A 144,179-nucleotide genomic window follows, 5' to 3' on the forward strand; every position below is an offset into this window, starting at 1 on the left:
GGCAGAGAAGACCAGGTGTTTGTGTAGTTTCTGTTAGTGTCGGTCTTGAGCCCTCCATCAGTGATCAATAACTCTTTGCATATGCATTTATAGGTGTCTCATCAGTGTCAGTTTTGCATCCCGCTAGGCATGCCATAACACTGAATGGAGGAGCTGGTCTTTGTTCCCTTCTTGGCTTTGTTGGATCAGGTCATACAACAATGTAATTGAGTCATGCTTGTTTTTATTCTTGTTTTGAAGTCCCATGGTCTTAGGTCTAGGGTTATGAGTCAAAATCATTTCAAGGTCATGAGTCATGGTCAGTAAGTGCCTAGCAAGCCAGAAGGAGTTTTGTACATATGTTTCATTGTCATCTTCTTCAGCTACAGCTCATTTTATGCCTTGGATTTAAAAACACTGTTTTTAATTCCAAGGTCATGTGGAATTTGAAAAAACAAAGAAATTTTCAAAAATTTGTAAAAATGCCGGCAACAACCCTGGTTCCTTCGCTACAGTCCATCAGGCGGTCAACCTGCAAAAAGAACGAAGTCGAACGCATCCAAGGAGCTTATTTCAGGACAAAAAGACTCTAAAATAGTGTTAAAGAGAATGTAAAGGTTTAAACATTATAAAGTGGGTTTTTAAAGTCAAATTTTTTTAAATATGAGCCTATAAAAGCAAATTCCCTCTTGCAAGGTCTTCATTGTGCATTTGGAGCAAGAAATTACAAGCAAAAGGCGATTAGAGGGCGAAATTGGGCAAATTGCAGAAGTTTCAGTCTTTTGGAGGAGCGCGACCAAACGGAGGAGCGCGACCAAAAAAAGGCCAACGCGCTGTGTTAAATTACACAGGCGCGACCAAACGGAGGGGTGAGACCAAACTGGGAGCTTGCGCAACCAAAAAATCAGTTTGCTGTAAAATTTATTCAAACGCCAAATTCACCCTCGAATTTTCTCCAACTGTTCAGGTATGCCTCATTCACATGTTTGATGATGGGTTGGGGTTGCAAAAGAAGATTATGGTCATGATTTTATGCAAGGAAATCCATAGAAAATAGGTTAAAATGACTTGATGTTTTGCATGCATATGTATGACAGTTTGTTTGTTTTTCAAGGCAATTTTTTTTCCTTATATCCCTCCATTCATTTTCCCAAAATTAAATTACATATGTTAACATGTTATATTTGTTAATCTCATTTGCAAATTAGTCATACCAAACCTGCCCCTCAAACCCTATAAACCCTACCTTTTCCCATGTGTCATGTTCAAACCCTACACTAGTATATACAGCAAATTTACATATGTAAATACACAGCAGAATAAAAAAAAAAAACATATAAAAACAAAAAGAAAAAATGATAGCAAGGCATGCTTATGAATATCACACAAAAAACAGTGAAAAATGTAACTTGCATAGCCTTATAAAAACAAAAGAAAAATGACCTCTTGCTGTGTAAATGTCAAAGATTAGTAGCTGTATGGTGCTCATGACAAAAATTCATTAAATATACAGCTGCATAGTTATCAAAAGAGCAGTTTTGTTGTGCTAGGGTTTGCAAAGTGACATGGTATTTATCTCCCTATCCTTAAACTCTGTTTTCCCTTACCTTTCCCCTCACAAAAACCTTGATTCAATTGCTCATTAAATCCCCTAAAATCCCTATGCAATTGATACCCTTCCCTTTTGACAAAGTATGTAATTGAAAACCCTAATTCACTCATGGCAAAAGCATGTTGAAGCTGCCTCTGTTTTAAATGAACTGCTGTCATGAAAATTAGTTGGCAGACTTTGTTGAGGGGTTTCATTGTTCCCCTAAACCCTAATTCCCTTTCACCCTCATCTTCCTAAATACCATTGACACATCATATCCCATTTTTCTTGCAAATTTATTACAGTAACCCTTCCCTCCCTTGGTGATCAAGCATACAAAGTCCCTGTTCCCCAAAAGCATCAATGACCATTTTAAAAGTTATAAAAAATAGAGTATGCTCTTAATAGACATTCAAAGACAAAATGAAATGAGCAGCCGGTTAAATGTTGATAGTTGATGCTGCCTTATCCCCCTATGCCCATGACATCCTTCCTTCCATCATGATGAAAATTCTATATTGTCCTTTCCCTTGGTGATTAAAAATCACAGTTTCCCTAAATAAAGTATTGATTTGCAAATGATGAAAGATGAGATGGCATGTTTAACATTATGTGATGTTTTCCTTCAGAATTCCCTGCTTATATATATATTTTTTCCCTTTCCTATATGTAAATTCCCTCCCCTAACATATCCCTCATGATGTTTCCCCTTGAAAACAGCATACTTCACAGCATTTTGCAGGCAGGGCAGCGGTCATTTTGACTTATTTATTCCACCTTGCTCAATAACACCATGTCAACCACTGAGACTAATGAGCAAGGTGATGACCGATCATCATCTACTGAGATTGAGATACAGCAGAGGCCTCGTAGGGGAGGCAAGGGTGGTCACCACAAGAGGGAAGAGCCTACATCACTGACAGAGTTGCAGGCTTGCCCATTTGCAGTATCTTGCTTTCAGCATATGGCTTGTTTTCAGTTTTGTGAGAGGCTGTCACACATCCAGCATCACAGAGACTTGGCCCGGTTGTTTGTCCTCCATCTCCATGACAGGCAGGTCACCCTTGCAGGGGTGAATTTTGTGTTTTCTCCAGAGGCTATCACAGATGCTACCGGGATACCCAATGTGGGTGAGGTATGGCCAAAGCGCAAGTGGGTGGACCTGGTATACTATGAGCCATATGTTAGGCCTGCCTATGTGCATCACTTGACAAGGAACTTTCCTATCAAGTTCCTCCGAGCAGAGTATATAGACACCATGAGACTCATTATGCACTACTTCACATGCGAGGGGAGATTCTCACGAGTATTTTCTTGTCATATCCGCATGATGATGCACTTCACCAGAGTGAGGATGATGAACATCTCGGCATACTTATTTCACGACATTCAGAGGATAGCCACTACCTTTCGGAGACAGACTCCAGTACAGCAGCTCCGGAGCCTATGCCATCATGGTCTTATTCAGCTAGTAGTTTCCCATCAGCTGAGCCAGCAGGGCATCCCTTGGGCGGATTTCATCTCCCGAGATGTTTTCACACAGCCACATTCAGGGCCTGAGGCAGTTCATGAGGAGGGAGGGCCATCACATCAGCCCGAGACCAGCATCCCGAGACACATGGCTTCTTCTCCTCGGGTCACATATCAGAGAGGTCACAGGACCTTATTTGCAGCAGCCCGACGAGTACTTTCTCTACAGCCAGTGGAAGGGGTCTCGTCTTCATCATCAGAGCAGCGAGTGTTATCTCCACACCAGGTGGAAGGGGCCTCGCTTTCTTCATCGGCACAGGCAGTACGAGAGGGCAAGCAGCCCATGGTTGAGGATGAGGCAGTTGGCGAGGCACATGATGATTTCACTGGTCATGATGCTCATTCTCCTTCCTCTTCAGATTTCTATGAGCTCAAGGAAGAGAACCTTGTGTTGCAGCGGAAGCTTGAGATGGCTCAGTGGACTATCACTTATTTAGAGCAGCGGACCAAACAGCTGGAGACCGAGAAGGAGTTGGATGAGTTATGGAGGATTCGATTCGACCGAGTCATCAACCGCAGGAGGCCTGGGGACCCACTGCCCAAGGATAGAGAGTTATTGCTCATCCGAGAAAATTGGCGCTTGGAGGGACTATTAGACAAGGCAAACCGTGACAAAGAGCTGCTCCGGAACATGAAGACACACTACTGGGCAAGATTACATGTTTGCAAGGCGAGAATGAAAATTCTCCAAAGAGAGCTGTCAGAGGCCCGGAAGAAGAAGAAAAGGACAAATCCACTCCGCATCTTGGCTGAGGCATCCCTCACTCATCATGGTACTGATCAGCCTTGATCTAGCATCAAAATCTGAAAATTTTGAGAATTTTGGAGCATTTTGCAAATTTTTGGTAAAATTACAGGTTTTGCCCACGGTTTGGTCTCACCCCGGGTGAGACCATTTTGAAGGGCTGCTCGGAATTTTGCAAACTTGGCATTTTTGGAAAGGGCATGCAAAAAGAAAAATTACCAGTACTTGGGGGCAGCCTAATTTTGAGTTTTGAGCCTCCAAAAGCTCAAAATACACCTAAAAAATGACTTTCTGCCCACTTTTTGAGTTGCAGAAAGTGACCTTGGGAGAAATGGTTTTTGAGGGGTCAAATCAACACCAAATTCAGAAATTCCACTTGGGATGGAAAGTAGACAGACCAAGCTTTCCAATGAGCCATCTTGCACCTGATTTGGATCAGTGGAACCCACTCAAAAGTAGCTGCAAAGGGGCGCGACCAGAACTTCCAGGGGCGCGACCAAAACTTCCAGAATTGCCAGAATTTGCCATTTTCGGTCAAAAAACATTGTTTTCACTTTGGTTGACTATTTGGGCATGTAAATGATGGATTATTGTGTAAATTTCATGGCATTAGATACTTTTACTCTTCTTTACCACTTCTAGAAGCTTCTTTGATGTAAATAGTGAATATTTAATGCATAGATAAGCTTCCTAAGTTTTAGAGGTAAGTTGTTGAGCTGGCCTATTATCTAGTGACTGATTTAGAATTAGTTGCAACAGCTCCTAGGAAGCTGAGCTCGACCCCTAGAGGTGGGGAAAGAGGTTTGACCTTCTATATTATGCCTTCTCTTTCTCATTTTGATGGTTGGACTCTAGAGGGAGAAGTGCTATTGTATTATTGACTTGTATTCTCTGCAATTTGAGGAAAAGGAAGGCCAGGATTTTGCAGACTTCATTGTGGATTCTTGTGGATTATTATGTTGATGGTGTGTCTCCTACTGTTATTGTAAGTGTGTTTATGTGTTCCATTTCTTAATCTCTTGCTGCTATTTAAACAAAAGAAGTGATAAAGTTTGAATTCATGCATGCCATGCTCAGCTTTCAATTTTGTTTAAAATTTATGTTTTCCACTGTCTAGAGAGGATTCGAATTCATTGTTTGCCCGCTTTAGCCTCTCTTCTTTCTTCCCTGATCATCTCTTTCAGTTAAAGGCATCAGCATAGACTCCTACCTTGCCCCAAAGACCCACCTGCAAAAACTGAGCTCAATCCCCGCACCCTAAATTGCACTCCCTCCAATTGCCACCAAAAAACCCAAAAAATCTTTAAATCAACCCCCCTTATCAATTTACTAGCCTAATATCTTTGATCCTAATTGGTCAACTAATTATATTATAAGATCTATCAAATCTGACCCGAGAGAGCCTTCTCATACCTCGTAGGGCTAGCTACGAGGTGAAATGGTTTGATGTAGCCTTGAGAGTTTGTCTATCTCAGCTTAGGTGAATTCCAAGCGCTAACATATTGGCGACCATACTGGGGAAGAACATCTAAATCTTTGCTCATTGAGTGTGTTGTTTCATAAGTCTTAGACGGAGCCTGAAGTTACGCCAGAAGCCTTCGAAAACGCTCTTGTTTTACATCAGCGTTAGTAGATAAACGCTGCTTCAGTCTATCTCCGTGGGATTTGTGAACATAGCACTTCAGTGACATCTTTATCCCAGTATCATTATGGACTCTAAGCTTCAGATGATAAGCTAAGAGTTTCCATTTGGCTGAGTGGTTTTTCCTTTCCTCGTTTATTTGTAATTTACAAGCTGGCTTCTGATTCAAAATTGATTGTTAGATCTAATTCATCGCCTGCTGTAATTAAATATTTTGAAGATCTTGATTTCGACGAGGATTTTGAATTGTCATTGTTTAAATCTAAATCTGAAAGTGCACTCGATACTTTGGTTCTTGATCCTGACTTTGCAGCTGTGATTGACCTCGAAAGGCATAACAAAGTGGTTGAATCTTATATTTTGCGGCATCTTCAAAGTAGTATACATGCTTCAACTCTTGTTGATTTTATTGAAAACATATCTGATCATATTGGGTCTACTATTGATCAAGCTGAAAATCTTCAAACTTCCCTCACGGCTCATCGAGTTTCTTTACCTCCTTTCATCTCTATTTCACCTATTTAACCTATAGTTACACTTCCCGATACCCCTGTTGGTTCACCTCCATCTACACCTCAAACTCCATCATCACCTTTATCTCCGCCAACATCCCTTCCCCTTATCACAACCCCTGTTATTATACTTCCACCTCCTCCTCCTCATACTCCTTCTACTCCTCCACCTCCCCCGCCTAGAGTCATGGCTGCCCGATTTGCTCCCCTTGTTCTCCCTGCAAACCTTCATGACATGCCAGCTGACTACCAGAGCAAGATACCAATGTTTGATGGCACTCCACAGAGTGTCCCAGCTCAGCAGCATGTTGACCGGATGACTACCTTTTTTGATCTGTATGAATTGGATGAGGAAGATGTTACCATGAGGTTGTTCGTTCAGACTTTTGGAGGAGAGGTCCGGAAATGGTTCAGAGGGTTGAGAGCAAATAGTATTGTTTCTTTGGAAGCACTTCAAACACAATTCTTGGACAGATGGGAAATCAGAAAGGATCCGCTGCAAATCAATGCCGAATATAACAACCTTAAGAGAAATCCGGGTGAGTCCGTTCAAGACTACATCATAAGATTTAATGCAGTGTATAATGCTATACCAGATGATCTTAAGCCTTCTCGAAAATCTGCCTTGCTGAAGTTCCCGGATGGTTTTGATCCGGAGATGGCCTACTCACTGCGGGACCGAGATCCTCCTACTTTGGAGGAAATGCAGAAAATTGCAGTCAGTGTGGAGGCTAATTTGAATGACAAAAGGGCAAGAATGAAAGCGGAAAAGAAGGTCACAATCAAAGAGGAGGTAGCATCCACTTCTCAAGTTATTCGGAAAATGGAAGAGATGTCAAAGGCACTCCAAAATCTCAGTCTTGGCAAACCGGAACCACAAGTTCGAAACCCGAATTTCAGAGGTCAACAACAGCAGCCCCAATATAGGATAAAACAGCGGGAACCACGAGGACAAGAGGCGGCAGTACAGCAACCGATCCAACCCCCATTTCAGCAAAACTATGTCACTCAAGAATCTGAAGATGAGGGTGAAGGTCCCGGTGAAGAAAATCATTTTTTCACTCCCGATGACATGCCCACTTACATCACGGAAGAAGACGAGCTGGTAAGCAATGCTTATGCACCTCAAGATGAGCATTACATTCTATCTAATGATGTGGCACTTCAAGATGAGTCTGAGGAATATCAAAGAGGTTATCTACATGCCTTATCAGCTCAACAAGGCAAAGAGAGACAGCTGAGAAACCGAACAGTACCTATACATCCACTTCAAAAGAAGGCAGAAAATGTGGCAAAGAATGGTGCTGCTGTTCCGCAAAGAAAAGGTAAAGAAATCATGGATTCTTCATCAGCCCCAACAGCTCCAGCAAACAAGATGGATCAGCCATCAAATGTACCTAAAGATAGAGCAGAAAAAAGAGATAATCCGGCCAAAGAAAGTGAAAGAAGTCAAGCGTTCAGCATTGAGAATGAAGTCTCAAAATTGAAATTGTCCATTCCACTTACTGAAGTCATGAAGAACACTACTTACAGAGCACAAATTTCTAAGATGTTCAATACTGATCCAATGTTAGATGCGGTTAATGTGGAGGATGATCAGCCGGAATTGATCTTTGGGCCAGCTCTCAATGGTGAGTCACCGGAAAGCGATGTCCCGCCATTCTATATCAGCTTGAGAATTCATGATTATGTGCTTCATAACGCTATGTTCGATTCGGGAGCATCACACAATTTAATGCCCAAGGCAATAATGGAGAAGTTGGGACTTGATATAACTCGTAACTACCATGATCTATACTCATTTGATTCCAGCCGAGTTAGATGCATCGGTCTGATTAAAGATTTAGTTGTTAGCTTGGATCAACTTCCCGCAAAGAATCTCTTGATGGATGTGGTAGTAGCGGACATTCCTCCAAGGTTTGGCATGCTTCTTTCAAGGTCATGGGGATCAAAACTCAAAGGCACTTTACAGCTGGACTTTTCATATGCCACTATTCCGGTGTTTGGACAAATGAGGAAAGTCTATCGAGAGCAAAAGATGAAGTATATGATTACAAGCAAGGAAAAACCGATAAATCATCCTGTAAACTATGTACAGACAGATCTAGAGTCCTATGTTTTATTTGCTGATAGTTTTAATGAAGTAAATAGTCAATTAGTTCAGATAGAAGATATCCCAGGCATTGCTGAAGATGTTAGAGAAGTATTGAGAACGGAAAGCAAAGAAAAGGCTGCTGTCATAAAGTCAATTGCTGAGATAAATGAACAGCAAGTCATGACTGAAACAACATCGCAAGTACAGCCCTTGGATGATGATGAAGATGGTCTTTGGACCATGGATTTCGACGGGGCAGTGGGCAGCGATGGAGCAGGCATTGGCGTATGGATCCGCAGCCCATTTTCAGTCTCTAAACAAGTTCCAATTAAGGTACAAGTTTGCTCTTATAAATTGGCTTTTGATTGTTCAAATAATGAAGCTGAATATGAGGCCCTTATAGCTGGTTTGAAAATCCTCCGGAAATTAAAAGCAAAGAAGATAGCAATTTATGGCGACTCCGAGTTAGTGATCAAACAAGTAAAGGGGGAATTTCAAGCTAAACATCCTCGTATGCGGGCTTATCGCAATGCTGTTCTAGACATTTTGAAGCGGTTTTCAGAGCATACTTTAACATGCATACCCCGGATACAAAATGGAGTTGCCGATGCTTTGGCTAAGGCAGCAAGCAATTTAAAGATACCAATGAATTCGAGTAACAAGTTTGAAATCTATGTAAAACACCGCCCCACAATCCCGGACAACCAAAGGAATTGGCAAGTCTTTCAGGATGATGAGGAAATCAAAGACTTCTTGCATGGAGAAGGTAAGTTTGAAGAAATCTCAATTGACATGGAGCCTGAAGGAATAAATCAAATGGATGTTTTGCAGCTGAAAGACAATCATATTCCAAAGGGGCTGATTCCTTTAGAAGAGCTTTTTGATCAAGACGATGTGGCTCGCAAGCCAACTTTGATGCCAACCGAAGAAGGTGTGGAAGATGTCAACCTTGGGATAGTGGAACATCCAAAGATGGTGAAATTATCGAAGGCCCTGCCACCCAAGGTAAAGAATCAATACATTAGATTGCTATCATCATTTACTAATGTATTCGCTTGGGATTATTCAGATCTAAAGACTTATGATACAAGCATAATCCAACACACTATTCCAATCAAACAAAATCAGAAACCTTTTCGGCAGAAGTTGCGGAGGATCAATCCCAAGTTGCTGCCCTTGATTGAAAAAGAGGTAAATAGACTTTATCAATCCGGAATTATAGTTCCCGTTCGCTTTTCAGATTGGATTTCTAATCTAGTGCCAGTAAGGAAGAAAACCAGTGAGATTCGGTTATGCATAGATTTTAGAAATTTGAACAAAGTATCTCTCAAAGATAACTATCCGCTGCCAAAGATGGATCACATATTGCAGCGAGTAGTAGGTGCCTCCAAGATGTCATTGTTGGATGGATACTCCGGCTACAATCAGATCCTGGTCCATGAGGATGACCGTGATAAGACAGCCTTCACTACACCTTGGGGAACATTTCATTATGCTAAAATGCCTTTTGGTTTAAAGAATGCAGGTGCAACATTTCAGCGAGCTATGGACATGGCTTTTGCCAATGAAAAGGACATATTTTTAGTTGTTTATCTTGATGACTTAACGGTATTTTCTAAATCCGATGAGGAGCATCTTTTTCATTTGACGAAAGTTTTTCAAAAATGCAGAAAATATGGCATCTCTTTAAATCCAAAAAAGAGTCTCTTCGCCATGAGTGAAGGTAAATTGTTGGGACATATCATTTCCAAAGATGGTATACGTATTGATCCCGCAAGAGTGGAGGCAATTCAGCAGCTAGAACAGCCCCGAAACAAGAAGGAGATACAATCTTTTAATGGTAAATTGAATTTTCTGCGTCGCTTCATTCCTAATCTTGCAGAGCACTTAAGAGAAATGACCAACATGCTTCGGAAGGACAACGAGATCAAATGGACTGAGGAGGCAGTCAAATCCTTCAACTTAATCAAGGTAATCTTGTCTTCAGCCCCGACCTTAATCAGCCCTGATTATACTCAGGATTTCATATTGTTTTCTTTCACTTCCGAGCATACACTAGCAGCAGTTTTGATGCAAAAAAGAGACGGTGTTGAAAGGCCAATTGCATTTTTCAGCCGGATCATTAGAGATGGGGCATTAAACTATAACATCATTGAGAAACAAGCGCTGGCCCTGATTAAGGCATTGAAAGATTTCCGGGTTTATATTCTTCATTCTCATGTCTTAGCTTATGTTCCTAGTGCAGCGGTAAAGGATGTCTTGGTACAAACAGAGCCGGAAGGTAGGAGAGGCAAGTGGATTGCTGCTCTCTTGGAGTATGATGTTGAAATCAAGCCAACCAAGCTGGTTAAAGGACAAGGACTTGCTAAACTAATGGCTGAAACAAACCTACATGCGCTTGACATCAACTTGATTGCAGCCTTGTCCGATGGTGAAGGAGAAAATTCAGCGGTTCAGGTATCAGACATTTTCATTAATTCTCCTTGGTATACTGATATAGTGTATGTACTTCAGAATGTGTCCGCGCCTCCTGGAATGTCAAAGAACAAAGCAAGGACTTTGAAATTGAAGGCCGCTAAGTTTTGCATCATGAAATCAGCATTGTATTGGAAAGATCCCGGAGGGCCATCACATCAGCCCGAGACCAGCATCCCGAGACACATGGCTTCTTCTCCTCGGGTCACATATCAGAGAGGTCACAGGACCTCGACGAGTACTTTCTCTACAGCCAGTGGAAGGGGTCTCGTCTTCATCATCAGAGCAGCGAGTGTTATCTCCACACCAGGTGGAAGGGGCCTCGCTTTCTTCATCGGCACAGGCAGTACGAGAGGGCAAGCAGCCCATGGTTGAGGATGAGGCAGTTAGCGAGGCACATGATGATTTCACTGGTCATGATGCTCATTCTCCTTCCTCTTCAGATTTCTATGAGCTCAAGGAAGAGAACCTTGTGTTGCAGCGGAAGCTTGAGATGGCTTAGTGGACTATCACTTATTTAGAGCAGCGGACCAAACAGCTGGAGACCGAGAAGGAGTTGGATGAGTTATGGAGGATTCGATTCGACCGAGTCATCAACCGCAGGAGGCCTGGGGACCCACTGCCCAAGGATAGAGAGTTATTGCTCATCCGAGCAAATTGGCGCTTGGAGGGACTATTAGACAAGGCAAACCGTGACAAAGAGCTGCTCCGGAACATGAAGACACACTACTGGGCAAGATTACATGTTTGCAAGGCGAGAATGAAAATTCTCCAAAGAGAGCTGTCAGAGGCCCGGAAGAAGAAGAAAAGGACAAATCCACTCCGCATCTTGGCTGAGGCATCCCTCACTCATCATGGTACTGATCAGCCTTGATCTAGCATCAAAATCTGAAAATTTTGAGAATTTTGGAGCATTTTGCAAATTTTTGGTAAAATTACAGGTTTTGCCCACGGTTTGGTCTCACCCCGGGTGAGACCATTTTGAAGGGCTGCTCGGAATTTTGCAAACTTGGCATTTTTGGAAAGGGCATGCAAAAAGAAAAATTACCAGTACTTGGGGGCAGCCTAATTTTGAGTTTTGAGCCTCCAAAAGCTCAAAATACACCTAAAAAATGACTTTCTGCCCACTTTTTGAGTTGCAGAAAGTGACCTTGGGAGAAATGGTTTTTGAGGGGTCAAATCAACACCAAATTCAGAAATTCCACTTGGGATGGAAAGTAGACAGACCAAGCTTTCTAATGAGCCATCTTGCACCTGATTTGGATCAGTGGAACCCACTCAAAAGTAGCTGCAAAGGGGCGCGACCAGAACTTCCAGGGGCGCGACCAAAACTTCCAGAATTGCCAGAATTTGCCATTTTCGGTCAAAAAACACTGTTTTCACTTTGGTTGACTATTTGGGCATGTAAATGATGGATTATTGTGTAAATTTCATGGCATTAGATACTTTTACTCTTCTTTACCACTTCTAGAAGCTTCTTTGATGTAAATAGTGAATATTTAATGCATAGATAAGCTTCCTAAGTTTTAGAGGTAAGTTGTTGTGCTGGCCTATTATCTAGTGACTGATTTAGAATTAGTTGCAACAGCTCCTAGGAAGCTGAGCTCGACCCCTAGAGGTGGGGAAAGAGGTTTGACCTTCTATATTATGCCTTCTCTTTCTCATTTTGATGGTTGGACTCTAGAGGGAGAAGTGCTATTGTATTATTGACTTGTATTCTCTGCAATTTGAGGAAAAGGAAGGCCAGGATTTTGCAGACTTCATTGTGGATTCTTGTGGATTATTATGTTGATGGTGTGTCTCCTACTGTTATTGTAAGTGTGTTTATGTGTTCCATTTCTTAATCTCTTGCTGCTATTTAAACAAAAGAAGTGATAAAGTTTGAATTCATGCATGCCATGCTCAGCTTTCAATTTTGTTTAAAATTTATGTTTTCCACTGTCTAGAGAGGATTCGAATTCATTGTTTGCCCTCTTTAGCCTCTCTTCTTTCTTCCCTGATCATCTCTTTCAGTTAAAGGCATCAGCATAGACTCCTACCTTGCCCCAAAGACCCACCTGCAAAAACTGAGCTCAATCCCCGCACCCTAAATTGCACTCCCTCCAATTGCCACCAAAAAACCCAAAAAATCTTTAAATCAACCCCCCTTATCAATTTACTAGCCTAATATCTTTGATCCTAATTGGTCAGCTAATTATATTATAAGATCTATCAAATCTGACCCGAGAGAGCCTTCTCATACCTCGTAGGGCTAGCTACGAGGTGAAATGGTTTGATGTAGCCTTGAGAGTTTGTCTATCTCAGCCTAGGTGAATTCCAAGCGCTAACAGTTTCCATTGCCCCACTTGGAAGGACATGGAAACATGCTCGTTCTAGTTGTTAATTTTTCCTTGTGCGATCATTTGCTTCACCTCGAGGGAGCAAAAGATGGGACACCGCTTTGATTTGGGTGGACAACATGAAAATTTCATGCTTGTTATTTAGATGGTGTTTATTTATTTCAGATTTGAAGGGGAGGGTGCTAGGGCAATCCTTTAGGCAAGTTAGAGTAGGAATATTGCAGAATGTTGTATCCAGGATATCAGTTTCATAATCCTCATAGTCACCAAATTTGGGGGATAACAAAGATGGTTTTCATATCTATCTAGACATACGGTTTGGTTTATTTCCCACTTTCATAAACTGTTAATTTTTTCTTCTTTTGGGTCCTCAGTTTCAACTGTTGTAATGTTGTTTCCTTTTTTGTTCTTCCACTGCTAATGTGTTTTCCCTTGGCTAGCTTCCTAGGAGGTTTCTCTAGTGGTAGGATAGTTTGGTGTTTTTTTTATGGTGGGGGGTCATCTCCAATATTTTTATTATTGCATGCTCGACAGAGGTCTCATGCTAAGTATTGGGTGCCTCAATTATGCACTGAAATTTGGTGGCTAATATGGGTCGATGCTAATTTATATATGTTTCTTTGGCTATTTCATGGAATTAAATACTAATTTTTACCCCATATCCACGTCTTTTCTCTTTGCATTTCTCCCCTGGATAAAATTTATATTGAATTTTTTCATGTAGTGCTTCCCCTGGCATCAACATGACCTCTAGAGGTAAAATATTCCACCCTCTTGTTCAATTTAATACCTTGGATTTTAGTTTGGTTGATTGACTTCAAGATGGGAATTTAAAACCCTAGTTGGTGTGAATAAAAAAGGAGGGGCTTGTTAATGATGCTGGAAATCTGTCAACCAAGGGGGTCTCCTTGATGTGAAGTCCCAATTAGACCTCACACTATTTGGAATAGGAGCCCCATCTAGGGTATCGGCCTGACTATAATATATCCTTACAGATTTCCCTTGGCTCTAATTGCCAGCATGAGAGAGGAGTGCAAATGTGCCCTCGAAAAGTAAGGCGGTGTCCCTCGTGAGTTTTCTCTTGTATGCGTGTCAAAGCCCTTTTACTGCGGAAGGGGTAGAGAAGTGAGCCTCTACGAGAGAAGTAGTAGTACCACCCTAGTAGAGACACACATAAACAAGAGGAATTCATTCAACATCCAATGAAATAGTCCACAAAGATGTGACAGTCATTGCGACCAATACAATAAGAAAGATATGTCTAATAACCAACGAAATTGTCCACGAGGATGTGACAATGATGATAACCATTACAGAACATTCTCAATATGACAAGTACCGAAATAACTGAAATAGTTTAACTACTTTAGCAAAAATGAAAGCAAACATGAATTACAAACATCCATAGACTCGTCTTACAAATATTCATAATCCATGCATGAGGAACGTTTTGGCCATAAGGCTTATGTTATTAAGTAAAAGTTCCATGACACATATTTACAATGAACAACACTAGCTCCAATAGTGTTGGAGCCACTCCTTGCTCGCCAACAGAACTAGCTTGTCTCTCTAATGCCTTGCAGGAGGAGCCAAGGTGAAAAGTACTTTTCTCATACAATGAGGGTATATATATAACCAATGAGGTGATGCTTCACCTTTCTTGTGACCCTTTAACTACCCTCATGATTGTTTGACTTCCTATGACTTTTCAACTTTTGCATGACTCTTCATATCCTGAATGTGTCCTTTGGACTTCCACTTTACAATATATTTTCCAATATAGAATTACATAATCCACAAATGATGTGGCACATGATGACTCGTGACAAGACATTAAATGACACTAATGATATGGACTTCATGATGACGTGGTAGTGCCAAGCTGTACTTCTTACTGCTTCTTTCTTTTTGTCCTCAATAAGAGATGTGTCCAATGCTTCATCTTCATGAGAGATATAAGAGATGTTACCAATGTTTCATCATCATATTTACCCCCCAAAATTTTGTGAATTAGATGGAGTCTTCACGCGGTCGTGATCTTTGGTCCCCTGTTGTAACCCAGTGCTCCTTCATCTTCTTGTCTGATGATCATCTTATCTTCTCAGTTCCTTAGGTGTCTTCTAGCATATCCTCTTTCTCCATTTCCTTCTTCATCATCTTGCCATAGCATGATAGAGTTCTTTCATATGCAATCCACTCATGGTAATAGGACATCAATATCATAAACCCCTACTCTAAGATGTTGCATGATGATCCACTAACTGAGCTAGAACAGGGTGGTAGGACGAGGGAGAGGCTCAGTGATTTTGCAGTTGCACAACTCAGGCAGTCCAAGGTATCGCTTGAGCCTTGAGACTTCACAATGCGTAGTTCAAGCTTGAACTGAACAAAAAGATTGCAGAGTTGGGGAGCTCAGGGAGCTAGGCCGAGGGCTTGAACACTGATTTTTCACATTGCGTGGTTCTGGAAGACATAGGAGCCCAGATGATTGTGAAAGCACATAGTTCAAGAGGTCAGGGCTGAGGCTTGAGCCTTGAGATTGTGCAATGCGCATTTCATGCTGAACTGTTCAGGCAGATTGCGTAGTTTTGAGGCTCAATTTGTTAGGCTGCAGGGTTTTGCACTATTTCTGTCAACTATGCAGTTTTGGGAGGCAGAGAAGACCAGGTGTTTGTGCAATTTCTTAGTTCAAGAGCTTGAGGTTTGAGCTTGAGCTCAGAGACTGCACAATGCGCAGTTGGGGTGAGGTTGGAGGGTTAGATTGCACAATTTTGGGCGCCAAGGTATGGGCTTGAACACTGGAACTGTGCAATGCACAGTCCTAGGAGGAAGGAACTGCACATTGTGCAGTGTCAAGGGATAGGGTTGCATCTTGGGGGTTGGAACTGTGCAATGCGCAATTGAAGAGGGCCAGATGAGGCTAGGTTGTAGGGAAGTTTCAAAAAAATGGCTAAGTGTGGGATCAATGAGACTGATGTCAATAGCAATATAACTTGAATGTGATCACATAATTAGAAAACTCGATGACTTAAAAACATAGATCATCCATAACATGTTAAAAACATATTCCCACAATGTGACAACTTTGCGATGACTTTACGACAAGTGCAACACTAAAGATACACTTTGTGACAACACTTGTGCGACATTGCTTAAAACATTGGGAATGAGTGCGACAAGTGTTTACATGGTAAGATCAACTCATTTTCATGAATATAACCCTTGAAACAACCAAAATGATCTTATACATATTGAGCGACAACTAACATGTGTAAAGACAACATTTATTATATGAAGATAAAAGGAAGAGTGACACTTGTGATATGCGAATGATAGTGAAAGTGACACATGCCATAGCGAAGATAACATGAAAACGACAGTAATTAAAGTGAAATCAAGCAAGAGAGACAATCTAAAGCATGAAAATGACACTCGCAAAAACGAAAGTGCACAAAAAATATAGTTTTAAAAACTCACCAAAATAGAAGTACAAACACAACCAAAAGTGAGGGTCTATCAATGACAGTGCGCACAGACTTTCAACATGGATTAAACATTGCACATAAAATACCTTGATGGTCTTTGCTTATGCTTGTTCAAGCATGCATAGAAGCATGTATTCATGAACTCATTGCAAACTGAGCATGTGTGAGCAAGTGACTTCGATCGATCAAGAAGTGACTTCCGAACGACCGATTGAAAGATCCACAGTAGGATCCAAAATTCAAGTATAAGTAAAATTTTGGAGGGTGTTTGTCGCAATGAAAACACTTGGCAACACACTGGTAGAAATCCAGCTTCTCTGGCTTGGTCAATTCTTTCGTGCAGAATCTAGTTCTTCAAGGAGTATTGATTCATCGTTCAGATTACCATGGCTTCCCTACTTACCCCTTGCATAAACATAGTCCCCTTCATTCCTTTACTCGATTAAACACAGACATAAGATCAGTGATCACACAATATTTCAAATTAGGATAGGGTAATGAAGCTCGTGAGCTTTATATTTTCAAAGTATATTTTTTATTCTCTGGTGTTGCTCCGTTGCCAGTAGGCTTGGACAATACCCCGACGGAGTCAGTTAAGGGACACAAACATTGCTCTGCTATCAATAGGCCTGGACAGTACGTCGACAAAGTTGCTTGCTTCACCTCTTTGCGCATGAATCCTTTCTCTTCTTTCGCCTTTATTTATTTATTTTGTATAGGATTGTGCGTCAACACTTATCCATTTCATGGGCGGAATAGGGATCCTAACTTATTGAGAGAAGGAGAGGTTGTCCCTTTAGAGAAGCATATATAAGACCTATGATATTTTAACACCCTCCTCCCACATCTACCCAAGCAACTGGCCATCCAAAGTAAACATGCGACGAGAGGCCACTATGACATGATTCGACCTCCTAAGTCATGTTAAGGAAGTGGAACTGACAGAAACACACCATACAAACATTCAACATCAGCATTAGCACCCTCAGGAACCAATCCAACCTTTCTACCAACTAGCTCTTGGGTCCCACTAAGCTTTTGGACCACTTAACCTTTAGACGCTCTCATGCTATGAGCATGCCAACGTCCAAGGACATCTATACGCTTTCATAGGCCTGCAAGCCTGTGTCCAGGAACTCTTTTTGTTAGTGTTGTGCCAGTGTCCCCGAGATTTGAGCCACTTTTCCAGGCCCAGAGCCCAAGTCACTGGCCAAAATAGAATGACATCTTCAGAACAATAAGATAACAGGGAAATGACAATGCAAAAGCAACTACTTAAATAAGTTTGTGACTGGACCCCCACTAGCCATGACAGGCATTTCGTCAAACATATCACGAATATGTAATCTACATGTGTAAATAACGTATCTGAGCATAGGTGTCTCATACTTAGCTAAGAATCACTAAGCGACATTGATGCCTCAACATATTTACTGTCATTTCATCCATTAGGTCATAGATACATTGATATTTCATTTACAAGCAAAAACACGATGAGAACCATACATAGCTACTGTCATGAAACACATATATAACTAGTTAATAGCAACATAAATACCAATGAAATCACATCCATATAAACCACATATAATTTAGTATAATACTCATAAGAATATAAGGATAAATAACCTCATATTGATGATGCAAGATCCAAACCCAGGATGGGACTTCCATGTTCCACTTGACCATAGAATGACTAAGCTAAATCTCTCTTTTGCCATTCATGCCCCATGACATATTCCAAGCATAAATGTGGGATCTCATAGAATACATCAATCCAAAACCATCTAGGGATTCCAAAGGCCATCCACCTCATCCCATCAAACAATGACTCCACCTCATGGTCAGACATCACAAAACCATCATCACATTGGTCTATATCCAAGCCTTCCAGGGCTTCTAGAGTGTTTATTCCAGCCAAGGCTTCGAGGACTAGTAACTCAACCCACAGCTGTCCCCGGGCTTCCAAATCATTTTTCCAACCAAGGCTTCCAGGACTAGTAACTCAACCCACCAAGGGCTTCCAGAGTGTTTGTCCAACCAAGGCTTCTAAGACTAGTAACTCAACACAAGATGTTACAAGGCTTCCAGAGCATATGTCCAACCAGGGCTTCCAAGAACTAATAACTCAACCCAAAAGTGCTCTAAGAAAACTCTAAGTATCCAAGAGTATGAGAGAGAGAGACTAATGAGAGAGCTCCAAAAACTAAACTGATAATAGGTTACCTACTGATCCTCAAAAGCATTTTTATGAATGAGGCCTCAATTTTCTTTATTTTCCTCCTCACATGCAACCATTGACCTTTCACCTCCCTTTTCTCCTAATTTCCATTATTTTCATAAATAAATGTGCCCAAAATGCCATTTTGCCTTTCCAAACATTGCCTTTGCCAATTTCCTTAGCCATTAATCAATCATAAGTGATCCCCATCACTAGGATTTTTCCCAACATTCAACTTGTAATAAGTGTCCCATCAACCGCGGTTATTATTTTGCCTTTATTAACTTTTATTACATGGAATTTTCACCAGGTCTGTTACAGATATTGGTTTGCTCATTTATATTTTCCTCTTATCCTTCTCTACTTGATTAGATAAGCCTGAAAACACTGAAACATAAAACTTGAGCGTAGGCATTAGGTTTCCATATTAAACATGGAGATCATGGTTTGGCACAAGGCTTTCTTAACGCAAGGATCATATTTTCGTTGGAACATCATCGACTAGAAGATGTAACCAAGACAGGGAAGAAGGATAGGGAGTTAGCCAAATGTTGCAGTGTCACAAAGTCCTTTTCTATTTTCCCACATTCCCTTGTGAGCCAACAAAGCATGTTCATGCAAGGTCTGACAAAACGAAAGGAAAGACAACACACAACAAGGAAAAAAAACCAAAATATAAGACATAAAGTGGCTAAATGAAAACATGATGCGAAATCAAAACCAAAAAACACAAGACTGGCTACAGGAAACAAATGCAGGATGAATGTGCAAGTAAACTAATATGCAACTAGACCTACTCCTAACCTAATCATCTAAAAGGTCGGGGTCACGTATAATGAATTTTCCAATGAAGCCACCGTAACCGCTTCTGACTTTCATTCACAAATATATAGGCAATCAAAACTGATATAAAACAATGTGCAACATAATAGATAAGGACTTGAATAACTTGCACAAAAAATTGAAGGTCTTGCCTTTCAACAGAAAGATAGGCCATAGCCACTACTTCTAACCAGTATACATTCTTACCCTTTGTTTTTTTTTTTTTAAACCATCATTCAACAAACCTCAGAAGCTTCTTGTGAATGTGTCTTCAACTACACCAAAATCGTTAGCAAGCAAGCAGAAAGATTAAAATGTTATTTGCAACGGAGCTTGCCAAGTAAGATTGCTCCAACCATTCAATGATTGAATTGTAAAATTTGTGACAATCCTCTAGAAAACCCTGAAATCTTTGAAAAGATGAAATTTCAATTAGAGGCACAATATTACGATGAGAATCTTGCAAATGAAAATATATTTGATCATATTTAGCATACATGTCAAGATAGTGAAGATTTGACATAACCATCAACGAGTGCAGAAGTGTCTCAACTGCTTGACAGGTACCTAGGTAGTGAGATGTTAAACCATAAAGATCAAAGGGTGTAAAATAAATGTCACTGGAAGTGTCGATGGGAAAATAGTAAGTCGAACGACAATCATCAGAGACAAAATCATGATCAAATGGGATGATTAAAGCATGATATTCCCAGTTTGTAATTACCAAATATAAATCAACTTGAACAATTTTTCAAATGATCAACATAATAGAATCATATTCCTCATATGATGAGTGTAACAAACCATTTTCTTGCAACTAGTTACACACTACACTAGCATTGTAATCGTCAAAAGAAGTAAAAAGTAGTGCTAGTATAGTAAACACATGAAACCAATCAGGGTCAAACGAGTGAAGAAGAATTTGATTGGTCAAATAATCCATGCATTCAGTGACACTTAAGAGGATGTTAGGTGTGATGAAGAAAAATACCGAAAGAAGAGTTTTGCAAATAAAACAAGACCTGACTTAGTTCAGGGGTCTTACCAGAGTTGTGAGATCCTGACATAACCATCAATGGAAGTTGAAGTTCCTTGACTCTCTGGCAAGTGCCAAAACTTTCAATGATTGTAAAATCACATTCCGAAGATTGAACCAGATCATGCATGGTGTGAGGATAACTGCTTTCATCGATTTCAATGAGATCACTATTAACCAAATGACAACCATCTTTATCACTGATTTGATCATTTTTTACAACTTCGACAACCAGGTTACTCAAGATGAAAGATTCTTCTGATCACAAATCTTGAGATGGAGAATTTTCATGAGCAAGCTGATTGGAAGAGTTGTCTTCATGCAAAACAAGAGATGATACAGGATGGAAATGATACTCAATGATATAATTATTTTCTCTTTCATCATGGACAAGCTTACTACCTTGTGTCAATTGAGAAGTTAGCTCATGCAATGAAATTGAAGAGCATGGAGTATCTTCATCACATGTAGATGCATCACAAACAGTAGAGCACAAGGGATAGTGGGACAAAGAGGAAGTTTCAATAAGAGCATTTTCTTCGACCGAAATAGATTCCAGATCTAAATCTTTCAAATTAAAATTTTCATGAGAAACCAAAAGGTCAACTAGTGCACTTGGGCATTCATCATCGCATATATCAACATGCATCAGAATGATTGTTACCCAATACTATGGATATAAATAAACTGATTTCATTTGATTCATTACCGATATTAACAAATTCAATATCACTCAAGAATGAGGAGACACCATATTCACATGGAGGATTTTGAAAAAGAGAAGAAAGATTGAAATATTCTTCACCTTCTTGCTCCTCTACCTTGTGTAATGTGACTATCTTGAACCTCGATCGCAATTTGGACCAACAACTTGAAAATTAGGAGATTGTGAAAAACTAGTTGATGGAGTAGATTGATCAAGTGGATCACAATACATAGAGTCACGACATGTAGATGATAGAGGATGACATAAATCTGAATAAGATTCAAGGCTATAGTTATTAGTGTTATTATCATCTTGGGGAATAGAAAAATGGTTTTCAACGTAGGCTTCATTAGCCATTATGGGATTTCCTCTATGGATTTGAATCATGAAAAGAGGAAGGAGGATGAGAAGATGGATTAGGAATTTGATGTGCATATTTCCCAACTTTACGATCATCACAAGGAGGCACCTGCATCATAACTAAAAAGGGAGGAGGACAAGGAACAAAAGGAATAACAAGTTCTTCCTCTAAAATTAGGGGTGTCTCCTGGTTTACAAGAGTTGGGGACAAAGAAACATCAGGTGGTATGGATCCACCATGCAAAGAGATATGAGAAATATGCTCAAACTTTTGTTTCAAGAAATCCTGATCCATATATTCTTCAGTAAATTCATAACAAAGGTGAAGGAATCGATTAGAGAAATCCTCAACTGATTCATCAGGCTCCATTCTAAGTTGATCGATTCTTTTATAAACATCTCGGTAATCATACCTATCAAATGCTAAATGAGGTTTCTCAACGAGATGGTTAAGAGAATGAATGGAAGAAGGTGGTAGAGTGTGACAACAACAACTAACTTGGCATAAAAGGGTGAGGTAAAAAATAATACAAGCCACATCTTCACAATCAATTTCATAATATTCACAAAACTTAAGGAAAACAGATACATGCTTGACAAAGGACGTATCACCCTCACCATCAAAATTGAGTTGAGAAAAGTTATGGAGAGACTCATCGGGGATTGAAATTTAACTAGGGGACAGGTTAGAAAAACACCCCAGGAGAATGATTTTAGGACGAGCCATTATGATAAAGATTCAAAACAAACTCAAAGGGGTCATATTGTCATCTGACCCTCCTTCTAGTGCCATTTTTTTATGGTGCTAGAAATTTGTCAACTAAGGGGGTCTCCCTGATGTGAAGTTCCAATTAGACCTCACATTGTTTATAATAACAGCCCCATTCGGGGTATCGACCCGACTTCCATATATTCTTACAGATTTGCCTCGTCTCTAGCTATCAAACAAGAGAGAGGAGTGAAAATGTGCCTTCGAAGGCACATTTTCACTCCTCTCTCTTACTAAAAGGGAGAGTGACACTTGTGATATGCGAATGATAGTGAAAGTGACACATGCCATAGTGAAGATAACATGAAAATGACAGTAATTAAAGTGAAATCAAGCAAGAGCGACAATCTAAAGCATGAAAATGACACTCGCGAAAATGAAAGTGCACAAAAATATAGTTTGAAAAACTCACCAAAATAGAAGTACAAACACAAACAAAAGTGAGGGTCTATCAATGACAATGCGCACTGACTTTCGACATGGATTAAACATTGCACATAAAATATCTTGATGGACTGTGCTTATGCTTGTTCAAGCATGCGTAGAAGCATGTATTCGTGAACTCATTGCAAACTGAGCATGTGTGAGCAAGTGACTTCGATCGATCAAGAGGTGACTACGGAATGACCGATTGAAAGATCCATAGTAGGATCCAAAATTCAAGTATAAGTAAAATTTTGGAGGGTGTTTGTCACAGTGACAACACTTGGTGACACACTGGTAGAAATCCAACTTCTCTGGCTTGGTCAATTCTTTCGTGCAAAATCTAGTTCTTCAGGGAGCATTGATTCATTGTTCAGATTACCATGGCTTCCCCACTTACCCCTTACATAAACATGGTCCCCTTCATTCCTTTACTCGATTAAACACAAACATAAGATCATTGATCACACAATATTTCAAATAAAGATAGGGTAATGAAGCTCGTGAGCTTTATATTTTCAAAGTATATTTTTTATTCTCTGGTGTTGCTCTGTTTCCAATAGGCTTGGATAATACCCCGACGGAGTCACTTCAGGGACACAAACATTGCTTTGTTATCAGCAGGCCTGGACAGTACGCCAACAAAGTTGCTTGCTTCACCTCTTTGCGCATGAATCCTTTCTCTTCTTTCGCCTTTATTTATTTATTTTGTATAGGACTGTGCATAAACACTTATTCATTTCATGGGCGGAATAGGGATCCTGACTTATTGAGAGTAGGAGAGGTTGTCCCTTCAGAGAAGCATATACAAGACCTATGATATTTTAACACCCTCCTCCCACATCTACCCAAGCAACTGGCCATCCAGGGTAAACATGCAACGAGAGGCCACTATGATATGATTCAACCTCCTAAGTCATGTTAAGGAAGTGGAACTGACAAAAACACACCATACAAACATTCAACATCAGCATTAGGACCCTTAGGAACCAATCCAACCTTTCTGCCAACTAGCTCTTGGGTCCCACTAAGCTTTTGGACCACTTAACCTTTGGATGCTCTCATGTTATAAGCATGCCAACGTCCAAGGACATCTATACGCTTTCATAGGCCTGCAAGCCTGTGTCCAGGAACTCTTTTTGTTAGTGTTGTGCCAGCGCCCCCGAGATTTGAGCCACTTTTTCAGGCCTAGAGCTCAGGTCACTGGCCAAAATATAATGACATCTTTAGAACAATAAGATAACAGGGAAATGACAATGCAAAAGCAACTACTTAAATAAGTCTGTGACTGGACCCCCACTAGCCATGACAGGCATTTCGTCAAACATATCACGAATAGGTAATCTACATGTGTAAATAACATATCTGAGCATAGGGGTCTCATACTTAACTAAGAATCACTAAGCGACATTGATGCCTCAACATATTAACTGCCATTTCATCCATTAGGTCATAGATACATTGATATTTCATTTACAAATAAAAACATGATGAGAACCATATATAGCTATTGTCATGAAACACATATATAACTAGCTAATAGCAACATAAATACCAATGAAATAACAGCCATATAAACCACATATATTTTAGTATAATACTCATATGGATATAAGGAGAAATAACCTCATATTGATAATGCTAGATCCAAACCCAGGATGGGACTTCCACGTTCCACCCGACCATAGAATGACTAAGCTAAATCTCTCTTTTGTCATTCACCCCCCGTGCCATAGTCCAAGCATGAATGTGGGATCTCATAGAATACATCAATCCAAAACCATCCAGGGATTCTAGAGGCCATCCACCTCAACCCATCAAACAATGACTCCACCTGACAGCCAGACATCACAAAACCATCATCACATTGGTCTATATCCAAGCCTTCTAAGGCTTCCAGAGTGTTTGTTCCAACCAAGGCTTCCAGGACTAGTAACTCAACCCACATCTGTCCCCGGGCTTTCAGAGCGTTTTTCTAACCAAGGCTTCCAGGACTAGTAACTCAACCCACCAAGGGCTTCCAGAGCGTTTGTCCAACCAAGGCTTCTAGGACTAGTAACTCAACACAAGATGTTACAGGGCTTCCAAAGTGTATGTCCAACTAGGGCTTCCAAGAACTAATAACTCAACCCAAATTAAGGAAACATGAGAGCCAACCAAAATAAAACAGGGTAATAAACCCATAATCTCCATGGCTATCCAGGAATTGGCAAGGCTAGGCAATCCACTGTCAATCTAGGAAATCCTCCATGTTAGTGATAGATCATGACCAATAAACCAAATGCATATGCCATGCATGCTAAAACTAGTGAGGAAAACATAAATGCAACTCGTTGCCTATAAGAAAATCCCATTGTAGTTGTTGATCCTGATGTCCTCTTGCACTTTCCTGCTCTTCCTTTGCCTTCTTGCTCCAAGAATCCAAGTATGCCACACCCTCCAAGAGTGCTCCAAGAAAACTCTAAGTATCCAAGAGTTTGAGAGAGAGAGACTAATGAGAGAGCTCCAAAAACTAAACTGATAATAGGTTACCAACTGATCCTCAAAAGAATTTTTATGAATGAGGCCTCAATTTTCTTCATTTTCCTCCTCACATGCAACCATGGACCTTTCACCTCCCTTTTTTCCTAATTCCATTATTTTCATAAATAAATGTGCCCAAAATGCCATTTTGCCTTTCCAAAGCCTTAGCCATTTCCTTTGCCAATTTCCTTAGCCATTAATCAATCGAGTGATCCCCATCACTAGGATTTTTCCCAACATTCAACTTGTAATAAGTGTCCCCATCAACCGTGGTTATTATTTTGCCTTTATTAACTTTTATTACATGGAATTTTCACCAGGTCTGTTACAAATATTGGTTTGCTCATTTATATTTTCCTCTTGTCCTTCTCTACTTGATTAGATCAGCCTGAAAAGACTGAAACATAAAAACTTGAGCGTAGGCATGAGGTTTCCATAATAGACATGGAGATCATGGTTTAACACAAGGCTTTCTTAACGCAAGGATCGTATTTTTCGTCGGAACATCATCAACTAGAAGATGTAACCAAGACAGGGAAGAAGGATAGGGAGTTAGCCAAATGTTGCAGTGTCACAAAGTCCTTTTCTATTTTCCCACATTCCCTTATGAGCCAACAAAGCATGTTCATGCAAGGTCTAACAAAACGAAAGGAAAGACAACACACAACAAGGAAAAAAAACCAAAAGATAAGACATAAAGTGGTTAAATGAAAACATGATGCGAAATCAAAACCAAAAAACACAAGATTGGCTACAGGAAACAAATGCAGGATGAATGTGCAGGTAAAATAATATGCAACTAGACCTACTCCTAACCTAATCATCTAAAAGGTTGGGGTCACGTATAATGAATTTTCCAATGAAGTCACCGTAACCACTTTTGACTTTCATTCACAAATACATAGGCAATTAAAACTAATATAAAGCAATGTGCAACATAATAGATAAGAACTTGAATAACTTGCACAAAAAATTGAAGGTCTTGCCTTTCAACAGAAAGATAAGCCATAGCCACTACTTCTAACCAATTTACATTCTTACCCTTTGTTTTTTTTTTTTTTGAAAACCATCATTCAACAAACCTCAGAAGCTTCTTGTGAATGTGTCTGCAACTACACCAAAATCGTTAGCAAGCAGGCAGAAAGATTAAAATGTTATTTGCAACGGAGCCTACCAAGTAAGATTGCTCCAACCATTCAATGATTGTATGTAAAATTCGTGACAATCCTCTAGAAAACCCTGAAATCTTTGAAAAGATGAAACTCCAATTAGAGGCACAATATTACGATGAGAATCTTGCAAATGAAAATATATTTGATCATATTTAGCATACATGTCAAGACAGTGAGGATTTGACATAACCATCAGCGAGTGCAGAAGTGTCTCAACTGCTTGACAGGTACTTAGATAGTGGGATGTTAAACCATAAAGATCAAAGGGTGTAAAATAAATGTCATTGGATGTGCTGATGGGAAAATAGTAAGTCGAACGACAGTCATCAGAGACAAAAAAATGATCAGATGGGATGATTAAAGCATGATATTCCTAGTTTGTAATTACCAAAGATAAATAAACTTGAACAATTTTTCAAATGATCAACATAATAGAATCATATTCCTCATATGATGAGTGTAACAAACCATTTTCTTGTAACTGGTTACACACTACACTAGCATTGTAATCGTCAAAAGAAGTAAAAAGGAGTGCTAGTATAGTAAACACATGAAACCAATCAGGGTCAAACGAGTGAAGAAGAATTTTATTGGTCAAATAATTCATGCATTCAGTGACTCTTAAGAGGATGTTAGGTGTGATGAAGAAAAATAATAGCATCAAAATATTCACAAGAAGGAACAAAAGTTGATTGTTTTCAAAAGAGTGTGACATGTATGCCTCCTTTGGCCAAATATAATCTTTAAAATAATCAACTTCGCAGTTCCATGATTCTATGAGAGATACACATTCCAAACCCGAGTTTGATACAAGATATTTGCATGAAGATGAATCATCTTGAATCCGATAAAAAAATGAATCTTTAAAGTTGGAAAGATCATACCCACAATTCCAAATATATTTCAAGAAAGAATTTACATCGAGTGAAACCATGCCGAAAGAAGAGTTTTGCGAATAAAACCAGACCTAACTTAGTTTGGGGGTCTTACCAGAGTTGTGAGATCCTGACATAACCATCAATGGAAGTTGAAGTTCCTCGACTCTCTGGCAAGTCCCAAAAATTTCAAGGATTGTAAAATCACATTTCGAAGATTGAACCAGATCATGCATGGTGTGAGGATAACTGCTTTCATCGATTTCAATGAGATCACTATTAACCAAATGACAACCATCTTTGTCACTGATTTGATCAATTTTTACAATTTCGACAACCAAGTTACTCAAGCTGAAAGATTCTTCTGATCACAAATCTTGAGATGGAGAATTTTCATGAGCAAGTTGATTGGAAGAGTTGTTTTCATGCAAAACAAGAGATGATACAGGATGGAAATGATACTCAATGATCTGATTATTTTCTCTTTCATCATGGACAACCTCACTACCTTGTGTCAATTAAGAAGTTAGCTCATGCAATGAAATTGAATAGCATGGAGTATCTTCATCGCATGTAGATGCATCGCAAACAGTAGAGCACAAGGGATAGTGGGACAAAGAGGAAGTTTCAATAAGAGCATTTTCTTCGAACAAAACAGATTTCGGATCTAAATGTTTCAAGTTAAAATTTTCATGAGAAACCAAAAGGTCAACTAGTGCACTTGGGCATTCACCATCACATATATCAACATACATCAGAATGATTGTTACCCAATACTATGGATATAGGTAAACTGATTTCATTTGATTCATTATCGATATTAACAAATTCAATATCACTCAAGAATGAGGAGACACCATCTTCACATGGAGGATTTTGAAAAAAAGAAGAAATATTGAAATATTCTTCACCTTCTTGCTCCTCTACCTTGTGTAATGTGACTATCTTGAACCCCAATTGCAATTTGGACCAACAACTTGAAAATTAGGAGATTGTGAAAAACTAGTTGATGGAGCAGATTGATCAAGCAGATCACGATACATAGAGTCACGAAATGTAGATGATAGAGGATGACATAAATCCGAATCTGATTCAAGGCTATAATTATTAGTGTTAATATCATCTTGGGGAATAGAAAAAATGGTTTTCAACGTAGGCTTCATTAGCCTGGTGAGTGTTCGCTCATGTGTGTGTCAAAGTCCTTTTACTGCGGAGGGCGGATATAAGTGAGCCTCTAAGAGAGAGGTAATAATACCACCCCAGTAGAGACACACATAAACAAGAAGAATCCATTCAACATCCAATGGAATAGTACACAAAGATGTGACGGTCTCCTCAGCTCCTTAACTGTCTTTTAGCATGTCCTCCTTCTCCATCATCTTGCCACAGCATGATAGAGTTCTTGCAACTCGAATCAACTCATGAAAAGACGACATCAGTCCGATAAACCCCTAATCTAAGATGCTACATGATGATCCACTAACTAAGGCGGAACTCGGAGGTGGGTCGAGGGAGAGGCTCAATGACTACACAGTTGCATAGTTTAGGTAGTCAAGAGATAGAATTGAGCCTTGAGACTGCGCAATGCAGAGTTAAAGCTTGGAATGAGTAAAAATATTGCACAGTTGGGGAGCTCAAGGAGCCAGGCTGAGGGCTTGGACACTTATTTTTCCCATTGTGCAATTTTGGAAGACAGAGGAGCCCAGGAGATTGCACAATTATGGAAGACAAAGGAGCCCAGGAGATAGGGCAATTTCACAGTTCAAGAGCTCAGGGTTGAGAGTTGAACCTTGAGACTGCGTAATGCATAGTTCAAGCTGGACTGTGCAGGAAAATTGTGCAGTTTTGAGGCTCAGTGAGTCAGGCTAGACAATTTTGAACTATTTCTATCAACTGCATAATTCTGGGAGGCAGAGAAAACCAGGTGTTTGCGCAGTTCAATAACTTAGGGTTTGAGCTTGAGCTTAGAGACTACACAATGCGTAGTTGGGGCCAGGGTGGAAGGTTGAATTGCGCAATTTTGGGGGCTAAGGTTTGGGCTTGAGCACTGGAACTTTGCAGTGCAAAGCCCTGAGAGGTAGGAACTTCACATTTGGCAATGTCAAGGTACATGGTTGCAGCTTGAGGGTTGGAACTGTGCAATGCACAATTGAGGAGGGGCCGGATGAGGTTAGGTTGCAGGGAAGTTTCTGAAAAATGGCCAAGTGTGGGATCAATGAGACTGATGTGAACAACAATATGACTTAACTGTGACCATGTACTTAGAACACTTGAATACATAACAACATAGATAATCGAGAACACATTAACTACATATTTCCCTCAATGCGACAACTTTGCGATGACTTTATGACGAGTGTGACACTAAAGATACACTTTGTGATGACCATGACGACTCTTGTGTGACATTGCTTAAAACTTCGGGAATGAGTGCAACAATATTTACATGGTAAGATAAACTCATATTCACAAAGATAAACCATTGAAACCACCAAAATGAGCTTATACATATTGAGTGAAATTTAAAATGCATAAATATGATATTTACTATATGAAGAGAAAAGGGAGGGTGTCACATGCGATATGCGAATGATAGTGAAATCGACACATGCCATAATGAAGATAACATGAAACCGACACTAATTAAAGTGAAAGCAAGAAAGAGTGATAATTGAAAGCATGAAAACAACATTTGCGGAAATGAAGGTGCGCGAAAGCAATAGTTTGAAAAACTCACCAAAATAGAAGTACAAATGTAACCAAAAGTGAGGGGCTATCAATGACAGTGCACATTGGCTGTCGACATGGGGTTGAAAATTGCACAAACATTATCTTGACGGATTGTTCTTATGATTGTTCAAGCTTGCGTAGAAGCATGCGTTCATGAACTTGTTGCAAATTGAGCATGTGTGAGCCATTGACTTCGATCAATCAAGAAATGACCACAGAAAGATCGATCACAAGATCCACAGTAGGCTTCAAAATTCAAGTATAGGAAAAGTTTTGGAGGGTGTTTGTTGTAGCGAAAACAAGTCTACAGGTATGGAACCGGTCTAGGCCTTTCCTAGAAGTTTTGGGTGGTGAAACTCTTTCTTTTGTTCCCCTTCCATCGTGGTATTACCTCCTCTTGTGGCAGAGGAAAATATTAAATTATTGGATGGACATGCAACCTCATGCATTCAGGTAGCAAACTCAGCATCTTTAGTCATTGAGAAATTGCATCATCACATTACTTTCTTTGACAACCGACTTTAGTAGTTCCTACAGGCTTTATATCAGTGGACTTTGGTTTTGGTTTTTATCACCTTGTTCTATCTCTCTAAGGACATCAAACATATTTCCCACCACTAGTCAACACAGGTAAAGTAAAACATCTTCCCCATGCTGCGGCAACGAGGCAAAGTTGGACAAGGGGCTACCTCATACTAGGAGTGAGTTTATCGAGGTAAAACTTGCATGCACTATAGAATTCAAGCATTCTCTTCTCGCTTTAGAGAACTTACACCTCCAAATGTTAGAGATGAACTCACCAACATGGAGGACGAAGCCTCCTCTCACATGTCCTCTCTTTTTGGCACGAAATTCCTTATCAAATGGGTTTATTGGGTTCTAGATACTAGCAACATGTTGCGAAGATATAACCAATATATGCAGACTATCGATCTATATTGGAAAATTAAATTCATCATGGGTAGGGCCATCCTCGATTGACTTGAATTGCGTTTGGATATCCTACACTCCCTTGAGAATATAAATAATCATCTATGCAAGCTGGACAAAAGCATGGAGCAACATGAGTGACACCTTGGCCTTCCCCTTGCAGCCAAGCATGACTCAATTGTCCCTACAACCCCAATCTTGGTACCATGATCAAATTTAGAACCCACAACATGATGGTTAATGTTTTTTTATGTGTAACTGTATAGTTATTGTCTTCCTTGTATTTCTCTAGCCTGACCCACATTATAGAAGTAGTAGTTTTAGTTTTGTTGTTGTCAAGTTTCAACTGGATCTATCCTCCTTATGAAGAGTCCATTTTTGGCTTTGGCACGGTCTCGTAACGAGTGACAGGCTTGAACTTTGTAATCTAATACATAACCCTCAATTTTACTCCACAAAAATATCTTATATATTAATTTTATAAATATTTTAAAATAATATTTTATTTTTACCAATTTAATTAACATTTTATAACTTTTTTTTAAAATACTACTATATATTGTGCTTGAATTGTATGTATTATTTTAGAATAGTATATACATTGTTCATTAGGGATAGTTCCAAGGGTTGGGACTCATGATATTAATGGGATAAACAAAATCCATGAGATATAGACCATTTGATTTGCATGGTGTTTAGTCCCAACTAGGTCACAAGTTCAAACCTTGTGGGGAGGGGTTGAGGATAGAAGGCACTTTTGGGGAATTAAACTTCCCAAGGGGCATCCAAGCTTGATTGAGCCCATCCTGGTGATAAGCATCCCATTGTGGGTGGATCAATATTTTTCCATCGATTGAAAGGGCTAGCCCTGGCCTAGGCTCATCCTAGCCACAAAGAAAAAAGGTTGGACAAACAATATGCACCCCACAACAAAGCAATAAATGTTATATAGGTCCGTATATATACATTTGGATCTAAATATTGTATATTCTAGTGTATCCAATGTTGTATATCCCAACTCACACAATATTTAATTCACTAAGTACATATTATTTATTATATTAATGTTACTCACATAAATTATATCAAATTTGCTTAATTATCCTCAAATCCGTGTTTGAAAGTTGTGTGGTTAATTTAACAAAAAAAATAAAATCACCTTTTTTTACCGTTATTATATGTGTAATGGGTTAACCATTTTTATAAAACCCATGAGGTGTTGCCAAGTTGGTTTGAGTGGGCTTTAGTCCCCACCAGGTCAAGTTCAAACATCATGGGGAGCGGTTGAGGATGGAAGCCACTTTTGGAGAATTAAACTATCCCAAATATCTCACCTTTTAAATAATATATACATCTTGTTATTAAGATTTTTTTTATTTTTTTTTTTAGTTTTATCTTCTTATTTATTATTATTATTTTTTTTAAATCCGATTAACCTCATATATAAAATAAACAAAATACAAACATCTATCATATAGGTGTGTGTGTGTGTGTTATTTTAAAATATTATATACATATTTTTATTAAGATATATTAAAAAATATAACATATGTGGCGCAATAAAGACTTAGACAAACAAAAGAAACTAAGATATTCTAAAAAGGTCATCTAACCCCCCAAAAAAGAAGATGAGCATTGCGAAAAGGATTAAAGATGAAAAACACATTTGCTTAATTTTTCTTAGATTCTTTAATTTATAGAATTCAATATGAAAAACACATTTTCTTATATTCTAGAGCTTATACTCACATTAAGTTAAATTTCAAAATTTTTGTGACGCTATCAATTTTCTTAGAACTGCTTGTAATTTAGCAAAATTATGATGTTCTTGGAACACTTCTCTTAATGTTTTTTTAGCACAAAAATAGAATGTTAAAGTAATCTCTTACCTTTATAAAGGTTTAATAAACCATTTCGATGTCAAATGGACACAATGATTGTGTTTGTTCTTATAAAAATATAAATGTATTTTTGTTTTAAATGCTATATTTGATAACCCAAACTTAAAATCAAACCTCTCTATGTGTACATGTATTAATTTATAATCAAAATTTCAAAAATATGGAGTAAAATTGTATTTTTTTTTGTAAGCTTAGCAGTACCTTTCATTCATTCATCTATAAACATGCATGTTACAAATATATCGGTCGTTTGGTGACCACAACCTGCCCGGCGGGAAACCAGGTCTGTTCGCCACCGAATCACATTATAAGCCATCCAAAAAAAAATAGTTTGAGTCTTTTTAGCCAATCCTTATAAGGGTGATAGTCTGGAAACCAACTAATAAACATCAGACTGAAAACATAAATGCTACTCGACATAAGCAACAAAAAATAAGCCAAAAGTCATAACTTTTACCCATTAATCATTCGACGATTCCACCGTAGCAGGATCTTTAGCACTTGATCCTGGTAATTCAGATTGCGACACACATGGGATATGCCACTTGATGCAGCCCAGACAGGCGTTCTGATCCTATAACTGACGTTGGATAAGTGGGAGCTCATTTTGAATGTCCTGTAGACTCGACTCAACCTCACTGTGCATCGCTCTATTGGTGGTCACAACCATTTCTTTGGCCACTATGCACTTCATTAACCAGTAAAGATGAATGGACTGTCTGAACAGGGTGAGACGATCACACGTGTACCTAGGGTCTGTGATTAGTTCCCCCTAGTCTGCGATTGATGGTTCAAGCTCAGCTTGTGAATTCAAATCTTCCTCCCAGTTCACAATCAATTGTTTCACCTGCGTCGAGGTCCCTTCGCAGTAAGCCTTGACCGTGGCCTGAAGATTCTCAGAATTCATTTTTCGACCCATCTACCAGCATAGTCCCCCTCTGCGTCATCCCCTGTTGCGTAGTCCCCTGTAGCACAGTCACCTATAACGAAATATCCCGTCGCTTAGTCCTTTGTCGCGTAGTCCTCTGCCGCTTAATCTGACCGGAAGATGGATCTACAACTTTTCCTTTATCTTCCTGGTGTCTTCTGACTCTTCCACCTCGACACAAGGCTCCACCCCGAGGATAAGACTTTACCATATTTGCCAAGGTTGGGCCCCCTTTCTTCACCCCTCTCCCACTTTCCCATGCTCGTGACCCAACCCACTGTACAGAGGCCAAAAGCAAACACAACATAGGCAGACCTGGAATATAATTTGTACAGAGAACCACCTGAAAAAACAAGCATTAACTTAATGAATAACTGGAAAAACAAATGCAACACCGGACAACACTGTGTTCCTTCATAATTGCACCACTCGAGCCAAGCATATATAATTAATAACCCTCCGGAGGTGGGAGGTATCACCAGAAGAAAAACAATGTCCCCCATACCCCCCTAAGCCCTGAGTCCGTAGACTTGGCCCTGATCCTTTTCCAAAACGCTTGCTCTCCACAGGGCTTGCCCCAACAATTCAAGTTTAAATCCGGAAACCCAATTATCAACATGCAGAGAAAACATCATGATAAAAATTCGGAAACTAGTAAATGAGTAAAATTGGTTTTTTATTTATATTTCATAATAATCAATTATTTAGTTAACCCACTAAGTTAAACAAAATCCCTTCTTACAATGGTGTATATATTTTAATTTTGACACATATTAGCTTAGATTCATCTTAATTTTGGATTTGTTAAGAGACTAGAGAGATCAAATCTTTAGAGATGAAAATCTTTTTTTAAATTTTCCACTTTAAAAGAGGCTTACACTTTAAATGATTTGATTTTTCTCAGCACTTGATACATCTAGGCTTCAGATGGATATAAGTAGGTTATGTATAAATCTAGTATCTTTTTAAGTTTTTAATGTAAGTAGTTTTATTATTTTTTTTTAATATAACATTATGGACAATTTGCCCTCTTTCCTCTCAATGTAATAAACTAGATCATCTTTTTTTTTTTAATCGGAAAGATTATTTGTATTATATAATTCTGCTCCTAGTTCGCATCTTTTTTTTTAATCGGAAAGATTATTTGTACTATATAATTCTGCTCCTAGTTCACAACAAATACATCAAGCATTAAAGAGCTAATTCATTAAAATTTTCCAATTACTTTCTCCTTTTCAATAGGAATACATGATTTTCCTAGGGAGAATATACACGAGTAACAAAAAGAAGGGTTTTGTAGGTGAATACCTTACAAAACTGCCCCAACAAAACCCAAAATTTACAACACATAATGCTAATATGATTTTTTTTAATAGAATTCATCGCTATTAGAGAATTATAGAATGCCTAATTTGGCCATTAATCTTTAATTTACCTATATTCAATTTACACCCCTCATTAGCATACTTGTTTGCTTCTTTGTTGAAGTCTCTTAGGACATGGAAATATGCTTTGGATGAGATATCTTCCACAATTTTCTTGATTCCTTTTTGATGTTTTCCATAGATTTCTCTTTTGGGAGGGAGCCTTTGACCAAATGATGCAAGATTAAGAGAGAATCTCCCATAATCGTAAGTGTGTCCACCTGATGTTCTTTGGCTAAAAAAAGTCCCTAGTAGAGACCATACACCTCTTCTTGATTATTTTTAATATGACTAAGACCCCACGAGTGCCTAAGCACTTTTTCCTCCTCGTTGTGATAGAGTACCCCTCCCTCTCCCGCCACACTCAGATTTTGTTTGGATGCCCAATTAAAATAGAGAATCCAACCTTATTGCAAGTTCTTCTATGCTCTTAATTCTATCCATGTCATTCATAGCTTCCAAATTTCATATATTTCAGGCTTGTTCCATTATGTGTTTTGGGAAAAGTTGTCCAAAACTATTAACTTTCAGAGCCAATCTCGTTCCATTTGGTCTAAGGTTTGTTGAGAATAGTTCTGGTGTATTGTTTGAGCTCCAAACTCAACACATAATGAGATTACTTTCATCATTGTGCTGTGTGGAGGAGTAGTCATGCTATTAAAGATTGCATTATTCCTTACTAACCATACTTTCCAACATATAAATTTTGGGAGAGATTCCCAATAGTTTTTGAATAGAGGTTTCCTCAAAAAGATTCTAGCATAATTTTTTGTCCAGGAAGAGAAGGATTCTTGAAAATCAAAGGGCCATTGAACTCTACTGGAGAGTGGGGCAATTGCTTCCATCCAATCCGCTTTGTTATTATCACATTCCAGAAATATATAAGAGATGTCTTTCACTTGATGCAAGCAAAAAGGACACTGAGAGGGACCATGAATGCTCCTCTTTCTAAATTCTCAGCTATCAGAATTGTTTGATGACCAAGAAGCCAATAAAAGGGGTTTTCATTTGGATTGACATTGGCTTTACATTATTTTTTCCGAGTGTTGAGATTTCGGGGAAGTTGAGACTCGAAGAGTAGAGCAATGTACCCCTCCGCCATTGAATAAACTAAGGCATTCCATCCTACTTGATACACTTCCTTTTATCACCATGGTGCGCATCCACCAATTGATCACTGAGCTTAAAGGGCAAGTGCTAAAGATTATGTGGAATATTTCTAAGCTTCCATCTAGTCCAATTAACTTCCTTGTGCCAACTGGAAATATCGACCAAGGTGAATTTCTTTGAGCACATAAGAATTCTCCTAGAGAAAGAAACTATTCAAAACGTTCTAGTGGATGTTAATCCATTATTTTATTAGTCCACAAGTTTATATTTTCCCCATTTTTGGCTTCCAATACAAACCTAAAAGAATGAGAGGGGTCATTGATACAAATAATTTCTAGATCGGGGAGCATCCTCTTGAGGGTTGAATTGAATCCAAACTTTTTATTCTTTCTCCTTGAAGGTATTTTGCCTTGAGAATTGCCTTCCACCAATCTTCTTCTTGGGTGATGAATCTGCAAACCAATTTTGCGCTTATTACTTTATTTATTAGCATAGGGTCTCTAATGCCAAATCCTCCATGATTTTTAGGGTGCTTCACAATAGCCCATTATTAGAGGGAATTTCTTAGTACTTGTTTTGCCTCCTTCCTATACAAACTTGCAAATTTATTTTGCCAAAACAATGAGAAGGCTTGGTGGAGAAAGAACCGTTGAGAATTGATTAAAGTGGTAAAGTAGAGAGGATTGCTTTGATCATAACAACACCCCATGCAAGATTGAGCCATCTACCCCCCAGACAATGAATTTTCCTTTGAATTTTGAAATAACACCTTCCCAAGCTTGGGATGAGTGTTATTTTAGGCAAAAATGATTGCTTAAATACTTAAATTCTTTCCATGTTTCCATTGATTGACATCCAATTATTCTTCCAATTTTCTTTGCTTTCTAAATGAAATATTTTCATGTATAAATATGAGATTTCCTAGAATTTGTCTGACCTCCTGAAGATTCAAAAAAATTATCCAAAACCCTTTGAATCTTCTTGCTTTATTGAGGAAGCTCCACCCATCATATTTTCAACAAATTGAGAATGATTGATGCTCTTGATACCTCTGACAAACCTGATTCTTGGGAGGTGCTCACATCTTCTTTCAAATTCCGATCTACGACTAAGGGAATCCACCATAGTGATATACAAGAAGGGAGATAAGGGGTAGCTTTGGGGAAGACCTTGCGAGACACTGAAAAACCCAACTGCTCTTCTATTAACTAGGGGGGCAATCTAATGCGATTTTATGCAAAGAGAAACCCAATGAATGAAATTAGCATCCAAGCCAAATTTTGCCACCACCTTAAATAAAACTTAATGGCTCATTATGTCAAAGGCATTTTTCATGTCAAGTTTTACAATCACGCCTTTGTCTCCCCGAGTTTGACTGGAATTGATAGCTTCTCGAGCAAGAATGATGTTATCAAATATTTGCATATGATGCACAAAACCCTAGTTCCATTTTAATCTTGAATTTATATTTTTATTTTATAGTACATAATATAACTCTTCTAAGTTTTAGCTGTTTTGCCCGAATTTAATGATAATTTTTTGGTGAAAATGTAGTTTTTTGTTACTTAACAATGATTTTTGAATGCATAAATGGATTCAACAACCTAAAAACCTTTGGAACACTCCAAGTACGTAGATTTCACATTTCAAACTTGTACATCCACCACATCCTTACCAAATTTTAGATAAAATTGACCAAAAAACATCAACATAGAAAATTCAAACAACATTATTTATTTAATTTTATTGCGTCAAGAGGCGCTCTTGAGCCCAATAAGGAAGAAATGTTGTAATGTCTTGTCTTGTCCCGTTATGTAAACAAAAATAATAAAAATAAAAATAACTATACGTTAAAATAAAAATAACGTATTGACCCATGACATTCATGTGGAATATAGTATATTTAAAGGGGGAGATACCAGTCTAGATCCATCTTAAGTCTGGATCTACCTAGTTCCGAGAGGGATCAAATCTCTTTTCACTTTAAAATAGGTTTGCACCTCAAGAAATTTGATCCCTCTCGACACTTGGTAGATCCAGAGTTAAGAAGGATCTAGGTTGGTTTATATGAATAATTGTTGCGCCGAGGGGCGCTCTCCAACCCAGTATGGAAGAGATGCTATAATATTCTGTCTTGTTATATAAACATTTTGACTAAGTCAAATTATGAAAAGTTTTTCGGCGTAAATCACATGATAATGCATTTGTTGGAAGGCCTGCTCTCCCTATTTAATATGCAGCCATGATTAGATTCTTCAATTTGTCTTAACGATGAACCACACTCATTGGTTCGAAACGCGTCGACAAATGTATTATCATGTGATTTACGCCGAAAAACTTTTCATAAACTTGATATGGACCACAGAAGCCTCAATTCAACCATTAAATCAAATTACATAAAAATAAAATAAAAATAACGCAATAAAATAAAAAAATAAAAACATAGTTTTATAAATAATATTCTTATATATAAAAACACACATATATTTTCTAATAACTTAAATCCAATCTATTTAATATATACAAACAAAAAAATAAAAAATAAAAAATAAAATAAATCTATACCAAACTTTTGATCCTTATAAAAGTTTGGTTGATCACTTTTGATCCTAGAGAAACTTGGTTGATCAAAGTTATAATATTACAATATATTTAAATTTTACTTCACATGTATTTTTAGACGAACTAAAAACATTGAGCACGAAAGCCCATAGGGTATATATTATTGTAACTCACAAACAAGCTCCATTCACAAACTGTCAAACCAAGGCAGCACCCATATAAGGTGTCGAATCAAGGGAGAACCATCACATTTCATACCATCAAAATAGATTATTTTTATCTTTCCACATGCTGTAAACATGATAAAGCAGACACACCTTCCTAATTAGAAATTGAAGTTCTGCCAAACAAATCTCAAGTTCGTTTTAGCGGCTCTAAATATATCATTGGATGCTCCATGGTGATTAATGTGTCCCTTAAAACGATGAGAATGTCGGATTGAAGAAAGAGGGGCAGCGAAGTTGAAGCAAAAACAGGTAGCTACGTATATATTTGTGACCGATAATCCATCCTGCTTCTTTCAGGTAAAACCCACCTTACTGACTCCAGGAATAGTATGGTTTACAATATTTACTGGTTTTGATTTTTCCAATTTTCTTATCTTTACATGGTGCCTTTTGTGAATCATACATGCTATTTGGCATTTTCTGATTTGGGTGGTAGATTGTTGATGGTTTTATAGCAATTTTTCTGGCATTTTCTGATTTGGGTGGTAGATTGTTGATGGTTTTATAGCAAATTTTCTGGCATTTTCTGATTTGGGTGGCGTGTTTTTTATTTAAGCCCCATGACAGAGATTTGTTACTGTTTTAAATCAAAATATAGCCTATAATAGCTGCTTATATCATCTTGTTTTCCGGTCAAGTGATGTCTTGAAACCTTATGGGAGTATCCTTAATGGGTTGTAATGGGAGGATGACAGACATAAATTCTCATTGTCCTTTAGTATTTAAATTTGTATGGCATTAATTCAGACCATGAAACTGGAAGCATTTAGAGTGGTAGCACAGGAAAAAACAAATTTAACAGCCATTTTAGATTCGTATTTTGTAAAGAACTAAATAATGGGTTCAATATATGAGTTGTTAATATGCTAAAATGACAATGAGGGTCGCTAGGTTTTTTTTGCTTGCGACAAGATGATTCTTATGGTCACTATTATGCAGCAAGCAATGGGCGGTGTAGTTGGCTTACAACGTTCTAGGAAGATCCTTTTCGGAGTTTTTAATATGCTAAAATGACAGTGAGGGCTGCTAGGTTCTTTTGGTTGGGACAAGATGCTTCTTATGGGCACTATTATGCAGCAAACAATGGGCGGTGTAGCTGGCTTACAACGATCGAGGAAGATCCTTTGGGCTAAAAATATATGGGTGGAGTATTTATTTCAAGAAAATTATCTAAAAGTTTAACTTGGCTATCTATTTTTGTTTGTGACAAATTGTTTCTATTATCATTATACAAAGTGTGTAGTGAACTTACAGGAAGATTCCTTTGGCTGAAAAGCCGTAGGTTAAGGGTATCTATTACTTTGCATACAGTGTAGCCAACTTACATATTTGAGGAAGATCTCTTTGGCTAAGAAGCCGTAGGTTAAGGGTATCTATTACTAGCACTTGGTCCCAACTGTTTAAAATATCTGAATGAGACTGCCCACAAGGAACACAGCATATCTTTGGGAATTTGAACTTTTCAGGATGGTATGAAACACCACTGCTTTACCATCTAAACAAGCCCCTTTTGAAATAAAGAAATAGTTTTCACTGCATATTGGTGAGAAAAAGGAAAAAAGGAACTAATTGGTCCGCTGCTTATATTGAAAATATTTAGAGCATCCAAGTGCTATATTAGGCATCTTAAACTCTATACAAGGAAGTGACTTTAGGCAGCTTATTTCGGTAATTGTGTCTAACCAGGTCACAGTGGTTTTGCACTAGCATAATGATCAAAGTTGACAAAATCAAAATCACAGATGACCTGATTTCATGGAGCAGATCAGTGATCAACCTCAAGCACAACGCCTACAGATGATCATCATGGTATACCTTGAACAACACACTTAAGGGCATTGTTCATTAGACCCCACACTTGCATAAGTGTGTACACTCAGTTCACTGTAAATCATCAGTCGAGCACTTGGCCATATTGCAACTTGCCTCACAATCTTCCTCAGGCTTATGTCATACAGCAATTCACTTCCTAACAGTTGCTTTCCAATTTTGCACCTCTATAATATAAGATAAGATAATTTAATTTTTTAAATGTCCGACAAATGACTATAAAAGTAGGTCAATGGAACTGAACTTTGGAAGAAACCCAATGTGCACGGAGAGGCTCAGTCATGAATTGACTCAACTTGTTCACTGAATAGCATATGTTTGGATGAGTGTTCACTAAGAACATCAGAGCCCCAATCAACTATCTATATTCAGATGGATTTGCCAAATTGGGTCATGCAGCCTCTCCACATAGCTTCTTGAAATTCATTTCCATTGGTGTGGCTAAGGACTTGCATTTTGTCATTCTAAATCTTTCCAATAGCTTCACAACATATTTTCCTTGAGAAAGAAAAATCTCACCGGGCCTTTGCCACACCTCAAGGCCTAGGAAGTAGTGCATGAGTCCAAGGTTCTTCATTTCGAATTCAGAGGCTAGTTGCCTCTTACACTCAATCATCAAGGGCTCACTACCTGTCATAAATAGATCGTCAGCATAAAATTCAAAATCAATGGCATACCTTGGACCACTTTGAAGTAGAGGTTGGATCGGCATTGCTTCTTGTGAAGCCAAGCTTCATCAAGTAACTATCTATGCAAGTGTACCATGCTCTAGGGGCTTTCTTCAAACCATACAATTCTTTCTTCAACCTGCAAACATGTGTCTTTCGATCCTTTACTTCAAATCCCTATGGCTACTCAACATATACTTCTTCTTGTAACATGCCATGAAGGAATGTTGTCTTCACATCCATCTAATGAAGGGTCCATCCTTGATTTGCAGCAAGGGCAACTATTGAACGAATGGTGGTGTCGAGCCATAGGAGCAAATATATCATCGTAATCTCTCCCTCTTTCTAGGAGAATCCTCGGGCCATGAACCTTCCCTTGTATTTCTCAATGCTTCCATTGACTCCATGCTTGATCTTGAATAGCCATTTTGAAGCCACGACAGATTCCCCTTTGGTCTTGGCACAAGATCCCATACGTCATTCTTCATAATTAATCTGTATTCTTCGGCCATAGCATCCTTCCAAACTTGTTCGTTCACGATATCTTCAAAGATGTGAGGCTCAGTTTGAATCATATTGCTCATAGCTACAACATATCCCTGGTACTTGCATGGCTTCTTGCTTTCTCTAAATGATCTTGTAGTGGGAATGTGTCCCTCAGCATCCTGAAATGTATCACGAAGCCAAAGTGGCCTCTTCCGGGCAGGGTGATCACATGGAGGAGGATCCAAGGGGTCCATGGGATCCATGGGATTATCAACAATGTCTCTCTCGGATTCAGGTATGGAAGGACGATCTAAAATATCCATAACACCATTCTTCTTCTCAAGCGAAGGAAGCAGAGGAAGGTCCCTTGCTTTCCCAAGGGCAACATCTTCATTGAACGTTACATCCATGCTAATTTCAACCTTCCTTTGTCCAGGAATATATATTCTAAATGCTTTAGCATCTTCAGAATATCCAACAAACGTACCTTTTCTTTTTTGAGACAAGTTTTTGGCGATAATCACATCAAAATTCATTTGTAGACGCATTTCGAACCATCCAATGTGATTCATCTCGTGGCTTCCAACTTGATCCTTTTGTCCTTCGACACATGAAAATATACGGGGCAGCCAAATATACGGAGGTGACTAACATCAGGCTTAACACCTGTGAATACTTCTTCGGGAGTTTTGTTGTCCAATGCTTGATGAGGCACCCTGTTTTGAACATATACAGTTGCATTAGTAGCTTCTCCCCAAAGAAACTTTGGCAGCTTTTGATCATGGAGCATGGCGTACGCAGCTTCTACAATAGACCTATTCTTTCTTTCAGCCACTCCATTTTGTTCGGGATTATAGGGTACAATCATCTCTTTCTTGATGTCTTCCTTCTTGCAAAAATCTATGAATTCATTGGAAATGTACTCTCCACCATTGTCAGACTTGAAGATCTTAATTTTCTTCCCTGTTTGATTTTCGACCAAAGCCTTGAAATTCTTGAACAAATCGAAGGCCTCATCCTTATGCTTCAAGTAATATATCCATGTTTTCCTTGAGAAATCATCAATGAAGGTAATATAGTAGAGATGGCCACCAAGAGAGTGTACAAGCATCAGACCACATATGTCAGAATGAATGAGTTGGAGGATGTCATTTGTCTTGTTCTTGCTAGAGGGAAATGGTCCCCTTGTCTTCTTTCCACTAGCACATCCAAGACATACTCCATCATGTTGGGCTTGAACATCAGGAATTCTAGAGACCAATTTCTTCAATTTCGGAAGGGCATCATAATGTAGATGGGCCAATCTTTGGTGCCATAGCTTGCTTTGATGATTAGTATCATGGACCAATGTTAGAAGAGGTCTTCCAGTGACTCTATAGAGTCCTTCAAATCTAGATCCCAATGTGAATGCATCTCTCATAGGGGTTCCCATCGGCCAAGTAAGTACTTTTCCCTTGATGAAGGCAACCCTCATCCCTTTGTCTTCCAAAGCAGATATAGATACCAAATTCTTCTTCAATCCCGACACATACATCACATCATGAAGTAAAACAGATTCCCCAGAGTCCAAATGAAATTTAACAGACCCAAAACCTTTCACGGGATGAGTGGAGTTGTCTCCAAGAATAATTTTCAAACTTGACTCCCTCTCCACCAAATTAGAGAGAACTTCCTTATACCCAGAGAAATGATGAGAGGCCCCACTATCAACCAACCAACTATCCCAAGTATCTGGAGGAGAGGAACTAGAAAGTGCAGAAATAAGAATATATTCAGATTGATTTGCAACATTACTTTCATACCTGGTGTTTCTTGACTTCTTTTGAGGATGGTGGTCTTCTTCATGATCACTCAGAGCATCTCTTCTTCTTCTTTCATCTCTTCCATTACGATCATTTCTTTGATCATCTCTTCTTCTTTTATTATTAAACCTGCTATTGTTGCTTCTAGTGTTGTAGCGTGGACCATTGTTCTTCTCAGGGCAATCTCAAGCATAGTGACCTTTCTTGTGACAATTGTAACATTCAATGTGCGATGCTTCTCTTTCATTCCTTCTCTTCGAATTTCGAGGAGGAGGCTTCCTTGAATTTGATGGACCTCCTTTTCCCTTCTTTTTCTTGTTATGAGTGATGAATGTAGCGGGTTCTCCTTCTTCATGCTTTTGTATCCTGCCTCTAGAAACCATCCTTGATTCTTCTTGAGTGAGTTTTCCAACGAGCTCATCAAATGATGGGACCACATTGTTATTGCTTATAGTGGTAATGAAGGTTTCCCAAATAGGAGGGAGACCTCTAAGGGTCACAATCACCAATTCCCTGTCATGCACAATTTCCCCAACTCTCTGTAATTGATCTCTAAGATGAGATATCCTCATAATGTAGGATTGCACAGACTCTCCTTTATTCATCTTCATATCTTTGAGTTGATCTTTCAAGGAGATGATTTCATTCAAATTGTTGACTTCATACATGCCAGCTAGCTTATCATACATATCCTTAGACTTCTTCAAATTCCCAACATAAGCAAGTAAATGATCTTGTAAACCATCAGCTATAATTTTCTTTGCTTTTAACTCACCTTTCTTGTACTTGTTCTTAGCAGCAATGAAAGCATTCTCCAGAGGCTCAGGTACTTTTCCTTGTATGTATTCCCAAGCATCATTGTCTTCAACTATGATTTCCAACTTGATCTTCCAAGCAACAAAGTTAGATGAGTCACCCAGCTTCTCATTATCCTTGAAGAAAGAGGAAGACATCTTGACTTGATTAGATAGGCTCCTTCAAATTTTCAAAGATGATTGCTTCAACTCTTGTCTCCTTTGGGCTTGTCCTTCACCTTAGCTCTGATACCATGTTAATTTTTACACTGCTCTATGTTGTTTCAATTACTTTAGCCCAATTCAATTGTTCAATTAGCAATCTTTCAATAACAATTAATACTTTTCATCAATCAATAATAATTGAAGATAGAACAGTAATGCAATGACAATAGGAGACAATCAACACATCAACAAGAGACACCAGATTTGGTCAAAGACCAGGGAAAAACCCCATAAGGGGGAAAACCCTTTGTAATTCTTCTTCTATTAGATTGTCATAAAATGTTTAACAGAGAGTACAATGAGCCCATACAAAAATATCCAACAATATCAACCAAACAATATCAGAAATATGATCCCAACAACAATATTAATCAAATTTAGCTTTCCCAATCTACGGTCAATTGTCAAACTGAAACCCTAGATCCCAACCGCATGGAGGAAGAGTTATGTGTGCGGTTGAGATGCTCCAACCGCATGCATGAGCCTGTGCGCCTACAGTTATAGCTGAAAATTTCCTAAGTCAACCTTGTTGCTGGAAACCAAAAACTCTAATCACACATGTGAGCTTTGAACCCTGCAATTTCGAACCTGTACGAACCAATCCAATGAAGAGAGAGAAGAAGAAGATGCTTGATGATGGGGTCCAAATGAGGGTCACTTGACTTGAATTTATAAGCTTCCATTGGTAACCAATTTGCTTTATGGCTGACCTAATCAAATGTGACATTGTGGGCTTCAATTCAAAAATACACTTTCCCTTGTCCAAATTGAGTGCTTTAAAAGTCAAAATTGGTCCTCTCGAAAAGAGGAATCTAGTCCCATGATTGGAATTTGTCACTGAGCTGCCAAATTAACAGTGTCTTGCATTAGTTATTGGGCTTAAAGAAGCATATTCTAACTAGAAAAGAGTCAAAGAATATCCATTATTATAAAACATAAAAAATTAAGATGAAAATTCTAATTAAAACATAAGTTTATTAATTTAGGTATAATAAGATTTATTTTAAATTAAAATGAAAATGAAAATTAAATAAAAAAGTGATTCCTTTCCTTGAGTTGGTCAGCTGCCCACCCTTGCAGTGTTGCATCTCATATTTATAGCTTCCATTTTTTCTCTTCTTTGTAGATTCAATCCTGAAGATGAGTCTTGTTCTAGACTCGAAACGTAGACATAAAATGCAGACTGTGGAATTTTCAAGCTCTCAATCCCATATTAAGTTGATTGGTCTAGCAGGTATCTCTAGATCTTGAGATTTATTGTGTGTATCTAGCCTCTAGTTATTTGATAACTTGATCTTAAGTGTGTAGAGACTTTATGTTATTCAAATCTTGGGTGTGAGGGGAATTCTTCGATTGCACCAGCCAACTCCCAAGACAAGAAAGCTTAAGAGCCCATTTTGTTAAACTTCAATACTTATCTAACGATTTTGTTTTGCAGAGATCTTGGTTATTGCTCATCTATTAATATTGCTTCAATCATCTATTTTATTAATTTGTGCATTAATTTAATAAATTTGTTAATAAGAGCTATCAATCATTGTAAATTTTGTAAATAATTTCCTCTGGCCCTTGTACACATTTTTCTATTTTTGTACATAGCCATTGGGCTTTTTACCTTAATTTTCTTGTAGATTTGAAGAGGATGTCTAAGGTTTCCCTTTTGACTTGTTTTGCAAGTGGATATATCTCTAAATCAAGGGAGACCGAGTTTGTGAGGGTTCTAGCCCTCACCTAGCCAGTTAGGGTTTTAGGGCCAACGTATCACCTTTTGGATGGTCGTCTAGCCTTTGGCTTCCTTCTTCAAGGCCGCAAGGGTTTAAAGCCCTTATTTCACTTCAAAATTCAATTTTTTGCAAGGGGTTCCAAATTTTAAAAAAATTGTAAATAATTTTATCAATTATTTCTCCACTTTCTCATCAAAGATCTGACTTGGGTTTGATTTTGTAGGCTCATAGACGATTTTTTGTGGCTCAAGTTTGTATTCTTCACATTCTCTTGGCTAGTCGCTAGCATTATTGGCCATTTCTAGCCTAGTCGCGGACCTTTGGAGCTTGTTTACCCTAGCACTAAGCCTCCTAGGGTCTCTTCTCTTTGTTATTTGATTCATAGACTAACCCTTTTGGTTTTGCAGGCCTATATTCTCATTTTGAAGGGTTTTATCTCTGATTTTTGGGCTTGGACTAACCTCTTTGGGATCTGATCACTTGGACGAAATTTTTAGGGCTAGCCGCAAGGCTTAGAGGCCTCATTAAGCCTAGCCATGAGCATTTTGGAGGGGTGCATACCCTTCTGGTTTAAAGTAAAATTATTTGGAGGGTTTTCACATTAAAATTTGAGGATTCAAGGCTTGAAATCACTTGTAATTTGTCTCATAATTCATCATAAAAATTGTACCCTTTTTCCTTGCTTGGTCGTGAGCTTTTGTGGACTGATCCATCGAGGCCATGGGTTTTTTTTGAGGTCTAGTGCAAGTCATTCTTCCCTGAGGTATACTATCCATTGCTTTGTGCCTTCCTCTTTGGCATTTGGTAGCTTGAGGAGTAATTCTTGTTGTAGAAGTGCTATCATCTTTGTGATCTCCTCAAGGTTTTGGAAAAGCCTCTACCTTCTTAGTTAGTTTCTCTTGTTTAGATTTAGATACTAAACTTTTCTATTGCTCTCATTGATTAGATAGGATTTCATTGATATCATAAATTAGATCTAATCTTTGAATTGCATCTTTCTATTTCATTTTGTTAGCAATCTCATCTGTCATTGGTTACTTGTGTTTGCATCATTAAATTTTCACTTGTTTCTATTATAATATCATATAAGTGAAAATCATCTAAACAAGCATTGTAATCTTGTAATAGAGTGATATTTATAATTTGGTTATAAGTGGTTTAATATTTCTTACATTGAAGTACCTTGCCATAATTGTATCTCATTCAAACTATCTAAATATCATCATCATTTGCACTATCATTCTAGATTAGCGTTGCATCATTAAAACTCACCTCCAACCATAAGCTTGGTTGATAGAAAATTAAGACCACCTTCTTCACACCAATTTGAGAAGCTTGACCCTTGCTCAATGGTTAAAACAGGTGACCTTGCAATTCTCTTGTGGGCAATCCCTTGTAGGAACGGAGGCACTTGGGTCGTTAGAACTCCTGGGTAGGTATCGTTAATGAGGCCTTAGCCTCCTTCCCCAAGAATTCTTTCTACAACCTTGTTTAAGACTTGCTTCAAAACAATTGAGGAGAAGGCCTTCATCTAGGATAGGCATTTAATTAAATTTGACCAAGATCCAACATTTCACATTAGGTAGGTCTTGCATTCATCATTTAATCATTGGTAATTGGAATTGTGAGCTCAATCTATAATTGCATGTTTTACATCATCTAACTTGTCTTTTCAAGCTTATTGTCTTTTGAATATCATCTCAACTTGAAAGAAAAAGCATCTTTTCCTTGCAATTGTCCTTTAAAGTTTATCACTCATATTTTTAATTATCTTGATTTGGTACTAACATCTTCTTGCAGCAATGCTTATCTTGTAACTTGGAATATCATTTACTATTGTGCAAGTAATTTAAATTTATTTGACCATTGTTATCAAGGCACTGGTCTCCCACTGTTTAAGCCTAAGTGTCATATTGATCTAATTAGATCTATCTATCTCACACTGCTCAATTTAATAAATTAACTTGCCATCCAATATCAATTCAAGTTACTAAGAGAAGTGATTGTCTTGCCCTTAGATCTCCTAGACTTGTTGATTTCAACAAGTTTCCCCATAGTTTTCTATCTTTTAGGGACTACCCCCTTTAGCTTGCCTAGGAGAGAGCTTAAACAAAGAGAGTAGGGATCAAAGTGGCAGCCCCTACTCTAAGCATTGTGCCTTAAAGATATACCTTGTGGGGTTGGAAACTTTTCCCACACTTAGGTGTACACTTTGGATAACAACATTTATGGTGTCGTTGTAGGAGATAAGTTTTCTTTGACTCAGTTTTTCGACTAACATTTCGGTTTTTGCATCTTGAATTTTTAGAGTTAGATCCATGTTCAAGTGGTGACTCCACTTCTTTCATTTTCTGCAAGAATTTCTACTAGAAGCCTTCTTCTCATAGAATTCTTGCTAATATTGAACAAGAACCTTTCTCTGATATCAACTTTCTCTTTCAGAGTCAAGTGAGCAGGGCATCGTGAATGACTTGTTTGCCCCTTGTAATTTTACTAGCATTCAAGGCTATCTACATGATATTCCAGAGAAGGCCATTGATAATTTGCCTTCTTTCCAAGGCAATAATGCAATTAATGCTAATAATCAACTCAAGAAATTTAGTCTTTGTGTAGGTAAGTGGTGTAGTACTGCTAACTATAATCATGAAGATGTTAAGATGAGGCTCTTCATTCTTTCTCTGGAAGATGATGCTATGGATTGGTTTTCGTAATTTAATGCTAACTCCTTTGATTCTTTGCAAGCTATTATCCATGCCTTCAATAATAAATATGGAGATAAATAGGACGAAAGGGATTTGTTTTACGCCATTAACAATATGAAGAAAGATGAAGATGAGATACTGGACGAATTCAATAAGAGGTGTAATGACATTGTTAGGAGTTTAGCTCAGGATTATAAACCTCCAGACAAGTCTTTGTTGCTCCATTACCTTGATGCATTTGCAGATGACATTTCTTATGAGCTTATGTGTGAGAAACCTGCTAATGTAAAGGTTGCTCAGACTTTAGATGAAGAATTGAAAAAGTTTTGGAAAGCATCCAAGAAGTCTGATATTCTAGATAAATCACGAGAATTTAAAGGAAAAGAGATTAAAGAAACTAAAAGTGATCCTATTAAAGAATTGACTCAACTCGTTAAATCAAGTGATTGTTCTTCAAAATCGTTTAATTAATATGGAGAGGTCTTGAGAGAATGAGTTGCAGAATAATAGAAATAATGATAAACGGAGACTGTCGAATCCACTTGAGGCTGCAAATGTTGTTGATCAATCGTTGCCATATTGTAGACCTTGCGAAAGTTTTCATGATGAGGACACTTGTGCCATTGCAAGAACAATCTTGGATGATAGAAAGGCGGGGATAAGTGATCAAATTAATGTTGTTGATAAGGAACATCGCTTGTCTAGAGGAGATCATTTTGATGATGAAACGGTAAACAATAAACATCTTATTAAGCAATTAACTCAAATAATTAAGAACATGGAGCTCAATCAAACAAGATTAATAGTTGATCATTGTTAGTTTTAGGTATGTTCTATGCTAGAGCAATTTATTTCAATTTTCACAGTTAGCTCGATATCTTTTCCAGATTATCAATCACATCAACATTAAAGTAAATTGCAGATAGAACATAAATATAAATAGCAGAAGACAAGCCAAGATAAGAGGACACAAGATGTGGCGCTAGCCAAGGACAAACCCCAATGTGGGGAACCCTTGATCAATTCTTCTTATATGTTCTTCAATAGTTCAGCAGAGAGAGAGAGAGATAGTACATTTACAACTGAAGTCAACACTTTGACTTATCTAGATGAGAGCATAGATCATCTCTAAGAAGATGATACATGAGATCAGTTGAAGACATGCTGCTTCAACTGATTCTCCAAGGTGACTCCTTCACCTATCATCACGCTGCATCTCGTCATCATGTTGCACCTCACCATGTTGCACCCATCATCACAATGTTGGACCTCATGATTGCTGCACCTAATGTTGTACTGTTGTCCCATGTGTCATGATTGAACCATGTTGTCCATGTTTGTTGTCCCATTGCTTGCTTGTTGTCCCTTGCATGCTTGTTGTACCATTACATGCTTGGTGTACTTGTTGCTAAGTACCATACAGTTGTCCCAATGTTAGTTTGTTGTCCCTTGCATGCTGTTGTACCAATGTGCTATACTTGCAGCACCATGAACTTGCTATATCATACAGCTGCACCTCACCATTGTGCTGCCCCTCATTATGCTATGATACACTTCGTCACTATACCCATCATGCTGCTGCAATATATCATCATCATTGCTGCTTCCATCATCATGTTGCTTCAACGTATCATCATCATTGTTTTGAGGCTTCTCCGTTTGTTGCATTGCATGACTGGTTAGGGCATTCTAACAGTAGTTCGAACAGCCTTCAAAATGTGGCCAGAATAGCCCTCCACAATTGTGGCTGCCTTTCTAAGAGGGGAGGAAAGCCTTGGTTGCAATGCTCGGTTGTTCCAACCCCTATTCCACCCTTCGACCTCCTCTTATCTACTGTGGCTTGCTACAGCAAGCTGTCCCTTAGCTACGCAGCCCTTCTAAGGGATATTCCTTCACCTAACTACCCCAAAACATTCCCCCTGCCTCTCAACCTCAAGATATGGACTGCGGCCCTCTTCAACAGCTCCTCAGCCTCCTGAAATAGCCTCCTAACTCCACGTTGTTCTCTTCTAGGCTTGCTATGGCTAGGGTATATCCATACCACCCTTAGGATAGCGTATAGGCTTCCTTTTTGATAGCGTATTAAGGTCTCTCCTTAGACCCTCCATGGCTGCGTATTATTACTTCTTCATAGGGCAGCGTTAGGGCTTCTCCATAGGGCAGTGTTAGGGTCTACTATTAGGCCTCCTTCACCGTGCTAGATCTCCCTTTCCTCCTGCGTCTAGGGCTTCTTCATTAGGGCAGCGTAGAGCCTAGGGCACTCCCTCTAGATTAGGGCAGCGTTATCCCTTAGGATCTCTCCTCCTACTAAAACCCAAAGACAAGTAGAGAGGAAGAGATCCCAAGTGTGTGTTGAAATGACTTGAAGGCCACCTCTATTTATACTAAAACGTTGAGCACAAGTGGGGTTTATTTGGTTGCTGGCTGACCTTGATGGTTGTCCCATAACACAAATAAATTCATATCTCCTTGAATACTTATCAGAATCGAATGATCTTTAGATCAATCCTACACCTCTCGATGAGAGGGATCCAAGAAAAATATTAGCTGCCATTAATAAGATGACCCACATGGATTTTGGCCCTAGTTGCCAATTTTAACAATCATGCGAAGGGAATGAGTGCCATGGAAAACAAGTTAAAGGTTATGGAAGTTACTCATTATAATCAAATGATCATTTTTCAGAATAGGATAGAGACCATGGAGGTTAATCACGCACAGGAAATGAAAACTATGGAAGCTAATCAGATCACTCTTTAAGACAAGTTTGTGAAAATGGAAGCTAATCAGATCACTCTTCAAGACAAGTTTGTGAAAATAGAAATCAATCAAGCGAAATTAATGGCAAGGCATGCCAAGGAAATGAGTTCCATACAGAAAAGGTTGAAAGAAATGGAAAAATTATAGGTACAAAAGTTTCAACCTTGTCCAGATGATAGATGGCAGAAAATCGAAGAGCTTTTAACAGATCATAGGCCTCCCAAGCTGCTAAAGCAAGTCCCATCTTATTTTAAACTTCATGAGGAGGTCGCTTATGATTTATCCCATTGAGGAAGGTTTAGCTGAAAGTGGCATGGTTAGAAAGGAAATTGAAGAAAATCAAGTTATGACTATTGGGAAAAATCAAGAGATGGGTCATAGTCATCATACTATTGAGATTGATCCATCATCCATGACAGAACAAATGAAGAATGAAGAAAGGCATATCACAAGAGTCTTGGATACCTCAAATTTTCCATCTGAACAATTTCAAGATTAGACAGAAGGGTCTGCGTTGATCACATCATCATCAACATCACAACACACTAAGAAGAAAAGTAATAAGGAAAAAAGGAAAAAGGATCTAAAAGATAAATTATCAGTGTCAAATGGTATCAAGCTTTTGCAGGTCAGAAATCGAAAAAGAAAAAGGAAGAAGCTCGATGGATATGATGGCGGGGAACAACATGACATTCGGATAAGTCAAAGTCCTAAGGTATTCAAAATTGGCCATGGCAAATTAGAAAAGCAACCCATGGATCTGCCAATGAGTCGGCAGGTTCTCAGCATGGACTTCACCGATGATGTCTGATGCCATGGGGCATCTTCTGTATTGTATTTCTAACCCTATTCCGATAGACTAGGTTTCATTTTCATTATTAGAATAGGTTTCATTTTAGCATTTATGTTTTTATGTCATTAGATTTAGGTTGCATTTTCGTATTATTAGTTTAGAAATTTCTATTCCAGCACCTTGATATTATATGATGATTTTGATTCATATTTGAATAGATATCTACCTGATTTACGTCGTTTTCTTGGATGCAGATTATGGATTCTCACATTCCTTCACTGAAGCAACATGTCCCCAAGTAGAGCCAGATGTTTACCACACATATGTCAACCACCTCGAGATGCAAAGAACATATCAGCAAATGATTTTTTTTTTCAAAGCCATCAACATCATGCAACTTCCAGATTGTCGTTGTAATTCCAAATTTTGTAGCCATGTGGGCCTTTATTGTAAAAATGATATTAGTATGACTATAAAGCCATGTAAAAACATCTAGGTAAGCCTTCGATTCTTAGCAAAGAGTTTCACTCTAGGGAGTTTTTTTACCCTCCGCCAATAATTCGCATTTTCTAGCCCTCATAATTGGCAGTGTTTTTCTCCCACACATACCCCAAAGCTAGAGTGAGGCTCGATGGTAAGGTCTCAGGTTTAGTCCTAGCGTTATCAAGTCTATGTACATTATCATACATAGCGTTATCAAGTCTAGTTATCACTTCCAAAAGCTCTTTGCAGATCCAGGAGCGACTACTATTGCTGAGGTAATAAGGACAGCTCAATGCTTCCCGAGATTCTTGGAGGAGGATGAAGCGGAGGACCTAAACTGTGAGGTTTCAAAGGAGGAAGTGGAAGCTACAATAAAATCCATGGCAAAAGAGAAAAGCCCTGGACCAGATGGATGGTCCATAGAGCTTTTCCTCCACTTTTTTGAACTTATAGGAGCAGAAATTACAGAAGTGGTGGAGGAGGCCAGGAAAAAAGGTGAAGTCTATAGCCCTTTTAACGCCACGTTTATAGCCCTTATTCCAAAGAAGGAAGTCCCAGAAAGTTTTGAAGACTTCAGGCCAATCTCGCTATGTAATAGTATCTACAAAATCATAGCAAAAGTGATAGCAAACAGAATCAAACCAATTTTGTCTCGACATATATCAATGGAACAATTTGGGTTCTTATCGGGAAGACAAATTCATGAAGCCATAGGAGTTGCTCAGGAGGTCATGCATAGTGTGAGGCAGAAGAATAAGAAGGGTGCTGTTATTAAAATCGATTTATCAAAGGCATATGACAGGATAAATTGGTTATATCTCAGGTTGCTTCTAACTCACCTTGGCTTTAAACCTGCTTTCATCAGTTGGATAATGGGCTGTATTTCGAATGTAAGCTATGCAATTCTCATCAATGGAGCAGCCACTCCATTCTTCAAAGGTCAAAGGGGTCTGAGGCAGGGGTGCCCCTTGTCCCCTCTGCTCTTCCTACTAGTTGCGGAAGGTCTCAGCCAGCTGATCCATAAGGCCAGAAGAGAGGGGAAGGTAAAAGGTATTGAGGTAGCCACAAATTTATTTATCTCTCATCTCCTTTTTGTTGATGATATATTGATCTTCACAAATACTGAGCTCATTGAAATAAAGGAACTAAAATCTATTTTAGATCTGTTTCTGAAAGCAACTGGCATGCAGATAAATCATAGGAAATCCCAGCTGATAATGACAGGTCTAGCAGTTCAGGAGAGGGGAAGGCTTCAATCTGTCTTACCTTTCCAGCCAAGTACTTTGGAACTCCCTTTCAAGTACTTGGGTTTCTGGCTAAAGCCAAATGCTTACAAGAAGGAGGACTGGAACTGGCTGATTGCAAAAATAGAATCTAGGATCTCCCATTGGAGCTTCAAATGGCTCTCGAGAGCGGGCCGATTGACTCTTATAAAATCAGTGCTTTTGGCCATTCCAGTATACTGGGCTGCTCTAACGTGGGTCCCCAAGGGTATCATGGAAAAGATCAGAAGACTTTGCAGCAGATTTCTATGGGATGGTTCCAAGGAAAACCCAGTGCTACCATGGGTGGGCTGGGACAAAGTGGCAAGGTCCAAAGATTGGGGTGGTTGGGGGATTAAAAATCTTCCAGATTTCAGTCTTTCTCTGGCAGCAAAGTCGGGCTGGAGGCTGATAAAGATGGAAAACTTATGGACCAGAGTGATAAGAAGAAAATATATAGACCCGGTCCCATTGGAGGATTGGATAAGGAACCCGGACAAGAACAAGCAGAATGCATCGGTGATATGGAAGGCAACAGTGGATTCTTTCAAGGTAATTGAACAAGGTTTGGCATGGAAGATTGGGAACGGCAGAAACCTGAAGATTGGGAAAGATCCGTGGATCGGCTGCAATGAAAACTATGCCCTATCACCTGGACTAATTAGGCATTTAGAAGGCAAAAACATTTTTACTCTAGACCAGGTGGAAAAGGTGGGTCATTCGAGCATTTGGTGTCAGGCATGGAAAGATGGAGAGGACCTTCAGCTGGATCAGAGGTGGTGGAATGAATGGTCTTCTTTCACACAAGAACTTGTTCGCTCCAATGTAAGAATAAAAGACACTCCGGATAGCCTGATCTGGGCCCATGGAGAAACTGGCGATTACTCCCCCAAAGATGGATACAAGTTCATTCAATCCAGGAAAGGGTGGGGAAATCCAGAGTGGTGGTCAAAACAAATTTGGAAGCTCAAATGCCCAGCTAAGGCCAGACTCTTTCTCTGGTGTCTCCTCAGAAGGAAAGTTCCTACCTGGGACATCCTCCAGGCTAGATTCATGTATGGCCCTGGGAGGTGCTCCCTTTGTAAAGATGAAGAGGAAACAATAAACCATCTGTTCCTACACTGCTCGGAAACTGCAAAAATCTGGAGGGAGGTTGAAAAGCTGTTGAATAAAAAATTTCAGTGGGGAAATGGGAATCTGGACGAGGCTTGGTCAAATTGGTGGCAGCAATATCCGGATGGGAACCTGAGAAACCTCCCGCCCATCATTTGCTGGGGAGTCTGGCTTGCTAGAAACAGAGCTATTTTCCAAGATAAGGGAACCCAGCCCTCTGTCACAGCCATCCAAGCGGTCTCCATATTCTCTTCCATCCCAGAACCAGAAGAAAAAAGACCTCAAAATCCAAACAAGACAGTGCAAATCAAAGATGGTATTCCTTGGGCGTTTTTTGACGGAGCATCCCAAAACAACATAGCAGGCGCAGGAATCGTCATTCATATTAATGCACATCACTCCCTCAAAGCCTCAGTCGGATTGGGGTCAGGAACAAATAATTTTGCAGAATTGTCAGCCCTGAGACTGCTCCTATGTTGGCTTATTCAAAGAAACACCTTCACTATTCAGATCTTTGGAGACTCCCTCAATGTTGTAAACTGGGTTAACGGAAAAAGTACTTGCAAAAACCAATTTTTGAAACCCATGCTGGAAGAACTTCAGGTATTAAAGTCATCTTTTAACTCTTTCTCCATATGCCATATCTACAGGGACAACAACGATGCCGCGGACAAGCTTTCTAAGGAAGGTTTGCAGCAAGCTTTGGGAGGGTGGAAAATAGTGGAAGACTGTCAAGGACAGATCGTTTCATCAGATGTGCCGCCTTATATATAATTCTTCAGCTGATGTTTTTGTCTTTGTTTTTTATCTCTTATCTATATGCTTAGACTATTTCACACAGACTTCTCTTTATACTAAACTCTGATACATATTTTTATATATTTTTGTGGGTTGTTTTCCTCTCTGTTGAGGAGACCCAAAGACTTGAATGTATGCTGTTTTAATGTTTTTTGATCTGTCTCTTCAGACGAGGTCATATTATGGTCTTGGCTGTATTGCCACAGCTGATTACTACAGCAAAAACTGCTCTGAATTCTGTGATCAAAAAGACAGAAAGGAGATTTTTTGTTTTGATTGCTTGGTCTAGCAAGCAGCAATTTCGGAAATGCTCAGCATATGCAATGTAACTTTTTATTCTCTTAATAAAAAGTTCGCTTTTTCTTCGGAAAAAAAAAAGTGTCGCAAAATTTGGTTGAGTCTAGAGGTCTGTTTTAATTGTAAAATTTGCCCCTTTGTATGGGATGTCTATGTAATATTTGACGTAAAAAAGTGTTCTCTAGGAATATTTTAGGTGGATAATTAATCATAATTAGACATCATCGCCTAAATATTTTTAGAGACCTACTTTGACGGTGAAAATATGTTTAATCCCCTCTAGGGTCATTTAATTTATTTTCTAGCAAAAATATTAAGCCAGAAATTAGTCAAAAATAAAATTGAGAGAAAATTAAATTCTCTCCGAGTGGAAAAATTATAAAATTTAATGAGGTCCTTTTTCAAAGAAGGAATCAAGTTAAAAATAAGAAAGGACCCATTTCCAAGATAGAAGGTCCCACTCAAAAATTTGTTGAGCCAGAAAAAATATTTTCTCAAGGAAATAGAAATTTTTGGACCAAGTGGTTACTTTGAATGAAGGAATTTTGAGAATTCTATTTTTTGAAGATTCTCCAGTGGTCCAAAACCACCTAGAAGTCCAAGATTGCTCCATCCAGCTCACCCATCAAGGAAGTCAAATTTTTATGGAGATCATGAGCAAAAATGTCGAAAAAAATCTAGATAGAAGCGAAATGACAAAAAATAAAATGATACAAGATAGTAAAGGGAACATTAAGTTATTGAAACGATCAAAAGCAAGATAGAATATGATGTCTTCAAATAAACATAAGGAATCATTACAAATGTTTGATTACATATTTGAAATAATAGTTGAACAACAATATTTTTAAAAATATACAAGATGTGTCAATTTATGATTATGCGATATGCAATCAAACTTACTTTAAAAAAATATGGCATAGATGTTGAAATTTGGTACTGGAGGACAGGTGGTTCCCTTAGGCTTTGATCTTTGGCCTAAGGAAAAGTGTCCAAAAGAATTTAATTTTTCTTCTAAAGTGACTTTATAATTTTATAAAGTTAAATCTAATTTAAAAGTGACTTTAAGTGATAAAGTTACTAAGTTTAATTTTAAAGTGACTTTTATAAAGTCAATGAAAAATTAGAAAGGAAAAGTGACTTTGGAAATAAATGACTAAGTGGATCTTTATTAAAGTGGGGTGAATCAAAAAATAAAAAGTGAGATTTAAATGAGCATTTAATCTCAGCCTTAGATCTCAATCTATTTCAGCCATTGGATTTAGGGATCACCCAAAAGTCACTTGGATCACCCAAAAGTCACATGGGGTTAGATTAAAGGAGGAAAAGGAGGAAAAGGTCATTAATTCTTTCATGAGCAGTTTGAGAGAAGGAGAGCAAGAGAGCAAATGAGATTTCTGGATAGTGAGCTGCAGAGTTTCAGCAGCGGAGTTTCAGCAGGGCGGAGTTTCAACAAGTCTGTACAGCGGAGTTTCAGCAGGGCAGAGTTTCAGCAAGGCGGAGTTTCAGCAAGGCTGAGATAAGTTGTAAAAGTTTGCTTGCTGATTTTTGCTGAATATTTCTCTTACTGTAAAAAGGCATTTTCCAGAAATAAAGAAGAGCTCTCAAACTGGTTTTCCCCAAGAGTTGTAGGGGGTTTTTCCAGGGTCACATTGACCAAAAATCTCAGTGTTTAAATGTGTTTTAATGGCTGTTTATTACTGCTGATTTTTATTTCTGCAATTTCCAGCATTCTGTAAAATTTCCAGAATTTGTGTTTTCAGCAAATTTATTTTTTCCAGCTTGTTAAATGTATGGTTATGGGAAAGGGCATTTAACTATATGGAAGAAATAAGGAGAAACTGAAAACCGGGGTGGGAAATGAGAAATTTCTACATGGTATCAGAGCTTGAGTTCTGAATGACAGTTTGGGACAACAAAAGAAAAAATTACAGTTGCTGATTTTTCACTCAGAAAATTCCAGCGAGCTGATTTTTTCATAAACAACAGTTTTATCTTTACTACAGTAGTGCTATTTTTCAATTTTAGGACAGCAGGATGTCATTGGGATTGAGAGTGGAGGATAGGCTGGATGGGCATACAAATTATAGCGTTTGGAAGGAGAGAATGCAGAGTATCTTTGAGGAGGCAGAAGTCTGGGATATCATGGTGCATACCACACAGAACCCTGTTGTTGTGCCTATTGATGCTACTCAGTTGACAACTTATAATAAAAAGAACAACAAGGGTAAGAGGCTGATTCTAGACGGAATAAAAGACCATTGTATTCCTCATGTGAGAGGAAAGAGCAATGCCCATGAGATGTGGACAGCATTGTCCAATCTCTACCAGAGTACCAATGAGAACCGGAAGATGGTCATGAAGGAGAAGCTGAAGAACATTAAGATAGGTAATGATAGTGCAGCTGGATATCTCACAAAGATTACTAATGTGAGAGATGAGTTGGCAGCGATTGGAGAGGCCATTCCACCCACTGAGTTGGTGCGGATTGCAGTGAATGGCCTCCCCGTTCATGGTTGAACTTTGCTGATGGGGTTTGTGCACGTGAGACCCTTCCCACATGGGAGAGGTTTTGGGATGATTGCATTCAGACAGAGATCAGGAAAGGTCAGCTTGGCTCAACCAAGCCAGTTGAGCAGGGTGAGGATGTAGCACTAGTGGCAGGAGGCAAGAAAGGCAAAGGGAAGAAGCAGGCTTCCACAAGCAGTGGTGGGGGCAAAGGCAAAGGTAAAGGTAAACAGGGGAACACACAGAAGGACTATTCCAAGGTGAAGTGTTGGAATTGTCAAAAGATGGGACACTATGCAGTTGTGTGTTCGGAAAAGAAGAAGAAGAAGGGGAAGAACCAGGACGTGGCAGCTTCAGCAGAGATTGAGGACTTTGCAGGTCGTTTTGACCGGGAGTTTGCGTTCACTACGTGTGAGTCCTCTAGTGCAGGATCACCTGCCACACAGGTTCAAAGGAAGCATGCTTTTCCCTCGATGAGCGGAGCATCTTCAGGTATCTGGTATGTGGACAGTTGGGCTTCACGTCACATGACAGGAGTCCGTGAGTACTTCTCAGAGCTTTCAGAGAGGCACTGATATAGAGGTAGTACTCGGTGATGATAGAGTTGTTAGAGCAGTCGGGGTGGGGACACTGACATTTCAGAGGGAGTCCAAACCTCCCTTGAAAGTGTCAGATGTTCTTTATGTGCCAGGGATGAGGAAGAACCTCATATCCGTCTCAACTTTGGAGGACAGAGGATATGAGGTACTGTTCAGGGGAGGACAGGTGTTGATGTATCCCAGGGGCACTCCAGCTGATTCAGCTAGAGTGATAGGTGTACGCCATGCAAAGGTGTACAAGTTTGCATTTCAGCCCCTTTTGGCATTGAGCAGTAGTACCGACAGCAGAGCTAGCAGTTCTGAGCTGTGTGAGATTTGGCACCGCAGGATGGGACATATGTATCATGGAGCCTTGAGGACATTGCGGGAGATCACTACAGGTGTGCCAGATTTCAGTACTGATCACTTTGATACTTGCAGAGGTTGTGCGATGGGCAAGTTTGCCAAATCCCCTTTTCCCAGCAGTGACAGCAGAGCGACTGGGATACTTGATTTGATTCATTCCGATGTGAGCGGTCGGATGTCTCATGTTTCCTTGAGTGGATATGAGTACTATGTTTTATTCATTGATGATCACTCCAGGAGGACCTGGATTTATTTTTTGAAGACCAAGAGTGAGGTCTTCAAGTGGTTTCAAGAGTTCAGAGCTCTTGTGGAGACACAGACAGGTCGAAAGATCAAGTCCTTGAGGTCGGACAATGGAGGAGAGTACACCCTTGGAGAGTTTGTTGACTATTGTGCGGAGGCAGGCATTAGGAGGGAGTTCACTGTTCCTTACAACCCCCAGCAGAACGGGGTTGCAGAGAGGAAGAACAAATCCATCATAGGGGCTGCCAAAGCCATGTTACATGATCAGGGGTTGCCATTGTTCTTGTGGGCAGAGGCCTGCAACACAGCTGTTTACTTGCAGAATAGGAGTCCGCATCGTGCCTTGGGGCACATGACTCCGGAGGAGGCTTTCTCTGGGAAGAAGCCTGATATTGGTCATCTTCATATCTTTGGATGCATTACATACTCCTATATACCCAAGGAGAAGAGGACCAAACTAGAGCCCACCGCAGAGAAGGGTATCTTTGTGGGCTACAATGAGACCTCAAAGGCCTTTCGGATTTACATTCCTGCACAGAGGAGAGTTGTTGTCAAACGAGATGTGAAGTTCGAGGAGGACAGGGCCTTTAGGAGGTCACGGGAGTTAGAGTATCTGGATCAGCCAGACCCTCAGCAGCAGTTGAGTCAGTCGCAGGGATCCAGTGGGCAGGGATCAGGAGGATCAGGCGGTACATCTATGAGGATGTCAGGGCCGTCAGTGAGCAGTGGCTCACCGAGCCAGAGGAGTGGTGCTCCGGGCAGCATGCAGAGCAGTTCACAGAGCAGTTCACTAGGGAGTCCACTGATGGACAGTTCACATGGTACCTCAGCTTCTATAGGTTCAGGTGCAGGCAGGAGGACAACAGACAGACAGTCAGGAGTTCAGGCTCCTGATGATGATGATGAGGAGGAGTTTCATTCTCCGGTGGGAGAAGTGCGCTCAGGGAAGAGGAAGCCCAAGTGGCTTCAGGACACCTTGAGAGATGCCTCATCTGTTGCTGAGCCGAAGAGGCCGGTCAGAGAGAGTAGACCACCTGAGAGGTTTTGTAGCTATATGGCGATGGTTACCAGCATCCTTGACTCTGAGCCTTCTAGCTATGAGGAGGCAGCTAGCCAGCAGGTCTGGAGAGAGGCCATGCAGGAGGAGTATTCTTCTATCATGAAGAATGATGTTTGGGAGGTGGTGCCGAGGCCTGAGGGCAAATCCGTGGTTACTTCCAGATGGCTTTACAAGGTAAAGCATGCTGCAGATGGCAGCATTGAGAAATTCAAAGCAAGGTTTGTGGCTAGAGGGTTCTCCCAGGTAGAGGGAGTTGATTATGAGGAGACCTTCGCTCCCGTGGCTCGATATACTTCGATCCGCTCCATTATATCGATAGCAGCAGAGATGGGTTGGAAGATCCACCAGATGGATGTGAAGACTGCATTTCTTAATGGCTTCATACAGGAGGAGGTGTACATTGAGCAGCCACAGGGCTTTGAGGTGCATGGGAAGGAGTCCCATGTGTGCAGACTGAAGAAGGCCCTTTATGGCCTGAAGCAAGCTCCCAGAGCTTGGTACTCCAGGATAGATACATATTTGCAGGGGATGGGTTTCACAAAGAGTGAGGCAGATCCGAACCTTTACTTTATTGTGATTGGTGAGGAGCCTCTCATTCTGGTGCTGTATGTGGATGACTTGGTCATTACAGGTGCAGAGAGACTCATAGAGCACTGCAAGAGAGATCTTGCGACGGAGTTTGAGATGAAGGACATCGGCTTGATGCATTATTTTTTGGGCTTGGAGGTGTGGCAGGAGGAGGGGCATTTCTTCCTGGGGCAGGGGAAGTATATTGTGGACATCCTTAGCAGATTCCACATGGAGGATTGTAGACCCATGTCGACATCGATGATCACCAACTGGAAGAAGCTTCATGCTTCGGATTCCGAGTTGGTGGATCCCACATTGTACAGGCAGCTGATTGGTTCCTTGATGTATTTGGTCAACACTAGACCAGATATCTGTTTTGCAGTCAACACGATGAGTCAGTTTATGTGTGAGCCTAGGAAGGTTCACTGGGTGGCTGCAAAACACATTTTGCGGTACTTGCAGGGGACAGTGGATTATGGTCTGGACTACAGGCAGGGAGATGGAGTGAGATTGGCAGGATACATTGATTTTGATTGGGCAGGTTGTGCTTCTGATAGGAAGAGCACTTCAGGGTGCTGTTTTGGGTTGGGTTCAGCAGTAGTGTCATGGTTCAGCCGGAAGCAGCAGTCAGTAGCACTGAGTTCAGCGGAAGCAGAGTATATGGCAGCCAGTCTAGCTAGTTGTGAGGCTATCTGGCTTCGCAAGATGTTGTTTGGCTTATTTGGTCAGCCGTTGAGACCTTCAGTGATTTACTGTGATAATCAGAGTTGCATTAAACTCACGGAGAATCCAGTATTTCATGATAGGTCAAAGCATATCGGGATCAGATATCATTTCATCAGAGACTATGTTCAGAAGGGAGCTGTGAAGCTTGAGTATATTTCCACTGATGAGCAGGTTGCAGATATTCTTACCAAAGCCTTACCATGGGGCAAGCATGTCTACTTCAGAGACAAGATGGGTGTGGTGAGGAACACCTTCCTCGGTAAGAGGGAGTGTTGAAATTTGGTACCGGAGGACAGGTGGTTCCCTTAGGCTTTGATCTTTGGCCTAGGGAAAAGTGTCCAAAAGAATTTAATTTTTCTCCTAAAGTGACTTTATAATTTTATAAAGTTAAATCTAATTTAAAAGTGACTTTAAGTGATAAAGTTACTAAGTCTAATTTTAAAGTGACTTTTATAAAGTCAATGAAAAATTAGAAAGGAAAAGTGACTTTGGAAATAAATGACTAAGTGGGTCTTTATTAAAGTGGGGTGAATTAAAAAATAAAAAGTGAGATTTACATGAGCATTTAATCTCAGCTTTAGATCTCAATCTATTTCAACCATTGGATTTAGGGATCACCCAAAAGTCACTTGGATCACCCAAAAGTCACATGGGGTTAGATTAAAGGAGGAAAAGGAGGAAAATGTCATTAATTCTTTCATGAGCAGATTGAGAGAAGGAGAGCAAGAAAGCAAGGGAGATTTCTGGACAGTGAGCTGCGGAGTTTCAGCAGAGCGGAGTTTCAGCAAGGCGGAGTTTTAGCAAGGCTGAGATAAGTTGTAAAAGTTTGCTTGTTGATTTTTGCTGAATATTTCTCTCACTGTAAAAAGGCATTTTCCAGAAATAAAGAAGAGCTCTCAAACTGGTTTTCCCCAAGAGTTGTAGGGGGTTTTTCCAGGGTCACATTGACCAAAAATCTCAGTGTTTAAATGTGTTTTAATGGCTGTTTATTACTGCTGATTTTTATTTCTGCAATTTCCAGCATTCTGTAAAATTTCCAGAATTTGTGTTTTCAACAAATTTATTTTTTCCAGCTTGTTAAATGTATGGTTATGGGAAAGGGCATTTAACTATATGGGAGAAATAAGGAGAAACTGAAAACCGGGGTGGGAAATGAGAAATTTCTACAATAGAAAGACAATCAACCAATCTTACCAAAAATAGGTATGTACTCAGAAAATGCCAAAAAGCATTAAATAATGACAAGACTATGAAATTTGTAGTTCCAGAGCAAATTAAGTAGAATAAACAAATATGCATAGTGAAAGAGCTATTTGAATTGGAAGAAAGACTAATAGCACCAAGATTACCATTTTTACAAATACGACAATTTGAGCAGCAGTAGAAAACTGCTACTAGGATTGATTGGTGGACTAATCAATATTCATGTTAACACATCTCGAATTCAATATGCACTTCCTCGTGACATAAATTAATCTAGTACAATGGTTGTAGCAATTAAAAAACGCTTGGTGTTTAAAAGTGCATATGTTGTTGGTCAAATTCGTGTTCATAAAGTGATGAAGGCATTGAAGCAATTGTGTAAAACTTCGCTTTATAAAATGGAAAATGTAAGAATAAACAAAAACTGGAAACAAATCTTTAATCAGAACAAAGATGCATATGCATCTGACACAAATACAAAAAGCAATGATGATAACAATGACTATGATGAAGAACCAGTGACAAAAACACTATTACATGGACTTAACAATTCGTATTGTATTTATGATCTTCATAATAATCAAATAAGCATTGTTCCTAGTGAAGGCTACAAGCCCTTGGGCATATTCAGAGATAAATATTCATAAGAGAAAAGTTTCCCAACATTGTTCTACAGAGGAAAAACGACTAGACAAAGTTACAAAAAACTTTACATATCACGATATTGTTCAATGGGAAGTTTTGCCTCAAGAATATGATATTGCGTACCATACAATGAATTTGTTTTACAAAGGAGTGCGAACTATCCTCAACCAAGTCTTTAATTGTATTTGGATTCGAATAAGAAAGCACAGTTAAAAGGAAAACCTAACAGTCAAAGATGTTAGGACAAAATTGAATTTGGATCGCATTCTAAAATCGAGCATTGGCTATATGGATCTTAAAAGAATACAAACATTGACAGACTATTTTTTTCATATTCGCAAGAACTTATGCAATGATTCAGAAATTTGGTCCATAGACTTTCTTTGTCTCGTTTAGCAGTGCCAAGCATCTTTGCAAGCATTTAGTAAAGGCATTGCAACAAATAATGCAAGAGAAAAAATTCTCAACTGAAAATGAACTAGGAGAAGATGATAAATACCTTGATTAGAAATGGCCCCATTATTTGTGTACAATATTACAAAAAAAGAATGAATGCTCTATGCCAATTAATTTTTATTTTAGTCTAATTTTGAATAATATTAAGACGAAGATGTAGTTGGTTTTATCCATAATAATCCATCTCAATTACATTTGGTTAACCATTTTTATAGAGGTATCGTATCATCCTTTGATGGTTAGATTTAGGGCTTAAGTCTGGAGAATTTTGTGAGAGATAGTTCAATTCATTTAGTTTTCTCTAATGATAAATTTTCTCTCCTCGAGCAAAACTTCATGAGAAACCATTGGGCACTTTCTCGCATTTTGGAGACGGTATTAGCGTAAACCCCTCAGCATTGATTACGACAATTAACCCAATAGTAACATTGAGTAAGACACAACAAAAGCAGTTACTCTAGGGAATTGCACCTAATACCTCCATCATAATACTCAAAGAACTCAATCACTCAAGCTAGCCTACCAAACTAATGATGAGCAAAAGTCGTCTAATAACACCTACATTATCTTCAAGCACTTGTAAATTAATGGATTTTTAAGCTTCTTCTACTTTTAAAAGTAGATGATTTAATTAACCTAGGTAAGCCTACTGTTTAGAGGTTGTGAGCTTGGTTGTCTATAACCTTGAAAATTATTTTCATCAATTATCCCGACCATTTCACATGCTTTAGATTTTTCTCCATATTTAATACTATTATCATCAATTTGGCCCCTCTGCTAGCGATATGGGGACTAAATATGACCCAAACCCAAGGCAATGCTCATACTTCAGATGCCACTAAAGCCGGTATTAAAAGGTAGGGGCTTCAAATGCCACTAAGGCCACTATTAAAAGGCAAGGAAGTCTATGCCCAAAGTGTACCACAAGGTAATTTGTTTAAAACTATTTCTAATCCTCTTATTGATAGTTCTATTGATGAATATAATGAAGCTTGCTCCAAGTTATCACAGCATGCATTGCTCAGCTACTATACAAAAAGTGTTTTCCAAGAACTGAAAAACATCATTAGGGCTTGGACAAGGGACATTTGGGAACCCTTGCTTGGGATAGTAAAGGAGCCCACAATCTAATAAAAGGATTTTGGTTGTTCACCTTTAAGAACATCAATACCTACGAGGAGGTATTGCGGCAAGGCCCTTAGATCTATAGAAACATGTTCGTGATATTGTCGTCCCTGGGTGGTGTGAAAATTCCTAGATCTAACAATCTCTGGAATCTTACTGCAAGCAGCTAAATCTACTTCACCTAGATTGTAAATTACATTACAAACTTATTTCAGATTTCTTCTTGAAATATTGAAGTAAATTATTGAAGCAGCCTACACCAAATGAAATATGATTTTGAAACATAGAAACTGAGCAAGGAAAATAGAAACACATAGGACACCGTTATTTTTGGACAATAGTCCCCGGAAAAAACCCAATGCGGGAAAACCGGTGTAGCAGCTTGAAGGGTTTTATTGTTATGTAGGAGAAAACTTGAGTACAATTCCTGGATGCTCAACTAGCAATCCAATACAGAGAGAATATTGAACAAAAGACTGGTGAAATGATCTCACCCTATCACTGGGAGAATCAGTGACTGATCCTGTTGAACTGGAGGCTCTGCATCACCCTCTGCGCAGAACTGCGTCACTCTCGGCACTTTTTGCATCCCCCCTATTGGGTACTACGCTGCCCCTCTTTCAGAGCCTCTGCTGGCTGGGAAAATCGATCTTTTGCCTCCCAGACTCACACCCCAGCTTCCGGCAACTGAAACTCGACTTCCCTTAGCAGGAAACTCGACTTCCCCTCAAGGACTGTGTTGCCTCTGCATCAGCACTGCGTGGGCCAGGGTTAGTCTTCCTTTGGAAGTCTTTTTGTCCTCTCTCTACCTCGTACTCTCCGAAAATTCCTTCTTCCGGATTCTCACTACCCCTCTGCTGCAAGAAATCTCCTCAATTGATTTTTCTTCCTGAGAACTTCTCACTCCAAAAAATCGATTTCTTGATCTCTCAATGTGTTTCCAAATGATCCTCAAGTCCGTTCTTATATCTTCCTGTTGGACAACCAACGGCCTAGATTAACTCCTAATCAAAGGCTCAGATCACTTTGATTTGATCTTCATCTTTATCTAGAAGATTTACCCACAATTAGATTAATACCCATTAATATTTTAATTTTCTTAAGTTTAGACTTAGGAACCCCATTAGAAATATTAATTATTTTAATAAAATCGTTTCTAGGTGGAATTTCCCAAGACGGTTTTTGGGTTCTTTGGAATGCATGTGGCCAAGCCTCCCTGCAAAATTTGAGGCCTAGAGCGCATCCGATGCTGCTCCAAATCAACAAGTGGAAGACTAATAGCTCACTTACTTCATAGGAAATCATGTCCAAAATCATGATTAGACCTTGGAAAAATGAAACTTGGGAGACCTTTCACTGAGATAATAAGGGAACCTGCAATCTAACAAAAGGTTTTTGCATGTTCACCTTTAGCGACACCAATGCCTACATGGATATCTTGCAACAAGGCCCCTGGATCTATAGAAACACGCCCGTGACGAACTCTTCCTAGGTGGAAAATGTTTCAAATGAAAAAATTAGAACTTTGTAGCCTCACTTAAGTAATATTTCCTCGCCTACCTATCCGTTTCTGGCAATTTTTTCATTACATGATGCAACCCTTGGGAAAATTTGTGTGTCACAAGACTAACTAGTTTTTAAACGGTGAGCCTACTATCAAATCGTAGGATGTGCATTCAGATCAATCTATCTAAAGACCTAAAAAGAGTTCATTGACATTAAATTTCGAGAGAACGTTCCTCACCAAACTATCCACTATATTAGCATTCCTAATACTTATTTCCATTGCCAAAGTCTCAATCATCATATAAAAGATTGTATGTTTATGATTACCTCTCCAACCTACAATAAACACAAGCCTCTTAGGAGACTCAGTATTAGTTTACTTCCAAGACCAACAAGGAGGGTTAAAGTAAGCCTTGGTAACAAAGAAAAATTATGCAGCAAATAAGGCTACTCAAGCTTATCCTACAATTATCTTCCAACCCAAAACAACCATGGATGGACCAAAAAGCTTTATATAGGCATCTCAAGAAGGCTAGAAGCACCAAAAGTGTGGCCATTATTTCTTAATGTGGCTAGCCTCGGCCCTCATCCAAATGCTAACAAGTGAGCAAGGCCTCCATCGCATCTTTTGAATTCTCAACAGAAATTCCAACTTGAGAAGGTGGAGCTTTGACTAGAGAACCCAAGACTTTGAATAACCTTTTCCCAGTCAAGCATCCCACAATTTCCAATGCCTTTGGGGTCCTGCAGGATGTAGATGGGAAGGATGCTCCAAAGTGGCCGAAGGACGTGAAGAAATCCTCTCTCAACTCACAAGAAAGCTTTCTCAGATGGGAAGGATGTTCCAAAGTGGCTGAAGGACGTGAAGAAATCCTCTCTCAACTCACAAGAAAGCTTTCTCGTGGAATATCAGGGGGGGTCTTGCATACCCATGCAAGTAAGGTAGGTTAGAAGAATATGTCGCTTAGTTCAAAATGAAGACTTAAATTGTTTGCAAAAGACAATGGTATAGGATTTATGTTAAGGACTACCCAAAATTTCGCATGGCCCATAGCTAGAACTTCTTATGTCTGAGAAGGGAAAAGGAGGTAGTACATTCTTCTTTCCCCCAAGCTTAATACACATTTTTCAGATTAGGGCTCAACCCTTCTCAAGGACTGGTTTTGATTTAGTTAAACCTAAAAAAACATGTTTTAGCGGTGGCAAACATCTATACCTCAAACAATGTTTTAGAATGCACCACATTCTAGCATTGGATGGTTGATGATCTTGTAGAGGCCAATTAGCTCATTTGTGGCCGCGTTAATATGGTGGAATCAGTAGAGAATAAGGAAGCCAATTTCCCCCATTAGTGGTGCAATATGAAAAGGAAACCGTGATACAATCATAGTATTCAAAACTGGTCGATTTCAACCGTAAACCGGTCAAACCAATCGGTTCATTAACCAAAGCCACCGGATTGATAGAAAAATTAAGTCAATTGCCCTCCCCACCAGTTTTTTAGTCAAACTAGGCATAAACCGGTCGGTTTACGACAGAACCGGCCGTTTTTCCCATAAACCGACTGATCCACTGCCAGGTCGGTCACAGACCCACCAAACACGATCCTTTTGGCTTTTGAGGGAAACTAAGAGTTGTTTCCCTCCCAAAAACAGTGCCTCCAAGCCAATAAAAGGAGGTCTCCCCTCTCATTTGCCTCACACATATCATTTGGAGTTTTTGTGAACTTCATTGTGAGCTTGGAGAGTGTTGAGTTTTTGTTGGAGTAGTGGAACAACAGAGAGTTTGAGTTGAGTAGTAGCCAACATGCCTCCAAAAACCAAGGATACTGCATGGGCTCATTGTGATATGATTGATGGCAAAATGATCTGCAAATATTGCCAAAAATCTATTGAAGGAGGGGGTATTAACAGCTTCAAGCAACACTTGGTTGGGACAAGAGGCCATGTAAAGCCATGTAGAGCATCAAATGAAGTAATAGGGTATATTAGGGCAGAATACCTTCTGAAGTTTAAGACTCAAGTCACTCAACTAGTGGAGAAGTTTGTGACTCAAGCAGTTGCAAAGTTTGAGAGTTGAGACTCAACCAAGTTTGATCATGATGAAAAGTTTCAAGTGATAATGTTGATCACTAATATCATATATGTAGACTTGTAGTAGGCCAGTGGCCCCATAGCTTGTAGGCTTTGTTTTTGGACTCTAGAGGCCATTTAGAGCTTCATTGATTATATATTTTGTTGTTGATATGTGTTGCACTCAGTGCCATTTTGATATATTCACCTTTACATGGTATATATATCTATATATATATATATATATATATATGAGCAAACTTTGCATATTTTGTCTCTATTGGTTTGGAATCATGGTTTTAAATCTTAAAAATAGTTTTTTTCACTAAAAATTAATTATTTCATGTGTTTTTTTTAAATTAGTTCATCGAGATCTAACAAGTCCCGGTTTGAAACCCGTTTATTAGATGGATAGTGTCAGATCACCGGTTCCGATTTTGAATACTATGGATACAATCTGAATTCTGAAATCAAGGATGGGTCTACCATCTGCATGAATTGAACATAAATATGGGGCACAATTCCTCTGTTTGTTTGCTTCACACAATCCAACTTTAGGAAAGACAAAGAAAGAATCTTGAAAAGGCCTAACAGGTATTCTTTGGACTAGAATGTTCTTGTTTTCTACTATCAAGGCTCAAGATCAGTTCAGGTCTTGGTGGAGGCCACTCTGCCTAACCATAAGCAAATAATTTTTAATATCATGTGAGAGATTGTAAACCGCCACATATACCAAGATTCCGCTACTCAATGTTTCTCAATTACAAATACCCTAGTGATATAGCACAAGGTGGTATCAGGCACCTTAGGCATGAGAAATTGCAAGACTGAAAATAACAACAATTGTTTGTGGAAGCATTATGTGCACTGGCAAAGAATACTAGGTGCATTTTAGTAAACAGATAACTGTAGCACAGTCATTACAAATTTACGACGACTAACCGTGTGGCACATTTATGATGGTCAAGAAGCAACCCAAAGAAGTAGATATGGGCATCCCAAAAGCAATCCACGGAGAAGAAAAGAAAAGATGTGCTCAAATTTCCAGAAGACTCCAACAACGAGCCAATGCCCAATTCACCCCTTTGCCCTCGGCCATCAGACTCGGAAGATCTTGACATCATCAGTCCCATCATACATCTCCCTCTCTCTCTCTCTTTCTCTTGACAAGTTATTGTATTGGGTTGTCCACCTTTCGAGTTTTCGACAAATTCACATAGTATTTTACATCACCATACTTTCGTCATGGTTTTTACATATATGTTGGTTTCTTCCTTTGTATTGTTTTTGACATTTTCTGGGAGTTGAGCTGGCATTTCCACATTGTATTCATATTGATTGTACTATTCAAATTTCCAAACACATTTTGAGATATTTGCATGGAACGATCACCCTTGGTCTGAGATATTCTGCTGCAGATGTTCGACTACATGGGTATACTGATGCTAGTTGGGCAAGAAATGTTGTCGACAGGAAGAGCACTTCTGGATGTTGTTTTAGCCTTGAATCTGCCATGATATCTTGGATGAGCAGGAAACAGAAGTCTGTAGCATTGAGTACTGCAAAGGTAGAGTATATTGTTGCTAGCATGGCTAGCTGCAAAGCAGTTTGGTTGAGAAAGCTCTTTGGAGAGCTGTTTGAGTAGGTCCTAGACACTACAATGATATATTGCGACAACAAGAGTGGGATCTGTTTGGCAGAGAATCCTGTGTTTCATGACAAGTCCAAGCACATAAATATCTAATATCATTACATTCGAGACATGGTGCAGAGAGGAGCCATTAGACTTCATCACATATCGACAGATGAGTAGATTGAAAATATTCTCACCAAGGTTTTTCCGAAAGGGAAGTTCTTGGTCTTCAGCGAGCAACTTGGATTGATGGATGTGACCCCTTTTGATAAGGGGCGTCGCTGATCGAGGATACTAAGCCGAATCTTCCCCCTGTCTGAGCTCCCAGGGTGAGGAATTGAGATGTAGGGCTCCTGAGGTTGAGGGATCTCTGGACAATAGGGTATCATCCCTATCTATCACCCATAGGGTGGAAGATGTTGCTCCCCTATCTTGGTCTAACAGAGTATACCCCAGTTTGCATCATACCCACAAGCTGGGCTTGTTCGGATTATAGCTCCTTGTTTGGTCAACAGGTTGAGAGGGCTTGGATGTGTGTGATCTTTACCTTTGGTAAGTCAGGGATCTCACCCAAGCTTATGATGCAAGGTGTTCTACATGACTCTTAAGGGTCATTTTTGGGAAGATTAGGAAGCAATAGGATGGATGAGATATTGTATCACACATATTACTCGACATAGGGTGGAAGACGTATGCTTCCTTATGAGATGACATGAGGTGAGAGTGTCCCATAGGACCTTCCTCATTGTCCTGAGAGGGTGGTAGCTGATGCTTCCTGATGATTCTTCTTCTTTAGATTCGAGAATGATTTAGCAGATAGAGTTGAGTAGAGATGGGACATGAGATGATGACAGGATACTTATGATGATCACATGATGCAGTTGGAATTTATCCCTATCTGAGAGGGAGCGTTAATTTGGAAGCTTAGTGACAAATTCCAATCATGGGACTAGATTCCTCTTTTCGAGAGGACCAATTTTGACTTTTGAAGCACAAAATTTGGATAAGGGAAAGTATGTTTTTGAATTGAAGTCCATAATGTCACATTTGATCAAGTCAGCCCTAAAACAAATTGGTCATCCTTAGAAGCCTATAAAGTCAAGTGACCCTCATTTGGACGCCATCATCAAGCCTCTTCTTCTACTCTCTCTTCATTGGATTGGTTCGTACAGGTCTGAAGTTTGGTTCGTATAGGTCTGAAATTGCAGGGTCCGAAGCTTGCATGTGTGATTAGGGTTTTCGGTTTCCAACCACAAGGTTGACTCACGAAATTTTTGGCTATAATTGTAGACACAGGCTCATGCATGCGGTTGGAGCAACTCAACCGCACACATAACTCTTCCTCCATGTAGTTGGGATCTAGAGTTTCAGTTTGACTGTTGACCATAGATTGGAAAAACTAAATCTGATCAAGTTTGTTGTTGGGATCATATTTTTGATATTGTTGGATATTTTTGTATGAGCTTATTGTACTCTCCGCTGAACATTTTATGACAATCTAATAGAAGAAGAATTACAAAGGGTTTTCCCCCTTGTGGGGTTTTTCCTTGGTCTTTGACCAAATTTGGTGTCTCTTGTTGATGTGTTGATTGTCTCCTATTGTCATTGCATTACTGTTCTATCTTCAGTTACTATTGATTGATGAAAAGTATTAATTGTTATTGAAAGATTGCTAATTGAACAATTGAATTGGGCTAAAGTAATTGAAACAACATAGAGCGGCGTAAAAATTAACAGATGCATGTGCAAATAGTTCATCCAACAATTGGCTAATGAAATTGTTGAGAAATGTAACTAGCTTCGGTCTTCATAATTTCAATATGTATCCTATGTAACAAAGAAGAGAAGAAGAAAGAAAGTTATTATTATTAAAGTATGGGTTTCATGCTCATTATTGATGGTCTTCTAGGTAAAAGCATGTTCTTCTTGCTTCTAGGGTTTGTTAGGTCTTAAGATTTATTGTCATAAGTCAATGGAGTCAGCATCATGCTTATAAGACCCTTCTGAGCAATTTGTAATTGTAAATAGAATTATTTTTGAGTTTAGAAAGTCCTAGAATCTCCAAGAGTACAAGTCGGCCCTGGGATTATCAAGTCAGCCTAAAGGAGGGAATTCGACCCCTTGAGAAGGCTATATAAAAGAGCAGTTCGACTTCATTTGAGACACACACTCACAAGTTCGATCTGTAGTTGGGAAGGACGGAAAAAGGAGAGCGAAGGTCTAGAAAAAGCTGGGAGGACGAAATTTCTTGTTTTTGGGGTCTATCTCTCTCACATTTGCGAAATTCTAGGGTTTCTGGGTTGCAAAGTCAGGTCGAAGTTACAAGTCCGAATTGCAGTAGGATGAAGTACAAAATATGGTAGCTGGAAGAGGGAAAACCCTTATCTTGACCTTGTTGACCTTGGGAGAGTTGTCTTGCTCTAAGTAGGTCTTAGGAGGAGGCTATATTAGGGTTTCCAAGAAGCTGTAAGGATGAAGTTGTTGGGTTGAAGTTGCAGGTCGAGTAGCAGTGTTGTAGCTGGCAGGTCGAAGTTGTAGGGTGTAGTAGTTTGGTGCAGAATAAAGGAAGGACTTGAGAAAGGGCCGACTTGGTACTGGGAGAAGGACTTGGTCTAGGGATTGGGTCTTTGTATCTCATTTGAAGCAGATTATAAGAAGAGAAGAGTTTCTGGGCTTTTCCCTTGGAGGGTTTTGCGCTCGCTGAGAGCCTATATCTATGTCTTCTTTTTGTTATTGTTATTGTTCTTGATATTGTTTGATGAAAGATCTAACTAAAGAAGATAACTAAAGATTCACAAGCAGTATCAAGGTTAAGGAAAATAGGATATAATAACTGCTGCTTTCCATTTTCTAACAGAAATAACAACTTATAAATTTTTTATTTAGTAGAGCATCAAGAAAATGATTCAAAAAAATATTACCACAGGAAGCAAAAGAGGAACACCACCATGAATAAACCCCAAAGACTTCTTTATTATTCCAGAAAAGTATCACAACAACAGAACTTGCCTCATGGCTCGATTATAGTTTTTTCCATCATCAAATGAGGATCAAATAGCTTCCTTATATAGAGAAAATGAGAGCATAAGACCCCTCCAAGTGGAAAAACGGCTAGTTTGACTGATCCATGGCTTGATCCTTGTCAAAATAATTCGATCCCTTGATAACTGGTGCACAAATCTCCATAAGAATTTGAATTCCTTGATGGGTGTGTTGGATGGACCAATCTTTGACTTCTGGGTTGTTTTGGACCACTGGAGAATCTTCAAAAAATAGAATTCTCGAAATTCCCTTATTCAAAGTAACCACCCGGTCCAAAAATTTCGATTTCCTTGAGAAAATATCTTTTTCTGGTCCAACGAATTTTTGAGTGGGACCTTTCTGCCTTGGAAATTAGTCTTTTCTTATTTTTGACTTGATTCCTTCTTTGAAAAAGGAGCTAATTGAATTTTAACTTGGAGAGAATTTAATTTTCTCTCATTTTTATTTTTGACTAATTTTTGGCTTAATATTTTTGCCATTTTTTGCCAGAAAATAAATTAAATGACTATAGAGGGGATTAAACATATTTTTCACCCTCAAAGTGGGTCTCTAAAAATATTTAGGTGATGATGTCTAATTATGATTAATCATTCACCTAAAATATTCCTAGACAATACTCTTTTACATCAAATATTACATAGACATCCCCATATAGAGGGCAAATTTTACAATTAAAACAAACCTCTAGACTGAACTAAATTCTGCGACACTTGACAAATGATCTAGTATGATAATTTACATACACTCCATAACACTAGGATTACACCTGAGACCTTACCATCGAATCCCACTCTAGCTTTGGGATATGTGTGGGAGAAAACTCTGCCATTTATAAGGGTTAGAAAACACAAATAATTGGCAGAGGGTAAAAAGCTCCCTAGAGTGAAACTCTTTGCTAAGATTCAAAGGCTTACTTAGATGTTTTACATGGCTTTATAGTCATACTAGAATCATTTTTACAATAAAGGCCCATAGGGTTGCAAAATTTGGAATTACAACGACAATCTAGAAGCTGCATGATGTTGATGACTTTAAAAAAATTTCATCTATTGATATGTACTACGCATATCGAGGTGGTTGACACGTGTGGTCAACAAGGCGTTGGAGCGTCCCTTCGGTTGTAGCTGGTAAACAGGGTGTTGGAGCCAATGTTTTAAAAACCAGAACCGGTGACTGGACCGGTCCACCTAATGAACCGGGTTACCGACCGGAACCGGTCAAATCGGGACTGGTTAGGTCTAAACGAACCGGTTTTAGCATTAAATAATTAATTTTTAATGAAAAAAACTATTTTTAAGATTTAAAACCATGATTCCAAGCCAATAGAGACAAAATATGCAAAGATTGCTCATTTATATACCATGTAAAGGTGAATATATCAAAATGGCACCGAGTGCAATACATATCATCGACAAAATACATAAGCAATGAGGCTCTAAATGGCCTCTAGAGTGCAAAAACAAAGCCTACAAACTATGGGGCTAGTGGCCTACTACAAGACTCAAGTCTACATATATGATAATAGTGATCAACATTATCACTTGAAACTTCTCATGAGTCATCATGATCAAACTCAGTTGGTTGAGTCTCGACTCCCAAACTTCGCAGTCACAAACTTCTCTATTGGTTCAGTGACTTGAGTCTCAAAATTCTGAAGGTATTCTGCCCTAATATGCCCTATTAATTCATTTGGTGCTCCACATGGCTTTACATGGCCTCCTATCCCAACCAAGTGTTGCTTGAACCTGTTAATACCCCCTCCTTCAATGGATTTTTGGCAATATTTGCAGATCATTTTGCCATCAATCATATCACAATGAGCCCATGCAGTATCTTTGGCTTTTGGAGGCATGATGACTACTACTTAGCTTAAAATCTCTGTTGTTCCACTACTCCAACAAAAACTCAACACTCTCCAAGCTCCCATGAAACTCACAAACACTCCAAATGAGATGTGTGAGACAAATGAGAGGGAGAAGGGCCTCTTAAAGGCTTGGAGAGGGTGTTTTTGGAGGGAAAGGACCCTTACTTTCCCTCCAAAAACCCTAAACCACCTTGGATAAGTTGATGTGTGGGTCCTCCGCGAGCATGGCGGGTAACTGGCTGGTTTAGGACAGAACTGGCCGGTTTGACCACAAACCGGCCTTTTCTGTCCTAAGCTAGCCGGTTAGGTCGGTTAGGGCTAAAAATCGGCCAAATGACCTTGCTGACCGGGTTTTTCAGCTGGTTCTGACTGATGGCCTTGCTGACCGACCTGTTTGACCGGTTACCGATTAGGAGCGTCCTTTTGGTTACAATCGGTAAACAAGGGCATTGGACCATCCTTCATTAAGATTGTAAGGTTAGCTAGATGACATGCTATAGTAACTAGAAAGAAATAGTGGTAGAGGGAACAACCATGATTGCCACAACAAGATCTGTTTCAGAAAGAGCACCCAGTTAGGGTTATCGAAAAGCAACCAATCGACTTATGTTTGAGCCAAGGCATGTCGCTCAACGTGTGTTGAAGTACCAACATGGTGCATTTGATTATGACACAGCTAGTTATGGTTTGAGATATGTCTCAAACAGTGAAGTACAACCGTAGGGATACACAGATTCAGATTAGGCAGAGAGTGCAAAAGACAGAAAGAGTTCGTTTAGATATTGCTTTAGTTTGGGCTCCATTATGATTTCTTGGAAGAGCAGGAAGCAGACATCTATTATACTCAGTACTACAGAGGTCGAATATCTTGCAGCTTGATTGGCGAGTTGAGAAGTAGTGTGGCTTCAGAAACTACTTGAAGGATTGTTTGATTAAGTGCGGATGATGACTATCATGACAGGTGAAAGCACAATGAGATCTAGTACGAAGACATGGTATGGAAGGAAGTAGTGTGGCTCTAGTACTATTCTGCAATCAAGTAGATTGCTGACAAAGCCTTTGTCCCAAAATGAAGTTTGTGTACTTCAGGGACACGCTTAGACTTGTTGAGAATGCTTTCCTTAGTGAGATGGAGTGTTGATGTGATAACATTAGGGATAAACATTCTCCCTAGGATAAGTATGTTGACCAAGATTAAGAAGAATGGTCTGGCAGAGGACAAACAGTCTTCATGAGTCAAATATCTTAACCGAGATTAGGAAGAATGGTCCTAGAAGCTCAAAATTACTCAACCATAGAGTTGAGTAGGTTCCTTTCAATATCATGCTCAGATTACTCTCTAGATAAGGTTGAGTGAGTTCATTTAGCATCGTGGCCTAGAGAAAAGCCTTTGGATTTGGGACCATAGTACTCTAAATGGATTGAGTGTGTCCCTAGGGTTGCACCACGTTTCAAAGAGATTGCCTAGGATGATGGTGAATCAGGACTAGTCAGTATACCATGAATCAGAGGCTTCGACTAGAATCATGGTGACTAGTTGATGCTAACGATGTACCGTAGGTCAGAAATGCTGACCAAAATTATGGTACCTAGTTGATGCTATAGATTTTTGTTGGAAAATGCAATGTGGTAGCTATTAATTCTAATTTTCCTTAACCTTAATACTTTCTTGTGAACTTTATTATTCTTCTTATGTTTCTTTATTAGATATTTTTCATCAAACAAATATCAAGAGCAAAATAGTAAAGACAATGGACACAAATATTAGGCTCCAAGCTAGGGAAAAACCCGAAAAACTCTTCTCTTCTTATAGAATCTGCTTCAAATGAGACAACACAGACCCAAATCCTAGACCAAGTCCTCCTCCATGTACCAAGTCAACCCTTCCAATAGGATCAAATCACCACAACTCAATCCTGCATCAATCTGCAACTTCGACCTTGCAACTTTGTCTTGCAACTTCATCTTGCAACTTCGTCCTGCAACTTCAACCCTATAGTTGTTGCAGAAACCCTAATTCAACTTCTTCTAGAGATCCTTTCTTTGAGCAAGACAGATCCTTCCAAGGTCAACAAAGTCAAAACAAAATATTTCTTCTCCCAACAACTTGATACTGCAACTTGGACTTGCGATTTTGGTCTTCCTGGAAGCTGCAGAGACCCTAATTCTTCACACGTGTGAGAGAGATAGAACCCAAAAACAAGTTATTCTTCCTTCTTTCCTTCTTGTAGACCTTTGCTCATTTTTGTCTTCTTGCTTCCTAACTACATATTGAACTTCCTTTCTTGAGATCGAACTTGTGAGTGAGTGAGTGCCAAATGAGGTTAAATCTGCTCCTTTATATAGCCTTTCCAAAGGGTTGAATTCCTCTTTTATACCAACTTGAAGCTGCTAGGGCTGACTTGTACTTTGGAGGTTTCTAGGACCTTCTAGACTCAAAATAAGTTCTTTTACAAGATATGTTTTTCCTAGAGGGTCTTATAAACATGATGTTTACTCTCTTGACTCATGACAATAAATCCTATGACCTAACAAACCCTAGAAACATGAATAGCATGCTTTTACCTAGAAGACTATCAATAAAGGGCATGAAACCCATGCTTTAAAATAATAACTTTTTCTTTTCTTCTTTTGTTTGTTACATAAGATACATATCGAAATGAGTACAACAAAAACTATGAAGATCGAAACTAGTTACATTTCCAACAATTTTTACCATAGGTCAAAGATGTTGACCATGATTAATGGTAATTGAATGATGCTGATGCCAATGATGAATTGTTAGAACCTTTTCTTAGTGAAATTTGTCAACAAGAGAACATCTGGATAGTCATTATGAATACCTCCCTAACTAAGAGGGAGTGTTGAATTTTGTAGCTATGGTTGGTCTTCATAATTAATTTTTTAGCCCTTCAATTATATGTAAGACATTTTCTTTGTGTCGGCTTCAAAAGAGAGGGAAAATGAATTTTGAAATTTAAATTATTTTTTCCTCCAAAATGTAAAGTCGGCCCCCCAAGAAGTACAGGTCGGTCTGCTCCTATAGACACACCACTTGGGTTCATCCAATCACTATATATATGCCCATTCAACCTCATCAATTGGCAAGCAATTTCGGATCACTTATTCTTCTGTTCATCCACAGTAAGACGAATTCTGGGTGGCTAATTCAGAGCTCTTTCTATCTTCTGTACACGTGGGAGGTTTTTTGAAAGCAATAGACCGAATTTATGGGAAGATTGATTCTTTGAGGCAGAAGGCCGAATTCTTGAGAAAGCTATTATGAACAAAATTCATATATGCAACATAATACTCAAAAGTTCTGAAATATGTAAATATCCATTATAGGGCAAGCAGTATATTTATATAGAAATGTACAAAAGATATTAGATGATGGAATTGTTACAAATGAGGGCCCCCTTATATACCGAGGCAAGTGCCCCTTCATGAATGGTCATATCTTTAGAGACATGACTCTTCTATACTAATCACTAATTAATCATTATTATGATTGTTATTATTATTTATATTTACATTATATATACTATATTCATAACATTGCCTTCCTCTTCAAAAAGCTTTGTCTTCAAAGCTTATTGATGACAAGGCGTGTCATTTGTTTCTTGTCTTGTAATTTGTTCTCATCTTTACGAATTCTTGGAGTCGTCATCTTCGTTGATACAAGATGATAGGATTCTCTAAGTGATTAACAAAATTGTCGCATTGAGAAGGGATCTGACCATCCTAAATCAATCTTCTGTGGAACCTTGCAATTATTTGATAGCTAGAATAAATTGTTATCATAAAACTAGATTGTGGTGGCATCGATGTTCTTGGGAACATAGGTCACTTGTTTTTGGTTTGAGCGATAAGGATATGTAGAGTGGTTAAGATCTCTGTTCTTATGATTTGGGTGTTGATAAGGAGTTCTTGTATCCGATTTTCCTTTAACCTATTTGCGCTGATTTCTTGGTCTACTAGAGGTATTTGATTTCCTTCAGTTATATAAATCGCTTGGTTAATTGTTGGATCTTCAATTGAAATTTCCATCGTTTGAACGACAACTTCTGTGTATGTTTTCACTTCAATTGGATTGGGATCTTTCTGAATTCTAGTATTATTTGGATCAGTTTTTGTTCTCTTTTCTTCAACTTGAACTTGCACATTTGAAGATTTTGATGCTTCTTCTTGAATAAGTTGTTCTAAATTGTCTTTTAGCGACTTCTTATCATTTTTAAGCTTCTTTATTTGCGTAAGTAGGTTTTTATTATGATTTTTTAGGCGTGAAAGTTTTTCATTTTTTGGATTGTTGACTTTATTAGTGTCTTTCTCCTCGTCTTTTAAACTTTTGTTTTGTTCTAATAACCCTTGGATAAGGTTCTTCAAGCGTAATTTTTCCTCTTCTTGCTTTGATAGGTATTTCTCGAGTTCTTTCTTTGTGACCTTAGTCTTTTTAACTTGTGCGAGTAATTTTTCATCGTGGTCTCTGAGGCGAGAATTTTCTTCGTCCTTTTCTGTTACTTCCTTATAGTCGGTATTTTCAAGATCTTTATATTTCTATTGTGATGCCTTCTTGTTTTGTTGAAATTTGGCTATTTTATCTTCCAAATTTTAAATATGTGAATTCTCTTGATCTACCAACTGTAATTCTCAGTACACTGGATTACATTGCCTTTTAGGAACGACGTTGGGTGTTCAACTTGCAAGTTGGATTGTTTTCTTCAATTCTGAAGCCACAATTTTTTAATTAAAATCTGCCTTTTGTCGCTCAAGTATCGCCATTAATTGTTTTATCCCTTCATAAAACTTAACATCTCCTTCTGAGGATCATTTTTGTGTATCACTTTGATATTCAACTAAAGCAAAAGTTTTGTGACATTTTTTGCAGACGACATTTTGATTTCTAAATGGCTCTTCACAATTAGAATATATTTATGAACAAAAAGGACATTTTGAAAAGAAACCACGATTTTCTTATAGAATGCATTTTTTGTTTTTTTTAACCCCTTAACTTCAATTTTAATAACTTTTAATTTATTGTACGAATAATAATAATTTTTGTTATATATATATATATATATATATATATAAAATTTAATTAACTTTTTAAAATTAACGTGTTATAATTTTTATTTTTATTTTTTGTTTTTTTAAGGCAACTTTTACCTTATGAATCACCCCCTTTTAATTAATTAGCAAAGAGGAGGTGTGCCTATTTTTGTTGCTGTTGTTGTTTGTTTTGGTAAATTTATTTTGTTGTTGTTTATTAAAACTACTTCTACGTAGTCTTTAAGGATGGCACTATTGCTTCTTTTAAGTTACTATTGTTTTGTTGTTATATGGTGGAATATTGAGCGGATACAACTCGACAACTAATAATTGGCTCCAATAATTAATGAGGAGGTTGATAGATTGGTGATTCTTCAATATCAACTTGTTTGACCCTGATCTTAATTCCACTGCACTTTTAGGATAGGTAGCGCCTAACACTTTGCGGCCATAATTGTGACTTGTCTCTTGGTGATGGTATTTTCTACGGTGTTGCTGCTTAGTGGTAGGTGGTTAAGAAAAATGACAAAATAATTTAATTAATTAATTAGAATTGTAGTTGAACTATAGGGATGTGTCCTTACACACGTAAAAATGTAAAATTTTTAAACTATCAATTCATATAGTAAAAAATGAAGTCGTATGGTGGCTTGATGGCTGTCGAATTGTAAGTTAATTTGTACGAATAGAGGCAGACGACTACAATAGGATGTTTAACTTGATTGAGCCAACGTACGGTTGTCGCAGTAGTGTGTGTTTTTATGGCAAGTGCGAATGAAAGGCGATTGTGGTAGAGGAAGGGTCGATGGTAAGTGGACAATGCTGACAGAAAGGCTGCAACAGGGACAACGGTGGCAGTGGATAGGGAATGTGAGCAGATGGACAAAGCAACAGGGACAATGGTGAGGTAGAGTGACGACGACAGTTGCAGATTTATGCTCCAATTCAATGTGCGTACGATGGCCAGGTAAGTTTCTTTTTTTTGTTTTTGTTTTTTTTAATAACTTTTATTTATTCATATATATAAAATAATACAGTTCGGTTATATAATCCTTTTTATATATATCTCTTTTTTCATTTTTTTAACTCTTTTTTCCGTTTTTTGTTTTTTGATTTTTTTTTGAACTTGTTTCTCTTTGTTTTTTTTTTTGTAATTTTTATAATATTTTTTTTAATGGCCAAGGGCCTGATGGCAAAATGGAGAATCTCCAAAAATTTGTGTAGCGAAATACTTGAATCACGACGACAATGAAGTTGATGACAGGTTGATGGCAGAAGGCCGGATCACAATGGCTCTGTGCAGCGGTTGAGCAGCCAGGGGATCGAACAACTCTGATACCAAATGTTATGAACACAGTTCATATATGCAACAGAATACTCAGAGGATCTGAAATATGTAAATATCCATTATAGGACAAGTAGTATATTTATATAAAAATGTATAGAAGGTATGAGATGATGGAATTGTTACAAATGAGGGCTTGCTTATATACCTAGGTAGGTGCACCTTCATGAACGCTCATGTCCTTAGAGGCATGTCTCTTCTATACTAATCACTATTTTTTTTCTTTCAAAAAAACGGGTAGCAATTTTCATTAATAAAGCTAGAAACAGGCCAGGTACCTTATAATCATGGAGAATTCTGTCTTAGATTTGTGCAGATATAAAAAAAGAGAGAGACCCTATTGCTACCTTTCTTATTCATATATATACCCTTTACATCTTTCAAACTATAGATTTTCCAAAAAATGCCACAATACTTAACTATTCGACAAAACATAAACTTTTGTAAGACGACAACTACGCACGACTTCCAAGCTTGAATTCTTTCTGCGTTGCTTCAGATGACAAGCCTAGATCCGCGCTCCTTCCAACACCAGGTTCAAGTTCTCGACTTGCAGCATCAACGTTTCCCTCTGCCATTGGAGCAGAGCCTTCACAGAGCCCTAAAACCTCCTTTAGGTACTCCACAGTGGCAATCTCCACTCGCAATTCAATATTTTCCACTTTACGTTTTAGGTTCAAAACACCAGTATTCAAGTGTTCCATTGATTTTTGGATCAACTCCATGTCCTTCTCAAGTCTAGAGAACTGAGAAAACACAACAACCATGTTTTCATTATTTTCCTTGACAATCTCCTTGACAACCAACTTGCAAGAACTATCAACAATTTCCACTACACTCACTGCGCCCAAGCTCCTTAGCATCACTGCCACTTCCATTACTCGTAGAAGCCATTTTCCTTGCAATTCTCCCCTACACCAGAGTAATTCGATAATTGAGCTGCTTCAGCCGGCTACATTATATAATCGCCTGTTCTTTACCAACATTCCTTCCCATCTTGTCAAGCATAAATGCATTTTGTTTCTGCATTAGAGCCAAGCCACCTTTTTCCCTCTCCATCACTGCCAATTTCCTCTCAACTCGAACCACGGTGGTACTGTCTGCGCTCACCTGAGATCTCATTTATTAACCAAGGGCAGAGAGCCCACTTGTCTTGTATCATGGCCGCCTTACTCCCCCGTGCCCACCTATTCTTTAATGTCCATCTACCATCTTCCTCCCCCAAGGAGCTCCTTTGTATCCTCGAAATGCTGTCATATTTAATTACTTGTTGTTCCTCGTTAATTCCCGTGCTCCAGATGTGATCCATAAGGATTATGTTTGATGATTTATTTAAGGGACATGACATGTAACACTATGTTGATCTATGAGTAAGGTTCCTTGCTTTAGATCCGCTCCTTTATTGGCTTGGTCATCCGCCAAATGTTTATTTGCTCTTTTAACATGGAAGATTTTGAAATCTTCTAATTTCCTGAGGAGATACATTATCCTTATGATTAATGGAGAGGTTTCTGAGTCAAGAAGGCCTTCATTTCTAGAAAGACATGCATTTTTGGATAACCACCATTAAGTCACCTACTATGATCAAATTCCTTATGCCTTTACAGATGCTAATCTTCAGACCTTTGCCAGAGAGAGAGCGCTTTGGCTTGATTGTTCGTGGCTTTCCCCAGTCCCCATGTGAACTTTATATCAGAATTTTCTTTGAGGTTTAAAAGCACCCCTCCCGCTCCAGCCTCCCTAGGGTTACCTTTCGAGGCACCATCAAAATAGAGTTGAACTTTTCCTATATTTCTTTGCCAATCTTCAAAGGAATCCCCATTCAGTCTATAATACATTAAGAGGGAGCTTTATGAGATTTTGAACTGATAACTTGGAAGTTGGAAATAGGAATTCTGAGCCACTCTTTTTCAATACTGTTCAATTCGTTTAAATCCGAATCCTCATATCCCCTAGAGGATATCACCTAAAAAAGAAGCATCATTCCTTTGATTGCAACAGATTCTGGAGAACAATGTTGATCCTGGAAGATCACTTGGTTTCGGCAAAGCCAAATCGACTAGCAAAGATATTTAGGAATTGCCATCCAACAATGCATTAAGAGGGAATTTGTGTTCTTAGGGCTAGGGTATTTATATTTCCAATGGATAAACATCTCATTCCACTCCTCAGGAATTGTGAGGGCTTGAACCAAGGGCGAAAGAGCGAACTTCCAAGCTTCCTTAGAGAAAGGACATTGACAAAAGAGATGCTTGATAGATTCCTCCTCTCTTTCACAGAGCACACAGTAGGAGGGGCCTTGGATATTCCTTTTCCTTAAATTTTCCGCTATGGGGATCTTCTCATGTACCATTTCCCAGCAAACGCTGTTGACCTTAGGAAGCCCATCCCTATTCCAAATCTTTCCCCAAATTTTTGAAGGAGGAGGGGAGGATAGATTCTTAATTAGAAGAGCATATCCCTCCCTAACTGTATATATTTTACTCTTTTCGCCCTGCTAAATCCCATTGTCCCAATTTATTGGTGACAATTGGCGCAAATTCCTTCAGATGTAGAATCATGGAATGTCGATGATTCAACAATTGATTGGGCAGATCCAAAGACTTCCACCCACTCTAGATTCCTTGATCATCCCAGCTAGAAATGTTAGCAAGACGAATATAACCATGCTCTTCCATACAATTGGAGAATTCTACAAACCGAATTCTACAAACCCTTGTTTGGAAACAAGATTAGACAGGGGAGAGCGATCTTTCCATAGGTGGATATGTTTCCCATTACCTGGTTGCCAACACAGGTGTTCCAGCATAAACGACACTGAAGCTTTACACAATCTCCAAATTTTTGATCCTTTCCCCTCCCATAACTCTCCTTCATGTCTAATAAGATGATTTTTGTGGAAATACTTTCTTGTGAAGGCCTTTTTCCACCACTCATTGGAGTCTGAGAGAAGCCTCCATTCCAATTTTGTCCCAAGAGCTAAGTTCATAAATTTAGGATCCTTGATTGCTAATCCTCCTAGGTTCTTTGGTCGTCTTACCAATTTCCAATTGACAAGGTGAAATTTATGGTCGGTACTTTTTCCCCTTGCCAAAGAAACCTCCAAATTAAGCTTCTTATTCGGTGATTTATATTCTTCGGAGCTAAAAGGCCTGCTCCCAGATACACCGGAAGGGAGGAGAGAACCGATTTGATGAGAGTAACTCTCCCCGCAATATTTAGCCACCTAACTCCCCAAGATTGAACTATTTTCTTAATTTTTTGCAAGACTGATTCCCAATCCTCCCAAGAGGCTACTAATTAATCATTATTATGATTGTTATTATTATTTATATTTACATCATATATATATATTATATTCATAACAAAAGTAGACCTTATTCTCTGAGGTAGAAGGCTAAATTTTGAGGCAGGAGGCCAAATTTTGAGTAGATAAGGCATAATTGTTTGGGTGACTTGTGTTGTGGGTAGTTTGACCAGGTGTGATCAGGGCTATGCTACTAGTTAGTTTGACTTGAAGAATTAGATGTATCTCTATTGAATTGAATAATTTCTCCAAGGAAAAGGTTGCTGGGTTTTTCCCCCATGTGTGTTTTCCCATGGTAAAATTTTTGTGTCTCTTGTTTGGCTATTTCTTTATGATTCTATTGTTGAGATATTCTGTGTAATTGCTTTATGATAAATATCAATGCAAGAAAGATTAATGTAAGAAAACATAAGAAGTAATTATCAGATTAGAAGATCCTTGAAAAATCAACACAGAACCGCTCTCAAACATCCCGAGTCAATTAATGGAAATGTTAAAAATTTAAGTAAAACAATGAAAATGAAAGATAAAGGAAAACGCTACTTTTCTTTAAGAATTTAATATTACCATTAACTACTAGGTTATGTATCTCATGAGATGAATCATGGGAAATGAAAACAATAGATTTCCCCTTGTTTGCTTGATGGAAATAGTCAGAGTATCCTCACAGCTCAATCCCCTAACTCACTTTTAAAAAATTAGGGTCAAAAGGAAAAAATAAATTGATAATAAGTTGAAATTGATAGATCAAGGTGATAATTTTGAAATAATTACAATGATTATATAAATTATTGCAATAATTTCAAAAGGGCAAATCATTGCGATAATTACAGCCAATATTATCGCCGAGGTTGGTTTTGGCGATAATTATGATAATATCACAACAAGTGCAACACTGGTTTCTCCTTCCTTAGGGCCCAACAATGGCAATAGGCCCATCTCTTGGTGTGATTGATCTATACCTTAGGATGCTTGGATAATAATGATGACTGGTGGAGCTAGGTGCAAAACTAGTTGCTTGAGGTGACCAATTTTTATGTAGGGAGGAGGGCACATGCACATGCATGTGCTAGTCTCTAGTTTAGATGTAGTTCAGTTTGGAGTTGGTTTAATTTTGTGTGCAGGATCTATTGTTAGTAGGAGGGTATATCCTTAGTCAATTAGGGTGCTTGTGCATGATAAATTTCTAGTTTATGTAGAGGGCGTAGACCTCAAGGAAGGGGATGCATGCTTGCATGCTCCAATTCATCTACCAATTAAGGTGCACTCAACACTCTTATTGGCTACGACACACTAGGTGATTAGACTAGGATTACAATTTCATTGAGTCACTTAAGGTGATTAGATACATTCCTCCCTCTTCTTCCTATTCTATAAAGGAGATGCAGGGCTCATCGTTGTTTTGATTAGTGAGATTTTGTTTTGAGATGTTGCAGTTTATTTTCTTCTTTCAGTATTCAGTGAAAGATAGATGTGATTGAGATTTCAAATCTGTGTATTTGTTGTTCAAATTTTCAATAGTATTTGTTTGTAGATTAGCATACTTAGATTTGCTGTTTTGATTGAACCTTTCTAGTTTTCAGCTACCTAGTATTGAAGCGATCCTTTTTAAGTGCAAAATTTGCTTATCGCTATTTGAAAATTAATGGTTCCTCCCATCTAAACTAGAGATCAATAGGGTAGTGAAGGGAGGGCATCTATTGGAGGTCATTTAGACCACTTGGGTGTCTCCACCTTGTATTAGCTCAAAGATGGCCTTTTATTATGAAAATATGATGTGGTTGGAGGACGACTTCATTATTTGTCCTAACTACATTGGAAGTCACTGGGTTCATGACCGTGGAACGCTGCTTGACCATTTTCCTGATTGCTCCTGAGGATCCATGGGTTCCTTGTGATAGATCCTCTCACTTGTGAGGAAGTCATGTTTGACAGGATCTTGCAAATGGAGTCGTGTTTGAGAGGATCAAACGTGAGGATCCATGGGTTCCTTGTGACTTTCTTTCACTATCTTGATGAGAGATGCCTAGCTTTATATGTTTGAGAGGTGGTTACCCATAAGCGAGAGCAGGGTTGCGGGGAAGTGACCCCCCCTCAAACCTGCTCCCAAAGCGTGCTCCACTCAAGAGCGGATTGGGAGCGACATCAAGAGCATGCTCCCTTAGAAAAATTTCACTCCCTGGTTTTTTGAGAGCGAACGAGGGAGCGGTCAGGGAGTGTTCACTCCCTGATCGTCCTCATTTGCTCCTGTAGTGATTTCTTTTATAGGCGGGAGTGGTCGGGGAGTGATCACTCCCGCCTAAAAAAAACTGCTCCCCGTGGGCGAAAGAGGTGTGACCGCATGGTGGGTTTTTGGAGGGAGGGGAGGGGCCAAAAGAAATAAAAGGTCCTCCTCCCCTCCCACAATTCACCATTTGCATATTGAGAGAGCAAGAGAGGGCTTTTGGAATTGGAGCTTGAGTTGAGGAGGAAGATTGAGAGGGTTGCTTGGGAGCTTGAGGAGCTTGCAAGGGAGATTGGAGCTTGGGATTGAAGGCCAAAGAGGTAGGATCTAGACTTTAATCTAGCATTTGTGTTTTTTATATGTTCATTGTTAAATGAAAATGTTCTTTTCTCTCTTTCCCATTCCCATTCCTCCATTTTATTACAAGCAAGAAACTATAACTCCACCAAAGTTCAAAACTTCAAACATCATGGCTATATGGCTTGGCATTCTCTTGATGTTGGTTCCTTTTTTTGTTATGATGGTGTTGGAGAGCAGAAGGAGGATTGATGAAGAGGATGAAGAAGTGGGTAGTGGTGGATTTGAAAACACTGGAGAGGAGGAGTACCTTGGTGAGGAGGAGGAGGATATTGAGAGTGGAGATGATGAGGGCACAAAAACCAAACCAGACCAAACCCTATTGTGGAAAGATGTTTCTAGGCTTGCAGGAGGGAAAGGGGGTGCAAAAACTAAATTTACATGTCTCCATTGCAAGAGCACTTAGGTTCATGCACCCCTGCCAATAAGCATCTTTGTGCGAAATTGCCGTGGGATGGAAATAAACAAATAGGAATCAAAACTTGTGGAAGTGGAAGGGAAGAGGAGGAAGCCCAATACAAATCTAAAAATCAAAGGGTGATTTTGAGCATGACACCACTAGCCCACAATCACATAGACTAAGAACTCTATCAGCATCCTCCCATGGCAGTGGAGGCATAGGAACAAACATCCCTTTAAGGCGTAGAACCATATCAAATTTCCTTGACAAAGGGTGTAGGAATGATGTGGATTCAAAAATTTACCGGTTTCTCTTTGCATGTGGGATACCATTCAATGTTCTTCACTCAACTTATTGACATGAAATGGTTTCCGCCATTAATGATGCCCCCAAAGGATACAAGAGCCCTGGGTATGACAAGGCTAGAACCGTGGGACTTGATGAAAAAGCAAAATAGCATATGCTTTGGGTTAAATGACAAATTCTTGGAATGACCATGGGGTAGCCATTGTATCTAATGGCTGGACAAATGTAAACGGTAAGCGATTGATAAATGTTCTTACTGTGTCTACTAGTGGTGAAATCTTCCTTTTAGCATATGATTACTTAGAAAAGCTCAAGACTGCCATCAACATTGCACAACCATTACTTCAAACAGTTGAAAGTATTGGGCCATACAATGTAATCCAAGTCATCACTGATAATGCTTCTAATTGTAAGGCAGCGGGAGCAATTATTGAGGATAGATACCCCAACATATTTTGGTCTGGGTGTTTGGTTCACACAATGAACCTTTTGACGCATGATATTATCAAGAACAACACCCTTAATACAAATGGATTGGTGATTTGTACAAGAGAGGCAAGAGAATGATAAATTTTATTACCAATCATAGCAATACCGATGGGATTTTCCGCAGTCATTCAAGTTTGGAGTTGTTGAAGATTGCGAAGGCTAGATTTTCTAGTTATTACCTCACCTTTAGGCGCCTTTTGAAGGTAAGAGAGTCATTGGCTAGCATGGTATCAAGTCAACACCGATAGGTATTAAAGGACAGGGCTCCAACCATAGTTGACAGATAAGGTTTTGATGAGGTGGAGGACACTGCCCTTGATGGTCTGTTTTGGGCACATGTGAAGGAAGTTTTGCAATACACCAAGCCCATTTATCACATGATTCGTTTTGCAGATACAAATGCACCAATGATTGGGGAGGTGTATGAGCAAATGGATAACATGTTGGGGCAAATAAAAGATATTGTTCAGGAAAAAGATCCCAACTTGTATGATATTATTCACAATTTTGTGTGTGCACGGTGGGATAAACTTAATGTTCCACTACATGCCTTGGCGTATATCCTTACGCCAAAATACTACTCTCCATCTTGGTTGGGAAAACCTGCACCTGGGGGTGGGGTTAGGGCCAAACCCCATATAGATCCAGAGGTACAAAATGGGTATATGACAACATTAGACAAGTTGGTCCCTGACAGGGAGGAGTGTGCTAGATTGCGTCTTGAATTAGGCAGATACTTCACTAGCATTAGAGTGTTTGGTTCTTTGCATGCAATGGAAGATAGGGACAAATTTGATGCTATCACATGGTGGGACGTGTATGGCGGCTAGGGACTTTTGCCAAAATTGGCAAAAAAAGTGCTTTCACAGGTTGTAAATACTTCTTCTGCAGAGAGGTGTTGGAGCACCTATAGCTTCATCCATAATGTGAGAAGAAACAAACTCAATGAAAACTAGGCATAAAGCTTGGTTTATGTGCACTACAACTTGAGGTTGTTGAGTCATTATTGTGATCGGGCTCATGATGATACATCATATACAACTTGGGACAACAACCCATTTGGAGGATGGCGCTCTACATCTAGAAGAATTGGAAGCATAACTTTTGAAACAGATGATGAAGCAACAACAACCATGCCACCCCCATCATCCAGTAGCAGTGCTCAAGTTCCACAATCTTTGCCTTTGCTGCCACCACGTCCATCAGCATCTACATCCTCTTGTGGAGGTCATGTGCCTTCTAGTTTTGGTCATTCAACTATGCGGGAGGAGACTCCTAGTAGACCACCACGACCTTCTCCGAAATTAGACATTTCTCGTGGCAAGGGCCACAGGAAGCAGTGGATAATGGATTTACTTGTCTTTTCTAGTTTCTATTAGTTTTTATAACTGTTGACTCTTTCATATTTATTATGATATTTTTTGTAAACAATATATGACAATTTAAGTTTGAAGTTTGAAGTTGGCAATTATAACTCATTGGTAATGAATTATGAATATATTATATGATGCTTCGTGAAAGTTGAAACATTTCATTTCATGTTAGATATTCTTTGTTATTGTTTGGTTACTTGGTAATGGTAATGGTTACAAGTACACATTACAACTTTAGTGATCAATGATGATAAATGTTATATATTGAATTTTGAAAGCTTGAAATTTTAAGATTGATGAATCATGAGACTCGATATGTTGTATGTTACTAACTTGTGGACGTGGTTGATGAAGATTATAACTTCTAGATGATTGATGTTATATGGTTCAATCCATGTTTTTATGCTTTTTATATCTAATTCATCATTCTACATGCTTTTGTTGACATATATGCATCAAAATATATAAAAATATATATTATAAAAAAATTCGCTCCCGATTTGGGAGCTTTTGAAAATGTTGCTACCCACTCCCGCTTCTACTCCTGCTCCCAAGTAACCTTTGGCGAGAGACTGTTCACCTCATTGCTTTTTATTTTTGTCTATCTCAGTTGTTGGAGGTACTAAGCACTAGGAACCCTCCCCCTCCTTCGAGTTACAGGTTGGTAGATCTCTGAGAGTAGACTTCTTCCTGCATAGCTGCCAAGCACATCAGCTTTATACAGCCTTAGAGCTGGATTTTCCCACTACAAGGTATGGTTCCCTGAGTCAAATTGAGCAGCGAGACCTCCATTATGGGATTCTTCCCCCCGGCTTCAGATGTTAGAGAGATAGGTCATATCTTTCCATAGCTCCTCCCATGATTATATAGCTAGGACCCCTCAACCTAGGGCACTCTTCGAAGGAAATCATTAGGCTTTAAGTTGGTTCCTTCGCAATGATTAATAGGACAAGGATGCTTCTTCCTTCTCCTATGCGTTTACCTTTATTTCATGTTATGATGCTGATATTGAGTTAGGTCCTCAAACGTACGAGGGTTTTTCACTTTGCTTTGCCTAGCGCATGCCCTTTACCTTGTTTTAGTGTCATTGGTATGTCTTACTTGGATAATACATTAGCATCCAGGACATTCTGTGGCCACTGATTTTACTCTCTAGTTCCATTGACCTATTTCTTGGCCATATATGGACACTAATAAATTTATTTCATCTTATTTGGGATTCTCCTCAACATGATCAGAGAGTGGAGTGCTTTCTTTTTGAGACCTTTTACTTTGGTGATCCACAGGTTCTTTTTCTTCATTTGCAGGCCCAATCATTCTGTTTCTTAACTACCTTCTTGCTCTTGTGCTTCTGTACTCTGTAAAACATGTAAAGATTCAACACAACTTTACAAGACACAGGAAAATGTAGATAATAACTGAAAATATATTCTTGTATTGACATAACTGGCACTTCAACATTAATACCATTTAAAGGATATGTAAGACTGGACAACTAATTCACATAATATCAGATCTGTGAAAAATGAGCAGAAAATAACACAGGATGGTAAAAGATTAAGTCTAGGACTCTATTATTATTTTGACAATGCCTGGTTTTAAATAAAATCTTTAAATATTCTCTCATTTAAAAGGAAATCACACGGAATCTAGTAAAAACTACTAAAAAACATGGTTTTCTTATTTTATATCTGACAATATTCTGATATTGACTACTACTTTTTCAGATCTTCAACTATTAAATTCAAACCCAATAGTTTAACTCTTTTTAATTTAAGTTCTTTACCCTTAATTGTTTAGGTGCATGGCAAAACATCTATGCTGAAGCAGAGTCATATTTGTTAGCATCCTAGAACAAAATATGAACACTCCTGCTTCTACAGCAGCTTCCTTCAACAAATCTTTGTCACTTCCTGGCCTCTTCTTGAGCATAAACTCAAGTGGACGTAAAGAGGTTCTTGAGGGCAATGTGAACCAAATGTTGGTTATTATGTTCTGGTATACTCAACAAGAGGAAACAGAAGTTATCACATTTAGGAAGATTTGTTAAGTCTTAATGTAAATCTAGCAGAATATAGATTTGGGACAGAATCTTATCTCAACAGAACCATTTAATCATAAACTTAGAATCAAACTAAGATAATAGGACTATGGCATCAAACACTGATACCAGCTCTCACTCTTTTCTATTAATCACACAAATGCCATAATTCTTCATGCAGCTTTAACAGTCTTCTTCCAGCTAACTCATAATGACCAATTTAATCTGTCTTAAGCTCTTATAATTCAAAGCAACTCAGATTTTATCAGCAAAAGAATAAAACGAATAAATTCAACAATACTTCTATGCTTTCTTTCCACATTATCCAATGTTCCATAGAAATTAGGGTTCTCCCACTCAAAACTAAGGACTCCAGAATAATATGTTACAGAACATGACAAAGTAGTATCCAACACTGTACCTTTGACTACATTGTGATTACTTTTCTTATGGTTACAGGTACAGCTGCCTATTGTTTTGTATTGTTTCTCTTTGTTGCAGGCCTTGGGTGTACAAGATTTTTTAAAAGTATCTTGACAACGTAGCATTCATTTGTTATGGAGTATGAAGCTTGCCAGAGGCAAAAATGGCGAAGAGCACCGAGTTCTGTAGCTTTGGTGTGTGCAGAGTGCAAGAATCTGGTTACTCCATGTATTGTTTGTGCACATGCCATTCCATTTGTTGGTGATTCAATCTGGTATTTATAGTAACCTGTGTACTTGTCAAGTAGTATGTTGAATTCCATGAGCTTTCCTTTTATGGCTCAAGAGATTACAGATTTGTACGAACAAAATTTGAGAATTTAATATTCCGAGGTAGGAAACTAATGGAAATAAAAGCATTCTAATAAACTTTTTTTTTGTTGAAGCAAGAGACAAATCTTCTATTTCATTAATTCAAAAGAAAAGATACATAGAATAAAGAAACCTATCAGTTTGTACGAATCTTCTATTTCATTAATTCAAAAGAAAAGATACATAGAATACAGAAACCTATCAATTTGTACAAACTCAGGAGAACAGGTAACCCTGCCAAAGACTAAGACCCTCTACCTAACACCCAAAAACCCAAAACCCATGGGAAAAAACCCCGAAGGGCTACAAGAACCCTAACCAAAAGGCCGGACCAGACAAAACACACCCCCAGAGCCGATGGACAGAAAAGGACAAGACGCTCCAACAGGGAACGGGAAATGACCCGCTTGGCCCCACTAAACAGCGTGAACGATCCCAACCGTCCATCCAAGCTGCCGGATCCATCGGCCAGGAGCCATATTGTGCTGCCATACACAACCGAACCATAACGAGTGATGAAGGGCGGTTTCCGAATCAACCACCTTGCCACGTGTTGTGATCCCTGTGGGATCGTTCCCAAAACTGCAAAACCACTTACCACTTTACAGACTTGCGATCGTCGGAAAACCGACTATGGCCAGGATCTCTAGCTCGAAAGCGGAAAGAGGGAGAAAGCCAACTGCTGTACACTGTTAACCGCCCGTTCTGCCTATTCATACAGTGAAACCAAAACCCATTCCAGAGTTTGTTTGGGAACTGATTCTGCAGATTGCCAAACAGTAACCTGGGGATCCCGGTCGAATTGCTCCGGGGAAAAGTGAGACTGAAATTGACTATCCAACCTTCCTGGTTCATCCTATTGGGCTGAGGGTGTACAAATCGGCAACGTCAATTCGTGCTATTCAACCTAGCCGGAAATCTAAAAACTTCCCTGTCTTCAACAACTTGATCCTCGCAGATAGCTTTAAGATGACTTTGAGGAATCTCTTGCCACTTTTTAGCCATCCCACAGTCTGCACTGCACACACCTTGATTGGCCAGTAAGTCCGCAAGCTTATTGGCATTATGACGAACATGGTTGAAACTTACGGTTTGAAGACCCTGGAGATGAACTTGGATTCTTTGATAAACCTGGATAAGTTTCCAGTGATTCGAGACTCTCTTCAGCCGAGAACCACCGCTGATTCTTTTCATGGCGTTAATGGTTATCTCAGAGTCAGCGTCTACAATGACATTTGAGTGATGGTTTTGAATCAGAAACTCTAGACACTGCTCCAGAGCCATCACTTCCGCCATGTTATTGGTAGCTCTTCCTAAATGACAGTGGAAGATAAAGATAATATTTCCCTCTTCATCCCTTAAAACTCCTCCATAACTAGCAGTTCCCGGATTGCCTTTTGAGGCACCATCAATGTTATATTTTAGAAAGCCTTTCGGTGGAGGTTGCCAGAAGTCCTTCTCTGTAACCATAGCTGTATCCCTTTTGTTTATACCTTGAGGAATTATCCTTTGCAATCCCAGTTGCCTGAGAGTTCTCTGCTCATTATCCGAGGGTGGATTCTTGGGGATATTGCGAACAGTGGAGCTGACTGTCTCTCTGAGCTGTTTCAAGATAAGATCAAATAGACGATGTGGTGAAGACTTTTCATTCTTGAAAATTCTTTTATTTCTTTCTTTCCAAACATTCCAGATAATGAAGCAAGGTGTGAAGGCCCAGGCCAAATTAAGGAATTCATTCTCCATATAGTTTCTTCTCCATTGGTTTAGGGTATTTGTGATACTTCCTCTGTCCCTATCAGACTGGTGGAAAATTGAAGAGAACGAATCCCACAGCCAGGTGGTGTACGAGCAGCTGTTGAGAATATGTTCCATTGTCTCCTCCTGCTCTTCACAGAGCTGGCATCTGGAAGGCCCCATAACTCCTCTTCTCCTAATGTTGTCCCAAGTCAAGATTTTCTTATGATGAACCAACCACATAAAAAGCTTGATCTTCATCCAGCCTTGATGCCTCCAGAGATGCAGCCAGGTCTTGTCTGGAACACTGGAACCAAGCCCAAGGAGAAAACCTTTTGCTTCCTTAAGATTAAAGGTTCCTTTCTTGTTGTTACCCCATCTCAATTGATCCTGCCCCTCTGTTACTAAGATCATTCTTTGCTTTAGCAAGTCCCCAAGAGCCTCTGCTTTGATTTTTAAGGGGCTATCCTCTCTGCAATCAATGTTTCTCCATCGTCTCCACTTTCTGGAGATGTGAGTAAGATCCCAAAAATCCTTTACTTTGATTAACCCTTGCGCATCTGTTTCCTGCTTGAGGCTTAAAAAATTCTCTGTTAACAACGTTGGTTCTTGTTGCCATTTGTCCTCCCAAAAGAGACCAAGATCTCCTACGCTAATTTCCCAGAAACTGTTCTCTTGAATTATGCTTCTGTTTTCCCAGGCTCTATTCCATATGTAGGAGCCTTTTATAATTCCAGACATTCTTATGAGATCATTAGTGTGCCAAGAGCTGGCATATTTCTCTTTCTAGATCTTGGCCCACTAGGCTTTTGGCTCCTGAACCCATCTCCACCAAAGCTTGGCTCCTAGAACTTTACTAAGAATCTCTTGATCGTCCAAGCCTAGACCCTCATGACTTTTGGGTTTACAAATTTTTTCCCAGGAAACCAGGGCCCATTTCTTCCATGTTTCCTCCTTGCCCCAAAGGAAATCTCTTTGTATATTCCTGAATTGCTCTATGACACCTTTGGGAGCTAGGAGAGCTGATAACATGAAAACCGGGATAGATTGCAGAACTGCCTTAGTCAGAACTAACCTGCTTGCCAGGTTCAAGGCACAAAAGGTCCAATTTTTGACTCTGTCCTGCAACTTATTAAGAATCGGTTCCCATATACTCTTGTACATGGGTATGGCAGTGAGAGGAACTCCTAAATATTTTGAGCGGAGGGAATCTCTTTGGAAACCAAGAATTCTTGAGATATTTCTTTGGATGGCAATGTTAGTATTTAAGAAGAAGATTTTTGATTTAGAGAGATTGACTTCCATACCTGTAGCCAAGGCAAAATCTTTAAGGATTTGCTTGTAGGCCGAAGCCTCTTTGACTGTGGGGATTCCTTGCAGTAAGGTATCATCAACAAATTGTTGGTGAGTCAGAGCAGAACCATTCTCAGAAACTTGAAGACCCCTGATTTTGCCCATTGCCTTGGCCTGCTTAATGGATCGCCCAAGTCCTTCCATCATGAGAATGAAGAGAAAGGGAGAGAGTGGGTCTCCCTGCCTGAGGCCTCTAGAAGGATTGAAGATCTCTGAGGGAGAGCCATTTACTAGAATAGAAAAGCTGGAAGAAGTCACCAGTGCCATGACCCATCTGACCTAGTTGTGGTGAAACCCAAAGGCAAAGAGAACCTTCTTGATGTAAATCCAATTCACCTTGTCATACGTTTTGGCTATATCCAATTGCATGATCATCCCCGCTTGCCTTTTGCTGGTTAGCATTTGAACCACCTCATGTGCTTGAATGATGTTGTTTAAAATCTGTCTTCCCTCCACACAACCTGACTGTTCCTCATACACTAGCGAGGGAAGGAGAGGTTTGAGTCTATTGGCCACTACTTTGGATATTATCTTGTAAACCACATTACATAAGGCAATAGGTCTGTACTTATCTGCAGTTTGAGCTGAGTTCTGTTTGGGCATCAGGGAGATGAAGGAGGTGTTGAGAGCTTTCAGGATAGTTTTGCTGCTCCTGGAATCCTCTACCACATTCAATATGCCCTCTTTGACAATATGCCAACAAGCTTTAAAAAAATCCACATTGAAACCATCCGGGCCTGGTGCTTTGCCATTCTGCATGTCTTTGAGAACCTCACTGACCTCCTCTTCAGTAACTGCTCTATTGAGGTTAAAATTGTCTTCTCTGGACACCAGCTTAGGGATATGCCTTGTGATTCCCCTGATGGACCTATCCCTGTCTGGAATGTTTTCTCGAGTGATGTTCCGGAAATGTTGAACAAGCACAGCTTCAATATCTTTATGAGCGTTCTGAATCTTCCCTTCCTGAATCTTCCCTTCCTCATCCTTAATCGTTGAGATTTTGTTGTGAGCTCTGTTAGCCATAGTGGATCTGTGGAAAAATCTTGTGTTCCGCTCTCCTTCCTTGAGCCATTGAACTCTGGATTTTTGTCTCCAAAATATTTCCTCTTGTCTGCATAAATTTTCCCAATCTAGATGGCATTTATCAGCCTGATCACTTTTGGCTTTGTCAAATCCATTTTTTATCAGAGCTTGGTTGAGTTCTAGAATCTTGATTTCCACTGATTTTTTTGGCTCAAAAATGTTACCGAAATCCTTCTGGTTCCATTCCTTAAGTCTAAACTTAATATGCTTTAGTCTTTTATGAAGGAGGTACATCTTAGATCCTTGGATTTGCAGGTCTTCAGACCACCATTTTTCAATGTTACTGATGAAATCCGGGTGGGAGAGCCAGATATTTTCGAATCTGAAGGGTCTATTCCTGGGAGAATCTATACCCTTGATTTCCAATTGAATCGGCCAGTGATCTGAACCTCCAAATGGAAGAACTCTAGCTGTTATTTCTTTATTTAGAAGCATCAACTCCTCTGATAACATAAACCTGTCTAACTTAGAAGCTACCAGTGCCTCACCTCCTCTTTTGTTGTTCCATGTAAAAAGACCATTGCCCGATTCTGAATCAACCAAATTCATATTATCTATAAATGATTGGAACTCTAAGGAGTCTTTGTTAAGCGCTCTAGTACCTCCTTTTTTTTTCCGAGAGAGATTTGATCATGTTAAAATCCCCTCCCAAGATCCAAGGAATTCTAGCCTGTCTGTTCCTGAGGTCAATAAGGGCTTCTAACAATTTGAGTTTATCCTCTATTCTTTGAGGACCGTAAACATTTGTGACCAGGAATGTTTCCGAAACCCCTACTGGTTGAATGACCACTGATAGGTAATTTCTTGATGCCTCTGCATCCATTATGCTGACCCTTTGGGGATTCCAAAGAGTGAGAATACCCCCCGCTGTGTTCTCAGCTTTAACCTCTAGAAACTCAAATCTATTGAGCCATTTGCTGTGTATAAGTCTTATTTTCTGAATGGAACATTTCGTTTCCTGGATAAAGATCATGTCCGGCATATCTTGTTTCATTCTATAACTAAGCAATCTTTGTTTTCTTTTACTTCCTAGACCTCTGATATTCCAAGATGTGAACTTCATATTTAAAGACTTGTAAAGGAGTAACTGGTTAGGTCTTTCATCTTACCCGAATCTATCATTAGCTTTCCACACTCCATCAAAAGCTCCTTCTGCTTTTTCCGGCCTCTCTTCTTGCCTACATTTCTAGTAGCTAGTCCTGGGGTTGGTTTCATTGTTTTCACTCCTTTGTTTTCCTGCTTGTCAGTGGTTTTTCCTATTCCTAACTCACATTCCTGTGTCTTCCATAAAAAAAACTGTTGTATTTTGTTGCAATCCTCTTGAGGTAATGAATCTATCCCTCCCGTGGTTCCTTGCATCAAGAACCCTTCCAGATCTAGGTGTTCTTTTTCTAGAATTTCCCGAAGTTCATGATCCTCCAGATCTGTTTCACTTTGGGTCATTTCCATATCCATTTCTAGTTCTGTCTCACTCATCATAGTCTCTTTCTTGTTACAAATCTCTTGTGTTGGGTTGTAGTTCTTTTCCTTCTCCTTTTCAATAGGGCCTTCCTCCATTGATTGATCTTCATTTGTCATTTCTTCATTTTCTTCCAATGCTTGAAACCTATTCTGGTTGGTCTTTTGCCCCTCATTGCGCTGTTGCTTTGAACCCTTTCTGCCTCCTTTATCCTTACTTGCCACTTTCTGAAAGTTTTTAGTATCCTTAACTGTATTAGGTTTGCCCTTGTTGTCTGCTTTACTAAGAGGATAGTCTCTGATCAAGTGACCATGTTCGTGGCATTTACGACATCTGAACGAGATATGCTCATAATCCACAGTTTGCACCCATTCCTCATAAAAAACTTCCAGGATAATTTCATCCGGAAGAGCGCCTGATAGATCCATTTCTACGCAAATCCTAGCATAGGAAGTATATTTACTCGTCTTGTGGCTTCCAAAGCCTAACAAAACGACTTAGTTTATTGCCTATGGCAGCAAGCAATTCATTTTGCCAGTAATCGAGAGGTAGGGAATAGAGCCTTACCCAAACAGGTACCGAGGTGAATGTCTCCCTCTCTGGAACGAAGTTCATCAACCACGGCCGCATGTAGAGGCCCGCTGCTGCATAAAAGTAGGGTCCTTCGAATATTCTGTCTTTATCTTCAATGCTAGTGAATACCACGGTAAAAAGACCCTTTGACCCAAGATGGAGATCAATACTACCTTTGGGTTTCCAGTGGTATTTGATCCATGTCTGTAATGCCTTTTCAGAGGGCCATATTCCCATGAATTTGCAGATTATGGCATAAGTCCCCATATGTTCCCTGTGCGCCTGCAGCGCAGGATCGTTTAACACCACTCTAGGAGTAATCTCCATTTTGGGTCTGCACGGTCCCTTTTGATCTTTGTCCCTTGTTCCCTGGCTTTTGTCTACTTCCTCCTTGTCCTTAGTGCTGCTATTTGGACCTGGCCCCATCTGACTCCTTTTCATTATTTTTTTTTCCCTTCTTCATTAGATCCTCTGACATTACCCAGTGGTGTCTGGCCTCTGCTGGCAACCGCTTCCTTGTAGGAGGGAGTGGAGCTCCCTCCTCTGCTGCGCTCCATAGGGAGCAAACTCAGAGCCCCGCTGTAACCCTAGCTGCGCATCCCCAAGTCCGCTTCCTAGAACTCCCCGTTAGAACGTTCACGACTTCATCTTACTATCGATGAGTATCGATCTTAGATGCACATTAACATAATGTAACTCCTAATAAACTTGAAATGAGTGTCCAAAAACATCAAGCTGCTGTCCTCCATGGTGCATATGCCCAAAAGAATTGTTAAGAACCAAACAGAACAATGCAGTCATAATCATGCCACTTATTTATCATATTTAAATGGGCCGCAAAATCAAGAAATTTGTGGTGGAAAAATCTCATGAACTTTTCTATGCCGCATTGATATTATGTTTATAACTGAAATGCTTTCTTCACTCTATACTGTAAAGCCCTGGGAGTATAATTTATTGATATGTTTGCAGGAAGGAGTGTGGTCATTGTGGGGCTGTCAATCCAATGCGTGAACTCGAGCGTTGTTTATTGGGTCTTTCGCCTCCATTGGCATTAACACCATCAATGGTGGTTCCATTCATTTAAAATCGTCCTTATAATTAGTTTCTGGTTCAGAATTGTTTGGTTTGATTACATTATAATTAGTAATTTATTAATTTGTATGCTTTATTGCATGTATCTCTTGCATGTTGCAGGTTAGAAGAGTGATGGTGGCTCATGTTGGACGGCGCCAATACACAATAGCTTTGCACTTACTATACAATCAATTACGGAGGGTGGATCAAAATTCAGTTCAGGTGTATGTTTATCTCATTCTCAATATTGAACTAGTGTCACCACCACCCTCACAATAGAAATTATAAGCATCCTTCAGCACATTGTCCTAAATAATGACAGTAACTTTGTTTGGCTGAATACTGAGATAAATAGTGATATTGATGCTGTTGCAGGTCGATGAGGGAATAAGGTGTTGCAATCCAAATAAGGATGAACTGCCGGAAGAGAAGTTGGAGAAGAGTGAAACGGTTTTGAAAGCAATGGCAGACATGATTTTATGTGACTTACCTTTTGTAGAATGTGAAGGGATACTGCCTCTTCCTGTTGTAAAAGGTGAATTAAATCGGGTTGAAGCCGAGGACACCTCAGAAGGTGAACCGTTGCTAAAATGCATGCGGATGACTTCAGATAATCAAGCTTTTGATAGGCATGATGTTGATGGAGGACGTTCTAGGACAGCAGAGAGTGTTCTGCAGAAGTTTAATTCATTGGCTAAATTAAGTGACAGCACGTGCAGAGAAGACTTTGCTTTAAAAAAGGCTGATATTAGTGGGAATTCATATGAAATGAAATCAAAGGATCTAGGTAGAAATGGTTGTTCAAAATGTCAGAGCCCCTTGACTAGAGTTAGTAAAGATTCCATTGTAGCTGAAAGAAGCTTCACGCATATAGAAACCCAATTGCTTGCTTTACACTCTGCGGAGGTACTTTCATCTGACCTGCATTCTTCCATAGCGATATATCCAATCTGTAGTTCCGTGGATATAAGTGCAGTTAAAGGTGCAGGTTCAAAGACCTGTGTTAACCAGCATATTGGTATTTGTGGTACTCGGCAACAGTTTGGTCGCTTTTCCATTGATATATTACGTTTGGCACATTCTGCTCTGGCTTCAGATTGGGAAAAATGGTTAGCGCACAGTAAGTTGAATACAAAAGGGAAGCTCATCAATGAAGTTCTTTCATGTACTGAACTATTCCTTCAAAAGCGCCAAGCTATTTATCATGCTCAGGTAGGCATCCACCATAAATGTTAGCACCTAGGAGTTTTAGAGAATTACCAATGTAAAAGAGATTTATTTGCCTTGAATACATAAACAAAAGAATCTAATGAATATCTGTGTTAATATTCAAATGTATGCTAGAGGTTGATGTGGATGACAAGCGCTGCACAAGCACAATCTAATGTGGATTCTAGAGCTCTCTTGGAGCATCAAGTTTATATATCAACGGTGTGAGAAGAGTTACTTTCTAAAAGAACTTCTAATAATACATGTTATGAAAGCGCCCTGATGTTATTAACGATTTTGTATTCAAGATTTTAGCTTCTGACCATAACATTATTTCATGAAGCAGGGCTCCCTCCTGAAGGATATCTTCAGGGAAAGGTTCCGAGAAAGGGTTTCTGCTTGGAAAAAGCTGATACAACCTTTTGCAGAGCTTTTGGACCAAATTAACGTGATTCTCAAGTTCTGTTTTACACAACTGGGTAGCCTTTTCAAGGATCCATCTGTCTCATGCTCTTTGCAATACAAATCCGAGAGGGCACTTAATGGAAAAAATGGTGAAAGTGAAACAGTTTTGGAAGCTGTACGAGCAGCTTTGCCCCTGTGGTTACTGCTTTATCATGATGTCGCACATGCCACGATTTTAGGGCAAGATGAATCACCTGCTAATGAATGATAGGTTTGGCCAGCAGACGCCTGCTGCTATATGTTTGTTTAGAAAGGAGTTCAGTAGATTTTTGACGGGGTGGTTTTTTTTTTATAATAATTTATTGATTCAAGCATTTGAAATGGAAAACATTTACTGAAGGGTTTGTCAGGGAGAATTGCTGTCACCCTGTGCTTAAGGTTGCGGAGAAACACTTTGAAACCATGTCCTTGTCCACATTTTTCCACGTTCTTGTTCAGGTGAGTGTCAAGGATTTTCATGCCACACAATAGAATGGGTACATCAAACCAACAACTCAAACCTTGTACGTGCACAATTTTGCAGTTTCCATGAGTCAGAAACTCCGAGGGAACTTATTATCGTTGCAGTTTTCTAATCTGCAATGATCCCTGTAAGCAAACAATTGCTGTTATATTTTATATGCATAAAATAAATGTTTGATGTCAAAGAGCTAGATTAACAGGTTTGGCTTTTGAGATTTATCAGTGAACTAATGACACTATCAAATATTCTCAAAACTGGGTGGCAAGGTGCTCTTCTTGCTACAGTTTTGCAGGTTGTTCAAAGGTAATCACTTTTATGTCCCCTCAGTTCATGTTTCAAACACTTAATGGGAAAATCTTGAGGTGCCATCTTCATCAAAATCTGTTCAAACCCATCCGGGCATTCCTGAGTTTGTTATGTCATAAATTTCAGACAGCAATATTTCATATCTGCCAGAATCTTAAGCATACCTACTGTTTGTGCATCTTCTTGATGTTTCTTCCGACGAAGTTATGGCCCAGAGGCCACGATGTCTATAGCCATTTGGAGAGTAAAGAACACCAACTGACTGTTATGTTAAAGGTATTCTCCTGGCACAATCCATAATGTTTTCTGAGTGTTGACTTTGTTGAAATTTCTATGTATTACCCGTTAGAAATTTTATCTGTATTCTCTGGTTTATTTATCTTATTTGTTTAATTACTAACAAGTTATTTACTCATATAAACATTGAAGTAAACACAATACAGTCTCAACCATCTACAGATCAACAACTGAGAGAAATAGACAAACACACAAGTGACACCGTTATTTTTGGACAAACGTCCCCAGAAAAACCCAACTTGCTAAAACCGGTGCAACGGTTATGAGGGTTTTATTATTGTGCAGTTTTTCCTTGAGTACAACTGGGTGCCAAACTGGCTTACCCGACTGAGAAAAAATAACTTGGCAGTAGTACCTCTCTATTTGGAAGCAGATATTCAGAAAGTTTGCCCCAAGAAATCCTCTCCAGCACAATCTGAAACTCAACGTCAGCCTGAAACCCTTTGCGTCAGCCTTACAAGGCTCTGCGCAGCCTCTCTGACCCCCTGCGTCACTCCAGCAACCTCTGCATGGATGACACAGACCCTTTTGGCCTCTGTGCAGTCCCTGCTAGCCTCTTCGTGGCTCCCTCTGGCTCTGTGTTTGCCTCTTTGCCTCTGCGCTGGTCTTCTGGCACTATCTCTGCTTCTCTGCCTCATACTAACTGCCTCTCGCTGCAACTCTGATCATTGATTCGATTTCTCTTAGCAAAGCTCGCTCTAGAAAATCGAATGACTGATCACTCTGGTGTGTTCTCCAACTGACCATCAAGCCTCCTCTTATAATTTTCTGTTGGTCCTTCAACGATTGAGATTACATCTCTAATCAACGACTAAGTTTAGATTTGGCTTGATCCATGTCATTTAGAACCTTCTAACCCAATTTTATATTAATACCCATTAATATTTTATTTTTCCCAAGTTTAGATTTAGGAACTCCATTAAAAATACTAATATTTTAATATCTCCTTAACCGGGTAGAATTTGCCCAAACTATTTCTGGGTCTTGGAGATCTCATGTGCTTTAGCCTCTCCACCAATTTTCATGGCTAGAGCACATCCGATGCTACCCCAAATCAACAAAGTTAAGTTTAGAACAAAACAATAAATATTAGGCTATCATCAATTAGCTTGTAGCTGTGGATATGTCTTCTTTATGAATTCTTCTTGGTGCCTGTTGCATAGTGAATCTGATTGCTATCTTAAGTTGCAACACTATATAATCCAAAAATAAAGGCAATCTCGCTTTCTCCATGTGAGCAGATTTTAAGTACTTGCAATCCATGAGAGATAATCATTCAATCTGTAAACACGTGCTAGAGAGACGAGTTGCATGCCTAAGCTGCATAATCGAGAATCAATTCTAATTTTAGTATTATTTCAACCATGAGAAGTCCCTAATTGTTAATCCATCCAGGAAAGTGAGCAATTAAGTAATTAAATTCAGTGCCTTGATATGCTGTAGTTGGTGGCTGAAAATCCAATAATTTTGAGAGAATTTTCCAGTATGTATCTAAAATGCCCTATAATATTAAGGATATGTTAAATTTGGTGAATGAGGGCTATCAATGTAGAAGGGGCATTTAATTTAAAAATGATAATTACTGTGTTAACTGTTCACACCCTAAGTATCAACTAGGTGATGATAGCCAGCTGACTACACATATTAATTGTCTAATTTAGTTGGGAATTACTAGTAGGAAGTTGTTGGTGGTTGGGAAACGTCCTCACCCTTTTCTACATATAAAAGAATGACTCACTAAAATTTTCAGGTTTTGATTTCCTCCAACTTCTGTAGTTTTGCATGGTCAGTCTGATTTTTATTTGCACTAGAACTTTGCACTTTTGCTAATGGTCATCCTTGGTCGTGCATCCATATGATATAGAAATAAAAATGAATTGTTTCCAAAGTATGAGTGTGTTGTAGTGAATCCTACCCTTCTTTCTATTGTATTTCTTTGGTTTGGTCATCTGGAGTAAGAAGTTGTGGTGGTTCCAAATCGTTGCCCAAGGGCAAAGCATTTCATTTCTAGAGGAGCAATTGGATGAAAATATTGCAGTCTATGTCTCCACCCTTGGACCAAATTGAGTGGTCATAACCCCATGAGTCCATGTTAAAATTGGCAACTAGGGCCAAACTCCATGTGGGTCAGCTTGTTTAAGGCAGCTGATATTTTTATTGGATCCCTCTCGTCGAGAGGTGTAGGATTGATCCAAAGATCATCCGATTCCGATAAGTATTTATGGAGATATGAATTTATTTTGATTATGTAATTATTATCAAGCCGACCAACTCTTACGTAGGCTCAAGAAGCCCAAACGTCATGTCTATTCAACCTATATGTTTTTGGTATAAATAGAAGAGGATTTGATGTCATTTGAACACAATTCTTGAGTGATCTCCTCCTCTCCACGTCTTGGGTTTTTGGAGGAGGAGTGAGACACCAAGAGAAACACACGCTGGCCCAAAGATGATGCCCTACCAACGCAGTCATGAAAACCTATCACGCAGATCATGGAGACACATAAAACGTAGCTAATGGAGGAAGTCTCAACGCTATCCAGACAAGGAGGTTCTATACACAGAGTTCAAGCCCTAAACAGTGAAAGGGAGCTTCTATATGAAGCCCTAAAGGGACATCTATACGCTGTCCAGTCAAGGAGCTTCTATACTTAATCTATACGCAGTCCAGTCAAGGAGCTTCTATACTTAATCTATACGCAGTCCAGTCAAGGAGCTTCTATACTTAATCTATACGCAGTTATGAAGCCGCAGTAAGGTGAGGAACACAACATAATCAACGCAATCAAGGCAGCACATAAGTAATGAACGCAGTCAAGGCAGCAAGGTAAGGAACACGTCGTAATATAAGGAACATGCAGTGAGGTAACGAACACGCAGTAGTGAACACATGACATAAAGGGTCTACACGCAGGAAATGACAGCTATATGTATGAACAACATGGTAACCTCAAACCTGGCCGCAGTACAAGCAAGCCTAACAAGCTAGTCATACGCTGCTCTTGGAGACATATATACACAAGTAATGGTGACAGTTACACGCAGTCATGGTATCACCTTAACACTGTTCATGAGGCACTTATACGGGCAGCAACAGTCAAGGCATGAAGTTATATTAAGGAGCCACAGTAAGCCGAGGGAGGAGCCATAGTAAACCGCACTGAGCCGCAGTCATACGCAGGCAGTGGAAATGTATATTGTGTATGGAACACAGTCATATACATAGGCTGTGTATGGAACACAATCATGTAGACAGTGATACACTAGTTTAAGAAGTCCATCGAATAGGATCTATAGGCTAGTTGCTTTGCTAGGTTGCAAGCCATAGCAAGCAGCTAAGGCTGATATCAACAGAAGCAAATTATTGCAGCATGATGATACAACGAGAAAGCAGAGACAACAACATGATGGGCAACACTATGAGATCATGTGCATGGGTAGCACAATGATACAAGGTTCAGAGGCAGGAGCATGATGTTGATGCACACGTGTAAGAGCAGCATGATGATGATGCACAACTGTAAGGGCAGCATGATGATGGATAAGATCATGGACATGGGCAGCATGATGATAATCATGATTAGTGCAGCATGGTGCAATATGTAGTGGTGCAGCTAGAGGACCAGATGCAACACGATGATAGGTGAAGGAGTCACCTTGGAGAATCAGTCGAAGCAGAATGTCTTCAACTGATCTCATCATTATAGGAGATGATCTATGCTCAGATCTAGATAAGTCAAAGTGTTGACTTCTGTTGTAAATGTACTATCTCTCTCTCTCTCTTTCTCTGCTGAACTTTGAAGAACATAAAGGAAGAATTGATCAAGGGTTTCCCCACATTGGGGTTTGTCCCTGGCTAGCGCCACATCTTGTGTCCTCTTGTCTTGGCTTCTCTTCTGCGATTTATGTTTATGTTTTATCTGCAGTTTATCTTAATGCTGATGTGATTGCTAACTGTGAAAATTTAAATAAATTGCTCTAGCATAGAACATACCTAAAATCAACATGGTATCAGAGCTGAGGTGAAGACAATGCCCAAGCAAGTGTGAAAGAGCAATCACCAAAGACAGTTGAGACAATACAGAAGGATCAATGGGTTCCTGATAATTCACCCAGGGTGAAGTTGAAGCAGAGAATGTTATCAGAATGGCACAGTGGAAGTTTTTGATGGCCCATCTAAAGATCACTTCATTGGGAAGTTCAGATCTAAGGATGGAAGGAAAGGCGGATGCCTTGGTTGCAATAAGTTCGACCGTTATGCAAAGGAGTGTCTGAATGGCAGAGACACATCTTTTGATGAAGATAACAATCATTCTGGGACATCTTCAATGATCAAAAGAATTACTGGTAATATAGGTCATCAAGGAAATGGTCGACTCTTCAAAGAAAGCAAGGAACCCCAGAATCTCTTTTATGTACCTGATCGCAAGAAGAACCTGGTGTCCATCTCGGAAATGGAAGTCAAAGGTTTCAGGGTGGCACTCATCGATGGAAAGGTACGTGTTTGAAAATAGATTTTCAAAGATGTTTTGAGTTCGGGGTTGTATCACGTCCATTGGGGACCATGTCCATTGTCACGTAACACCGAAGGTCTATGAGTCAGATGGTGACAAGGATGCCTGAATTCAAAAGGAGCATGAAAGTACATGTCTGAGATGTACCGAAGGAAAATCTTACAAGGGGACCATTCCCCTCATGTAGCAGGTCCATAGGTGTGGAACAACCCGAGGAGTTTGAAATTGATAATTAGGAATCTCACATATGCAGGGGGAAGAAAGCCCTCTATGGCTTGAAGCTAAACACCCCGAGCATAGTATGAGAGGATCGATAGTTGTCTGATAAAGCTGAGATTCACTGGGAGTGAAACGGATCCAAACCATTCGAAGGTTGTGGATGATAGACCTCTCATACCAACACCTTATGGGGACGACCTATGCAGACCCTCTCACTTATAGAAGAGGGAGTTGGATTCCGGATGTGAAATGATAAGCTGCAAGCTTGTGACTACCTCGAGGAAGTTATACGGTAGTGATGTTGGACCAGACTTGGGAAAGTTCTTGGTGAACTTCCGTCCGGACATATGTTTTGCAGTTAGCACGGGGAGCTCATATTTGGTTGAGCCTCACTGGATTGGTGCCAAGAATCTTCTGAGATGTCTTCAGGGCACAATCTCTCATGGATTGAGATACATTGCCAGAAATATGAAACTGCATGATTATTTGAATGCTGATTGGGCATGTAGTGTGGAGGATCACTGGAGCACTTCTTAGTGCTGTTTCTCTTTAGATTCTGCTTCGATATCATGGATGAGTAGGAAGCAGAAGTCAGTTGTTATAAACACCGCCGAGACTGGATACATATCTACGAGTATGATCTCGTATGAAGCTGCCTGGTTGGGGAAGCTCTTCAGTGAGCTGTTTGTTCACATGATGAATGCCACTGTGATTCTCTGTGACAACCAGAGGTGGGATTCGATTATAGAGGAATTTCGTATTCGATGATTGCTCAAGCAGATAAACATCAGATGTTGCCTTATCTGGGATATGGTAAGTCGATGAGCAAGGAGGCTCCATCACATTGAGACTGATGTACAGGTTGCTGACTTTTTGACAAAGCCCCGGGGAAGGATCAAATCTGTGATTTTCCCATATGACTTGGAGTCGTCAAGTGACCCTTGTAAAAGGGTCTTGCATGTTGCATACATTGAGCTCTGGGAGCTCGAGGGGCTTGTGATTCTTATTGGAACAACATACGACCACAGGGTGACTCACCCTCCCCTTGTGGTGCGCACTGGAACAAGATGATTCACTCTCTTGTGGGACAAGATGATTCGCTCTCTTGTGTAGCAGGATGATTAGTTCTCCTGTGAGGACGAGATTGATTAAGTTCTCATGTCGAGGCATCCTACCCATGCAGTTTGGGACTCATGGGAAGTACCTCTCATCTGATCAATGAGCAGGGAAATGAAGATAGGGACCATAGTAGTACCGATGGATGCATCGCTGTATCTACCGTACTCCCTACGCTAGGATGACCTTCATTGATTTGGGATCAATGATACTGGTCTGGGACCAGTGGTAGGAGTTGTACCTACTATGACACTGATTTCGAGTCGGTTGAGACTGGTCTGGGACCAGTGGTACATACTCTGAGACTGACTTCGTGCCAGTGGAGGACTGGACTGGGACTAGGGAGAGTGGTACGTACTATGACGTTGACTTCGGGTTGGTTGAGACTGGTCTGGGACCAGTGGTACACTCTCTGAGACTACGATACCGGTCTGGGACTAGTGGTAGGAGTGGTACCCACTATGACGTTGACTTTGGGTCGGTTGAGACTGGTCTGGGACCAATGGTATGCACTCTGAGACTGACCTCGGGTCAGTGGAGAATGGTATGAGACATTCTCAATCAATTCTTCTTCTTCATGGTTCAACAGAGCTAAGTTGAGCAGAGCAGAGCAGAGTTGAGCAGAGCCAACAGAGCTAGCAGAGCAGAGTAGAGCAGAGCCGAGCAGAGTAGAGTAGCTCTGAGCAGAGCAGTGCAGGGCACTGATGGCAGAGATAGTACAGTCGGACTTATGGATTAGTGGATGGAGTTCTCCCTAGTTGAGAGGGAGTGTTAAAATTGCCAACTAGGGCCAAACTCCATGTGGGTTAGCTTATTTAAGGCAGCTGATATTTTTATTGGATCCCTCTCATCGAGAGGTGTAGGATTGATCCAAAGATCATCCGATTCCGATAAATATTTATGGAGATATGAATTTATTTTGATTATGTAATTATTATCAAGTCGACCAACTCTTATGTAGGCTCAAGAAGCCCAAATGTCATGTCTATTCAACCTATACATTTTTGGTATAAATAGAAGAGGATTTGATGTCATTTGAACACAATTCTTGAGTGATCTCCTCCTCTCCACGTCTTGGGTTTTTGGAGGAGTGAGACACCAAGAGTATCACACGCTGGCCCAAAGATGATGCCCTACCAACGCAGTCATGAAAACCTATCACGCAGATCATGGAGACATAAAACGCAGCTAATGGAGGAAATCTCAACACTGTCCAGACAAGGAGGTTCTATACGTAGAGTTCAAGCCTTTAACACTGAAAGGGAGCATCTATACGAAGCCCTAATGGGACATCTATACGTTGTCTAGTCAAGGAGCTTCTATACTTAATCTATACGCAGTTATGAGGCCGCAGTAAGTTCAGGAACACAGCGTAATGAACGCAGTCAAGGTAGCACATAAGTAATGAACGCAGTCAAGGTAGCAAGGTAAGGAACACGCCGTAATATAAGGAACACGCAGTAGTGAACACAGGACATAAAGGGTCTACACGCAGGAAATGACAGCTATATGTATGAATAGCATGGTAACCTCAAACCTGGCCGTAGTACAAGCAAGCCTAACATGCTGATCATTTGTTGCTCTTGGAGACGTATATATATGCAAGTAATGGTGACAGTTACACACAATTCAACGCAGTCATGGTATCACCTTAACACTGTTCATGAGGCACTTATACGGGCAGCCGCAGTCAAGGCATGAAGTTATATTAAGGAGTTGCAGTAAGCGGAGGGAGGAGCCACAGTAAACCGCATTGAGCTGCAGTCATACGCAAGCAGTGGAAATATATATTGTGTATGGAATGTAGTCATATACATACGCTGTGTATTGAACACAGTCATATAGACAGTGATACGCTAGTTTAAGAAGTCTGCCGAATAGTATCTATAGTCTAGTTGCTTTGCTAGGCTGCAAGCCATAGCAAGCAGCGAAGGCTGATATCAACAAAAGCAAATTATTGCAGCATGATGAAGCAACGAGAAGGCAGAGACAACATCATGATGGGTAGCACTATGAGATCATGTGCATGGGCAACACAATGATACATAGTTCAGAGGCAGCAACATGATGTTGATGCACGTGTAAGAGCAGCATGATGATGATGCACCACTGTAAGGGCAACATGATGATGGATAAGATCATGGACATGGGCAGCATGATGATAATCATGATTAGTGCAGCATGGTGGAGTATGCAGTGGTGCAGCTAGAGGACCAGATGCAGCACGATGATAGGTGAAGGAGTCACCTTGGAGAATCAGTTGAAGCAGAATGTCTTCAACTGATCTCATCGTTATAGGAGATGATCTATGCTCAGATCTAGATGAGTCAAAGTGTTGACTTCTGTTGTAAATGTACTATCTCTCTCTCTCTCTCTTTCTCTGCTGAACTTTGAAGAACATAAAGGAAGAATTGATCAAGGGTTTCCCCGCATTGGGGTTTGTCCCTGGCTAGCGCCACATCTTGTGTCCCCTTGTCTTGGCTTGTCTTCTGTGATTTATGTTTATCTTCTATCTGCAGTTTATCTTAATGCTGATGTGATTGCTAACTGTGAAAATTTAAATAAATTGCTCTAGCATAGAACATACCTAAAATCAACATTCCAAGAATCAAAATATGGGAATCTGCCCAATTTGGTGATGAAACTAATATTGTGATCGATCTAAGTGTATTGAATGTGGTTTGACCTCTAATTATTATTATGTGTTTAATGACATAAAATTTAATTATGATAGCTTATTTTTTGTGAATAAGATATAATATATTACTGAAAGAAGTGAGTAATTACATTGGTTGGTTTGTGCGGGGGAGAGAGCCTGACATAAGGACCAACATAATAGTTTGATCTGGCTTCAATATTTCTCCTTTTACATTGAAACCTTGGCAAAATTGGGTTCTGTAGCCTATGGTAGACACTGTATAGAATTTTCAAGAACAAACCTTTTTTACAACATACTCAAAAAAGAGAGTATAGATTATAGCCGTTGCTATATAGACTAGGCCTGGGGTATTTATTTCCGAGACTGAGTAGTCTGCAACAATCAGGCCTCCGCGGGGGAAAAGAGACAAAAAAGAGCTTGCCGAAGTCATTCTTGGTTGGTGGTGACCAGGTCTTCGTCCAGGCTGATGGGAGTCTCCTGAGTACTCCCCTCCTGCGACGCGGTGGTGTTCAAACGATTGGAGGAGGCTCCAATGATCTCTTTCTTGATACTTGGTGAGCCTTTAGCTGCAGAATGGACTTTCGCTGTCGATTTCTTCCTGATGACGGTGTATTGCGGAGAGTCCCGAGTAATGAAACGACAATGGTGGACGACTTCAACATAGATAACAAACTTCTTAGTAAGACTGTCAATCTTAGTTTCGAGTGCCTTAGTGCGCTCCTCCTGCTCTTGCATTGCAAGACCCATGATTGTTTTCATCTGCCACCATGTTTCTATGGTGCGCGCATAAAGGTTCTCGCGTGCTCTGATGAGGGCAGGATTAGGGATCTAGGCAAAGTCCACATCTACTTCATCAGACATAACCTCTTTGCGAAGAACATTAGCTTGGGCTTCCAGATTGGTGATGCGCTCTTGAGTTTCCGGGTTGATGGCCGCCGCGTAGTTCAAAGTTGTGTGCCTTGCGGAGGTCTTAGCGCGAGTAGTGGGGGGCGAACCCAGAGAATGCCATCGGGAGGCTGCGCAACTACGCCCGCCCCCTTGACTGGAGGCAAGGATGGAACTGTGCTTTGAGGCCATGAGTGAAACAAAGGGGTTGGGGAGCGAGAGGAACCAGAGAGTGGAGGAAGAGTAGGGGGGGGGGAGTGAGAGCAAAGGGAATGATGGGAGGGAGAAGGGTGAGGGGGAAATAAATAGAACCCTGGGGATCCATGGAGCGGAGAGGGTGGGAGGGGAGGTCGGAAAGGGGAAGCGTGCGAAGAACGAAGGTGAGGAAGTGGAGGAAGAGCCTTGCAGAGAGGATGTGACGGGATGGCGACGACCACACGGGGGAGGAGGGAGGTGGCAAAAAAGGCCAACACATCTGGCGTGCCAAGGATGGGTTTGGGTGCGTGCGCAATAGTGTCATCCTTCTTCCAGTACTTAGAATCATCCTTGAATTGATGGAGGGTACGCGAAAAGTTATTATTTGGTAGTCTGGTTGTCTTTGTCATTGATGGCTGTGCAGTGCTGACGAAGGTCACTATCCTCCAGGTCATTCCATGATTTGGAGTTCAGCTGAAGGGTCCCCGCTGTACCCTCATTTGCTAATCTGTTTGCGAGCTTATTGTCGTTCCTTCTGATGGCCTGAAAGTGTAGGCCTGCCATGCTGTCTATTCTGTGTTTGATTCTCTGTATAATTTTGTTTAGGCACCAGTTGTCCGAGACTTTAGCCACCTCGATACCCTGCTGAAGTTTTTTGCCTATTTGAGTGGCCAGAGTGGAGTCCCCTTCCACGATCAAAGGACTGAGCTTTAGTTTGTGTGCGATGGTAATGCCATTTTCCAGAGCATGAAGTTCAACGACATTGTTTGTTGCTGAACCTATGTTACCCTCATAAATCCATATTATTTTGCCTTTTGTGTTCCTAAAGACACCTCCAAAACCGACTTGGCCCAAGTTACCTTTAGCTGCGCCATTGTAGTTAAGCTTAATGGTACCCAACTCCGGCGGCCTCCATATGTCTTTCTGTTTATCATTCCTGGAGGGGGAGGAGACTTCGAGAACTCTAATATGGAGGAGGTCCAACATAGACAGAATTCTCGCTTCTGAATTGGTGGGAGGGGCATTGGAAGTCTGAGTGGGTGAAGAAGCCACTGTTTCCCGAATTGCGCTTTTGATCTTCGATAATATAATTTCCTCCTGAGTGGAGATGCCTCGGAAAGTTTTGGCATTGCGTTCCTTCCATAGTGCCCAGCAGACTAGACCCGGTATTAAGTTCCATGCCCAATTAACCAAAGGATGAGAGGAGAAGGAAGGTCTCCAGTTTGCAATGGTGTTTTGTATGGAGGAGGGATCCCGATCTGAACTGTTGAAGACTAGGAATACCCAATCCCAAAGTTTGGATGCGTATGGACATTCATTTAGGAGATGATTGGGGGTTTCTTCCTCTAGCTAACAAAGATGGCATTTGGAGGGACCAATGAAGCCTTTTCTCCTTAGATTGTCCCAAGTTAGGATCTTCTTGTGCAGAACAAGCCATAGAAAAATAGAAATTTTAGGCCAATGTTTCCTATCCCAGATAGAATTCCATTTTGGGTCTGGTTGAAGTTGATCAAGCTTGGCTATGTATCTGTAGGCTTCTCTTAAATTGAAGAGACTTGCTGAATTTTTGCCCCATCGGATTTTATCCTCTGAGGAGTCATGGAGGATTTGTCTTTTTTGAAGTTCTGATGAGAGATCAGACCAAGCCTGAGGATTAATGTGGGGAGCCCAGTCCTCTTGATCCAACCAGATTCTCCATCTGTCCTCAACCGCCCTTGGTTTCCAATACTGGCTGACTCTAGTCCTCCCTTTATTTTGCATATCGGTCTTGATTTGTTGGTATTGATCTTGATCGAGTTCAGACCTTTGTTGCCAAGCATCCTCCCAGAAGAGAGCCTTGTTTCCGTTTCCAATCTCCCAGAAACTATGTTTTTGAATGATAGCCCTGTTCTCCCACGCTTGATTCCAGATAACTGATCCTTTGATGCTGCCATTTAGCTTGATAATTTGTTCCTGCGAGAGGGAAGGGGTATACTTAGCTTTCCAAAGGGTTCCCCAAGGGGAGTTAGGGTTTGCAATCCATCTCCATAGAGTTTTGGCTCCCAGGGCCTTCCCTAGGAGGTTTGTGTCTCTGAGACCAAGGCCACTGTCTTTTTTGGGCTTGCAAATTTTTTCCCAAGCAACAAGAGCCCATTTTTGCTTTACCTCTGCACCTCTCCATAAGAAATTCCTTTGCAAGTTTCTGATTTTGTTGGAGATCACTTTTGGAGCAGCCAGAGCCGAGTACAAATAGAGTGGGATCACCTGTAAAACAGATTTAACAAGGACGAGACGACCGACCAGATTGAGAGATATGAAGGTCCAATTGGCAATTATTTTTTCCAGCTTGTTGATCAGGTCTTCCCAAGTAGCTTGGGAGAGTGGCCTATCTATCAGGGGACCCCAAGGTAGTTGGAGGGGAGGGTGCTAATGGGGAAATCAAGGAGTCTGGCAATGTTCCTACGGATAGGCAGAGGGGTGTTAAAGAAGAACAACTTGGATTTCTCAGGGTTGATGGTGGTGCCAGAGGCCGCAGAAAAATAAGACAGAATGGTCTTGAAAGAGGAAGCTTCTCTGATAGTCGGGAGCCCCATGAGCAGGGTGTCATCCATGAATTGTTGGTGCGTGGAGGGGGGAGCAGAGGCATGAGGTTGGAGACCTGAGAGCTTGTTAGCATGCAAAGCAATAGTAATTGAGCAGCTTAACCCTTCAGCCATGATGACAAAGAGGAAGGGAGAGATATGATCCCCTTGCCTGATACCCCTGGAAGGATGGAAGGGTGGCGAAGGGGAACCATTCACGAGGATGGAGAAAAATGCTCCTGACACCATTGCCATGATCCATTTGATACTATCTTTGAGGAACCCAAACGCAGCCAGAACTTGTCTCATGTAATCCCAACTAATCTTGTCAAAGGCTTTGGACATGTCTAATTGAATCATCATACCAGGTTTCTTTTGGATTTTGAGAGAGTGGATGAGCTCGTGAGAAAGGATGATACTATCCATGATTTGCCTACCTTCCACGTAACTGGATTGGTGATGAGAGATAAGGAGAGGCATGATGGATTTCAACCGATTGGCAAGGACTTTGGAGATAATTTTGTAAATGACATTGCAGAGGGCTATAGGCCGAAATTTGTCCGGGGAGTCAGTTGATTTTCCCTTGGGAATCAAGGTTAGGAATGTGGAGTTGAGGGCTCTTAGGACAAACTTCTGAATGCAAGATTCTTCCACAAGGGCATGGACTTCGATTTAAGGATGGGCCAACAAGCTTTATAGAAATCTATGGTAAAACCATCCGGACCAGGGGCTTTTCCATTGGGCATCCCCATAACCACTTCTTCCACTTCCTGGAGGGACACTTTTCTTAGGAGCATTTTATTATGCTCTTCAGTGAGGATTTTGGGGATGTGGTTGGTGATTTTTTTAATATCCTGATCTTGGAGATGTCCCTCAGTTTTTCAGAGCCAGAATTTTGTTGTTTCTCCTGTGCTGTATCATTGATTTATGGAAAAACACAGTGTTCTTTTCCCCACATTTCAGCCAATTGATTCTGGATTTTTGTTGCCACAACTTCTCTTCTTGGATGGCTCTTTCCTTCCAGCTTTGTTCCTCTTGCTCGCTGCTCTCTGTGAGCCCTTCTTCAATAATGTTTTGCTGGAGAAGCTCCAGTTTGAGCTCCAAGTTTTTTTTTGTTTTTTGTTTTTTGATTTTGTTTTTTTGTTTTTTGTTTTGCTTTGTTTTGTTTTTTGTTTTTGTTTTTGTTTTGTTTTGTTTTGTTTTGTTTTGTTTTATTTTGTTTTTTGTTTTTTTCGTGATGATATTGCCGAATGATTCTCTGTTCCATTTTTTGATTTCGTCTTTGATATGTTTTAGCTTTTGTTGGAAAGTGTACATTTTGTTGCCGGATCTGGTGGGAGGGTTGGTCCACCATTGTTTCATTTTGTCCATGAAATCCGGGTGATCCAACTAGAAGGCTTCGAATCTGAAAGGCTTATTTTTAGGACCATTGGAAATTTGAATCTTGAGAGAGATAGGCTAGTGATTTGAACCTGCTTGCGGGAGAATTCATGCCTCCGTTTCCCAAGAGGTGAGATAAGTTGCCTCCGATAAGAGGAAGTAGTCTAGCCAAGAGGCAATTTGTCGGTCTCCTCCTCTTTGGTTATTCTAGGTGAAAATGTCATTGCTGGTGGGTATGTCGATGAGGTTGAGGTTTTCTATGGTTGTAAGGAAAGCCTTTGAGTCCTTATCTAGCTTCTGGATACCACCTCTCTTCTCTGCCAGATTAGTTATCATATTAAAATCACCTGCTATTATTTTGAAAGGGAGATGTATGGGATCGAGCAGATTGGAGATGCATTGAAGCATTTTAATTCTGTCTATCACCTTGTGAGGGGCGTAGACATTGGTTATGCAGATACTTTCATTGGTGCCAATAATTCTCAGGACTGATGTTATGGAATGATGAGTGGCCAAAGAGGATATGAGGTCGAACTTAGAGTTTTTCCATAGTCATTATCCCTCTCGCCGAACCTGTGGCCGAGTTAGCTAAGAAGCTGTAAGGCTTAAAACAGGAGTTGAGAAGGAGAGAAGGGTGAACCGACTCAAGTTTGGTTTCTTGAATTAGAAGGATATCAGGATTGTCAGACAAGATTCTGTTTTTCAAGATTTGTTTCTTCCCGAGACTATTTAGTCCTCTAATATTCCAAGAAATGCAATTCATAAGCATGGAGAGGGGTTTAGGGCTAGAGCTTTTACCTTCCCTTCATTGATTAGCTTGGCTCCCAGTTCTTGGAGGAGTTGACTGGTGGTCTTTCGGCCTCTTTTCCGACTTGGACCTTTAAGGTTGAATCCTCCTACTAGAATGTTTGCTAAGATGCCCTTTGATGCAATGCTTTCTTGTGCGGGGTGGAGTGCCTTGAGTTTTAAATCTTCTTGGAGGAGGTAAGCACCTTCAATTTTTTGTAGCTAGTGTTCTAGTATGGCTTTTATTCCATTTAACTTCCATTCCTTTGCAATGGTTGCTAGGTCTACCCCCTCCAGAGCTTCTTCTATGGCGCTCTCCTCTGGTGTTTCCTCTAATGCTATTTGCTCCATTTCTGTGTCCTCTTGTGAGTGCTCCTTTTCTCTGTTACTGTTGACTGTATCCCTGTCATCATGTTCTCTGTCTGCTTGGGTCGACTCCTCTTCTCCTGCTTCATCTCCTATCAGATAGTTTGGATCCATTTGTTCCTGAGTGATGTTCAATGCATCGAACGGGTTCTGACTTGCCTCCTTATGTTGATTCTTCTTGGGGATCGCCTTTTTCCTGTTGTTCTTGTTCCTGGAGTTGACTTTAGTGTATCCTTCACTGTTTTTTTTTGCTTGCTTGCTTGGGAGGTTGAGGGGCTTTGTTTAGAGGACAGTCTCGGAAGAGATGACCGTGCTCATGGCACTTCCTGCATCTGAAGGGGATGTGTTCATAGTCTATACTTTGAAGCCAGACTTCATCCCTGAAGATTAATTTTATTGCTTCTGGAAGGGCTCCAGAGACATCTATGTATACGAAATATGGGCATAGGAAACGCAATGACCATTTCTGGTTCTTTTAGACATTTTGATGTACTCCCCCAGCTGGTCTCCTATACCTTTTAAAACTGAAGGAGCCTAGTAATCAGTTGGTAAGGAGTAGAGGCGTACCCAGACTGGAACTCTTGTGAAATCCTCCTTTTCTGGTGTGAAGTTGTCCTTCCAAAATCTCATGTATAGTCCGGCTGAGTTATAGAAATAGGGACCTCCTTCAAATATTTTATCTCTGTCTTCTAGGAGGTCAAAGATGACTGTGAAGAATCCTTTGGATCCCAGCTGAAGTCTTATTTCCCCCTTGGGTGTCCATTTTCTTTGTATCCACCAGTTCAGGGCTCTTTCGGTTGGCCATATGCCCATAAACTTGCATATTATTGCCCATAAACTTGCATATTATTGCTTGTATGTATTCTCTATAGACTGCTACTCTTGGGTCCTGGATTTCCAGTTCCGAGATTTTCTTGGCTATGGGGTTGCAGTTATTCTTTGTCTTTTTCCTCTGTTCTTGCATTTTCTCCTGAATCTTTGTTGAGTTTGTGTCTGTGGAGGAGGGGATGTCTGAGGCCTTTCCATTTGCTGAGCGAGTTTCTTTGTTTTTCCCTTTCTCTCTCTCTGTTTCTCTGAGGCGGTTCTTTTTGTTGAGAGTATCTTGTATCTCCATTATTAGAGTTTCCTCCTGGGGGGCAGAAGGCTGAGCTGGAGGCAAACTTTGTGAAGAAAGAATCCTGGTTTGGAGGCCGACCAGTGACCATGTCTTTGAATGAGTGGGCACCAAGGTTCAAGTGCGGTTCCTCCATGACGGTCGGGGCGCAGCGTGGCCTAGACCACACGCGCCAAAGGAGGCCGCGAAGAGTGCCGACACTAGGATTAGGTTACGAGCGCCATTGCTGGAGCAATTTTTTTCAATATCCCCTCTCACCTACATTCCCAAACCATGGCTACTCATCATGTTGGTGCTTTTTGACCCTAGAAGGTGATCCTCCTTTTGATATAACTCCAGTTTTGATCATATGCGAAGGTAGATATAATTTCATTGGTGAATCTCATTTGATGAGTCATCACGATGATTGTTTCCTCATGGAGTACTCTGGTCACTTTCTCCATGCTTCTGAGATAAATGGACACTTTCTCCCGTCGTCTGCCAAAAAATATATCTCATTGACGTTGATAGAAGAGTAGCATATCCTTGTATCGTTCCACTTAGCGAACATATGTACTTTCCTTATTTACAGATGGATAATGGTAATTTTGGTCACTTTGTCGTAAAACAGTAATCTACAAGTAATTAATTATGATAACTTTCATTTAGGTGTAGAATGGTCTTTGTTTGTCTCCTTGGACCTTGCCTTAATCTTTCTAGTGTACTTTTGTATATCCTCAAGAAAATTAAGCTTGAGTGCTTTGTCTTTGTTGAGATTCATTAAAGGCAGTAATTGAATGAAATCATTGGTGAATCTAAATGTTGTAATAAATGGCTGAAATAACAACACTTCCCTTCAAAAATTTGTCAATAAGAATATAGATAACACCAAGTAGTAGTGCTAGAGTTTATCCAAAAGAGTGTTGGAGAGAAATAAATCCATGCACAAGAGAGAAAAATGTACAAGCACAAGGGAACACAAAAGATACTGGTTCCAGAAGACATAAAACACTTTATAAAAGAATCAGCCCATAGAAGAAAAAATGATCAAAAGGATCACAAGGTGTTGACTTGCAAATGATTGAGTTGTGCATTTGTACACAACTCAAGAGCTAGGGTGCCCTCCCCAAGAGGCATTATAGGTCCACATATCTTGAATAAGTCTATTTATCCACCAAGAAACATGATAAATCATGTTGATTATGTTGGCTTTAGCCAAACCCTAGAAACATATTAATACACAATAACACTGATTAGAAAATAAGATCAGCCATTGTACACAATAATACTGATTAGAAAATAATATCAACCATTGTTGTATGTGAATATTGCACCATCTTTTCAACATCTTGCCTTATGTTGAGTAGGTGGCCATGGAGAATGATGAAATACACGACACAATAGGTTTATAAATAACTAACTCAGTGTAGCGCTAGCCTTGGCCAAAATACAAAAGATAGTGGGTTTATGTGTACCCAACTCAAAAACATCCGAGAGTGCTTGAATACAACAAAGAAAGGTCAAATACAACATGAGAATGGGTTTATGGATACCCAACTTGAGTACACTTAAGCGAGTCTTTACACAATTGAGAAAGCTTGCCTACATTTTAAGATTGGGTTCGTGGATACTTGAGTTGATTACACTTGAGGAACATGTGTAGAATCATTAATAGAAAATAGTGGGATAGACCTTGTGGACTTGTGGGTAAAAATTGTGTTAAAGAAGGTGAAAAAGTACAAATGTCACCATGAAACCAATAGTCAAGAATCAAGCTTCACATCACAATAAACCAAAACATCAACTATAAAACTACCATCCCCTGGAACCCAAACAATGATCTTGGAACAAGGAAGGCTCAATAGGTAAAATGCACTACCATATGTGCATTTTAACAAGAGTCCTTTGAGTTCAAGCTTAGTATAGAGAAAGTCTTCATAGAAGATACAATAAGAGAGTAGAATAATCTGAAAAAGAATCCTTGATAAGTAGTGGAAATGACTTAGTGGATTGTAACTAGGAACTCCACCAAAGGTAAAATTTGTATTGAAAGGACCATATATTGAAATATCAAAACTAGAAACCTTGGAATGGAAAAGTGTTGAAGTCATACTTTGATCAAGGGGTTGGCACAATAGATCAAACTTAGATGCAAAGTGCACAACCTCATGTGCATTGTAGACTATTTTAGAATTATTGAAAATATCCTTGTTGCAACTTGTTACTTTTGCAAGTTCTTCAATTTGTTGAACAAACCACGAGAGACTTGGAAACATATTCGTCCTTATGATAGAAATTGTATATACATTTTCCCCTAATTTGGTCATCTTAAAAATAAGTAGCCCCATTTATTAGGGAAAACATCCATGTCGAGTCCATTATGTTCAAAGATGCAAGTAGGTATAGAGAAGGTCATCATGAATCTACAATAGGATGACATAAGGCTGAGTGATTTGGAGAGAATTTTGTTGTAGAAATGGACAAGAAGGATAATGCTAGGTTCGAAAGAGGACTCAAAAGAAGAGATGATCCATAATTTATACTTTTGTAGCCCTTAGGATAATGCTACCAACAAAAAATCTCCAAAGCAATGAGTGAAAAAATGAGATGTAGAAACCCTAGTTTGTAGATCTTAGGGCAATGCCATTAGCATAAAAACTATAGATTAGCAATTGAATAAATAATATTTAGAAATCCTAGTTTTTCAATGCTTAGGACAATGTTGCTTTGAGGAGGGGGTGTTGGGTGGGGTGGTGCATTCATGTTTGGGTCCTACCCTAACCTCCATACTTTGGATACTTAATAGCTAGTCAATTAATATGCAAGGATACCTTCTTTGAATGAGGTCTATTTGATAGTTAGTGAACAATTAATTTGGAAATGATCCTCTTTATTTAATAAGGTCCACTAAGTGGTTGGTAGCCATTAATGATGAGAGCACAAGTGGTTTAGAGGTTTTGCTATCGAGAAACTATTTATAGAGTTGGAATTCTATGAAATGCTTTAAGTGTTCTTATTGTAATTAGAGCTTTGCTATGAGATCGACCCCTTGAAAACGTTGGTAAACATTGCTCTCTCTTTTGGATATCATCAATTTGAAAGGTTTATACTTTTGCAAGTTAAATCCTATTTGCTTTTGTATTTGTTCTTCCACGTTTAATTTATTTGAACCTTATTGATATTATGCTAATATTGTTAATTAAGCACACCACTCATTAACTCTCTCATTACCAAATTCATAATTATTTCAAACTTCATTTAATTTTTAATTTTATTTCTACAATAATATTTTTAATTTTATTTTTTCATGTTTGGGTCTTACCCCAACCTCCATAATTTGGGTACTTGGTAGCTAGTCAATTAATATGCAAGGCCATCTTTTTTGAATAAGGCCCATTAGATAATAGATAATTACTTAATGTGGAAATGGTTCCATTTATTAAATATGGTCTAGTAGGTGGTTGGTAGCCATTAATGACAAGAGCGCAAGTAGTTTAGGAGTTTTGCTATTAAGAAGCTACTTTGGTAGCCATTAATGACAAGAGCGTAAGTAGTTTAGGAGTTTTGCTATTAAGAAGCTACTTATGGAGTTAGAAAGCTATGCAATGTTTTGTCAAAATGTTTTTATTATAACTGGAGCTTTGCTATGAAATTGACACTTTGAAGATACTTGTGAACATTGCTCACTCTTTTGGAGATCATCAATTGGAAAATGTTATAATTTTGTAAGTTCAATCCTATTTGCTTTGATCTGATCATGTTTAATTTCTTTGAATCTTATTGATATTATGATAATATTGTTGATTAAGTACATTATTCATTTAACTATCTGATTATCAAATTCATAATTATTTTAAACTTTATATATAATTAAAAAAAACAAATCTATTAATAATTCATAATTTTTCTGAACTTCATATATAATTAAAAAAATAAATCAAATAATAACTTAGATAGTACTTTTAACTTTTATTTTTAAATGAAATTATATAATTTATTATCTAATTCAAAATATAATAATCATTAAATAATTTTATAAATATAATAATCATTAAATAATTTTACATCATTAAATAATTTTATAAATATAATAATCATTAAATAATTTTATATGTAAAGTAAAATCCTTATTTATATTAGGCTAATTATATGTAATAGCAATAATTATAAATTTAGTTCATATAAAGTAAAGTCCTTATTTATATTAAACTAATTTTATATAATAGCAATAATTAAGATAAGTTTTCTAAGTTTTCTGGTTTGGAAGACGAGAACTTACTTTTTGTTGTGATTTAAAAGAGAAAACATATTTCCATTTACAATGTAGGCATATCCATTCAAAAATATAATATCTAAAAAAATATTTTATTTATTTATTAATTATTGAATTTATTTATTTTACATTTTAATTTATTTATTTATAAAAAAAATAAAGATGATTGTCATTTATTAATAATAATTTCAATTTTGATTTATCAAATATATAATATTAAATTAATTATTTTAGTTTATGATTCAATAATTTTACAATAAATATCATTACTGTTTTAATGGTTAAGATTATTTTAGTTTATAATTTAATAATTTTACAATAAATATGTTTTAATGATTAAGATTTAATAATTAAAAGAATTGTTTTATTCATACAAATAAATAAATAAGGATAATTGTCATTTATTAATAATAATTTTAATTTTGATTTATCAAACATATAATATTAAATTAATTATTGTAATTAATTATATTTTTTTATGATTTAATATTTTTACAATAAATATGATCAATGGTTAAGATTTTAATGTTTTAATGGTTAAGCTTTTAATAATTGAAGTAAATTTAATATATTTCTAAATTGGTTATTCAACGGAGAATGTTTTTGTTTTTAACTTTATTTATCTTTTATATATATTATAAATTATTTTTAATTTTGATTTATTAAATATATAATATTAAATTAATTATTGTAATTTATTATATTTTTTATGATTTAATATTTTTACAATAAATATGATCAATTAATGGTTAAGATTTTAATAATTGAAGTTTGGTTTTATTAATAAATTTAATATATTTCTAAATTGGTTATTCAACGGAGAATGTTTTTCATTTCTAACTTTATTTATCTTATATATATATTATAGATTATGTATATGCTTTAATTTGGTTAATTTTCAATTTATGTGGAAGCAAAATGTTATATTAATTTTGTCCAAAATCTAGTTTTTTTAATGATTTTTATAAAAAAATGTTTTTATTATATTAATAAATGTTTTTTTTTTTTGTCTTTTTTGGTGTTGTTGAAATATGATATATTTTAAAGGTTTTAGTTGGAATCCAACGATTTTTTTTTTTTTACCAAATTTTAATTTATGTGGTTTAAAATGAGTTTTTTTTTACTGTTTATCTTTAACACCTTGAAAAATTTCTACAACTGAAATTTGTGATTCCAAGAAATCCTTACCAAATTATGTTGGAAAACCCTCCAAAAACGTAGAGTCGATAGACTACAACTTTATTTATTTATTTCTTGTAACCCGATGAATCAACAACTAGGTCAGTCTCATACTTGTGTGACATGGGGTCGATTCCGGCTGCTACCACTATATCTTTGGGGCTTATGACCTATTCTCATCTTTGTAAATTGAGTTATAAGAAAGGGATTGAACCTTGGATCTCTTAGTTTCCATGATTTCATCACTTCGATCATCAATCGAGTTGCCCTTTAAAACTAATTTTTATTTTATTTTATTTTTTAAAAAATTTAAATGAATTCACTTTTTTAATATTAATTAAATTGTTAGATTGATTTAGATGATTCTTAATATAAATCATTGATATTATATTATATCATCATATTCAAATGTTAATGTTATAATTGCAAAATAGTATAGAGTATAAAGAGATTTTGTGATAGAAAATAATTTGTAAGTTGGTTTTGAAAATTTATCCATATATATATTCAATAGAACTGTTATAATTTGTATTAAAAGAAATTGGTTTCAAGGTCAAAACCTTTTACATATTTAACTAATTGATCTGACAATACTTGAAAATCTTCCAAAAAAATACTTAAAATAGGTACATATTTGCAATAAAAAAAGAGATAATTATCTAGCTGGCTAGGGATGGCCCATCTTCAACATCCTTTGCAACCGTTATCACCTCCATGCCTTCTTGGAGAATGGGATAATTGAACAGAGGATTTCTCATTTTTACATGGTGTTCCAACTCCACATTCACCTCCGTTGATCCAACTTGAACAACAACTTCATGTTTCTCTAAATGACGACCTTGCATTTCCACCTTTGCTTGCAGCCTATCTAACTTGACCTATAGGAGATGGATTTTTTTGATTGATAAGGAGGGGCTGGGCTTGGTTTCCATTAGCCAACATTTCCCCTTGTCCGTTTAGCAGGGATAGAATATGCTCCATGGTGGATGTCATATAATCCACTTGCGCCGCTATGTCTGAATTCTCTTGAATCAGAGTATTTTGTGCTGTGTTGTTCATATTGACTACCAACTGTTGACGTAGGGGAGCTCCAAATATTTACCTAGAACAAATATGAACCAAAATCCAAGGGAGAAAAGCTCGACATATCTCAGGAACTACTTCGCGAACAAGATCCTTTTCTAGCCCACTCTGCCTCCGATTGTAGGCCTTAAACAAATTCCCCCCCTCATTAATATTAATGTCCATCAGTCCTCGACTTGCACATTCGTAGTTGATGTTTGAAGTCACCTCCATCACTATGGTGCTACTTAAGCGTGCCAAGCTCAATTCTTGAATTAAAACCGCTATCCACATTTACTTCATGCAATAACGTGGGGTCCTTCTAGGCCACCATTTGTCCACGCCCTTGGGATTATCACACTGCCTCAACCAAGTGGGGAATGAATGTCTCGTATCTTTTAAAAAATATAATTGCCAAACATCTGCAGCAGGCTTTCAGATGTCTCATCATCCTATTTTTACCTCTGTCAATGTTTCATCGAGACTCCATAATGGCCTTTCCTCTTTCCCTTGCGCTTATGGCACCTATTTCTCTAGGGACCTTATTTTTTATTACTTTGTTCATGGCAAAGGTTTGTATAAGCATTTTTCATTATTCCCATTTCTCTAGGGACCTTATTTTTTGTTACTTTGTTCATGGAAAAGGTTTGTATAAGCATTCTTCATTATTATGAAGAATCATTTATTGGTACAAAGAGGCCCCTTTGTTTGCTAGGGTGTCTGTTTTAGAGTTGAGGTGTGGATTAACATGGAAGAGCTGAATGGATTCAAACTTTCCCATTTGTATATGGATCCTTTGCAAAATAGGAATTTGATCACCATCGGGATTGTCTCTTAATTTAAGCACTTGTTGTATGATTATCATTGAGTCCCCAAATACCAAAAGATGTTGAATATTCTTTAATAATGCCATTTTCAGTCTTTGCCACAAGACCAAGAATTCTGCTTGGTTATTTGTGGTGATTCCCAGACCCAAAGCATATTGAATCTCAATTTCTTCATCAGAGTGATAGATAACTCCTCTTGCTCATACGTCCTCCAAATAGACTTTTTATATTAATAATAAGAAGTTTTCTCATTAATATTAGAAAATATTAAAGAACATAATATTTATTGAGGAAATATGTAATATGGTTTATTTATTATTTTATTGGTGGTTAACTAGGATGGGTGTATATTTAATTGGACAATTTTCAAACATTGGACATGGATATACTTTTTCTTTGAATTTTTTGTATTTCAATTTAAAAACAATTTTATTCTTGGAGTATAAAGTCAAATTTATATCATGGAGATACATTCATATTGATGTGTATAAAAATGTTTATTATTGTATTTTTTTTCAAATTTCATATATAAAGAATAAAAAAATAGAAGGGTACAATGCTAGTCAGTAATATTTCAAAAGGTAATCTGAATTGCATTGGGATACATGGTAACAACACTATGATAGCCTATGATATTCCAAAAATTAATAACCCTCACTGGGATTGGGTAGCATTTGATCAAATATAAAAAATGATTAAATTTCATTGACAATTGGGTAGTGTACGTTTATGATATTATAACGACTTGTAGGCGAATTACAAAGATTATTAAACCTAAATGTAAGGTGTGAAGGTTGGAGATCATTATTGTATCAACTAGGAAATAGAAGAGTTGCATCTGCTAACTTGGTTGGTTGAAGAAATCCAAAGAGGCATGATAGTTGTTGGCTTGGTGAGAGTTGAATTAATATGAGAAGAAAGGATAGGAGAGTAGTGTTAAAGAGAATTTGGGAGTCTCTTGGATTCTTACGGGTGCACATTTTTTTGGTTTCTTTGAGCATGGCCATGGTTATGCGTTCTTGCCTTATATGAAGAACATTGAAGACACATGATACTTGTTGGATTGGTCATTGATCTAAGAAGAAAAAATAAAAAGGAGAAGTAGTGTCAAAGGGAATTTGGAGTTTCTTGGATGTTTATGGTTTTAGATTTTTTGTTTGGTTGCTTTGAGCATGGCCATGCCTATATGTTCCTACCTTCCATTTTGTCTCTGCTTTCTTTCTCTAATTGTTTTTTTTCTTCTTATTTTAATTGTTACAATTTTGTTTTGTTTTTATGGACTTGTTTATTTATGTTTTGGGTCCAAGTATATTTTTTCGGTCAAGAGAAAGGGTGATGTTGTAGATAACGTGAGAGAGGACGAGGGATTTAATGAATTAATTATCATTCCAAGTAGTTGACATCACTGAATGGATAACAAAGGTGCAAAACATCTGTACTTTTTAAATGTTTGGATGCCAATGCAGTGTTATGCCATAGCAATATATACATGCATTTTCAAAGTATTTGTGCTCTTTTCTATTTACATGTTAAATTTTTATCTTGGAGTGTAGAGTTAGAATGACCAAAACACTAAATACCCGCAATAAATGCATATGCCACATAATTGCAAAAAAGTTTTTAATTTCTTCCTTCATCATTTACAATAATTTTTTAAATTTTATTACGCTGAGATTAACATATATCTATATAACATCCATATCCATATAAAATTTCATGGGTGTGCTCAACCATATAATTATTATTATACTCTTTGTTTTCCACTTCCATGTGAAAGTTTGGAAATTTTTTATAACATTTTGTACATGTTATGCCATTCATTATCCTTGGATTTAAAGGGTTTTATTTTCTTGGCATTGTTTGGTAGTTCAATATGTAGATGTTAGTTTTAATCCATCTCAATCTTAAGTTTATTAAATATGAAGAGATAAAAACATTATGGTATCCTAAATAATGTTATAGTTGAAATCTATAAGGTTTTTATTTTATGTTATTTTAGTTCAATTTCTTTATAAATTCTTTGGTGTTGCTAGCTTTAATAATGCAATTTAGACTTATATTTTTTCTATGTTATTCCACCTTAGAAATTAAAAGGTTTTATTAATTTGACATTGCTTGTCAATCAATTATCTAAAATCCATCATATAGATGCTAACTATTTATATTAGGTTTTTATTTTCCATATTTTAATTGTAATTTCTTTATGGATTTGTATTAGGTTTTTATTTTATTCACTTTTTTCTAAATTGTGCCTTAGATTGTTTTTTCTTTACTCAATTGGGTAATGCAATGGCGTATAATATATAAGATGGGATGAAAGGAAATTATTCAAGGTCCAAATAAAAATAGCTAGAAGTAAATAAAGAAAACAAAGACAATGAGGAAGTGGGCTATGTATGATTTCAATTTTTTTTTGGTTTGTATGTTTAAAAAGTATGATTACAACAATGCTAGAGGTGCAACATTCTATTATGTTGATATACATACTAAAGGTAGTTATGCCATGAAGCTTGTCATTGCTGCATTGAAGTGCATCAAAAAGGGAAATTATTAAGGTGTTCTTTTGTTAATTTGAAATCCATATTGATTATATAAAAATATTCCCAATTTTCTCCATAGTAACAAACTTATAATCATCCAATTTTTTATTATAATAGATATAATTACAAATGAAACCCATATTTTATTTTTCTTTTGAGTTATAATAATCATTAGCAATACCTATTATCACAAGATGTTACTCATCTCTTGTTAAACTAGATGAAGAAAATGTAAAGTGTCATGAACCTTGTACCTTAAAAATGATAAGAAACCAATAATTATAATCCACTTCAGGGGAGGGGGCGAGGGCGAACCTCTTTTTACAATGACCACAATGTATAAGACAAGATTGATGATCCTAAGACCAGGTCTCTCTCTCTCTCTCTCTCTCTATATCTATATATATATATATATAGATTGGACACAAGGTACAATTATAATAAAATGGAACCATGAAAGTTTTAGCCTACATAACAATATAGCTATAGAAATGTAATCAATCAATATATACAACTTAATAATGGGTTTTATGTTTAACATGGGCCTTATATAGGGCTTTACATGCCCCTACCCTTCAAACAAGTGTTATCCTTAACGCTTGACTATCTATGGGTGTTTTTGCGTGAACAACTCAACTTCCCATGTCGCCTCTTTCGTTGGCTGGTTATGCTAGTTGATGAGGTACTCAGTGATTGCTCCATTTCTTAGCTGCATAATCCATGTTTCCAATATTGTTTTCGGTTCTAGTATTATCTTCCTTTATTCATTAGTCTTTAGTAAAATATTTTGTACTAAGATCTTATCACTAATTACCTTCTTTAAGCAAGAAACATAGAAGAATAGATGCACAAGTGAACATGGAGACAACTCTAATTTGTAAGCCATACTTCTAATCCTTTGCAATACCTTATAGGGGCCATAATGCCTCAGTGCTAATTTACTGTCTTCTTTTGTTGTTAAGGGACATCTATTTATATGGTTGTAGTATCACAAATACCCAATCCCCCACTTCAAATTCCCTTTCACTGCGATGCCGATTTGCTTGTTCTTTCATCCCATTTTGTGCTATAACCATGTTGTCCTTCAATAGTTTGGAAACCTCTTGTTGGTTCCATATTTTGTTCTATATTGATTGAGCCTTTATATTCCATTTTAAGGGTGATGTGATGGATGGAGGTTGATATCCATAAAGTGCCATAAATGATGACATTCTTTATGAAGTATGGAAGGATGTGTTGTATCACCATTTTGCCAAGAGAAGCCACTTAAACCATTATGTTTGTTTATCAGATGCAAAGAAACATAGTTATCCTTCTAAATATTTATTCACAATTTCAATTTTCCCATTAGATTGAGGATAATAAGATGAACTATGATCCAATAGAGTAACCAAAGAAGAAAATACCTTTTTCCAAAAAATTCCAATGAAAAATTGATATTTGTCACTTACAATAATCTTCAATATTCCATGTAGATTTTGGATTGTTTCCATGAATCCTTTTGCTACTATGTAAAAATGGACATACTTTTTCATTCAATCTGATACTACCATAATGACACTCTTTCCTTCAGATTTGGGTAAACTTGTAATAAAATCCATTACAACTTCTTCCTAATACTGGCTTGGTATGGGTGATGGTTGTAGGAGCCCCGAGGTCTTAATTGTCTCTCCCTTATTTTGTTGGAATAACACACATTTAACCATAAACACTTTTTCTTTAATACCTTCCCCAAAAAATCTTCTTGATCCCATGGCATGTACTGCAGGAAAATCTTCTACACTTTTCCTACGTTTTCAACTTCTCTACTTCTGGGATGTCAATGCACTACTAACATCAAGGTGCCCATACACCTTTAACCACTTCTTGATCTAGTTCTCTAATCTTGCAATAAAATAAACACACAAAATATCTATGCATGTTTTGAAAACTTCCCTTACTCAATTGCCTCAAATCCCATAACAAGAATTGCTTCCTTCATATGATAGATTTCCACTATCTACCATTCATTATGAATTCATACATTCAAATTGGAATTACACAATCATGCAAAGACAATCATATAATGAAAAATTCATTTCATTAACATAATCTATACATACATCTACTCAGAACCTCTCCTTCCTCTCTATGGCTTGATTTCACATTCATTTGGCCATCATCTCTTTTTCTTCACACTTACTCTCTTTTTTATTGCCATAGGCTTACAATAGATAGAATTCAGAAACATCACATATTTTTTTAGATCCTAATATCACTCCATAAATCAATTTTTCCTCAATCCCAATATCACTCAATCTATCCCTAGAATCACTCCATAAATCATATATAAATCTCAGATGCTTGCTATGATAATTAAAGAAACTAAAATTATTTACAATAAGGAATTAGAATTCCTTCTCAAATGTCAAAACCCCCTATTCGAAGTTTGTCTCCAACGAGCTTTAATAGTTTTGGGAGCGAGAATGCTCCCACATTAGACTCCCAAAGTAGAAAAGTTTATGACCTCCTAGTCATAATCTTTTGATGAAACAATCCTCCTTGATCCCACATTTTGTTATGCAGTTTTCCATACATTATGCCTTTAAAATATTCCACAGTCAACTAGATGTTGTTGTCGATTGTGTGCCTCCTTTCACTATATATTTTTTTGGGATTCTTCTTCATAAGCTCCCACAACTCATTTACCTTGATATCCAGTTCATCATTTTGTTTACAAATGTCGCCCCTTTGTGCCTGGATCTTCTCTTGCATAAGAGTATCATAACTCTTATCCCACTCTTCTTCAACATACATATTCCAATATATGCTTAAGACATTTATATGCCTTCTCCACTGCTGTTCTACAACAGGTTAACTACTATCTTCTTCATAATTCTTCATTCCGATTTCTTTTTTCATCTCAACAATACTTTGTTGCATGAGTTTTCTTTTATTCATTGAAAATTATAGTTGTTGTTTTCCACAATTTGTGGCATTTCCTCTTCATTTATGCCATGCTGTATGGCACTTTGATTTGATCCTCCTCTTCACCTGAGTCTGAAAAATCTCTGTGGTTTTCTTCACCTATATTTCTTGCTAACCAATTCTCTAAAAATCCCATTTCCTCTTAAAAATTTTCAAACATTAAATCTAAACGTTCTAGTTAAGGTTTTATCTCATATATAAGAAATAACTTAGTTTCTATTTCTTTAATTCTAGTCTCATGTTCATAGTTACTTTCTATGCCTGCATTCTCATAATTAATTTGTAAATTACAATTTACCTCAAATTTATCAAATGTTGTAAACACATCTTCACTGTTAGGCATGTGTGAACATTTCTCTTCTTTGGTTGTAATCTCTGCTCTCGGTTCGACTCCTCCCAACAAATTTTTCAACAACTCTAACTCCTCATCATACTTTATAAGAATTTCATCTAAATTCTTCACTTCCTCTTTCCTTTGGCTATCTGCATGAGCCAAATGCATTCTATTTTCTTCACAAACATATTCTTGCAATTGCATACCAACAATTTCATTTATGAATTGTACATGATCTTCACTTTGATTGTCTTTAATAGACAAGTTTGCTTCATCTCCATGGTAACAAAATTTTGATTATGTTCTTTAGTTATGCTTTTGCAAAGCATACTTCTATCATCTTCATCAATCTTCATGACAACTTCATATGACTGTCCTTATTCATTGCTTATGCAACTTGCAAACATACTGATCCGAAATGGATCCTTAAACATTTCCATGACTATTTCAAATTATGTCAGGCTTCAAAATCTTATGAATAACGAGCTTATCAGAAATGACCTCTGGACAATGGCGATTTGTGGCCAGCACGGAACAATGAGGACCCTCGGTCAAAGCATGTTGACTGTTGGCCCATGGAGACCGCGCATGGACGCAAATTTGCAATCGGAAGCCCAGATCCAAAAACAGAGGCAGTTTCTGATACGCTAATTATCGTAGGGCAAAACTCTCAGTGAGGGAAAGCCCCTAGCACTTGGTCACGAGGAAAACAGGGAAACCGTGCCGAAACTGTCAGAAGGCGGGTCCCGCACCCAAAACCAGTAGGATATCGCGTGCGCTTCGAGCGGTAAGCGGGTTTGGCAGAGTTCAGCGTGATGCCACACACTAGGTGACGCGTGTCCAACAGATGAGAGAGAAAACTGCTTATATCACGTGAGTAACGGTCGAGCAACTTACTCGCGCGATATAGACAGAGACTATAGGATCTAGAGGCTCCAGATCAACGGCGGAGAAACAACTCGATGGAAGACCGGATTTGACAGGGAAATAGACTGAGGTACATGAGAATTGAGGTCCGACATGACCGTTGAGCTGGCAGAAGAATCAGTTTCGCGGGAAACCTTGGAATAATGGAAACAACGACCGTTCGAAGAGAACTGACACTCAGTTCGTGAGGAAACAGGTGGCCACCTCTCGGTGAAGCGTTACAACGATGATGACGCAGAGCAAGGGAATTATAGCGGACAAAGGCAGGAGATCTAGAGAGCCGGGAAGCAAAAACGAACAGTCGAAGAGCAGATTGGCTTTAAGCCATGAACAGAAAAAGAGCAGAGGGGACAGGAATAGAGAAAGAAGTGAATGGCAGAGAACAGAGATGCTGAGCTGACCTGCAGAGCAAAGGCAACATCGAACAGACAGAACAGAGAGAGTCCAAGAGTCTGTGAACTATAGAGAAGGCTTAAGAGGTTCAAGAAACTCCTTTGTGTATACCTGTCAAGTATTGAGTACCAAATTGGACTCATACCACCGAGACCAGTTGAGGTCAAGACTCAGTAAGGGGGAGTCTGTGTACTCTAGAGGATTGGGGAATCCAAGTACCACCATACTGAGCATCATATATTGAGAGAGACTCAAATTGAGCTCCTCATTGTAAAATCTCTTCTTTAAGACACAATAGAAAAGGCCACCACTGAAGGCTGGACCAGGAGACGTAGCCTAGGAGGATTGGGTGAACTCCCTATTAAATTTGTTGTGTTTTATATTTTCTTACTGTGCTTCTCTTACTGTTCCAAATGCTTGTGTATTTCGCAATATTATCGATCCGTTGCTTAAAATAACATAGGCACACCCAACACATGGGTCTATAATACCTTCATTAATTATCTGAGATCATTCACGAGTGATTTTTAGATCAAGCGGTATCAGAGCTTCTAGGTTGTTTAAGGTTAGACAAGCTTGTGCTGGATTTTGTTGTTGAATGATAACTAGATCAAAGCTTAAACTAGGAGAAGGAGAGTTGGTCGAAACTAACCCGGAAATTGGAAGAGTCTATCCTTAGAATAAAATGTTAGAAGAAAGTCCCTTGGGGCTAGACCCTCAATTTTTAGATAGTTTCCTAGCCATGAGGTCCATGGTAGAGGAAATATATAAGGACTTTAGAAAACATAAAGATGAAGATTCATCAGGCTCCAAACAAGATAAAGGAGAAGAAGAGTCTCTCCTCCATGACCACTCAAAAGGAAAAGGGAAAGAAGAAAGCTTTCTCACACCTCCTAATAGCCCTGAACATAAAAAGAAGACATCTTTGATTAAATTAGATGTTAAATTTGATTTACCAATATATGATGGAGAGTTGAATGCAGAGAAGCTGGATAATTGGATCAGACAAATTGATGTTTATTGCAGAGTGCAGAGTATCGACTCAGATAAGAGTAAGATTCAGCTGGCCAGCCTACGCCTCGGAGGCACTGCCTTGGTATGGTGGGAAGGCAGGACCCAAGCTGACATGAAGAAACATGGTAAGATTCTTTCTGTCTGGAGTGAATTTGTTTTTGCAATCAAAAAGCAGTTCTATCCACTAGCTTACATGCAGCAAGCCATGATGAGCTGACAAAATCTTCGCCAACTGAAAGGGAAAAGTGTACAAGGTTACACCCAAGAATTTAGGAAGAGAACTTTGATTCTAGGAATTTCATTAGACTCACTTGAGACTCTATTGAAGTACATAGTTGGTCTACACAGCTACATGAGGCACACTATCCTCATGTTTAATCCCACTAGTATAGATGAGGTATCTGTTCAAGCTACGCATCTAGAAGCTAGAGGAACGAATGGGAACCTAGAAGTTGGAGGATCATCCAAGCCCATTGCAAGCAAGAATAAGGAGAAAAGAAAGCAGAAATGAAAAGAGAGGAAGGCCAACACTGCACAGAAGAGCAACTCTTCATGCACTCACTGTAAGAAGGATGGGCATGATGATGAGCACTGTTGGATTCTGCATCCGGAGCTGAGACCTAAGAAGTTCGAGGGCAAGAAGAAGAAGACTGCTGCAACTATTCAGAAAGATTTGGGGTCGGACTCAGGAGATGAAACAACCATTGTAGCCACAGGTATAAAAGGTTGTCTGCTTTAGAGAATGCAAAAATCAAGAAGCAGGTGCAGGAGTTGCTCAAGAAGGGGTTCATCAGACCTAACAGATCACCATGTGGATCTCCAATCGTTTTGGTGAGAAAGAAAGATGGCTCGTGGAGAATGTGCATTGATTACCAAGCACTGAATAAGATAAAGATAAAAAAACATTATCCCCTTCCTCGCATAGATGATATATTAGATCAATTGAAAGAAGCTGTTTATTTTTCCAAGCTAGACTTGCATAGTGGATATCATTAGGTCAGGGTTGCAGAACAAGATGCATGGAAGACTGATTTCAAAACAAAGCAGGGATTGTATGAGTGGCTGGTTATGCCTTTTGGCTTAACTAATGCTCCTGCTACTTTCATGAGAATGATGATGGATGTACTCAGACCTTTCCTTGATGATTTCGTTATTGTATATCTGGATGACATTCTTATATTTAGCAAAATGTGGGAAGAACATTTAAAGCATGTTAAGCAGACACTAGATGTTTTGAAAAGAGAAAAACTTTATGTTAAACTCTCAAAATGTGAATTTGGAAAAACATCTTTTAATTATTTGGGACATATAGTAGGGGGTGGTGAATTGAAGATAGATCCCTCTAAGGTGGCAGTCACTGAAAACTGGCCTAAACCCAAATCTACTACAGAAGTTAGAAGCTTCGTAGGAGCAGCACAATATTGGAGAAAGTTCATTTCTAACTTTTCATTAATTGCATCTCCCTTACATGCTTTAATAGGATTGAACAAGGTGTTTCAGTGGGGAGGCAAACAACAGAAAGCCTTCGACACCTTGAAAGAAAAGATTAGTACGACACCAGTACTAGCACTGCCCGATCTTCAAAGACCATTTGAGATCCAAACGGATGCCAGTGACTATGCCATGGGAGCAGTGTTGATACAACACGATAAACCCATATGTTATCATTCTGAGACATTTAATTCTGTAGTAGTTAACTATCCTACACATGATAAAGAATTGTATGCATTAGTAAAAAGTGTGAAAAAGTGGAAACATTACTTAATGGGCAAAGAGACAGTTATACATACTGATCATCAACCACTTCAATATCTACACTCCCAAACTAAGTTGCAGCAATCAAGACACTATAGATGGATGGGTTTTCTACAACAATTTCATTTAGTCATCAGATATAAAAAGGGCATACACAATAAAGTTGCAGATATGTTATCTAGACCTATTATAAATGCATCTACTATACTTAAGCATAACTTAGTATTGCATGAGAGCTACATTGAACAATATGCTCAAGATATAGATTTTAAAGATGTATATGCAACTTTAAGTCAAGGCAAATGAATAGAAGAATTGAATTACCATGTTAAGGACCAACTCTTGTATCATTGTGGGAAGCTATGCATTCCACAAACTGAAAGAGTAAATATAATTCGAGAGGCACACACTTCTCTAATATCAGGTCACTTTGGGGTAAGTAAAATGGTTGCACAGTTGCAAAGATTTTGTTATTGGCCAAAAATGAATGAGACAGTTTCTAGATATGTAAGAGGGTGTACCATGTGTGTTAAAAGCAAGCCCAACAATAGAAAACTAGGCTTGTACGCTCCACTGCTAGTTCCTTCTCATCCTTGGGAAAGTGTTTTCATGGACTTTGTTGGAGGACTGCCTAAATCTAGGAAAGGTCATGACTATTTATATGCTGTTGTGGATAGGTTCAGCAAAATGTGTATTTTGATACCTTGTAATAAACATATTACTGCTGAACAAACTGCAAATTTGTTCTTTCAGCATGTATGGGTTCATTTTGGATTACCCACTTCCATTGTATCTGATCGAGACACCCGAATTGTTGGGAAGTTTTGGTCAAGTCTGTGGGAACTGATGGACACCAAACTGAAGAAAAGCACAAATTTTCATCCACAAACAGATGGCCAGACAGAAGTGGTCAACAAGACAGTGATCCAGTTGTTCAGAGGCTATTGCAGCAAGCATCCCAAAATTTTGGATGACCATTTGTGTTATGTGCAGCATGCTTACAACTGAGCAAAACATTCTTCTACACAGAGATCTCCTTTTGAGACCTGTTTTGGTTTCACATCAAGGTCTTCCTTGGATTTTGTCTTTGGTAAAGACATAGTAGTTGATGGACATAGTGATGTGGACAAGGCAACCAAGTTCATTGAACAAATCCAAGAGATTCACCAGGCAGTATAGGAACTGTTGGAAAAGAGCCAAGCCAAATACAAGGCAACGCATGACAAGCATCAGATGGAGCATAGTTTCCAAGTTGGTGATCATGTCTAGCTGTATATCAGCAAGGACAAAATGCAAGGTGAAGGCAAAAAGCTAAAGCCAATAAGGTATGGACCTTTCAAGATACTTGAGAAAATTGGTGAGAATGCTTTTTGCCTTGATTTACCAGCTTACATGCACATCTACTCATTCGTTAATGCAGACAGCTTGAGACTATTTGAACCTTCATTAATTCAAGATCTCGAAGAGCAGAGTCAATTGCCTTCTGTTGATGATCTGTTACCTGAATATATCAATGAATTGCAGGAAGACACAGTTCTGGACAGGAAGGTGAGGACGACGCGTAGAGGAGATGTTGAGTACCTTAGGATTGGACTCAAGGGTTCGAAGCCAAGCAATGCAAAATGGATAGAGATTGGACAAGTGAGAAAACTATACCCTCACTTAGTCGATGCTTCAAAACCAACTTTTGGTGGTCCAAAAGCTTTTTCAGTGGGAAGGTCGTGATCCGAAATGGATCCTTAAACATTTCCATGACTGTTTCAAATTATGTCAGGCTTCAAAATCTTATGAATATCAAGCTTATCAGAAATGACCTCTGGACAATGGTGATTTGTGGCCAGCACGAAACAACGAGGACCCTCGGTCAAAGAGCGCTGACTGTTGGCCCATGGAGACCGCGCATGGACGCAAATTGGCAATCGGAAGCCCAGATCCGAAAACAGAGGCAGTTTTTGATACACGATTAGGCAAAGCGCTAATCGCGTATCGCAAGGAAAAACTCTCAATGAAGGAAAGTCCCTAGTGCTCGGTCACGAGGAAAACATGGAAACCATGCGGAAATCGTCAAAAGGCGGGTCCCGCGCCCAAAACCAGTAGGATATTGCATGCGCTTCGAGCGGTAAGCAGGTTTGGCAGAGTTCAGCGCAATGCCACACACCGAGTGATGCGTGTCCAACAGATGAGAGAGAAAACCGCTTATATCGCGTGAGTAACGACCGAGCAACTTACCTGCGCGATATAGACAGAGACCGAAGGATCTGGAGGCTCCAGATCAACAGTGGAGAATCAGCCCGATGGAAGACCATATTTGACAGGGAAATAGACTGAGGTACATGAGATTTGAGGTCCGGCATGACCGCTGAGCTGGCAGAAGAATCAGTTTCACTGGAAACCTTGGAATAACGGAAACAATGACCGTTCGAAGAGAACTGACACTCAGTTCGTGAAGAAATAGGTGGCCACCTCTCAGTGAATCGTTACAACGATGATGACGTAGAGCAAGGGAATTCCAGCAGACAAAGACAGGAGATCCAGAGAGTCAGGAAGTAGAAACGAACAGTCGGAGAGCAGATTGGCTTTAAGCCACGAACAAACAAAGAGCAGAGGCGACAGGAATAGAGAAAGAAGTGAATGCTAGAGAACAGAGAAGCCGAGCTAACCTATAGAGAAAAGGCAGCATCGAGCAGACAGAACAAAGAGATTCCGAGAGTTTGTGAACTCTAGAGAAGGCTTGAGAGGTTCAAGCAACTCCTTTGTGTATACCTGTCAGGTATTGAGTACCAAATTGGACTCATACCACTGAGACCAGTTGAGGTCAAGACTCAGTAAGGGGGAGCCTGTGTACTCTAGAGGCTTGGGGAATCCAAGTACCACCCTACTGAGCATCATATATTAAGAGAGACTCAAATTGAGTCCCTCATTGTAAAAACTCTACTTTAAGACACAATAAAAAAGGCCACCACTAAAGGCTGGACCAGGAGACGTAACCCAGGAGGATTGGGTGAACTCCTTATTAAATTTGTTGTGTTTTGTATTTTCTTACTGTGCTTCTCTTACTGTTCCAAATGCCTGTGTATTTTGAAATCTTATCGATCTGTTGCTTAAAATAACATAGGCACACCCCAGCACATGGGTCTATAATACCTTCATTAATTAACTGAAATCATTCACGAGTGATTTTCAGATCACATACAAAAAACATTAGCTATAAAAACATAAGGCTTTGTAGCATTATTTGATGCCTCAGAAATCAACTTCTCATGTTGATTTGAACTTCCCAAATAGTTCAAAAACTCCTCTACACATATGCTCTTAGCATCCTCATCATCCTCTCCAAGAATCGGTCCTTGTTTGGGTTCGCAAAAGTGAACTTCTCCTTCAAAAATTATCCTCTACTTTTGCTCAACTCCTTTGAGTTTTTCATCCTTCAATTGAGCTTTTGTCTTATGCCTCAGTTTCACCTGCAACCAATTCCATTTCACTCTGTTTTGTAGATTCCATCCATATCTATGGTCTTCGTCTACTTTTTGTAGAAATTTTGAATAATATAACACTTATTCACAGAGATTATCCTGATTATACACTATTTGCGGAATGCATGCATAATACATAACCTCCTCTACGTTGATCATCAATTTGCGGAATTAAAGAAACAATCGCATGCGCACATTGAAACATCAATCACACATATCAACACAGTATGTACTGGGGAAAACATATAGCTGAAAACCCCCAACTATCTATATATTATAATGATAGAGAACATGTAACAATACACAGTACAATACTCCTCACAAGTACTCAGTAATATCTCCACCTGCTACACACAAACTAGCTCAGATCTGAACAAGTCACAGGTTCAAATCTCCTCCACTGTTTGCCTGCCTCTACTGCACAATCCAAGTTGAGAATAGATCTAATCCAAGCTCGTTTTCCCTTGGCATGTACTGCGAAATCCTCATTGGCAATCTCAATCAATGACTGTGCAAATCTCATGCACAACTATAGTCACAATTGATAGTAGTCTCACCCTTTCACCCACCTCTAACGCTTGTCTCCACTAAACTGTCCATGCACTGAGTTAACTGATATATTATTTAGTTGATTTATGAGTTAATAATTAGTGAATTGATTAATAATTAATTCAAATCACTCATCACTAGTGTATTTGGCAGTTAGACTAAATACAACTAGTTCAACTAAGTCAAACTGAACACAACTCCATCAACTCCTCAATCAACTCCACCAAAATCAATCACTTGAGTTCTAACTGAAGTCCATCATGAAATAGCTCAACTAACCCATAGGAAAAGCGTATTTCCTTCTGGCTTTCATGTGCCACATCCGTAGCTCAAACTGAAGTGTTGTAAGAGGATAAGATAATGTTTATAGTCCAAATATTATTAAGAGCTAATAATATTCGACTATTCTATTTTTAGACTGGCAGTCTAAAAATAGACTCCGCCCATATGTCTAAAAATAGAAGTCCATCTATTTTTACCAACATGACCAATCATCCATAAATAACATCCTGCAACTCATAGACCATGATCCATATGTCTAAAAATAGACATAGTCTAAAAATAGACTTTGCGCCAAAAATAGCCTGCGGGCCCACTTAGTGAAGGCGACTTCTTTTCACTAAGCTCCATCATCTTGTTGCATTTTCAACACTCCCTCTCAACAAGATATGGATTATTTGCAACCCCTATCCTGCCTCTGTGGTATTCGAATTTTCTCCTGGTGAGCGCGTTCGTCAAGATATCAACATCCTGATCCTACGTGGGAATATATGAAAGTAACATGATTCTCCGCTGCACACAATCTCTGATATGATGGTACCTGATGTCGATGTGCTTGGATCTATCATGAAATACTGGATTAGCCGAGAGTTTAATGCAACTCTGGTTATCACAATAAATCACAGTAGGCTCCAAGTGTGACCCGAACAACCTGACCAGGATCTTCCTCATCCATATAGCCTCGCATGCAGCCAAACTTGCTGCCATATACTCGGCCTTTGCTGAACTGAGTGCCACGGATCTCTGCTTCTTGCTGTACCAAGAAACTGTTGTCGACCCGATACTGAAGATCCCTCCAGATGTGCTCTTTCTGTCCGTTGGGCTCCCTGCCCAATCTGCATCCGTGAAGCCACATAACTTCACCTCATCCTCCTGTCTGTACCACAATCCATATCCCGATGTGCCTCTGAGATAACGCAATACATGCTTGCCCACCTTCCAGAAGATATTGGTTGGCTTAACCATAGCTTGTGAAAGCTGGTTAACAGCATAGCATATATCGGGTCGTGTATTGACCAGATACATAAGCGACCCCACCAACTGTCGATAAACAGTGGCATCCACTACCTCCGCTGAAGTAACATCCTCCCTCCAACCTCTAGGAAGAGGAGTATCAACAGGCTTGTAGCCATGCATGTTGAACTTCTCCAGTATCTCCCGGGCATACTTACCCTGAGAAACAAATATTCCATCACTGCGCCACCAAATTTCCAATCCTAGGAAATAATGAAGGAGGCCCAAGTCCTTCATCTCAAACTCTCTAGCAAGATCCTCCTTGCATGAAAATATCAACAGGTCATCTCCCATCAAAATCAAATCATCTACATAAAGTACAATGATTAGCAACTTACCCTCCACCACAATCTGGTATAGGTTAGGATCCGCCTCACTCTTGGAGAATCCAAGTCTGGTGAAATAACTATCTATTAGTGTGTACCAAGCATGAGGTGCTTGTTTCAACCCATACAACGCTCTCTTGAGCCTGCACACATGCGACTCGCTGCTGAAGATCTCGAAACCTTCAGGCTGCTCTATGTACACCTCCTCCTCAATGAATCTGTTGAGGAACGCAGTCTTCACATCCATCTGATGGATGTGCCACCCCATCTGCGCTGAGAGAGCAAGAATCGTTCGTATGGAAGAATACCTTGCGACAGGTGCATAGGTCTCCTCATAATCGATCCCTTCTATCTGTGAGAAGCCTTGGGCAACAAATCTTGCCTTGTACTTCTCCACACTCTCGTCAGCTGCATGCTTCACTTTGTAGATCCATCTCGAACCCACCACTGATTTCCCCTCAAGTCTTGGGACAATCTCCCATGCACTGTTTTTGACAATTGAATCATACTCTTCCACCATGGCGTCTACCCATGTGGGATCCTCCACAGCGTCCTTGAAAGAGGATGGCTCAGTCACAACAAATTTGCTCACAAAAGCCATGTATCCAGTGTACCGATCAGGTGACTGTCTCTGTCTGCGCTGCGATGTAGGTGGTCCTACAACCTTCTCTGCATCTTTAGCCAGTCGCTCAGCTTCTATAGTGCGCTTTCGCCCTCTGATGGTTGGCGCTGCATGAGTGGTCTCTTCCACTCCATGAACTTCATCTTGTGGCTGATCCACGTCCTGAATCTCATCCTTAGGAACTAATAGCTCCTCATCTGCATGCAAGTGTGGCTCCCTCTCAAGCGAACACTTCATGGCTTTCTCCTCCTGAAATTTGATATCCCGTCGCACAACAGTCTTGTGACTGTCTGGAAAATACACACGATAGTTGTGGGGCGTATTAGTGTACCCCAAAAATATCCCAACCTCTACAGTCGGCTCTAGCTTTTTCCTGGCTTCCTTCGTCACATGCATGTAAACAGGAGAACCAAAAATCCTCAAATGGGAAATGTCAGGCCTCTTACTAGAATAAGCCTCCTCGGGTGTACTCATGCCAAGTATCTTGTGAGGACAACAGTTCAACACATATACTGCAATATTGCATGCCTCCGCCCACAAGTGAAGGGGTAGGCCTTGATCATACAACATCACCCGTGCAACACCCACGATCGTTCTGTTCTTTCGCTCAGCAACCCCGTTCTGCTGTGGGTTATGGGGAGCTATGAGCTCTCTTCGAATCCCTTTTGTGCTGCAGAAGTCCTTGAACTCGCCAGAGATGAATTCACCACCATTGTTGCTC

At 39.0% G+C, this 144,179-nt stretch overlaps 1 protein-coding gene across 3 annotated transcripts; it reads left to right on the plus strand.

Moving 5' to 3' along the window:
* Positions 1–39,078: 39,078 nt before the first annotated feature.
* On the plus strand, positions 39,079–103,373 carry LOC149186814 (uncharacterized). 3 transcript variants are annotated; one of them, XM_089411143.1, is made up of 7 exons: positions 39,079–39,409; positions 93,797–94,034; positions 101,306–101,402; positions 101,531–101,632; positions 101,786–102,622; positions 102,755–102,841; positions 102,966–103,373. In XM_089411143.1, the coding sequence occupies exons 2-7, from the start codon at positions 93,895–93,897 to the stop codon at positions 103,290–103,292; spliced, it is 1,590 nt and encodes a 529-aa protein (XP_089267269.1). In that variant the 5' UTR covers positions 39,079–39,409; positions 93,797–93,894; the 3' UTR covers positions 103,293–103,373. The 3 variants fall into 3 exon arrangements, with proteins under 3 accessions (XP_089267269.1, XP_089267268.1, XP_089267271.1); XM_089411142.1 differs by having other exon boundaries at positions 93,839–94,034; XM_089411145.1 differs by lacking the exon at positions 93,797–94,034.
* Positions 103,374–144,179: the final 40,806 nt, after the last annotated feature.

Source organism: Pinus tabuliformis, chromosome 3_1, assembly GCF_031772625.1.
Source record: "Pinus tabuliformis cultivar Carrire ecotype Pingquan chromosome 3_1, CPIR1, whole genome shotgun sequence".
Lineage (NCBI taxonomy): Eukaryota > Viridiplantae > Streptophyta > Pinopsida > Pinales > Pinaceae > Pinus > Pinus tabuliformis.

Bases quoted from the DNA above. Each gene is read 5' to 3' on its own strand.
- LOC149186814 (XM_089411143.1), top strand. From the start codon at position 93,895: ATGGAGTATGAAGCTTGCCAGAGGCAAAAATGGCGAAGAGCACCGAGT. The intron at 94,035-101,305 runs GTATTTATAGTA...ATATGTTTGCAG, and splicing joins TTTGTTGGTGATTCAATCTG to GAAGGAGTGTGGTCATTGTG. The intron at 102,623-102,754 runs GTAGGCATCCAC...AATGTATGCTAG, and splicing joins AAGCTATTTATCATGCTCAG to AGGTTGATGTGGATGACAAG.